General features: G+C 36.6%; 1 protein-coding gene across 4 annotated transcripts; it reads left to right on the top strand.

The window, feature by feature from the left end:
* Positions 1-1,489: 1,489 nt before the first annotated feature.
* LOC150097944 (coiled-coil domain-containing protein 169-like) lies at positions 1,490-115,224 on the top strand. Of its 4 annotated transcripts, none has more exons than XM_090406021.1 (7): positions 1,490-1,570; positions 22,792-22,877; positions 48,271-48,384; positions 57,446-57,492; positions 62,454-62,552; positions 102,523-102,674; positions 114,929-115,224. In XM_090406021.1, the coding sequence occupies exons 1-7, from the start codon at positions 1,566-1,568 to the stop codon at positions 115,086-115,088; spliced, it is 663 nt and encodes a 220-aa protein (XP_090262147.1). In that variant the 5' UTR covers positions 1,490-1,565; the 3' UTR covers positions 115,089-115,224. The 4 variants fall into 4 exon arrangements, with proteins under 4 accessions (XP_090262147.1, XP_090262143.1, XP_090262144.1 ...); XM_090406017.1 differs by having other exon boundaries at positions 114,914-115,224; XM_090406018.1 differs by lacking the exon at positions 1,490-1,570 and adding an exon at positions 1,878-2,452 and having other exon boundaries at positions 114,914-115,224.
* The last annotated feature ends 6,672 nt before the right edge of the window (positions 115,225-121,896 follow it).

Raw genomic sequence — 121,896 nt, 5'->3', positions numbered from 1 at the left:
TAAGTTAACATCCAAAGGAGGAAGAAGAAGAAGGTCATCTGAGAGATATGAAAACGGCCGATTTACAGCGTATCCTTGCAAGCATAGAGACATTGAACTCTGCGAAATGGACCACGATTGGGAACGGAGTGCGAACGTGAAAAGGAGTGTAATGGCATCTATTCGACCTTACACTGAACTCCTTAAAGAAAGAAAAAGAAAATCTAGGCAGTTAACACTGGGTACTTAAAAAAAAAAAAAATGCAGGTGATCCGAAACCAGGAACTTCAACATAGAATGTAATATCTTTTCGAAGTTTCATATTTTTTGTATATAATTTCGTTTTGTTTTCGTTATTAATAATTTTATTTTAACAAATATATATGTATGTATTATCAAAGCTTTAACACGTTCATTGCCAATCAGGCGATGCGAGTTCTCACCAAACGGCCGATCACGCGTTATCGCGTTGACGTCGCTAACTAAATAAAAAAATAAATAAAATTTGGCCACCACACGAAATTCCAATTTTCAGCTTGGCAATGAATGATATCGCGCGATCACGCGGTGCGAGTTCTCACCAAACGGCAGATCACGCGTTATCGCGTGGACGTCGCTAACTAAATAAAAAAATTAAAAAAAATTTTGTCACCACACGAAATTCCAATTTTCAGCTTGGCAACGAAAGTGTTAAATATAATAATGTTACACATACTTAATGTGCATATTTTTTGACTGCGCCGAACATAAGTTCATGCCTCCCATTAAAATTTAGTTCGTTGTCAGATTCGGTTTAAGCTCGTTTTTTCAGGAACGGAACTGAGGTGCAAACCGAGGGCTGCCTGTACTGTCTACTCTTACACTGATTGGAGAATTCCGTACTCAGTCGGTTTCGACGATGCCTTTTGGTCAGTAATTCCTTTGTTCTAATCCTGTATAGGATACGAAGAATCTTTGTTAGTCTTTTCAAATGAAAGTGAATATACTGGTTCTTACGGAAGCGGAAGGATGTTTCTTCATAGATAATCAATATTTTTTTTTTTTTTTATCCCGCAACCTGACAGGACAACACAATTTACACCTACGAATATACAGTATATTTAGTCATAATACTAACCACCTTTTTCCTAAATATGATCAGTCAATCTGGGCATTATGAGCTTTAATCGTTGTAAGTACAGAGGAGGAGCATAATAAAATGTTGACACATATTACTTTTCAGAAAGCAGTACAAAGCAGTGATGATTGTTATGTCATCTATATTCCTTCTTAATTTTATTGCTTTATATGAAGAAAATAAATCCTTGTCAAAAGTTATAGTACTTTATATTAAGCTCTGCAGGAAATTATATTCTTGTTTAATCTTTTATCCAAGGAATAGTACTTTCTGATTCTAGCTGAATGAAAGTGAACACTGGTGTGCATACGTAGGGTAGATGTCTGTACCTGCATATGAAATGTAAACAAACCTGTCGCATAGCAACATGTATTCTAGAAGACAAAACAGAGATTTAGTAATTAACCGCGAATTAACACCAGAAAAAACGTTAGAAAACTTAAGAGCAGACATTGAAAATGAACAAAAAATGACGTGAGTATTAGGATGAATCCTCCTATAATTTCTTATAATTTTACTTATTTATTATATATATATACCGTATATATTAAGTTTCGCTCCGTGTTGTTTAGTGAGTGTAATACTAGTGATTTTAAGTGCCGCAATATTAGCACAATTTTTATTGTCGGCATTTAAAAATAACATAAAGAAATTTAAACAAAGTTTTTTTTTTTTAAAAAAAAAAAAGGTTATATATTTAAAAGTTGAATCTTGGAAAAGAGATGGCGTTTTTAAATTTGAATTATGATATTGTATATAGGAGTAAGAAGTGTGTGTCGCAAGCAGAGTTCTTTAGAGGGTTTGGTAATAGTCGTCTGGAAAATCCGATGAATTTATAAGGGCTTCCCAATTGTGAACTCCAGAGATTGAAATGGTTTTGAATTTGACCCGAAAAATATTCTCCAATGATTATCACGTTCGCTATTACAGCAGTTTAACTTGGAGCTGTTTTCGACGTGTTTATTGTAGGAAATTTGTTTTCTTGGCAAATATTATTAGACCAAATCGCAATAAATACCATGCATCCAAAACGGAGTTTGTACTTAGCATCATTTCCATATTCCTTTTGATGTTTGAACTCTAGTTTAAAGCAAAAATTAACACGGCCATACATTTGTCTGGAAGAAGAAGAATTTTTTATGCATACGGAAAAGGCGCATATAAAATTCCGGGAAGTTTTCGAAATACGTATACAAAGCACTAAGAAAAATTGTTTCGATAGTTGCAGGAGTGAGATGGATGGGAGAGGCAGAAAACCGAGTGTCCTGGAAAACCATGGGAGACCTTCGTCCAGCAGTGGACAGAACCAAAAGGTTGAAGAAGGAGAAGATTTTATGCTGGCCTTGGCCTATGAAGGTATTATCATTTGCGAACCTACATACATACATCTCGCCCTTTCTTTGGTGACATTACAAAGCTAAAGATAACTACTAAGCATTCTGCTAACCATTTAATTGCCCATTATTCTTCATCCATGAGTATATCACTAAACTCATCAATACGTGAAATTTTTTTCTCAGAGATTTTCTGTCTTTCAGTTTTCTTTTGAAGCAATCAGAAGAAACTGTCTCTTCCATATTATTATGCATTCTTTTAGTTCCAATAACCTGTTACTTCTACATTAGTATTTTTATCTTTCCAATAAAAACCTTTTCTACTCACCATAAGTACAACATGTCAAATGTATGTTTTTTCATATATTTTGTTTAATTCCATGTCTCGAACTCATAGTTCAGTGTGGACTATACCTACAATTTTGTTATTCTTATTTTAGTTGTTCCAGATATCAGTATTAATTAAAGAATAATTTATTATATTAGAATGCTTCATTTGCCTTTGTAATTCTTTTTTTTTTGTTTTGTTACTGTTTTTTTTTTTTTATCTCATTATTATTACACTCAAATGTAAGTTTTAGCATTTCAGATGAAATGTTAATACTTACATTTAACATAATAAATATAAATAATTTAACATAATAAAACTTATATTTAAGAACATTCCATCAGATATTCTTAAATTTTTTTTATTGTTGTTTGCTTATCATAGATTTCATTTTAGTTAAATTACCATTAATATTTGGATTGCAGGAAATTTAGGAGGCCATGGAATTGGGTGTGATGATGGACAGAGAGTAGAAGTTCAATAGACATATTGCAATGGTTGGTAAAATAGCTCAAAGGATTACTTGGATGTTGTAAAATACACTAACAAGTGAAGATAGAGAGGTCATTATTAATTATTAATTTATTAATTCTTATAAATCCTTATTTATAAGGATTATGATTGAGCTGCATCTTGACTACTGTGCATAGATTTTGTCACCTAGGTTTTTTGTTAATCAGGAGATGGTGGAGAAGATCCAGAGATGAGTGACCAAGCTGGTGATATATCTATGGAATGATCCCTATGAGAATACTCTTTCTTTTAAGATTACACAGCGGTCAGCATTCATAGTTAAGAAATTATGGAGACACAACACACATGTTAAAATAATTACTTTACTTAATATTAGGAAAGTAACTTTCAACATTTCGACCTCAGTATTGAGGTCATCATCAGGAAAATACATATGTATAAGATCCATGCTACTGCACTTTACAAAGGTAAAATGAATCTAACTGCTCATTAATCTTCAGGGGCGAATGCTGGTCTTGAAGTTCACGCTTGCTCTTGTTATCATTCAGGGAGTGAGAGGTGTGATTTAAGTCTGATTAGTGGAATAATGAATTACTGACCATTTAAAATTATATATTTAGAAATTTATGTACATTTAATCATACGAATACAACATTTATTTTACAAATGATATTCTATCTTTTTCAATTTAGCTACTTGAATACAAATTCTACCCTACAGTTCTTCTTTATGAACTGGCCAATAACATCGTCATAAAAAGTTGATTGCAACTTAATTTTCCCGAGCAACATGCACACTTGTAAAGGCTGGCTGAAGCTCACTGGTTAGAGCTATGTTGACTGCGTATGACCTGTGTTTAAGCAAAAGAGTGAGACGACCTGAGATGGCTATGCGCACACATGAAATCACAGTGCTGCTGCGAGGACCTGGAAGCTTCTACAACTGAGCAAGCCAAGGTAGCTTCGACTAGACGAGCAAGCATTGGCTTTGATATACACAACGCAAAGCTCAATTATTGCCACGCAAGCTTAAGACATATTCTGTCTACAAAAATAAAATCCTAAATGGAAATCTTATTAATGTATGCATTTATTAACAAATAAATATTACTTCTTTCTCAATGAGCTTACGCAGCAAGCATAGCACGTATGGAGAATTCGCCTCTGTTAATCTTTTACTGTTGTGTTCCTATGAGAATAGACTGAAGGTACATGGAACTGCAAAGTTTAGTTGATGGGAGGAAATGAGGAGGGCCTTGATAGAAAGTTATATGTTATTAAAGAGGTTTTGTAAGATTGGCACAAAGGAAATTTTTCAATACATGGCGAATAAGAGCGAACTAAAAGTCATTCTTGGAAGTTGCATAAGAGTGTGGTTAGTGTGTTGGCTACTTGGAAAGTAGTAAGTGAATGGAATGGAATGGCAAAATTAGTTGTGAGTGCTCTGACAATGAATGAGTTTAAGGTAAGGTCTGGTAGGTATTGTGTGTATAAAGGTTAGCATTGGTCTCTCACAATGTATTCTGATTCCATACCAGTATAATGATAATAGTATCTTCATGGAGTGCTAGAAGTGTAAATGAGTTTAAGGTTCAATATGACAGATGTATTGCTCAATGCACAAGACCTCCCATGATGAGTCCTTTGACTCCAATAATAATAATTATATCTCAATCATGATTTCTACTTTTTTTGAATTGATTATTATAAACTTTCTGAGAGTCAAAGGACTCATCATGGGAGGTCTCATGCATATATCTATCACATTGAACCTTAAGCTCATTTACACTTGTGGTATTCACACTTCATTCCAGCAATCTATTCTACTCACCCACCACTCTTCAGAAAAATCCTCCTTGCTTCCCTCTTCACTACACTTTTACATGACTTCTAGGGATGGCCTTTTATTCTCCCCTCTTACCTTCCATTCTGTGTATAATTCCTTAGTATTAATCTAGTAAAATTCCCTTATTAACTTAAACATCTCCATCCTATATAGCATGACCTCCTATCAACCAAATCCTGCAATTTTCACTCTCTCAACCTTTTCCTATAACCAGCATTCCAGCATCCTGATATTGTTCTAATTACTATTTCTGGATTTCCAGAGTTTTCATCACATTGGAAACTAGGTAATAACCAAGCAAATTTTAGCACAGTTGTACATGTGTGTGGTCTTGCCAATTCTTTAGGCAATGGCATCTAAATCTCCTTATCCCACTTGTCAGCAAGTGTTGAAAAGATTATATAGCACACTGCTGTTATGACAAGGGCTCCTTGTTATAGCAGTGGTGTGCTACATAGTTTTCAACACTTGCTGCATAATTCCACTACATCCTTCCTTCGGCATGACTACTGTACTACCGTAACCATCCACCGCTGTCACCTTTCCATTATTATTATTCCTTTTTCTTGTCTCGAAGAAGAATTATCTTGAATTTTCTTTGTTCTGGCTGCTCAATCTCACCCTGCATGTTCTCTTTCTTAACCATGCTTTTCACTTTTCAGGCTTATTTTTCATACTCTTCATATATCTGATGACTGTGAACTGTCTTGTGCCTCCTCAATAATATATTTTACCACATTACCTCCTGATTTCACTGTTCATTCACTTAACTTCTATGCTCTGTGTATTTCCTTAACTTCTAGTTTAGTGCGTGTATCTTAATCAGTTCCCTTACCTACAGCAGGCAATTTCCTAAAAAATGGAAGGAGAGTAAGATAGTGCTATCACATAAAGGTGATGGTAGAATGAAAGTTAGACTATAGGTCAGTTTTGTATTTCTTTTGTAAATGTTAAGATTTTGGAGAAATTGGTAAGAACGTGTACACAGAATTGAGAAGATGAAGGTAATATTATTTATGCAGGCAGCATGGATTTATTAAGGAGTGCTCTTGTTTTAATAATCTAGTTATCTTTTATAATAGAGTAACAAGAACAGTGGATGAGGGTAAGGATTACACTGTCGTTTTTTTGGATATTGCAAAGGCATTTGCTAGGGTACAACATGACAAGGTGCTTTTTAACTGGCTTTCTGATAGATATCTGACAATTGTAAATGGGGGAGCAGTATCAGGGAGTAGTCAGGTTACAAGTGGGGGTTCTATGGGATTCAGTACTAAGACCATTGCTGTTTAATCTTTATGTCAGAGATATCACCATAAGACTACATGAAGATATTCAGTTGTGTGCAATTGATGTAAAGCTTAGGAGAATTATTAGTAATTGTATGGATGGTTTGGCTCTTCAAGAGGAAATGGGGATGGCGGTTTAATGCATTTAAATGTAAGATGTTGAAAATTTGAGATCTACAAATGAGATGCTTCACACTCACTTAGTGATGTTATCTGGAAGAAATGGATGAAGCAAGAATTTTAGGGTGAATGTAGATAGAAATTTGAAGTTCAGACGACATATTGCAAAAGTTGTGAAGACATATCAGAGAATTGCTCAGACTGTATTTGGATTTGTGTGTTCAGATTTAATCATCAAGATTTGAAGGGGATGTAATAACCTTGGAGAGGATATAGAGATGGATAACAAAAATGGTATCAGGACTGTACACTGTTGATTATGAGGACAGACTGAGGGCATGAAGACTGCACAGAAGACCAAGGCATGAATGAGACATTTAAGCTGTTGAAGGGTGGGTTGTTATCAGATTAACACTGGGGAGCTTTTTCATATTGTAGAATGAAGGAAAGGGAACTAGTACAAAGGGCCATCCATGGAGTTGCAAATAGAACTAGTGAGTAAAAGGGATAAGTAAGTTTTTTTGAACGGAGAGTGATAGGAGCATGGAATGCATTGCCTGAGAGAGTAATGAAAGTTCAGACAGTGGATTAGTTTGAAGATTGTTCAAATAAACTTTATGTTGACTAGCTGACCTCCCACAATGAGTCTTATGACTCCATGGAGATCAAGATAATAATACTATACTTCTACTACAGTTACTTTTATGCCATCTCCATTTATTGTCATTGTGGACATCTAAGGAGAGTCATAAAATTCATTGCAGGAGGCCCATCTTAGACAAAACAATGGTTAAACTTAATCATTATTCTATCAGCCTGTGTATGCCATGGTCCATCCCCACTAAACAAGCCACTTTTCAGCCTCCCACTCACCATCACCATTTTTAATTTTTCCTTTTACTTGCTACATAATGAAAGAACTTCTTAAGATTTCCTTTAGTGTGCTTAGCCAGTTTTGTTTCATAATCTGGTATTGTTTGCCTTAATGTACTTGTCACTTTTCTGGGCTGCAATTCGTACATTGCTTCATTACTCTTTTCTATGTATTTTCCCCACATCAGTTTATATGTTTCTTGGTTAATGACTGCTTACCCATTTAATTCTCACCGAAGTCAACTGTTGCTATGATATTACCTTTCAAAGCAGTATCATTGTAGGAAGATTTACAAGAGCACATGACTTTGCAGCTCTTCTTAGCTGTGCTGTGTTACTTGGAGTTGTCAAAGTTTATCATAATTCTCATGTGTGTGTTCTGCCCTGACAGAAACATCCACATTGCATACCACTTACATCACACCTACATGGTTGTTCTCTCTCACTAGCTTGGTTGACTACTGCATTTAAAGTCGTGTTGTCTGGTGTTATCTCAAATTCTGATGTGTTGAATCCTGAATCCCTTCCGTTTGACATACTGTCAAAAATAATTATCCCTCATCAATGTATAAAATGTATAAGGTCCCTTTCTGTTCAGGGCATCTATAACTCAGATGGAAACGAAAATTGGTTTGAAAGACCTTGGTTTAAATTCCCATCTAAGATATGAAGAAGCTTTATAATGGTAGCTGGTCTCATACAAAGGTGGTATTACCCCCCCCCCCCCATCTATCTAGAAAACTGAGGTTTTTCATTCTACAAACAAATCAGAAGAACACACACAAGTACTAGACAAAAATACTGCCCTTCATAGCCTTAGTTGTCTTCGACTGTATTTCCAAATAACAGCTTTTCCTCCTATATGATGTTCACTCCTTGTCCATCCATATTTAAAATTTCCCAAATTGATTATTTTCTTGTTGATTGAGTAATCAATTTATCAACACATTTTTAATCTTTTTTCTGTATCATCCAGTTCTGTAACAACATCCTACCATATGTTTTGTCCTGTTTGTCTCCATCTCACATTAGATAGCCTCAAAAACTGCCTTTTTGTAATCTCTGTATCTTCATCATTAAAAAACAAACAAACTAACATATCCTTTTGTATTCCATTCCGATTGCTGTATTCTCCTTCCTCCTATAATAACCCTCAACTTATGAGAATATATTTTTGAGCAGTTTGCATTGATTACTTATAAGTATCCTGTCCATTTACTTCTGATGCATTCAACATTTCTTTGCATTGTCGTTGTCATCATTAAATTCCTGATATATAAACTGCGTGGAGATGCGTGTGTGTGGGGGGGACACCATAATAGTACCACATGAAGATGCCACTAACTGCCTGTTGACATTCTTCCTCCAAATTAATCTATTATCTGTCAAGACTCCAGTATTATCAAATTTTATATTTCATTAATCTAAACTACTTCTTACTGTATCGATCCATCTAGATCCTGGTCTTCCTCTAGGTCTTTTTCTGCCATTATGGCAAAAGACATTTGTTTTGCTAATCTTTCTTCAGCCATTCTGTTAAAGTGACCATACCATTTGAGATTAATATGAAGCTGCCATTGATGCCATCTATTTAGTCCACTAATCTTACTCAGATCTGTGACCAGTCTTAGAAGTGTTTTATTTCCATCCTAGCTTTCAAATCCATTAGTTAAAATTGATTCAAACACTATCTTGTATGCAGCTTGTATTGCATTTGGACTAATTTCTTTCTCTTATTCCGTATAAATTTATTCATTTGATTTCCTACCATACCAGCTTTGCTAATTCTGTTGTCTGTTTGAAATTTGCTGGTCTGATTGGCTGAGTGTTTAGCATATCCGCTCGCCAGCGAAAAGGCTGCAGGGCTCGAATCCCGCTGTAAGCATGGATGTTTGTAATTGTGTGTGGAAATATTAGTGGTGGTGGTGGTGGGTAGATGGTGTTGGTGTAGTTGCAGTTTGTTGTAGTTTATGGATTGAGTGATGGAGACAGAGTTGTAGAGCCCTCCCTCGATGAGTCTTTGGAGTCTGGAGGTGTCACGTAATAATAATAATTTAATTTACATTTTTCACTAAAAATTGTACCTAAATATCTGTGTTCTACAGGTTAGTTGACATTTTCAACATTTTTGCCTACTTTCATTGTATTTGTCTTTTTATTGCTAATTTTCATACCAAATTTATTACAGCATTATTCCATTTAGTCAGGGAATCTTGCAGACTTGTACTGTGTTTATTTAGGAGGATAACATTATCTGCATAAGGTAAAGAGTTGGGATTAACATTTCCAATTTTGAAATCAGGTTTAATGCCACTTTCCTTTTTAACGTGATCCATATACAGGATGAATAACAGTGGACATATTTGATGTTAAATCTCGTAGACAGGCTTATACATTGGTTATGCATTATTACATCACTTAAGGAATTGAACAACGTAGATATGAATATAAATTAAATTACACTTTAATAAATATTTCTGATATTTCATCAACGTCACATTGCCATCTTCAAAAGGAACTTACAAAAAAAGGCATGTGCACGTAGGCACTACAACATGGTAACTGAGAATGAAGAGATGAAGCTATTGTTCTCCTAAAAGTCCTGATGGTGCCCTCTAGTGGGCTAAGTAGGTATTCTTGACCGTTGGGCTGAAGGTCTGCTGATGTAAGTCTCCCAAATTTGGGGCAGTCACATACAACCAAATTTGTTGAGGTTTGGGGAGTTTCTTAGGGCTGAGGCTGATTCCATAAATAGTCTTTCGAATTTGTATTTGCTATGGTGTATTACTGTAGCTTTCTTCCACCGTATTCTGTGGTGTTTATGGTCTGCAAGACCAGAATGGCTGTACTTGTGAAAACAGATGCAGTCCTTGTGTTCAGAAATTCTGATATTCGCTGTCCTGCCTGTTTGGCCAAAGTAAGACAGTTTACAGCTGCAAGGGACCTGGTATATACCAGGTAGGTCTAGAGGAAGTGGTTGGTCTTTAGTGAAGCAGATAAGGGATGCCAATTTTCTGTATGGCCTGTAACGGGAGGTCAGGTCATGTTTTTTTAAGATTTTGGTAATTTTTTCCGAGGTGCCTCGGATCTAGGGAATGGTGATGGATTTAGAGTAATCCTTGTTGTTGAGAGGGGAGGGGGGGGGAGGTGGTTTGTAGGGTTTAATATTTTTTGGATTTTTTTGGGGGGGTGGCGGCCATTGGCTGAGAAAGTGTTGAGGATGTGATTTAGTTCAGTGTTTAGGGCCATGTCGTTAGAACAGATTAGTTTAGTCCTGTTGTATAGTGTTTCACCACTCTATATTGTTGTGGGGGGATTATTGGTGAATGTATCTGCCTGTATAGGTGGGTTTTCTATAAACTGAGAAAACCAAGGTTCCATCAGGCTGGCAGGTGACTAGTGTGTCTAAGAAAGGGAGGCTGTTATTTTCCTCTTTTTCCAGGGTGAACTTGATTCTGGGGTGTTGGTTGTTTAAATGTGTTAATAAGGAGAGGAGTGTTTCAGAGCCATGTGGACAAATAGCAACATATCATCAACGTAGTGGAGCCATATGGTTGGTTTTTGTGGGGCAGAGGCTAAGGCTTTTTCTTCAAAGGTCTCCATAAAGAAATTGGCCACGGGTGGGGGAAAGTGGGGAACCCGTGGCTGTCCCCTCTATTTGTTTGTAGAATTTTCCCTGCCAAACGAAATAGCCTGAGTTCATTGTGAACTGAATAAGGAGAAGACGTCAAAGCTGACCATTATGTCAGTATGTTGGAGTGTAAGGTTTTCTATGCTGGCTTTGAAGTGGGCTGAGTTTTTTATGTGTGATTGTGTGTTGCCAGTATAATGTGTGAGCTCTTTGGACAGATGTTTAGCTAATTTGTATGTGGGGGAATCAATGCCATCCACTATGGGACGTAATGGCACATTTTCTTTATGTATTTTTGGGAGTCTGTAAATATGGGGGGGGAGTATAGAGTTAAACGGCTTTAATCTGTTGGTAACTCTACAATCAAATAGAGGGGACAGCCATGGGTTCCCCACTGTCCCCACCCTTGGCCAATTTCTTTATGGAGACCTTTGAAGAAAAAGCCTTAGCCTCTGCCCCACAAAAACCAACCATATGGCTTCGCTACGTTGATGATGTGTTTGCTATTTGGCCACATGGCTCTGAAACACTCCTCTCCTTCTTAACACACTTAAACAACCAGCAACCCAGAATCAAGTTCACCCTGGAAAAAGGAAAACAACAGCCTCCCTTTCCTAGACACACTAGTCACCTGCCAACTTGATGGAACCTTGGATTTCTCAGTTTATAGAAAACCCACCCATACAGGCAGATACATTCACCAACAATCCCCCCCCCTCACAACAATATGGAGTGATGAAAACACTATACAACAGGGCTAAACTAATCTGTTCTAACAACATGGCCTTAAACACTGAACTAAATCACATCCTCAACACTTTCTCAGCCAATGGCTCCCCCCCCCCCCCAAAAAAAATCCAAAAAATATTAAAACCTACAAACCACAGCCCCCCCCCCCCCCTCCACAACAAGGATTACTCTAAATCCATCACCATTCCCTACATCCGAAGCACCTCGGAAAAAATTACCAAAATCTTAAAAAAACATGACCTGACCTCCTATTACAGGCCATACAGAAAATGGTCAGTATGGCCTGTATGGCCCTAGACCTACCTGGTGCATACCAGGTCCCTTGCAGATGTAAACTGTCTTACTTTGGCCAAACAGGCAGGACAGCGAATATCAGAATTTCTGAACACAAGGACTACATCCATTTTCACAAGTACAGCCATTCTAGTCTTGCAGACCATGCTCTAGATACACGCCACAGAATACGGTGGAAGAAAGCTACAGTAATACACCATAGCAAATACAAATTCGAAAGACTATTTATGGAATCAGCCTCAGCCCTAAGAAACTCTCCAAACCTCAACAGATTTGGTTGTATGCGACTGCACCAAATTTGGGAGGCTTACATCAGCAGACCTTCAGCCCAACGGCCAAGAACACCTACTTAGCCTGCTAGAGGGCACCATCAGGACTTTTAGGAGAACAATAGCTTCATCTCTTCATTCTCAGTTACCGTGTTGTAGTGCCTTTTTTTTGTAAGTTCCTTTTGAAGATGGCAACGTGACGTTGCTGAAATATCGGAAATATTTATTAAAGTGTAATTTAATTTATATTCATATCTACGTTGTTCAATTCCTTAAGTGATTTAATTGATGTTAAATCAGATGTGAAACAAGCTACCCTTGTTTTACATCTGATTTAACATCAAACCATCTTCCTGTACCTCTTTCAATTCTATCTGCTGATTTAGAACTAAAATATAGACTATATATTTTTCTCAATGTAATGTCTCATGTACCATATAACTAGCGTTTTGAATTACGTTTCTATTGACATCTTGTCATTATGCCATTTCCAGATCTCATCATCATCAAATTTCTGATATGTACCCTCACACAACATACAACATATTATGATAGTACTACATGAAAAAGTTTTATCAATACTAATTTCCAATCGACTGTTTTCCTCCAAATAAATCTGTTATCTGTCAAGACTCCAACATTATCATATCTTATATTTTTGTTTTCTAATGCACTTTTTACTGTATAAATCCACCTAAATCTTGGTCTTCCTCTAGGTCTTTTTCCTAGCAAAGAACATATTTCGCTAATCTTTCCTCTCCCATTCTGTTTAAGTGACCATACTACCTGTGACTAGCTCTGCTAACACATTCCTGAATGCTAGCAATGGCAAATTCTTTCTTAATATCCTAATTTTTATGATACTGTCATTGATGCTATGTATTCACTTCCCTAATCTCCCTCAGAACTCTCCTATCTGTAGCCACCAGTCTTTGCCAGATCTACAAAACTTAAATATGAATCCTAGTTATGTTTCCATGATTTCTGAAGTATTTGTTTTAAAGTGAAAATTTGATCATGACAATATCTATTTCGTCTGAATGAGCTTGATCTCCACCAAGTTTCTCTTCCACACTTTTTTCTTAGTTGCATAAATCTTACAGGAATATTTAGCAGGGAAATTCCTTTGTAATTTTCACATTTAGTTTTCTTTCCCCTTTTATTTATAGGTGGATACTGTGGTCCATACTCCAGTCATCTGAAATTCAATCCTTTGACCAGCCAGTCTTTCTGATTTATGTATTGTAGCCATCATAAACTTTCTTACCTCAATACTGAGCATTTCTTGTGGAATATCTGCTTCAGCTGCATTTCCGTTTATCAGGTTTGATAGCTTCATCTACTACAACTATTGATATGTACTGATTTTTGTGTGTTTAGTTATAAATGCCAGGTGCATCAGAAATAGGAGAGATGAAATTGTTTTACTGATTGAGTATATTTGCCCAAAAATTGTAGGAATAAGTGAAACTTGGTTGGATATGGTTGATATCCTGATGGGAATCGAAATGGAAGGGTAATATTTTTTTCAAGAGTAAAAAAGGGCAAGAATGGGGAGGGGAATTGTTGATGATAACAGGGGAATTATATCTTCAAAAATAGAAATACTAGAAGGGAAATAGTGACAATGGGAGTTTATGACATATCACCACGTCATAAGGGAATGTTCCAGTTTATTGGCAGTAGCTTTAGCACAGTTGTTTAATAATAGCCTCGTGAAAGCACAGGTCCCAAAGAAGTGAAAAGAAGGTAAAATTATTCCACTGCATAAAGGTTACAGTGGCATAAGGCTGTGGCTACAAGTTATCTGTATATTTGGAGATGTGTTTAAGGTATTAGAGAGGTTAGTGAGTACTAGAATATAGAAAGGGGTTGATAACAGCAGTATTCTCTTATTGTCATCATGGATTTTAACAGGGGGGATTGCAACAATAGGATGGAAGCCTGGGGTTGGTGGGGAAATTTTAAAGGACATTGCGGGGATGAGAGATCTCAAAGTGGTAAGGGGGTAAGGGAGAAGGACCTGAAGTTCAGGGGTCACAGTGCACAATTGTACATCACATCAGATTATGGCAAGGATGCAGAGGGCCTTGAGGTGCAGAAGTAAAGAGGTTATGGTTCCATTGTATACAGCCATAATCAGACCTCATATGGATTATTGTGCACAGGAGAAGATTCACTAAGGTGGTAACTGACCTCTGAAATGCAAGATATGAACACAGATTGAGGAATACAAACCTCATGAATAGGAGGAGACATATAAATTGAATTATATAGATTAATATAGAAGAAATTTTTCATAGAATGGGAGAGCAATTAGAACAAGAGGTCATTCCCGGAAACTGTAAAAGGAGGTTATGAGAAGTAGGTTCTTTGCATGGAAAGTGGTTGGTGAGTGGAATGCATTGACTAAGAGTTTGGTGATTGCAGACATGAATGAGTTTAAAGTACAGTTTGATTAGCTTTTCATGTGAGAGTTTGTTCCACCCACGAGTCATTTGACTCCATGGAAGCCTGGGGTTGATGATAATAATAACATGCTCCTGACTGCATTTTTTTTAATGTTTTCTAGATCCATGTTTTTACTGCTTGTTTCATGTAGCAATCCTTCAAAGGAATTACTCCAGACATGCATAATATCTTTATATTCAGTTTTCAAGTCACTTTTATCATTTCTGATTTATTTCACAATACTCTATTCTCCCAAGCTTTTTTCGGTACCTTCAGAATATTTTACCACCTTCCTGATATTTATTTTCTATGTTCTTACCAAAGACTTCCCATTATTTTTGTTTAGTTAGTTTTACACAGTGCAAAGCACTATAAAACTAAGGTAATGCACTTTGGGATGAAAGGGTTACATACCTTTCTTGCAGATATATGGTCTGTATAACTCCAGTTGTGATCAAAGTATTGGAAAAATCAGTTAGAAATAGAATACAGGATTGGGTTGATGAACATAAGATTGTATGTGATGGTCAGCATGGGTTTGTGAAGGGAAGGTCATGCTTTAGCATTCTGCTTATGTTTTATGATAAGGTGATGAATATGTTGGATAAGGAAGAATCATATAATATAGTGATATTCTTGGACACTTTGCGAAACCATTTCATAGATGGCATTATCACATGATAAGTTGATGTAAAAGCTGCAGAGGATGGGAATAGATAGTATAATGCAGTGGTGGCTGGTGAAAATTTTAAGTAGGGGTGCTGCATATACAAAATAAAAAAAAATTCTTTTTTTCCTAATCAGTAACCAATTTATTAATAAATAAATTTGCATATTAAGAAATTGCTCTATTAAAAATATTTCACCTTCACCACAAACAAACACCAATAATAAAAGTTTCATATCTCACAGAAATAATGCACGCATGCATAAAATTTATCTGTAAGCTACACTGCCCAAACGAGCAGTGTCGGAATCACTTGTAACATGCAATGACAAGCGTAAACGAATGTCGGCAAGTCTAGCTGCAATTGGCATGATAATTCTCGCACTGCGTTAGATCACAGTGCATTTGTTTCATGTAACGATAATTGAAAAAATATTCTTTTCATATTTTCAACAGTTACACTCATCATAATTCAGCCTTGTATCTATAATAAATAAATAATTATACGTTATTTTAACAAAATAAAATAAAATTTACAAAAAATAGTTCACATTCACCACGAACATGCACAAATAATAAAAGTTTCGTATCTCACAGAAATAATGCACGCAAGCATACGATACACTGCCCAAACGAGCAGTGTCGGAATCGCTTGTAATGTGCAGTGAGAAGCGCAAATGAATATCGGCGAGTCTAGCTGGAATTGGTCGAATGCGATAATTCTGACACTGCATTAGATCGCAGTGCATCACAATTCCAATTATTAACCATTCAATCAATGTCAAAACATAAGCTGTAACCTTTAACATGTTGTATTGTATTTATATAATGTTGTAAGCATTGTTATTATATATAAACATAAACAAATTTTAATTGAAGTAGAAAAAGCCATCAAAGGCTTGAAATGTGGAAAGGCAGCTGGAGTAGATGATATTCGACCAGAAATGCTGAAATATGGTGGTATAAGAGTCTTACAGTGGCTGCACTGCATAGTTCAGAAAGCCTGGACAGAGGGACGAATTCCTGATGATTGGAGTAGAGCTCTCATAGTACCCATATATAAAAAGGGAAACAAAACTGAATGTGAGAATTACAGAGGTATTTCCCTACTGAGTGTTCCTGGCAAGATCTATGCAAGTATACTTGAGAAACGGTTGAGAAGAATTGTGGAAGAAAAGCTTGGTGAAGAACAAGCTGGATTCAGGCCAAACAGAGGCTGTCAGGATCAGATCTTCACTTTACAACAAATAGTCGAGAAAGCATGGGAATATAACAAAGATCTGTATTTAAGTTTTGTCGATTTGGAAAAGGCATATGACAAGGTGCCAAGAGAGAAGCTATTCAATACGCTACAGTTATATGGTGTCAATGAGGCATTATATCAAGCAATACTTAGTCTTTATTTGAGTTGTGAGTCAGCAGTTAGAATTGAAGGAAGATGGTTTAATGTTAAATCTGGTGTGAGACAAGGATGTACATTATCCCCTCTGTTATTCATTATCTATATGGATCACATTATGAAGGAAAGTGGTACTAAACATGATATCAAAATTGGAGATGTTAATGTCAGCTCTTTGCTTTATGCGGATGATGTTATACTTCTAAATAAATCCGCTACAAGTCTGCAAGCTTCTCTGACTAAATTAAATAGCTGTTGTAATAGATATGGTATGAAGGTCAGCAATAAAAAGACAAAGACAATGAAAATAGGCAGAATCATTGAAAATGTCAACTGTTGTGAATGGAGAACCTGTGGAACAAGTAAAACATTTCAGCTACTTAGGCACGATTTTTAGTGAAGATGGTAAATTAAATATAGAAATAGATACCAGAATCAGCAAAGCTGGTATGGTGGGAAGTCAATTGAATAAATTCATATGGAATTAGAGAGAAATTAGTCGGAACACTAAATTAGCTGTATACAAGACAGTGTTCAAACCAGTTTTAACTTATGGATCTGAGAGCTGGGTCAGAAGTAAAACACTTGACCAAAGACTAGAGGCCGCAGATATGAGAGTCCTGTGAAAGATTATAGGCGTGAACAGATGGCGTCAATGGCAATATCATATTAAAAACGAGGATATTAGGAAAGAACTTGACATTGTCAGCATCCAGGAATACATTAGCAGAGCTAATCTCAGTTGGTATGGTCACCTAAACAGAATGGGCGAGGAAAGATTAGCAAAACAAGTGTTCTCTGCCAGGTTGGCAGCAAAACGACCCAGAGGAAGACCAAGATACAGGTGGATTGATACAGTACAAAGTGCCTTAGACGATAGAAATATAAGATCTGATAATGTTGGAGTCTTGACAAGTAACAGACTGATTTGGAGGAAAATTGTAGATAGGAAGTTAGTAATGATATAATTTTTTCATGTAGTACTATCATATCCTGTACACCCCTTGTGGGTACATGGCAGGAATTTGATGATGAACAAATTTTAATTTTTTTCATTTTTTCCTTGGGGGTGCTGCAGTGTCCCAATTCTTATGTACAAGCCGCCACTGGTATAATGGTTAGATGGATTGGCTCTCTGAACGATACCAGCAAGTTGTGTATAATGGAACAGTGTGTCAGAAAAGGAAGGTGACCAGTTCCATGCCTCAGAGTTCTGTTCTTGGGTCCCTATTATTTAACTTATTTGTTAATGATATTTCATGTGGATTGACTGGAGACGTTTGCTGATGATGTAAAGTTAGGTAGAATCAGTATATAAGGCTATGTACTGTATCGGTGGAGTTGTGCTTCAAAAAATAGATGAGATACATTCCACTGAAGTTCCAAGGACACGTTGTAAGTGTTGCAAAAACTTCACATCGTATTCTCTGCTTTGATAAAAAGTACATTAACATGTAGGGATAAGGATGTGGTGGTGGTGCCTCTATGTTAGGCATTGGTCAGACCAGATATGGACCTCTGTGCTCAGATTTGGTCATCTGGTTTTCATTGTGATCTGGAAACACTAGAGAGGGTTCAAAGACGAATAACCAAAATGATATGAGGACTCTGGAGTGTTGGTTATGAAGAGCATCTGAAGGAATTTGGATTATGGAGGTTGGTGGATAGGAGGAAAAGAGCAGATATGATAGAGACCTTCAAGCTAGTTAAGGGATTTTATCAGATTAATACAGAAGGAATTATAAAAAGAATGGATGTTAAGATGCTCCCATCTTAACATCCATTCTTTTGAATGAGCGGTCATCTCTAGAAGTTGTATAAAGATGTGGTGAAGAAGGGTATGAGAAGTAAATTTTTTGCGTGGAGAGTTGTTGAGTGGAATGCATTGCCAGAGTGCATTGTGAATGTAGGTAGTGTAAATAACTTCAAAGCTCATTATGATAAACATGCTGGTTGAGTGGGCCTCCCACGATGTCTGTTGACTCTATGGAGGCTACCAAAGAAAAAAAAATAATAATAATAAATAAATTGTATTATTGATGGTACTAGATTACAGGAAATTTATGAGGCTAGAGACTTGAAATTCAGAAGACATATTGCAAGAGTTGGCAAAATAGCTTCTTCACACTGACAAGTAAAGAGAGGGAGGTTATTATCCCTCTTTATAAGGCTATGATTTGATCACATGCTGACTACTGTGCACAGATTTGGTCACCAGGATTTCTTGAGGACCATGAGGTGGTAGAGAGGATTCAGAGACAAGCGGCTAAGTTTGTGACAGGTCTGTGGAATGTTCCTTAGATTGATAGATCGATGATGTGTGTGGGGGGGGGGATTGTAGAGTTTAGCTGAAAGGCAGAAGTGAGGAGATATGATAGAAAATTATAAGTTACTATAGGGATTCTATAAGATTGACACAAAAGTAATTTTCACTACGTGGAGAGTACAGGGAAGAAAACAAAGGATCACACTTGGAAGTAGTCTAAGAATGTGACTAGTAAGGGTGTACAGACTAGGTTCTTTACTAGGAGAGTGGTGAATAGGGGGAATGGATTGCCAGAGGTGGTTGTGAGCACAAATTAGTGAATAAATTTAATGAAATGTATGACAGGTATCATGTTAATAGATAGTTTGGGTCTTCCATGACGAGTCTTTTGACTCCAAGGAGTACCCATATAAATAATAATATACTCTTGCGTCCTGAACCAGCATGAAGATATAGCTATCAACAATAACATAGTCACTGAGACTTTACTTATTTCTTGCATCGTCTCTCAATGTGAATTTGTGCACATCTTTATATTGGAACATGGTGTTGGTAATAACTAGCTTGTATCCTGAACACAGAAATCCAGCAGGTGCTTACCATTATTATTAGTTTTGCTTTTTCTTTTAAGTCAGCACCTCAGACCATTCTCCCTAATCAGTGAAAATATTGATACTTTTACAGCCTCTGTGGTTGTTACCAAATCCAACACTTAAACCTTCACATGCTTCCTAAGGTCATTATCATTATGCAGGAACTCCAGAAAATATTCACTCTTTGTTTCCATGTGCACTCTTTTCTTTTCAATTCATACATTTATATGAGGGGTTTCAGAAAAGTAAGGTAACACTTTTTTTTCTTTCTTACTAATGGTGAAAAGGAATGAGACAAAACATGGTATACAGATATATCCTTTAATAACGTATAAGAGGACCACCATTGTAGCGTGGCACTACTGTCACCTCACAGCTAATTCCAGTTGCAAGATGGCAGCTACCATGCGAGTGTAGTCCAAAACAGGTGTCCATGAAGTTTTGTTTTTTGCAAGCAAAAGGGGCTTTACCAAGTGACATTCACCATGAACTGGTTGCTGTGTATGGCAAAAAGGTGATGTCAAAGAAGTAGGTGTGTTTTTTGGTGTAATGATTTAAATCAGGCTGTGGAGACATTGAAGATTGACATTGGGTGGGCAGGACTTCTTGATTGACCAAGACAGAAGACAATATTTTGTGCAAGTGATGAACTCGAGTAAGTCCACTGTTTGCAAAATTGTTCACAATGTCCTTGGTTTTCAAAAGGTGTGCTCCCACTGGGTGCCCTGAGAATTGTCAGAGGAGCACAAGGCAGCATGTATAGAGGAATGTGTCTGGAGAAAATGTTGTGATATAGCGACAAAGACATAGATTTTCTTGCTCACCTAGTCACAGGATATGAAATGTGGGCTCATACCCTAGAGAGCAAACAAGACTCCATGACCCAAAAACATTCACAATCTCCTATGCACAAAAAATTCATAACTGTTCCCACTGTCCAAAAAGTCATGGCCACAGTGTTCTGGGAAGAACAATCAGTGCAGAACTTTACTGTGCAATGTTGGATAAATTGAAAGTAAACATTTTCATGAAAACAACCAGGACTCCTGAAGAATCGTGATTTTGGTGCACAACAACGCTATTCCACAAACACTGCATGCACCACTTTGACTGGTTGTGCTGTAAAAATTGGGAAACTCTGCCACATTTCCCCTACAGCCTAGACAGCACCTTCAATCTTCCATTTGTTCGGCTCCCTTCAAGAAACACCTTTCCGGATGGCATTTCACTATGGATGAGTAAGTTCATCATGTTGGTTATGTAATGTTGGTTACTGGGTGTAGTCAAGGATTTCTTCAGTATTGGTATTGATAAATTGATCTATCATTGGAACAACTGCATCAATACATTTGGAGACTTTGTGGAGAAGTAGTACATGTTCACATATTTCTTGTTGCAATTTCAACTTCCTATCAATAAACATCCTCAAGGAAAAAAAACTACAAATTGATGTGATTTTATTTGCCCAGCTGGTCAAATAAAATAAAATCACTTTGTAGTTCTCTACATTCCCAGATCTAAGTAAAAACTTCTATAACTATCCAGAATGTTTTAATAATAACATGATACAACTTTTTACTACTTGTATATGGGAAATACATGACTTCTGCATTAATTTAATCTTTGTATCTTCCTGGATCTGGCTCCCATTGATAAGACCTCAAAAGTCAAAACTGGTCTGTTCGATGCTGTTGGCACACTCTCCCTTGACGAGTCTTTGGACTCCCGGGAGGTGTCACATAATAATAATTATTATAAGATATAAAGTCAACAGCTTCTATATATACACGTAGCCAGTTGTGCACCCAGGGAGGAGGACAAGGAGCCCTGTCCCCCCCCCCCTCAAAGAAAAAGGAAAAAACACTAGAAAATTTTCCAAAAATCTTTTCCTAATTAAAATTCATTTTTTATTTATGTTGTGTCATGTCTTCTATTTCTATACTACTTATGAATTAGTGATCATTGCAGATGCTCAGTCATAGGTCCAATGCGATGCGTAGTGTTTATTCTCAAATCATCTACTCAACTCGGTTTCCCGCCCCCAAAGATTAAATCTTGAGCGTGCTACTGCACGTAGTCTAGTCATGAAGATACTTCGCACACAAACTTTGTTTGCTTACATTTGGATAAAGTATTACACAAAACTGATTTCTTGTCAAGTTTAATTTATTAGATATCCCATGTATCTATATCAACCATATACGAAAAACTATCACATTTATTACTCCTTTGGCCTCTTCTAACATCTGTAATCCCTTCGTTTTCCTCCTCCTGGTAGATTCTCTGTCCCTTTGTTTCCTTTAACAAGTTTTGCTTACTAATAATCCTTGGACAAACCAACTCATCACTCTTATTTTTGATACAGTTTGCATTATTAGCATACAAAATGATCTATTTGAAGATCAATAAATCATGCTTCTGTCATTCTGTTCTGTTTTCTCACTGGCACAAGACTTTGCCAACCTTTCCTTTCCACCACTACTTTTATACTTTGCTGGATATGACTGGTTCTACTCAACTTCTCTCTGTCTCTCTCACACGTGCGCATGCACACACACACACACACACTTTCTCTATTCTTACTGTAGTTGCTATATCCTTTATTCCCCAAAAGCACCTTATTCACCCTTTTATGCACTACACCTCTGACAGCCAAATCTCTTTTTCTCTCTCCTGCTTATCATAGCCAATTACTTCTTCAGTATTAATGACCAATTTCATCTTCTGCATGCTTTATTTCACTCTTCATGTGCATCAACTCTTATCTAAGTTCTTCCAGACTGCATTCATTGTCACCCATTTTCTTTGTTCATCTCTTGACTGCATTACTCTCTCTCTCACATCCCACTTATTGCACACCTTGATATACTCTTTCTCTTATTCTTCCTCATTTCCCATTTTTACTTATGGGTAATGTATTAAAAGTTGTCTGTTATTTGTAAAAAATTGTAGCATCAACTATCTTGAAAACATGGTTGCTTTGCTAAATAGCATATACTGTAATAATCTTTTTTGGTCTTTTGCTCTGTATGGTTCTTTTAAATGAAACACCATGTAAACATTATTATGCAATAAGTGCCTTTTACTCATTCATTTATTCTGTTTACTTCAGCGAGATGTTGGAACTATCTATTGAAGAACTTCAACATACAGTGGAAGCACTAGAGCAGCAAATTGAGAACACGGATATTGGTGATGGTAAATAATATTCTTTGTATAAATATCAGTATATATATTTGATGTGTAAGCTTTTACTTTATATATTAATAAGGTAACAGATCATACCAGATATTAAGGATATAGAGTGAAATTATTCACCCATATCCTTATTTATATTATTTCTTCATATTATTTATAGTTTTCTGTTTTTTGACATTAACTAATATACTTAGTCTCATTCCAATACCATATTCATTTATTAAGGATGCCACACTAAGAATACTTTAAATATCTATAACTATACTGTTTAATGATAATTATAATATATACATACAAGGGAAAACTAGATGAAATTTCAAGCTATCAAACTATAGAGGTATCAAATAAACTGGTTTGTACTTCTTTGGTGGTTGTCAGGATTTTGGAAAATTGGTAAGAACTCATATACAGAATTGGGTAGATGAGGGATATAGGCAGGGCATGGCTTGTATAAATAATATGCCGACAATCATGGATTTAGTGAGATGCATTCTTGTGTTAGCAATCTGATTGTGTTTTATAATAGAGTTTCAAAAGCAGTAAATGAGGGAGGGTAAGGCAAATATTTTCATTTTTTTTTTTTTTTTTTTTTTGGATTTTGCAAAGGCATTTGGCAGGGTGTCACTTGATAAATTAGCATTTAAGTTGCAACAATAACATATGGGTTTGGAAATCAGGTTAGTGGATTGAATTGGTAACTAGCTTTCTGATAGATATCAGAGAATTGCTTATGAGGGGAGCAGCATCACAGAGTAAGGTTACAAGTGGAGCTCCACAGGGTTCAGTACTGGATACACCTATTCGATCTTTGATATTCTGTAGTTCAGTGATATTGTCACTGAACTACAGAATGAGAGAGAGAGATTCAAATGTTGCAGATAATGTGAAGATTGGGAGGGTTAGTAGTAATAGTGCTGATGTTTTGCTCTTCAAGAGGATTTGAATAAGATAGAAAGTTGGGCAGATGAATGGGGATGTCAGTTTCTTGTAGTTGAATGTACAGTCTGATATCTGGTATCCACAGATGAGATATTTCATACTCACTTGGTGGAGTAATGTGGAAGCAAGGAATCTTGGAGTGATTGTGCAAAATTTTTAAGTTCAAAGGACACTACAAAAGTTATGAAGAAAACTCAGGGAATTACTCAGTATTGAGCAGGATGTTAACCAGCAGAGATAAAAGGATGGTTGTTCTATTTTATAAAGCTCTGATTAGATCACATCTAGTCACTGGGATTTGAAGGGAATGGGGTAACCTCAGAGAGTGTGCAGAGGTGAATAACAAATATATCCGGGGAGGGGGGGGGGTTGTGCAATGTTAGTTATGAGGATAGACTGCAGACTAGAGCATTTGGTGAATAGAAGATGAAAGATATTTACCACATTAATACTGGGGATATTTTTCCTATGATAGAAAGAGAAGGAACAAGTACAATCAGCCATTTCTGAAAATTGCAAAAAGAAGTAACAAGTAAGAGGATGGTCAGACCAAGAACTCTTACCTGCTTGCTTACTACTTCCTTAAGAAGTAAGTTTTTTTTTTTGCATTGGAGGGTGGAAAGCATTGCCTGAGAGGGTGGTGAGAGTGCAAACAGTGGATGAGTTTAATGAGTTGTATGATAGGCTTTGTGTTGTTTAATGCAGACCTCCTGTGATGAGTTCTGTGACTTCATGGAGGTTGAAAATAATAGTTTTACAACTCATATCAAAGTAAATAGACCCTGTCAAATTTTGTTTATGTATGCTCATTATGTTATTATTAAGGTAGCTTAGTGGAGTGAGTATTCATCACAGGAGGTCTCACTTAACTAGTAAAATATCAGTCATATTGTGCTTAAATGTATTCATATTCTTCATATTTACACCTTCTTCCAGATTCAGCATGGATTTGTTCAGGAGCACTTTTGTTTTAGTAATCTCATTATCTTTTATAATAAAGTAACAAAAATGCATATTCTGTCGTTTTTTTTATTTTTTATTTTTTTTATAAAGGCATTTGACAGGATGCTACTATTTCTCTTTTTGACACACAAGCACACACACACACCTGACACTGATTTGCATAATAACACACTTTACCCACAAATCACTCACTTTGGATCTGATTAATTAGAATCTTGCGGTTGCCTTCGATATGCCAAGTGGTGTATTGTGGTATGACCATGTTCGGAGAGCTCTAAAAGCTAAGTTATTTAGTTTTAAAAAAAATAGCATTATCAGTTAAAAAATTGTATTAGATTTAGACTGTATTGTAGAGTTAATTAGCTTAAGTTAAAAGTTTTGTTTTAAATATCATTAATTTAGTCTCTTGCACGGTAAGTTACGTAATGTAGCACATGGCACCAATATGAAGCAGTACAGTGGCTTCCAGGGCATCATTGTTTAAAAAATTTGATCAAAGAGACTTTGTGCAATGCAATGTGTACAAAATGTATGCATTACCAAAGGCAGTGGAATTTGGTTTGAAAGTGATAGTGGTGGGAAAGTGTGCCAAAAATGCTATGGGAGCGAGGATCAAAAGTGCCTCAGGTCACAAGATTGAAGTAGTAGTGGAACCCAGAATACGATTGCAAATGTGTGTGATGTAACATCAGATAGGACTGAGAGAGAGAGTAAAAGTGTTGAATGAAAGAATAGTACAACTGATGTAAAGAAAGAAGAGTTGGCTGTAATGAGGGAGATATCTTGGTTGTGCAGAGTGATACACAGAGCAAATCAGGAGCTGGAGTGAATGCAGAAATGTTTGGCAAGTGTGTCAGCTGATAACAGAAAGAAAGATGTGCGAGATAAGAGAAATGAGGGCTTAACTAAGAGAGAAAGAAAAATCAAGGAGCAAGTGTTGTTTTGTATGGCAATTCAATCATTAAAAGAGTTTGACAAAATCTTACTTTCCAGGCACGAAAATTAATGACATTAGTGAGGCTGTTAGAGCACAAAAGGATAGGGTGAAAGAAATGACCATAGTGGCTGGGGCAAATGATTTAAAAGGAGAAAAGTATGGTTACTGGAAGTATCAAAAGAAAAGAGTGAGAGAGTTAAGATAGTGAGTCTGTTACCACGGTATGACAGAGTAGAGCTGAGGAAGAGGCCATAATAGCGAATGACTCAATGCATAGGTTATGCGGGAGGAGGAGTGGTGTAGAGTGAGTTTGATGGGTGAAAGGATGGTTTGCAGGAATGGATTTGGTGTTCGGAGACTGGAAAAAGTGTTGTTGAATGAAGTGAAAATGGATGTGCAGAATCAGGAAAACTAGAACTTTTAGGTGGGGGGGGAGCTGTTGAGTGGATATGCAAGACATCAGTGGAGCAGTTGAAGGTAAAAATGTGTATAACGTGCCTAAGTTAGTACCAATGGTAACAAACCAGAATGGGATAGTTAGTGTAAAGCATGAAGATAGGAGTGGGTTTAGGGAGGGGGGTGCACTTTATGTACACTAATGCTAGGAGCATTAGGAACAAGCAGGAGGAATTTTTGGCCTTGGTTGGCTCATCCTAGCTAAAGGTTATTGGCATTAGTGAGACATGACTAACTTCTGTTTGTCATGTTTCAAGATATAGTGTGTTCAGGGAGGATAGAGAGAAAAGAATGGGGTGGGGGGTGTTATTGATGATAGCCAATGAACTGCAACCAAAGAGAATAGAAGTTAATAACAGAAAAAAACTCGCATACAAAGATTATTTAATAGTATAATTTTTGCCTGTGTGTGTCACAGGCATCTTCAGTACATTAAGCTCAAATTAAACAGTAACTGACAATTCCAAAAAGCGCCACCTAAGTAGCTGGTGTAAGATAACTAAAAAGGTCAATAACTTTCCTTAAAAAAAATAAAATAAAATAAATAAATAAAATAAAATAAATAAATAAATAAAAATGCTTACGTCTATCCCCTTTATGGGAGATAGTACTTTACAAATCAGCTAATCTTTCCTAGCTTTTTATTGTATTGATTTTTTTTTATTTATTTATTTTATTTATTTGTTTATTATTTTTATTTTATTTATTTATTTATTGATTGATTTTATTTTATTTTTTTTTTTTTTAGGAAAGTTATTGACCTTTTTAGTTATCTTACACCAGCTATTTAGGTGGCACTTTTTGGAACAGTTATTGTTTAATTTGAGCTTAATGTACTGAAGATGCCTGTGACACACAGGCGAAAATTATACTATTAAATAATCTTCGTACGTGAGTTTTTTCCGTTATTAATTTTGTATCGATATGTCTACTCACGGTATATCTCTTTTAAAACTTATAGAAGTTCAACTGCAGGCTAGTGAAAATAGCATATTTGAAGCTATCAGCAGAATAAAATATACAATTTGATGCTGCTAATAGACCCAGGGGATGGAAAAGATGATGGAGATAGTATACATCAGCAAATAGAACTCAATGAGTGGAGAACAGTCATTATTTTGGGTTATTTCAACTATAGGAACGTAGATTGGAAGAAGGACACATGGAAGGAAAGAAATGGAATTTATGCAGTTACTAAGCAATAATTACCTCAGACAACATGTGATGGAATATACTAGGGATCTACGTAGGCTGTTCAATAAGTTATAAGACTATATTTATACAGAAAACAGATTACCTTTAATCGTCATCATTTACATGGTCTTTTTCAAAGTAACTACCGTGAGACGCGATGCATTTGTCCCAGTGTTGTGTCCACTTCTTGAACACATGTGAAAGTCCATTTTTTGAGAGTTCTTTTAAAATTGCCTCTGCAGCTTTTACACATGCTTTGTTGCTTTCGAAATGGCGGCCTCTTAGTGGTTTCTTGAGCTGAGGAAACAGCCAGAAATCGCAAGGTGTGAGATCAGGACTGTATGGAGGGTGTAGTGGGATATCTATGTTGTTCTTCTGGAAAACGTCCACTACACAACCAGCAATATGTGGCCTTGCATTATCGTGGTGCAATAAGAAGCCATTCTTCAGCAATGGACGCTTCCTTTTGACGTGCTGTACCATTGTCCGTAAAACATCCGCATAGTATGAGCCTTTTACAGTATTCCCGGATTCTACAGTGTGTTTTTAAACAATGCCGTCGTAGTCAAAAAACATTATGGTCATAACTTTACCAGCCGATTTTACAGGTTTTGCTTTCTTGGGGGTAGGCGAAGACGGATGCTTCCATTCACTGCTTTGTTGTTTCATTGTAGGGTCATAGTGATACAACCAAGCTTCATCTGCTGTAATGATGCATTTTAAGAAGTTGTTGCCTTCTTGTTCCAGTCTTTCTTTCCATTCTGTGCACACATCACTCGATGCATTTGCTCCGGTGTCAAGAGTTTGGGAATCTATCGGGTGCAAACACGTTTCAATCCCAAATGTTCAGCCATGATTGAATGAACACTTCCCACAGAAATATTCAGGACAACATGCAGCTGGCATACTGTAATTCTGCGATCCTCCTTAATGATAATCGCTGCTGTGTTGATCATTGTCTCTGTGATGGACGTTGAAGGTCTTCTCTCACGTTCAAGATCTTCCACATTTTGTCTTCCTTAAAAGTTTTATGCCAGCGAAAAACACTTGCCCTTGACATTGCTTCATCGTGGAAAGCTTCGCGTATCATGTTAAAAGTGTCCGATGCCGATTTTTTGCAAATGCACACAAAATTTAATCGCATAACGCTGTTCCAAGGCAGCTTCCATTTCGACGACTGGTCGCGGTTCGTAGGCATGTCGAAACAAGCTTGCATTTAGTCATGTGACACTCTAGCACATCAGTCCGTATGCACCATCTATCAACCTCTTTTGTTAATACAGACAGCAACATTTCTTTATTCCACAGAAATTAATATTGTGATGAGTGGTTTCGCAACAGTAAAATTAGTCTTATTACTTATTGAACAGCCCTCGTATAATGAATATGACCACATTGCTACCAGTTGGTGAGAGTGATCATACGGTCTTGACCTGGGGGATGGCTAAATGTGGGGAATTACAGGGCTGGTAAGTATGACAACCTTGGGAGATTGCTTGGATTGGTGCCATGGCATGGGAAGTGGTAAAGGAGTATTCCAGGGAGGTAATAGAAGCCTGCATACCTAGAGTCAGTCAGGAGAGTAAATCAAGTGAGAGTTAAATGAATGAAAATAATCATTAAGCCTATGCTGCAAAAAAAAAAAAAAAAAAAAAAATTGTAGAGGGTATTTAGAGAGAAAGGTGACCTGCAGGCACATGAACAGTACAAGGCACAGGCCAGAAGGGTAACTAGTGTGGTAAGAAAGGCAAAAGCAGATTACGAAAGAAGTTAGCAATGCAGGCTAAAGAGAATTCCAAACACTTCTTTCAATATGCTGCCAGTATATGGCAGAATGATTTTAATGAATGCCGATGGTAGAGAGGTAACTTAAATAGTAGAATTACTAAGTGAACTTTGCAAGAGTATATCATTCAGGTGATGATATAGCAGGAACGAGAGATCCAAAGGCTTATACAGGAATTGAGGTAAATGAAATGGAGAAGCACAGCATATTACAGAACCTTAATGTGAATACAGTAATGGGATTGGATGGTATATCAGCTCGAGTTTTACATGAAGCAGTGAGAGAATTGTCAGTATCCTTGAACATATTGTTTAATGTAAGTCTCAGTCTTGGGATAGTCCTGAAAGGATGGAAAGAGGGGAAAATAATAAATTTAGTTTAATCCTTTATCCAAGTGTGTGCAAACAAAGTTTGCACCTGAAAGTATCTTCAGGACTGGGTAAGGTGGTACAACACCGGGCAACTCCTTGCAAAGGTGGAGCAAGATACCAACACTCCTATCTCAGTATCCTCAATAAAGGTCGAAACTAGTCTGGGTAGTGACCCTTCCCTTAATGCATAACATTATACATATTCGCAAGGAGATGTGTGTTGCATTATGGGAGATACTGAGATAGGAGTGTTGGTAGCTTGCTCCACCGTTGCAAGGAGTTGTCGGTGTTGTACCACTTTACTCCACTCCTGAAGATACTTTCAGGCACAAACTTTGTTTGCACACACTTGGATAAAGGATTAAACTAAATTTATTATAGTCTGACCAAGTGAAAAATAAACTTTCAACATCTTTCTCTAAATCCAGAGTAATTTAATAAAAAGGTGGCACACCATTTGGCAGCTTCTATAGGAGGAGATGACCTTGCTAATGCTTCTGCCTGGTATCTCCACTTGGGCCTGGCTCCCACTGAAGAGACCTCAATAAAGGTCGAAACTAGTCTGGGTAGTGGCTCTTCCCTTAATGCATAACATTGTACATATCTGCAAGAAGATGTGTTTTGCATTATGGGAGATACTGAGATAGGAGTGTTGGTAGCTTGCTCCACCTTTGCAAGGAGTTGCCTGGTGTTGTACCACTTTACCCCAGTCCTGAAGATACTTTCAGGCGCAAACTTTGTTTGCACACACTTGGATAAAGGATTAAACTAAATTTATTATAGCCTGACCAAGTGAAAAATAAACTTTCAAGAGAGGAAAATAGTTCAATTGCTTAAAGGAGGCTTTGAGACAGATGTAGCAAATTACCAGCCAATCAGCAAGAATTCTCGAAAGAATTGGAGAAGTTGGTTAAGAGAAAAATACAGGAATGGATAAATGAAAATTGGATACTGTATTGGGGTGGGGGGACAGCATGGTTTTGTGAAAGGATAAGTCATGCCTCAGTAACGTGCTCATGTTTTATAATACAGTGACAGTTAAGTTGGATAAAGGTAATGGGTTACAGTGATAATGCTGAACTTTGCAAAAACTTTTGACAGAATACCGCATGTTATTCTAATAGTAAACTGCAACACACGTGCATGGATAAAGGGTTGGTGAGATGGAGAGAGGGGGGGGTGACATCAGAGAGTAGTTTATTCAGGAGTAGAATTCAAAAGAATTCTGTTTAATTTGTTCATTAACGATATAGGAAATGATCTTAGAGAAACTGTTCAGTTATTTGCCAATGATGCAAAGATGGGTAGAGCAATGGTTAATACAGATGATGTCAAAATTTTGCAGGATGATTTGGATAGATTAGCAGACCGGGAAAAGGAGAATGGATGTCAATTTAATGTGGCAAAGTGTATGGTTATGCATTTTGGGGAGAAAAGATTACCAACTGTATGCCACATTGATGGTACTGTACTCCAGGAAATTGATGAGGCCAGAGACTTGGGAGTGTTAGTGGATATGGAGTTAAAGTTTAGGGGGCACATAGCAAAAGTGGAAAAGCTCATCAGATAACTTGGTTACTGAAAAATACTTTGATGAGCAGAGACAAGCAGGTTATTGTTCCTCTTTATTGACTATAGTCAATAAAGAGGAAGAATACAGTATAAGCTGGGAAGATCAAGAAGCATGTAGTAGTAAGGGAATGCAATTTCTGAAATTCTTGAGGGACAAATGTCTTATGCAACATGTAGTAGAATTTCTTCTGAGGTTCAAAGTTTCATATTTGGTCATAGCATCAGAGAATTTGATTATAACCGAGATGACCTCCCTGTCCCTCCAGTGGGAAAAAGTGACATGTGGAATTATAAGATAGGTGATTATAATAATCTTAGAAATTAGCTTAAGGCGGTTTCGTGGATGGAAGAATTGGAAGGTTAAGATATGACCACTACATGTGTGCTGAAGAAATATTAATTACCTGCAGTGACAAGTTATATATCTCGAGTGAAAAAAGAGAATGTGATTTGGTGTAAGATGGATGGCAAAAGAGGTTATTGAAGAAGTATGATGGGAGGAGTGGGAAGTGGATGCATGAACAGTAAAAGTTTCAGACCAGGAAAGTGACTAGCATGATAAGGAAAACAAAAGTTGAATATGAGAAGAGATTTTCCTGAGACCCAAGGAAAATTCAATGCAATTCTTCTATATATTATTATTATTATTATTATTATTAACATTAACATCTGACCTCCATATCAGAGACTCATCGTGGGTACACATACTAGCCTTAAACTGATTCAATGTGTCTACATTCACAACACACTCAGGCAATGCAGTCTGCTCACCAACCGCTCTCCATGTAAAGAACTTTCTCCTCACTCCTCTGCTCACACTGTCTGTATACAGATTCCAGCGTTGGCCTCTTGTTCTACCCCCTGTCCCCTCCCATTCTTTGAAAAATTTCTTCCAAACAAACTGATAACAACCCCTTATGGGATGGAAGAGAAATGATTGTGGAAGAATGCCATTGTAGACAAAAATCACAGTAGAGTGACTAATGCAGAAGACAGCGAATTGTTTAATGATCATTCGTAATAGTGCTTCATGGTATAAATAACACCAGATGAGGGAAAAAAATAATATTTATTAGACTTACTAATACTTCACTGGTTTTCTACCAGCATCTTCAGAACACAATTATAACTTTGACAAGTACACAGCACTGAACTAAATATGTATGGAATACAATTCAAGTTCTAACTGAAACAGAACTAATGTCCTTACATTTTGTCCTCTGTGGGCTGGATAACCATAAAGTCAATTTGGAGAAGTCAGGCTATCAGGTCTCAAAATGACAGTTTCCCAAATCTTTGGCAAATTAATGCAACCATACTTGTTGAGATTGGGAAAGTGTTTCATAAATGATGCTGATTCTAAAAATAGTCTCTTAGAACTATGACGATTCATGTGTTGTATCGATGGTTTCCTCCATTTAATCCTATGTGAAGGAGTATCCAGAGTATTTTCTGCTAATCCCAACTTGCCATACAGATGATTGCAAATGTAATTTTTGCATTCTTCATGGTGGATGTGGGAGTCAAAGATTTATTGTAGTATGTGGTCTCAGGGTTTTATGGCTAAGTTATGCAAGGACAAAAAACAAGTTCCCAACGCTTTCAAATTGGGACCAGTCAGCTAGGAGAGACAACCCTAACAGAAAACATTTGCCGTCTAGGATTACTGGGAGTTGGGTATAGGGCTGACTACCCCAATTCCTGAAAAATTATCTTGTCATGAAATTTGAGGAAATAGTAACTGCTGGATGGACTAAACGATGACAAAGGTTTTAAGGATTTGAGAATTGAGTCATGGAATGTACTTTCTCTTTATCAGTCTGGAGACCTAAGAATGCTGCTGCTGGAGCAGTTAGATAAATATAAGTTACATGTTACTGTCTATACAAGAAATGAGATGGGATGAGAGGGAAGCATATAAAAGAAGAATCTATGAATATATGAAAAGAATAATATATTTTATAGTTGCTAAAAGAAAGATCACATGTTTGGAATAGGCTTTATTGTAAACAAGAAGAATAAAACATCTCATTATGGACTTCAAAGCAAAATCACCTAGAATACATGGATTATGAATTAGGATGTTTTTTTTAAACTACAGTTTTATCTGTGCACATGCTCACTGAAGAAAAGAATGATGCTAAAAAGAAAGATCTCTTTTATGATGATTTAGATAAAATCTAGGAGGAATGCCCAAGAAGGGATATTAAAATTATCGTAGGCGATTTGAATGCTAAGGTAAGCAAAGAAGATACATATAGGCCAACCATTTGGAAATATAGCTTACATAATGAGTTCAGTGATAATGGGAACAGATTGATCAGTTTTGCTTCTTGAAGAAACATGGTTGTTGACAATGCATAATCATAATCTGTTAATCATAAAAACATTCATAAAATGACGAAGTCTCCTGATGAAAACACCTTCATCTAAATTGACCACATCTTAATAGATGCAAGACACTTGTCAAACTCTGTAGGCTGTCAGATCCTACAGAGATGCAGAATCTGCTTTGATAGAAGCAGATTCTGCTTCTATCAAAAATTAGAAGTAGAATCTCAAATGCAAGGAAATGTATGGATCACATGTCAGAAAGTTGAGTAATACAAGACTGAAGGAATCAGAAGTCAAAGCCAGATATAGGAAAAAATTAATGAAAGCCTACCTACTCTAACAGATAGTGTTAATGATGCCTGGGAAACTCTTTAAAAATATCATAGTGACAACAGTGTATATATATTATTAGAAAAAGTCAGTAGAGTTGAATAAATACTGGTTCGACATGAAATGTGAATGTGTGATTAACAAAAATATAGATGAATGCAGCAAAGGAATCATAAAGCTGTAGAGGAATATCCTATGACCAGCAAGGAAGAAAAAAGAGTGCATAAGAATAGAAAGAAGAAACACTATGAGGATGAATTTAAAGAACTAAAACATCTCTGAAGTATAAATGAAAGAAGGACCTACTATCAGAAGTTAAATAGAAGCTAGAAAGACTTCCAGCCTAGAACAACCTTATATAGAGATAAGGAGGGCATAATCCTGAGTGTGAATGAAAAGATATTAGAAAGATGGGTAGAGCATTTTGATGGACTATAGAATGCTAATATGTCAGATCAGCTGGATGACATGGATAAAACAGAGATCCAGAAGCAGTTTAAGAACAATAAAGCCTCAGGAATAGATATGATACAAGCAGAATTAATAAAAAAAAAAAAAAAAAATTCTAGTACAGAATATTTCAGGCAGCTCTGTCAACGTGTATAACCAAAATCTGGATAAACGAAACAATCCCAGATGAGTGGAATATGTATTATGCATAGGAAACGCAATGCAATGATCTGCTATAACTATAGAGGAATCAGTTTATTATGTACCACCTTAAAATTTTCTCTGACATTATTCAAGAGACTTTACCCCTATGTAGAGAATGCTATTAGTGATTATCTGTATGGATTCCATCAAGGAAGATCTTCAAATGATTGGATTTTTACTATATGCCAAATACTTGAAAAATGCAATGAATTTGGAATTGAAACACACCATCTCTTCATAGATTTTAGAGGTGCATATGATAGCATAGACAGATCTCATTTTATTAATTGCAATGAAGAAATTGCAGATACCTCAGAAACTTATTACCTTAGTTAAAGCTACAATGAGAAATACTTAATGTCAGATTAAAATTCAAAACATGTTGTCTGATCCAATATATATAAAAAATGGTGTTATTATTAAAGGGTGTTAGGCTTAGCTTGCTTATTGTTTAATATAGTGCATGAAAAGGTTTTCAGAGATGCTGGTATTAATACAGGAGGAACAATCTTCTACAAATTGGTACAAGTTATGGCATATACATATGATCTTGATATTATAGGAAGAACACACAAAGCAATTAAAGAAACTTTTATCAGCTTAGAAAATGCAGCAAAGAAGATGCATCTGCAGATTAACCAAGAAAAAACAAAATATATGACACTAACAAGAAAAACTTGTGATTGATGATCCATCTCAAATCAAAATTGTGTTCTATAAATTTGAAACCATACATAGCTTTATATACCTGGGATCAGAAGTTAATTATAAAAATGACGTCAGTGTTTAGATTCAAAAATGCATTCTTTCTGCAAACAGATGTCTCTGTGGACTTAGGAAAGACAGTCACATTTGATCTCAAGAAAAACAAAAATAACTATACAAGTGCTTATAAGACCAGTATAACTTATTCCTCTTTAACTGAGGCTTATCAATGGAGCAGTACAAGAGAATGGGATAGGGAGAAATAGATACAGTTATGAATTGTATAAATTATTTAATGAGCCAGGCATTATTAAGTACATTAAAATCAATAGATTAAATTGGGCAGGACATATTATACACATGGATAATAACAGAGTTGTTAAGAAGATATTCAGTGCTAGGTCATAAGGAAAATTGGAAGACTTAAATTGGGATGGGAAGATGGAATGATCCAGGATATTAAGACTTTGGGAGTTAAAAACTGGAGGAACTTAGCAATAATAAATTTAGTTTAATCCTTTATCCAAGTATAAGCAAACAAAGTTTGCGCCTGAAAATATCTTCAGGACTGCAGTAAGGTGGTACATCACTTGGCAACTCGGAGCAAAGGTGGACCTAGCTCTTTTCACTCATTGTCTCAGTATCTCCCATAATGCAAAGCACATCTCCTTGCGGACATGTATACTGCTATGCATTAAAGGAAGGGCCACTACCCAAATCGGTTTCGACCTTTATTGAGGTCTCGTCAGTGGGAGGCAGACCCAGAGTGGTGATACTAAGGCAGAAGCAATGGAGAGGTCGTATTTCCCTACTCTGGGTCTGCCTCCCACTGATGAGACCTCAATAAAGGTCAAAACCGGTCTGGGTAGTGGCCCTTCCCTTAATGCATAGCAGCATACATGTCTGCTAGGAGATGTGCTTTGCATTATGGGAGATACTGAGACAATGAGTGAAGAGAGCTTGGTCCAACTTTGCTCCGAGTTGCCAAGTGATATACCACCCTACTGCAGTCCTGAAGATATTTTCAGGTGCAAAATTTGTTTGCTTATCCTTGGATAAAAGGATTAAACTGAATTTATTATAGTCTAACCAAGTGCAAAATAAACTTCCAACTTAGCAATTGAATTAGGAAGGCTGGCAGAGGTTTCTGAAAAAGGCCAGAGCCCACACAGAGCTGTCAAGTCGATGATGATTCAAGGTGGATGTTAACTGATCTATCAATCTGTCCAAAGTAGGCTAAACTGCATGCTCAGGGAACTTTATACACTCCAGGATGTGCAAGAGGATGAAGTTGATCTTTAGGGGAATGGATGAGAGTAGCTAGCTGAATGAAATATAATATAATATAATGGAGATCATCTTACAGAGAATCTTTGCTATTTTTTCTGATATGTCCTTAATATCTGGAATGGGAATGATAGCCATTGGCTAAAAAGGTTGTGAAGATCCCTGAGCTCAGTTTCAAGGCCTGTGTCATTAGAACTAATTGATCTGGCTCAGTGAGTAAGTGTTTTGAGTATGCCATACTGTTGAGAAGGATGGTGTGTGATTGCTTATGTAAATACCTTCCCATATGAGTTGGTTTTTCTCATCATTATCATCAAATTCCTGCCATGTACCCTCAAGGAGTGTACAGGATATGATAGTACTACATGAAAAAAAATTACATCATTACTAACTTCCTATCTACAATTTTCCTCCAAATCAGTCTGTTACTTGTCAAGACTCCAACATTATCAGATCTTATATTTCTATCGTCTAAGGCACTTTGTACTGTATCAATCCACCTATATCTTGGTCTTCCTCTGGGTCGTTTTGCTGCCAACCTGGCAGAGAACACTTGTTTTGCTAATCTTTCTTCGCTCATTCTGTTTAAGTGACCATACCACCTGAGATTAGCTCTGCTAATGCATTCCTGGATGTTGAGAATGTCAAGTTCTTTCCTAATATTCTTATTTTAATATGATATTGCCATTGATGCCATTTGTTCACTCCTATAATCTTTCTCAGGACTCTCATATCTGCAGTCTCTAGTCTTTGGTCAAGTGTTTTACTTCTGACCCAGCTCTCAGATCCATAAGTTAAAACTGGTTTGAACACTGTCTTGTATACAGCTAATTTAGTGTTCCGACTAATTTCTCTCTTATTCCATATGAATTTATTCAATTGACTTCCTACCAAACCAGCTTCGTTGATTATGTTGTCTATTTCTATATTGAATTTACCATCTTCACTAAAAATCGTGCCTAAGTAGCTGAAATGTTTTACTTGTTCCACAGGTTCTCCATTCACAACACAGTTGACATTTTCAATGATTCTGCCTATTTTCAATGTCTTTGTCTTTTTAATGCTGACCTTCATACCATATCTATTACAACAGTTATTCAATTTAGTCAGGGAATCTTGCAAACTTGTAGCAGATTTATTTAGAAATATAACATCATCCGCATAAAGCAAAGAGTTGGTTTTTCTGTAAATGGAAAATATAATGAGTCATTAATCATGAATAATCAATGACATATAAGCCTTTTCATAGGTACTTTAATGATTACTATATTTGGAAATGTAAGTTTTGTTACTAGATGGAAGTAGCAGGTGTGTTTGTAATGGGACTGGATGGGATTTTGCAATTGGGGTTTGAGTGAATGCACTAAAGAACTGACAGCTCTGTAAACTCTCATTATTTTCAATGAGAGTTTAGCTATGGGAAAGTTACTCCAGGATTGGAAGGCGGGTAAGATAGTGCACTACATAAAGGCGGTGGTAGAATGAATGTGTCACACTATAGACCAGTTTATATTTCTTCTGTAGTTGTTAAGATTTGGAGAAATTAGTAAGAGATCATATACAGCATTGGGGTGCTTGTGTTTTAGTAATCTTGACTGCCTTTTATAACACAGTAACAAGAGCGGTTGATGAGGGAACGGCATATATTGCCATCTTTTTGGATTTTACAAAGACATATGACAGGCTTACACATGATAAGCTGATATTTAAGTAACATCACATGTGTTTATACAGCAGGTTAGTAAATTGGATTGGCTGTCTGATATATATATTAGAGTTGTGTATGAGAGAGCAGTATCAAGGAAGCAGAAGGTTATACGAGGGTGGTCTGAAAATTTCTCGGCCTCAACCATAGACTGCGACACTATTGCAAGATTTTTTTTTTCTAATTTGGTACATCTGTCATAAGCATCCATGTGAAATTGCAAGTCATTCTATCAAATAGTTTGTTTTATACAGCTGTCTGAAGCAAAAATGTTGTCTGTATCCCTTGAAATGAATAAAATTGATTATTGTGCAGTTATAAGATTCTTTGTAAAAGACTGTTTAACGCCAAAAGAAATTCATTCTGAGTTCATAAAAGTTTATAGGCACTCTTCTCCTTCATTTTTGATAATTAAGAGATGGGCTGCTGAGTTTAAACGTGGCTATACCAGCCTTGAAGATGATCCACATGAAGGACGTCCAGAAATCATTGATCAAGTACATGATATGGTATTGGATGACTGGTGAGTCAAAGTGCATCAAATTGCTGAGACTGTAGGCATTTCAAAAGAACGTGTAGGATATCTTTTGCATGAAGAATTGCATATGAAAAAGCTTTGCGCAAGATGGGTGCCGCGCCTGCTCACAGCAGATCAAAAACGCACTCGCATGAAAATCTCTGAACAGTGCTTGGAACATTTTAACTAGAATAAAACTGATTTTGTGTGTTGATTTATTACTATGGATGAGACTTGGATTCACCATTACACACCAGAATCCAAAAAGCAGTCAAAACAGTGGACTGAAGTCAGTTGTTCAGTGCCAAAGAAGACACAGTTGGTTTCATCAGCAGGAAAGGTCATGACATCAGTGTTTTGGAATGCTAAAGGCATTTTGTTTATTAATTATTTTGAAAAGGGTAAACAATAACTGGGGAATATTATTCTGATCTTTTAACCAGACTAGATGAAAAAATTTGTGAGAAAAGACCTGGTGTGCAGAAGAAAAATAATCATCTTTCATCAGGACAATGCACCTGCCCACAAAAGTGTTTTGGCAATAGGAAAATTAAGAGATCTTTACTATGAAATGTTGGAACATCCACCCTATTCCCCAGATTTGGCTCCCTCTGACTTCTATCTCTTCCCAAAACTAAAAGTCTTCATTGCTGGTCAGTGTTTTTCTTTGAATCAAGAGGTGATTGCAGCTGTAGAGGGGTATTTTGCAGATCTTACTGAGAACCACTACAGGGACGGGATAATGGCGCTGGAGCATCGCTTAAATAAATGTATGTCTTAAGGGAGATTATGTTGAAAAATAAAAATAATTTTGAAATTATAAATTCTTTTTTTCGTGGTTAGGCCAAGTACTTTTCAGACCACCCTCGTAGGCATACAAGGGCTGCTCAGAAAGTAATAAGACTAATTTTACTGTCGCGAAACCACTCATCACAATATTAATTTCTGTGGAATAAATAAATGTTGCTGTCTGTATTAACAAAAGAGGTTGATAGATGGTGTATACGGACTGATGTGCCAGAGTGTCACGTGACTAAACTAAGCATGTTTTCACGTGCCTCCGATCTGCGACCAGTCGTCGAAATGGAAGCGTCCTTGGAACAGCGTTATGCGATTTAAATTTTGTGTGCATTTGCAAAAATCAGCATCAGACACTTTTACCATGATATGCAAAGCTTTCCACAATGAAGCAATATCGAGGGCAAGTGTTTTTCGCTGGCATAAAATTTTTAAGGAAGACAAAATGTGGAAGATCTTGAACGTGAGAGAAGACCTTCAAAGTCCATCACAGCAGCGATTATCATCAAGGAGGATCGCAGAATTACAGTATGCCAGCTGCATGTTGTCCTGAATATTTCTGTGGGAAGTATTCACTCAATCATAGCTGAACATTTGGGACTGAAACGTGTTTGCGCCTGATGGATTCCCAAACTCTTGACACCGGAGCAAATGTAGCATCAAGTGGATGTGTGCACAGAATGGAAAGAAAGACTGGAACAAGAAGGCGACAACTTCTTAAAATGCATCATTACAGCAGATGAAGCTTGGTTGTATCACTATGACCCTACAATGAAACAACAAAGCAGTGAATGGAAGCATCTGTCTTCGCCTACCCCCAAGAAAGCAAAAACTGTAAAATTGGCTGGTAAAGTTATAACCATAATGTTTTTTGACTGCGAAGGCATTGTTTACCAACACGCTGTAGAATCCGGGAATACTGTAAACGGCTCATACTATGCGGATGTTTTATGGACAATGGTACAGCACGTCAAAAGGAAGCGTCCATTGCTGAAGAATGGCTTCTTATTGCACCACGATAATGCAAGGCCACATATTGCTGGTTGTGTAGTGGATGTTTTGCAGAAGAACAACATAGATATCCTACTACACCCTCCATACAGTCCTGATCTCGCACCGTGCGATTTCTGGCTGTTTCCTCAGCTCAAGAAACCACTAAGAGGCCGCCATTTCGAAAGCAACAAAGCATGTGTAAAAGCTGTGGAGGCGGTTTTGAAAGAACTCTCAAAAAAACGGAATTTTACATGTGTTTAAGAAGTGGGTGCAACGTTGGGACAAATGCATCGCGTCTCATGGTAGATACTTCGAAAAAGACCACGTAAATGATGATGATTAAAGGTAATCTGTTTTCTGTATAAATATAGTCTTATAACTTATTGAACAGCCTATGTATATATGCTATAATGTCAGAAGAAGGAAAAAAATGCAAAAAAAAAAGTGAATCTGCATAAATCGGAGGTTACCTGTACATTTGCAGATCTTACTGAGAACCACTACAGGAAAGGGATAATGGACTGGAGCATCACTGGAATAAATGTATTAGTCTTAAGGGAGATTATATTGAAAAGTAAAAATAATATTCATTTTTTCATGGTTAGGCCAACAACTTTTCAGACCACCCTTGTGTGTGTGTGCGTGCCCGCGTGCTGTAGTGATAGAAGAAAAAAATGCATAAAAGTGAATCCGCATAAATCGCGGGTTACCTGTACATTTTTATTGCATCTTGGATATGAGAACACTACTTTCATAGGTATTACGTTTATGCCTTTGAATGTGTCTTACATTTTTTTCAGTGAAATATCACTTATGAATGGTCTTCTCAGGTTTAAATTGTACAAGGGTGGCATTTAGATTGACCATCATGAAATCATCTAAATCTTTTAAAGGTCACCTCAATTCATTCATCAGGTTCATCTAGCTGAATCCTCATTCATAACTAGTTGTTGATACTGGTAATAGAGTTGTCTAGATGAACAGGTTAACATGCAGTGGGGGAGATTATGTGAACTGTGTAGCTGTAATGGCACTTAACAAGGTTGGAATACAGCCAACTGTGATTTTCAACACTAAAAACACTCGAGATCAGTAGGATGTTTGTGTATTGGACTATTAATCGTTATAATGATACAGAAGATGCATCTGACTGCCATGAGAGATGACCGTTTTGCAGAGAATGATGGTCACATGTACTAATTGATGACCTTGGGGTGAGAGCCTATCGTTGTTCTACTGGATGCTTCCTAACACACCAACTTATGTGGCAGAGGGTGATAAAAATCAAAGGCCAGTCTCCAGTGGTACATGAACAAGAGACACAGAGATATCCTCTTCACAGATGATAATATTTTCACTATTGAAGAGTCGTTTGACCACCAAAATGATTGGGTAAATGTCCCAGATGGTCACAGAGCATGTTCCATAGCACCTAGGATTCAAAGAGGTCATCACCCCCATCAGTGATTGTTTGGTGGGTGGTGATGTATCAGGAGGTTGTATTCAAGTTGTATTCATTTATGCAAGAAAGTGGTCAAAACCTTCACCAATATCCAGACACCATGCTGGAACCTGTGGTGCAACCCCTGAACAACACCTTGTTTCACAGTAGGCAGTGGGCCTTCCAACTGGACTCAGCCCCTGCACACGAGTGGTTGAAGGTGAATATGCCCAACCTCCTATCTCCATCTGATAGTCCCAATCTGAATCCACCGGACTTAAAATTGTGATCAGAGCTTGAGAGATTAGCTTGCAAGAAACGACACCCATTGCCAGCCTGAAAGTGGATTTGGAGCGAGCAGTAGCAGTGCTTCCATTGGATGTTGTGTGTGCGTGTGTGTGTGCGCGCGCGCACGCGTGCGTGCGTGCATGCATGCTGCCATGGATACGAGGCCTTACAGACTCTGCGTGCACATGAAGGCAAAAGGGTGACATTTTGAAATTGAGTTCTGCTGTATTCATGTTATACGTGTGGTTTGTATCTGCTGAAGGCTGTAAACAATTTACTGATAGATTAGATTTGTGTGCTGTTTGAGTGGTAACAGTATTTATGGCTTGACTAGGTGCCTTCTTATACATTTTCTTTTATGTTTATATGCAGAGCAGCCTTACAGTGAGATGCAAGAGTTATTTCATCATTACTAAAATTTGGAAGGAGGTTTTTGGTCAAGTGAATTTTCTTAAATACTGACATGGCTCTGAATAAATGCTCTGTAATTATGCTCTAAAATCATTCCTTTATTACCTATTCCTTTTATTTTTTTCTGTTTTAAACTTGTATTCTTTTGAAATTTCAGTCAGTTTCACGTCATTATGTACTCCATTCATGGATGTTTAATTCACAAAAAATCCAAAATACTTCTTTCTCAGCTTATTGAGTTTTAATCTTAATAGTTCATATTTTGCATATTCTATCATTCAGTACAAAATAAGCCAATTACTACTGTCCGCTGTGCATTTTTCAGGTTACCATGTCACGATTGGCTGTTACTTTGTGGTATGCTTAAACCTCTCGTGTGAATTTTTATGTTCATTTATAAAAAAATTATAATGATGATACATTATCATTTAATCTTACAGTATTACCATGAATTCATTCATCAATTCAAAATTCATTAATTTTGCTAAATTTGTGCCCTGTATATGTTAAAAATGATGTCCCCATCTGAGGACATCATTTTTATGTGTCCTCATATGAGACCATTATGCATATGAGGGTTAAGTACTCTCCAATAATGTGTGCATGCTGTATTCCATTATAACAAAATCAGTGAAAATTGCCCAGAATACTTCAGCAAGTGTGATAAGAAAGGTAAAAATACAAAAAGTAATTTATGACATAAAGCATGTTACTGAACCAGCATTACCTAAGTAAAACTAATGATTAAACTGACTCTTCTTCTGATTTTTTTACTTGTCAGGTAAAAGTTCACTTGTCTTGGATGAGGAAATGATTTTTTCCATCAGTTTTAAGTTATGGATCTGAGTGTTTGGTTAGAAATAAAGCACTTGATCAAAGATCACAGATATGAAAGCTCTGGGAAAAATTACCAGCCTGAACATATGACATCAATTGCAGAATTGTATTAAAAATGAAGATATTGGGAAGGAACTTGGCATTGTTTGCATTCAAGAATGTGTGAGCAGGGCTAATCTAAGATGGTATGGTCACTTAAAGAGAATGGGAGAAGAAAAGTTAGCAAAACAGGTGTTTGATTTCAAGATAGCAGGGGAAAAAAAAGGTCTCAGAGGAAGACCAAGGTCTAGGTATATTGATTCGGTCCAAAGTGACTTAGAAGGAAAAGTTAGAATGAAAACATTGGAGAGCTGACAAATAATAGAATTATTTGGATGAAAATTGTTATTAGGAGATTAATAATAATGTAAACTTAATCACATAGTGCTGTTAGGTATTGTTGTGTTGGAAAAAGCTGACCCACTATCCATAGGCCATTTTGTTTTCGACCCAACATAGAGAGATTGAAAACTTAAGGAATGGACATGCTTATACTTCCAAGAACAGGGCTAAGGAAGTATTGTATATATTGTGATTCAAAGGTATGTCAAATTGACTGAAATTATTACTATTAAATAAGCTAAGGAAATCTGTGTTAAGAACTAATATTATTCTTGTAAGATAAGCAAAGGGAAACTGTTTCAGAACCAAAATTATTGTTATTAAATATGCATAGGAAATCTGTGTTTTAGAACCATGTTAAAACAGTTCAGAGTTAGGATGACCAATCGGCCATAGCTAAGTGTATGATGTAGACATCGAGAGAGAGAGAGTGCTCACAAGGAAGATATAAGGCACGGCACGAGGCTCAAACGCTCTCTTGTTTTCTGTTCCTGTGTTCCCGTCCTAGCCTGGATAGCTGAGGAAGCTTGTCGCCGGTGCCCAGCAACAATCTCCGGTTGCTGTTATAACCGTGTCGAACAATCACATAGTGATTGTTCAACAAAGCTACCTGTGGAATGAAGTCAGAATTTCAATAAGGAGCCATTGGTGAACCACACCAATGTAAAGTCAGCGAAGAGCAACCTTCAAAGAAAGAATAAGTAAGTCGCAGAGGCCATAGAAGGCCATAGAGGCCGCAGAGGCGAGAGAATACGAAATCTTGCCATATCCAAAGTGAAAGCATGGGGGAAGTCACGGAAACCCCATTAGTAAAGACAAGATGGTAAAGTACAACCTTTTTATCTATCTCATATAATTGTAAACGTAGATAAGAAGAGGGGGCAAGGATTTGAAGAGCTCCATACAATTACTTGCTCATAGTGCCTTAGTGACTGTTTGGACTAATTGTCTGTGTCAAGAAGACTCGTGCTAATCTAAGTTTGTGTGCCGAAAAGGGAACCTAACTCTTGAACAGTTTGTTAGGAAGAAGCTATTAGCTGTAGTGTTAAATATTAGCCTGACTTACACTTAGAGTGTGGGGCTTAGAAATTTTGCAGAATTGGACTTTGTTTTCCATATTAGAGTATAAATTAGTATGAGTTTGATATGCCATGTATAAACCTTATCTTGAATTGTATATAGAAAATGAGCATTGAATAATCCTGTAAAGATAAGTCGAGTCTGAGCTTAATTATAAGGCAGAGATATATAATTGAATTACTTAAGCATAAAGATTGAAATTTTGGATCTCTTAATCTAAAAAGGGGGGGAGTTCAGACTCTCAATTTTGAACAAGAAGGTAACTTAGCATTGAAATCATTATTTAAAGTATATCTTGAATGACTATTCAAATGTGTATCTATTCTAGTGTTATAATAAATGTATTCTTTTAAACCAAAGTTCATGAGTTCTGTTGTTCTGAGACTGACCTACCACTTATAAAAACTCTCGGACTTGTGAGAGTGGGGGGAGGGAAGATTTCATGCAAGATAGAAAGGGGGGAGCTATGACTGCACTCCGCGTGATCCCTATGTTAATTAAGTATCAGAAATAAGTTACTGGCTGGCGCAGTCGTTCTCAAATAAATTTTTCGGCAACAAAATCTCTGATACGCAGGAAATAGAATAAAGAAAATTAAGGAAGAGAGTAAGAAATAAAGAAGTGAAACAGGAGAGAAAACGCCTGACGTAACAGTATACTGAACACTCCTTGAGAATATGCATCAGGAAACCGATAGTGATATATATATATATTTATAAACCGTGATGCATTCAAAATTTCTGCAAAAAAGTTATGTCATATGATTTTTTTTTTAAATTCTTCATTTATTATTTTAATTTTAATTTTATTTTGACATTCCATACATAAATTTGCCTTAATATACATTCATGCCATTTGAATAGAATAATACAATGCATTTTTAAACTTGCAAAGTGCTGATAAATGCTAGCCTGATGCAAAGGGTCAGAAGTTTCAAAATTGAAAACAATGTTCATGGTACATTTTCCATTTGAAGCTTTGTCAGAGACTTGAGGATCCCAACGATCTTCCTCAGCCATAGCCAAGTTAGCCGGTCTTGGGCATGGGTAGTAGAGTTTTTTCATCATGCAAGCAGGCAAACCGGCCCCGTGAACACACACACACACACGGACTACAGTCATGAACACCTCCGATAGGGATGCAGCAGAGGAGTGGCATGCCAACTGCATTATATCGCCGTGATTCCTCATTAGAAGGAGATCCAACCCTTCTGAATCAGATGGAAGGGAGAGATAGGATAGATTTGAAAGTAAACGTTCTAGGCATTTGGCATAAACTGAGAGAGACATAAAATGTGAATCACATGTCTTGCTATTTTAATTTTTATGTCTTTTCTGAATTCTATGATTGAGGGAGAGACAACAGAGATAGAGTTGACACTAAAAATCACTGAAACAGCAGTGTTGAAATTAAGTAAAAAAAGAAATAAAAATTTTGCTGATCTCATCACACCATATCAAAAGATCATATCAAAATGATATTATATATCATATCATCATCATCATGCATATCAAGGATATTTAGGCCTAGTGTGGCTTGTTCTTAGAAGTCATCATTTGAGAAGATGTCCTGGTTTTCTTTTTCCTAATGGCTTGTATGATATAATATCATACTAAAAATAAAAAAGAATGCCAAACAACAAACATCCAAAAATTATTATTATTATTGACTACTCCATAGAGTCCTTAGACTCATCAAATGAGGCCCTAAATATCATGCTAAGCATTATCCAACATTCTTGCAGTATCTATCATACTTTGCTTCAAAGTATGATAGATGGTGCTTCAAAGTATGACTGAACTACAGATTGGCAACCTATCCCACTCATTTACCATTCCTCAAGCAAAATTCTAGTCCTGATACTTCTTCTGGCTACACTCTTGTTCAGTCAACGATGGCTCCTAGTTTTCCCACCACCAGACCTGTTCTGAAAAATTCCCTCTGTATTAATCTTGTAAATACCCTTTAGTAATTTGTATGTCTCAATTTCTTAGATTTCTTCTCCTTTTCTGCCTGTCAATCAATTTTTGTAACCCACAATTCTTTAACCTGTCATCATAAGGCTCATTCCATAGGCCTTGGATCCTCTACCTCATCCTCATCCCCAAGAAACTTGGACGACCAAATCTGCACACAGTAGTCAAGATGGGATTTTACCAAGCATCTATAAAGAGGTATAATAAACTATTTGTCTCTGCTCGTCAGAGTATTCTTCAGTAACCAAGTAATCTGATGAGCTGCTTTAGCCACTTTTGAAATATGCCCTCTAAACTTTAACTCCCTATCCACCAACATCCCCAAATATCTGGTCTCATCAATATCCTGGAGGCCAGTTTCATCAATGTGTGGCCTGCATGGTGTAATGGTTAGGACAAATGATCCACGAGGTTGATTGAGACTAAAACAGTGGTTCTGTGATGAGTCTTCTGACTCCATGGAGACACCGTTATAATAATAATGTGGTATACAGGTGTTAACTTTTTACCCCAAAATGCATAACTTGACACTTTGCCACTTAAAACTGATGTCCATTCTCCTTTGCCCAGACTACCAGTCGATCAAAATTTTGAATCTTTATTAACTACTTTTAATATTGAAAGTTTATTAGTAGATTTTAATATTGAAAGTTTATTAGCAGGTAGAGATGACCTGCTAATTCTTCTGCCTGGTATCTCCACTTGGGCCTGGCTCCCACTGAAGAGACCTCAATAAAGGTCGAAACTAGTCAGGGTAGTGGCCCTTCCCTTAATGCATAACATTAGACATATCCACAAGGAGATGTATTTTGCATTATAGGAGATACTGAGATATGAGGGTTGGTAACTTGCTCCACCTTTGCAACGAGTTGCCCTGGTGTTGTACCACCTTGCCCCAGTCCTGAAGATACTTTCAGGCGCAAACTTTGTTTGCTCACACTTGGATAAAGGATTAAACTAAATTTATTATACTACTTTTAATAGTTAATAAAGATTTTTACATAATCTTTATTAACTAACCAATTTTGCATCATTGGTAAACAACTGAATAGTGCTTCTGAGTCCTTTCATGTATCATTAATGTACAAATTAAATAGCAGCAGCCCAAGAACAGAGCCCTGTGACATGCCACTATTTGCATGCCTTCTACTGGACTCTACTCCTGAATAAACTACTCTCTGATATCTCTCCATCAACCACCCTCTTATTCACTTCACAAAATTAACTTATTAAATTAACAAAAAACATTGTTCCAGAAAATCTGTCCACTCTTTTTATGTCACTGCTTAAACTTTTTCCAGAGAGAGAGAGAGAGAGATTCATTTGTTAAATCTGAAATATTTGTATTTGCTTTTGATTCAGTGTTCTGTGTGATCATGAATCCATAATTGTACTTTATGTAACGTGTGTTTAAAGCGTATACATATTTTGTTTTTAGAAGATGAATGGAAAGTACGTTACTATACTCAAGTTGAGGTAAATGAACAACTGGAAAGACAACGTGACTGGTTAATGGAAAGAGTGGAAGCAGCAAGAAATCAGAGTCAAGAAGGTATTGTTATAGCCTATTTTTATTTACATTTTTTTTTTTTTTTTTTAAATATGGAATTTATAACTCAAACTACAAGTCTGCTATCAAAGTGGGTTTGTTATAGTGACTAGGTTGCTATAGTGAATTTTCAGACATGGTTTTGGTACTCTGAATGGAACATTTCAGTAGTTTGTCATAGGTGAGTGAATTTACAATAATGATAAGCACTCTTCTCTTCTTCTTTGGTGCATCAATTCAAAAATCACAACATCCTGTCTTGTGACTTCCTTTTTATCTCTTCATAACTCTTAGTGCCAGTTAGCATCATTATGTTATTTATATATGAAATTCTTGGTCTGCCTTGTGGCCTCTTTCCTTCTACAGTCCCCTCCATTATTTCTGTAATCAGTCCCCCATGCCTCAAACGATGTCCAATTAGGCTTTTTCTTCTCTTATTGATGTGTTTCATTAATGACCGCTCTTCATGAACTATATTCAGAACTTCTTCATTACTTTTCTTTTTTGTCCAACTAATTTTCATCATCTTTCTCCAGCACCAAATTTCAAATGCCTCCAACTTTTTCATGTGTTGTTTTGTTAGAGTCCAGGCCTCACACCCATATAATGCAATGTTTCATATGTATGTTTTAACTAGCCTTTTTTTGAGCTGGATGCTAAGTCCTTTACTGGTAAAAATGTTTCTTCTGTTATTGAATGCTTTTCTGGCTAGGATTATTCGTGCTTTAATATCTGATTGGTTTCTTCCATCTTCTGTGATAAGACTTCCAAGATATTTAAAAGAGGATACCTATTGTAGTAGGTTGTTATTTCCAGGTTTATTTTCATTGGATTTGCTTTACTTGTAATTAATAATTTTGTTTTCTTATAATTAATTTTTAGGCTGTACTGTGTGAAGATTTCTTCCATCTTTGTTAGGGTGGCTAAGATTTCGTATAAAAATTCTCTAAAAGTAATCAATCAATTAAAAAAAAAAAGGAAAAATCCCAACAAACTGCCTACATGATGAACATTTTAACATTACATTTTCAAGTCATTATAATTTTTAAGCACTTATGGAAATGATTTGATTTATTAAAAAAAAATGAGATTCATCCTTACTTTAGTTTATATTGTCTGATTTATATCAAAATAGAAATAGTTCACCAAATTTTAGAGTTCATAGATATCAAATTTTATCAGAATTTGTTTAGATAGAATCTGTTGTATATGCATATATACTGACACATGATAAATTAAGGAAATAATCATAAAAATGATCATATAAAAAGTGCATTTTTAAATAGATTTTGTGTTATAGTGATGCCATTTTATTATTATTAAGACAGGTTTCTAATCTGATGCTTTTGTTTTGCTTACACTTCGTAAATTTAGAGACTAATACAGTTTTATTTGCAATAAATAATATCATTCCTCCATGTCATGGATGATGCCTACATCTAGCTTTGTCTATCTACAATTAGAACTTTACGTAGTTAAAGAACTATACCTTTCTTGCATTAGATAACTTGTGAGTCACTGCTTTGAGATGCATTAGCTGTTATATTGAGTCACTTGGATTACCGTTGTACATAATGAAGTTACAGAAGTGAACTTAGACTCAAGACTTAGACTGTAGACTCAAATATTATCTCTGTGGAGTCAACGACTCATCATGGAAGGATCCTCTGTCATCATCACAGCTCAGTTCACTCATCAGCTCATCATACTCTGCCTGAATGCAGACAACACATTCTCAGATGGTGCATTCCAATCATTCACCACTCCCACCCATCTTATACAGCTACCAGGGATGACCTGGAAGCTGTATAAGGTGGGTGGGCTTGTTCTCTCCCCCTACATCTCCCAGAATTTACTATGTTGTCCTCACAATTTTAGCAATATATCCTCTAGACATATTGCTAAATTAGACCCCTATCCAACATCACACCCATCATCGTCCTCAACATCCTAATATGTACCCTCAAGGAGTGTTCAGACAAGATGACAGCATGATTTAAGTTCACATTATTATTAATCTCCTATTAACAATTTTGGCTCTAAATTATTCTGTTACTTATCAGCACTCCAGTATTGTGTTATCTAACATTCTGTTCCTCTAAGGCATTTCTGGACTGAATCAATCCACTTACACCTTGGATTTTTTTCTTGGTCTTTTTCCTGCCATCTTGGCATTAAACACCTGTTTTGCCTTTCCTTACCCATTCTATTTAAGTGGCCATATCATCTATGATTAGCTCTGCCACACATTCTTGAATCCTAGCAATGTCAAGTTACTTTCTAATATCTTAATTTTTAATATGATTCTGCCATTGATGCCATCTGTTCACTTAGCTAATTTTTCTTAGAGCTCTCATATCTGTGGTCAAGTGCTTTATTTCTAACTGAACAGTCTGATCCATAACTAAAACTAGTTTGAACACTGTCATGTATACTGTTGTTATTTTAGTGTTTTTGCTAATTTCTATCTTATTCCATACATATTTATTCAACTGACTTTCCACCATAGCAGTTTTGCTTATTCTGTTATTTCCAGATTTAATTTGTTGTTTTCACTAACAAATGTGCCAAAATAGTTGAAATATTTAACTTATATTGCCCCAGTTCTCCATTCAGAATGCATCTGAAGTTTTCATGTGAAATTTGTTACAGCTGTTATTCAGTTTAGTTAGAGAGTTCTGGAAACTTTAGTCCTAGATGTGTTTAGAATTTAGAAGCGCATCATCTGTATAAAGCAAAGAGCTTATTTTGATATCTGTGTGTTAAGGAAACCATAATAGTCTAGCCTTTCTAGACACCTTGGTCATCTGCTTACCTAATGGTAAGCTGTCCTTTTCAGTATATAGGAAATCCACTCACACAGGTAGGTATATTCACACACAAACTTTCCCTTCGCTTCTCCCCACCCCTCAACAATATGATGTTGGGGGGGGGGGAAGTGAATCATAATGTCATAAAAACACTAATCCATAGAGCTTATATCTTGCAACAGAATTCAATCATATACACCACACTTTTCTATCCTGTGGTTACAGTTCTCACAATATCAAAAAAATAATCATTCCTCCAATCCATGACTTCTCTTCAGAAAGATTTTATAATAAAATTAGTTTAATCAGTAATGCTATCACCATCCTTATGTCCAAGGCACATCAGAAAAAATATCTAGAATCCAGTGTTGGCTTGTATACATAAGCACTGCAACACTGCAGCACCCCCAAGGAAAAAATGAAATTTTGTGTTTATAAATAATAATGCTTACAACATTACATAAATGTAATACAACATGTTCAAGGTAACAGCTTATGTTTCGACATTGATTGAATAATTAATAATTGGAATTGTTTGATTAATGCTTTAGATTATGAAACAAATGCACTGCGATCTAACGCGGTGTCGGAATTATCACGTTCGGCCAATTGCAGCTAGACTTGCTGATATTTGTTTGCACTTGTCACTGCATGTAACAAGTAAATCCGACACTGCTCAGAGAGCAGTGTTGCTACAGATAAATTGTATGCTTGTGCTCGTTATTTCTGTGAGATACGAAACTTTTATTATTGGTGCGTGTTCGTAGTGAGGGTGAACTATTTTTTGTAAATCTTATTTTATTCTGTTAAAATAACATATAATTATTTATTATAGATACAAGGCTGAATTATGACGAGCGTCACTATTGAAAATATGAAAATAATTATATTTTTTCAATTATTGGTTACATGAAAAATTATCATTACACGAAACAAATGTACTACGATCTAACGTAGTGTCAGAATTATTGCATTTGGCCAATTGCCGATATTCGTTTGCACTTGTCACTGCATGCACAAGTGAATCTGACACTGCTCTCTGAGCAGTGTTGCTACAGATAAATTGTATGCTTGCACGAATTATTTCTGTGAGATATGAAACTTATTATTGGTGTGTGTGTTCATGATGAGGGTGAAATATTTTTAATAAAGCAATTTTTAATATGCCAATTTATTTATCAATAAATTGGTTACTGATTGGAAAAAAAGAATTTTTTTTATTTTGTATATGCAGCACTCCCACTTAAAATTTTCACCAGCCGCCACTGCCAAAATCTTAAAGAAATACAATTGTTACACTGCTTTCAAGTCTCACTTAAAACTAGCTGCTCTTATCTGCTCCACTAAAGATAAATTCCCTCCCCTCCCCCCTCTCAGTTCCAGGTGTATATAGAGTGCTTTGTTCTTGCAAGTTGGTCTACTATGGAGAGACAGGAAGATCAGCTACCATCCAAATGGAAGAACATAAAAAATACATCTGCAGTCATGACTATGGTTAATCTGGCCTTGCAGACCATCACAGTAAATTTAGAAGAGAAAGACTAATTTTAGACTGTTCTGCTGTTGCTCTTAAAAATTAACTTAATTTGAATAAATATGGTTGTATAAAACTTCCCAAAATATGGGGAAGATTAATACTCTGAGATCCCAGTTTACATTCGAGGCCACCGACAGGTGCCCATAGAGAGCACCCTGCCTAGTTGTTTGAATTAGATTTATGCTGTGTGTCACAAGTCTCATTTTGCACTCCCTGACGATGTCTCTATAACTGAGATGACATATTGGAAGAATTAAATACTACTTTTAATCCTTTCCTAGTGCTGTTTCACTCCACTAAACTTAAATGAATTTTGATATCTCTGATTCGAATATCAGGTTTACTGCTATTTTCTTTCATAATGCAATCCATATGGATGGTGAATAAGGGTGGTGATAATGTGCATATTTGTCTTAGCCCTGATTTTACAAACCATCTTCCTGTATTTCCTTTAGTTCTAACTGCTGACTTACAACTTAAATATAGATTATGATTGCTTGGTATAATATTCCATATAGATCATATACTTGTAGTGTTTTGAAAAGCTTTTCTCTAGCACCTTGTCTTATGCCTTTTCCAGATCTATAAAACTTAAATACAGATCCTTCGCAGATTCCCATGATTTCTCAACTATTTGTTGTAAATGAAAATCTGATCTTGGCAACCTAATTTGGCCCGAACCTCACTTGTGCTTCTCGATTACCTGAATTACTTAGTCCTATTTATAATTAACTCTTAGACGAAAAGGTTATGTGGGTAGAATATGTGCCTCTCATATTCTTAAGATTTTTAGACCACCATTATTGTTAAGATTAGGGTGGTTGATAAGAATTTCACAGATCTCCTTAAATTTACGTTCATATCACATTTTGGTGTGATGTAAACAACAGGTGCCTTTCCAGTCGGTTCTATGTAGAGTATTCAGAGCATGATCAGAAAAGCCAGATTTACCATCGTTATTAAATTTAATATAATAAGTTTAGTTTAATCCTTTGTCCAAGTGTGAGCAAGCGCCTGAAAGTATCTTCAGGACTGGGGTAAGGTAGTACAATACAACACTGGGCAACTCGTTGCAAAGGTGGATGACCTCTCATCACTCCTGTCTCAGTATCTCCCATAATGCAAAGCACATCTCCTTGTGGATATGTGTAATGCTATGCATTAAGGCAAGGGCCACTACCATACCAGTTTCGACCTTTATTGAGGTCTCGTCAGTGGGAGCCAGGCCTAGTAGTGGAGACACCAAGACAGAAGCAGTGAGAGGTCATCCCAACCTATAGGAGTTGCCAAAGGGTGTACAACCTTATTAATAAATTACTCTGAATTCAGAGAAAGATGTTGAGAGTTTATTTTTCACTTGGTTAGACTATAATAAGTTTAGTGTGAGCAAACAAAGTTTGCACCTGAAAGTATCTTCAGGACTGGGGTAAGGTTGTATGTCCGGGCAACTTGTTGCAAAGGACATCTTTCTCTGAATCCGGAGTAATTTACTAATAAGGTTGTACACCCTTTGGCAACTCCTGTAGGTTGGGATGACCTCTCACTGCTTCTGTCTTGGTGTCTCCACTACTGGGCCTGGCTCCCACTGAACAAGACCTCAATAAAGGTCGAAACCAGTATGGGTAGTGGCCTTTGCCTTAATGCATAGCATTACACATATCCGCAAGGAGATGTACTTTGCATTATGGGAGATACTGAGATGGGAGTGAAGAGATCTTTCTCCACCTTTGCAACGAGTTGCCCGGTGTTGTACCACCTTGCCCCAGTCCTGAAGATACTTTCAGGCGCAAACTTTGTTTGCTCACACTTGGACAAAGGATTAAACTAAACTTATTATAGTCTAACCAAGTGAAAAATAAACTCAACATTAAATTTAACAGTTATTTAAAAGTTATTAAATTTAATAATGATGGTAAATCTGGCCTTTCTGATCATGCTCTGAATACTCTACATAGAACTGACTGGAAAGGCACCTGTTGTTTATATCACACCAAAATGTGATATGAACGTAAATTTAAGGAGGCCTGTGAAATTCTTATCAACCACCTTAACAATAATGGTCTAAAAATCCCAAGAATATGGAAGGCACATATTTTACTCACATAACCTTTTCGTCTAAGAGTTAATTATAAATAGGACTAAGTAATCCAGAATCTTAACTCTAATATAACAAAGTCAACTGGATTCAGGATTGGCTGTCTGATAGGTATCAGAGAGTTGTGTATGGTGGAGCAGTTTCCAGGAGGCAGAGGGTTACAAGTGGGGTCCCACAGGGCTCAGTACTAGGACCTATATTGTTTAACCTTTGTATCAATGACATAGCCAGTGGATTGCAGGGGGATATTCAGTTGTTTGCAGATGATGCGAAGCTGGGAAGGATTATTAGTAATAGTGCAGATGTGGTAGCCCTGCAAGAGGATTTAAATAAGCTAGATAGATGGGCAAATGAATGGGAGTGTCAGTTTAATGCAGCAAAATGTAAGGTCTTGAGGTTTGGGAAACATTGATGGGATGCTGCATACTCTATGGGAGGAGTTATACTGGAGGAAGTAGGGGAGACAAGAGATCTGGGGTTGATGATTGATAGAAACCTGAAGTTTAGGGGACATATTGCAAAGGTGGTGAAGGTAACACAGAGGATTGCTGCTATTATGAGAAGGACACTGACCTGCAGAGATAAGAGGGTTATCATTCCATTGTATAAGTCTCTGATCAGACCACACTTGGACTATTGTTCTCCGATTTGGTCCCCAGGATTTGAAGGGGATAAATTAACTGTGGAAAGGATACAAAGACGGATGACAAAGATGGTTTCAGGACTGTACAAGGATAGTTATGAGGATCGGCTGAGAGAATGTGGACTGCAGAGTTTGGTGGATAGAAGAAGGAGAGGTGATATGATTGAGACTTTTAAACTGTTGAGAGGTGGTTACAAGGTTGACACTGGGGAGTTCTTTCGCTTGGTTGATCAGTGGGAAGGAGTGATGACAAGAGGCCATCCCTGGAAGTTACGAAAGGAAGCTGTGAGCAAGAGGGTGAGGAGTGGTTTCTTTGTGTGGAGGGTGGTTGAGCCGTGGAATGCATTGCCTGATGGAGTGGTGGGAGCGAGAACAGTCAGTGAGTTTAAAGAGTGGTATGATAGACTTTGTGTTTCTCAGGGGGGGACCTCCCCTCAGTGAGTCTTGACAGACTTTGTCTTAGGAAGGACCTCCCTCGATGAGTCTTTTGACTCCTTGGAGGCCTGAATAATAATAATAATAATAATAATAATAATAATAACTCTCGTGTTAAATTAGGACACCACTTTTGCTGTAATAAAACTGTCTATATAAATTTGTTTTCTGATGATGTTATAAATAGAATATAGCTTTGATGTATTTTTTTCCACTAGATGTCAGGCCAGTAGAAAATGGTTAATCAAATCATTGTCTCTTTGGCATATTGTTTGAAATGTAACATAGCTTGTCTCTGTGTGTATATATATGTGTGTGTATACTCAAGATGATGATCTTAATATGAAGGTCGAAACATCAGAAAATTAAAGTAATTATTTCTAACATGATTATAGTCTCCATAATTTCTTTGAAATGAATACCTCCCTAGCTGAATCAATGTTTTTTTTTTTTTTTCTTTAGAGTTAGCCACTGAGACTGGAGGGTGTCGTTCTTGTTTTCAAATTGTTTCATTTTTTCTTCAATAATGTTCGTATAGTTGAATCCACAGTTTACCTGTAAAAGCTTCTCAATTTTAATTCTTGTTAAAACTTTCTTCATATTATTCTTTTCATTGTCATATTCATTTTTTATCTTACTTAGAATTAAGTGATGGTCACTTCCAATTTCCAATCCTCTATACACTTGTGTAACTTGAACCAGCTTCAACACATCTTCATGTTGGAACACTGTGTTAGTGACGACTAGTCCATATCCTAAGTATTCCAGCAGATACTTGCCATTATTATTAGATTTGCCCTTTTCTCCAAATTTTCCCATAACTATATTTTAGGTGGGATTCATTTCTTACTCTGCTGTTTAGATTTCCAACAAAGACCACTTTTTTCCATTTACTTTGTCAGCTGCCTGCTCTGTCTCAAAAAATTTCTCCACTTCTTCCTTTGGAGAACCTTCTGTGGGACCATAGGTACAAATAAATTTCATTGTCCATTTTCCCATTTTGAAGTTTGCCCATATAACTCTACTTGAAACTCCCTTACAATCAAGAAGTTTATCTTCGTGTTTGGTGTTGAATGCTATCACTATTCCTTCCTTTCCTTCATCGTTATTGCCTAAAAATAACATCCTATACTTATTATTTAGTAACATCATAATTTTAGCAATATGTCCTCTAAATTTTAGATACCTATCAGCAACTAGAATTGGATTTACAACGCTCTTTCTTTGGACAGCTTAGCACTGTAGACAGCACAGCATGCCACTTCCACTAAGCTATACAGGTGTCAACAAAACAATTATTTAATGTGTTTCATCCATATGGCCATGTGAGTGGTTAAATATACTATTCAGGTAAATGCTTTAAACACATTTTATACATTTAATTAAAACAAATGAGGTACTGATGAATTCTACCTTGGTAAAATTACGCACAAACTTTGCTTACACTTGATTAAAGGATTAAACAAGAATATAACTTCTTGTCAAGTATAATTTTCTTTGTAACAAAGTGAAAAAACTTGATACAGTGTTATTTCTAATTTCAGGAGTTTCAGCATTATTAGCAGAATTAGATCTGGATAGTCTTACTGAGGTAAGTTCAGGTACCGATATATATTTATAGTTTTAAAAAAAAAATCAGAACTCTTTGCTCAAAGGATTTACATGCAACTTTTGCATGAATTTGGTGTGTTGTAAAATAGTAATAGCAATTGTTTTCTGTTTAAAGAAAAGTATTGTTATTACTTGAAGAAAGAGGCTGGTGACTTCACTGTTATTTTTCTTTTTCTATTTTTGGATGTCTGCATAAGTAAGGCATTAAGTAAGAATAGTTGCAAGTTGTCTAATTGGGCATGCAAACTAAAGAAGGGAGTATACAAAAAATCATGCAGATAACTTATTATGCCTGTACTCAAATGCCAGGAGTATCAGAAACAAAGAGGGTCGAGTTTGTTGCCTTGGTGAATATGCTGATGACTCAGATTGTAAGCATTAGTGAGATTGGCTATCAGAGGTAGATATACTAACTGGTATCAGATGTAAAGGATACGATACTTTTAGAAGGATAGACAATATAGGAGATGTGCTATTAATGATAAGGCATTATTTTAGTTTAATTAGAATAGAAAGCTAGAGTGCAACACTAGTAACAATTTCCATGTGGCAGTGAGTCTGAAGCCATTTGGTGTGAGATGAACGTCTAAGGTCAAATATATAGTGGGGTGTTGTTAAAGATCTAGTGGATCAGTTGCTGACGATGAAATGCACTAACAAATAAACTTCATGGGTGCAAAGTGAGTAATCATCATGGGTAACTTTAATTATCTTAACATTGAATACAAATTAAAGATGCCAAGAAATTATATTCTTGGTTCTGCATTACTTCAATCTTGTTATCACTTCTGGGTCTGGCTCCCATTGATGAGGCCTCAATAAAGGTCGAAATCAGTCTGAGTAGTGGCCTTCCCATAATGCATAGTATTATACATGTCTGCAAGGATATGTGCATTCCATTATGGGATATACTGATGTGAAATTATTAGCCTGTATATGCAAGTAGCCCAGTTGTGAAGTGACGTTACATGCAAACCTTATTTGCTTACACTTCGATAAAGGATGAAACCAAGAATGAAATTTTTTGGCATACTTATAGTATAGCTAAGTGGGAAAAAAAACTTTAAACATTGATTGAATAGTTATGAAATCTCATGAGAAGAATGAAACCGAAGTTATAGAGCTGTTGCAAGTCAACTTTCCTGAGCAGTATGTAACAGAATGAACCAGTGTTTTGTAAAACTGGCACCAGTATGCATTCATTGCTAGCAGAAAAATTGAAAATTAAATCTATTCCACATCAGTAGGTCAGTGGCACTATTAATGAAGGTACCAGTATGCCATACTGATGCATAGTCTCAAAATAACAAAAGCACTGGAAAAGACCTCAAGGTCAAAGAATTGGTCTGATTATAGTGTCAATCTGCAAGGGGTGGGAAGTGAATAAACATGCGACTTCTCTGCTTCCAGTTGGTGATAGTGATCATGCCATACTGACTTGGCTAAATTTATGGATGTTCCATTAAGAAAAGGTAACATGCTGAACTACAAAAGAGGAAATTATGACTAACTTGAGAATTATATTAGGTCTGTCCCATGGTATCAGTTGCTAGATGGAAAGGATATCAGCAGTGCATGGGAAGCATTTAAAAAAATACTTAAATGATGCAATGTTGAAAAGTGTCCCTAGATTTTGAAAAAGAAATAAGGCAGGAGTGAAGTGAATGTGCATTCCTCTTAAGAAAATGTGATGTGGAAGGAATACTATATTCATATGGATTCAGTTATGAAAATTATAAGGAGCAAGCTAAAAGAGTTACAACAATTGTACAGAAAGTTAAATTTGAGTGTGATAATAACCTCACTCTGCAAGCAAGTGACAACGCAAGAGAATTATGTTGTTATGCTGCAAGCAGAAGAAAGAATAACTTGCATGAAAGAATGTATGAAATGAGAATACACTCATTTGGCATCAGAAGCGTGGAAAAATTGCTTATTAGTATGAGCCCTAAAGTAGAGAGTGAGGGAAACTATATCAAGGGAGGAATGAGTATAATGATTGTAAAAGTTCAGCTATGGTATGCAAACATGATAAAGATGAATGGCTTCAAACATGGTTATCTATCTGGCGAAGGGGTGGAAAAATATGCTTTGGGTTTGGACCTTTCAAGTATGTCTGGGGAGGGAAAAGAGAAATTCTACAACAAGGTCAATAGATTGCTTATCTAATTATAAGTATAGGCTAGGTAGTATTTGCTATATCTATACACAAATGCCAGAAATATCAGAAACAAAAGGATTGAGTTCATTGCTTTATTGAATATGATGTGGCCTAAGATTGTTGATATTAGTGAAACCTGGCTATCAGAATCAGATATGGTAACTGAAATCAAGTGTAATGGATATACTATTTTTAGAAATGGCAGAAGAGATAGGAGAGGAGGGGGGGGGGGTACTACTAATGATATCAAATGACTTAAGTCCATTTAGGGTAGAAATGCAAGAAAACAATGATGGTAACAATGTCTCATGTGCCGCTGAGTTTGAGATATATGAGTTCTTTGGATGAAGAAACTCAGTTATATGAGGAGGAAGTTATAGAGCTCTTACACAAACAGAATCAGAATTCAGTAATAGGGGGGTGATGAGATATCAACACGATGCTAAAAGTGTTTAGCTTAACTGGCTGTTTTTATGTGGAGAGTGGCGAATGAGTTATATTATTATTACCCCAAGACCTCGTGGAGTCAAAGACTCATCTGGGAGATCCTTTTATCACACACACAGCTCATCATGCTGTGCCTTGAACACATTCAAACTCTTTGCAGATACCACACTCTCAGGCAAGGCATTCCAATCATTTACAACTCTGCATGAAAAAAACCTGCCTCTCACTCCCCTACTCACACCTTCTTTATACAGTTTCCAGGGATGACCTCTGGTTCTCCCCCCCCGATCTCCCACTATTTTCTGTAGAACTTCTCCAGCATTGATCCTATAACAACCCCTTACCAACTTGTTAGGTCTCTATCATATCTCCCCTCTTCCTCCTGTCCACCAGACTGCGAATTGCATCTTCTCAATCTTTCCTCATACTCGACATTCCAGAGGTCAGAAACTACCTTAGTCAGTTGCCTTTGGACCCTTTCCAACATCTCTTCATCCTTCCGAAAACCAGGTGACCAAATCTGGGGCACAATAATCCATGTGTGGCCTAATCAAAGCCTTATACAAAGGAATAAGAATCTACCTACTTCTGCATGTCAGTGTCCTCTGCATCATTCCCAGAAGCCTTTGTGTTGGCTTCACAATTTTGGCTATGTGTTCCCTAAATTTCAGATCCTTATCCACTATCACCCCAGATCTTTTATTTCTTCCATCTCCAACAATATATCCTCACCAAGCATAAATTCTGCATCCCATCTTTGTTTTCCAAATTTTAAAACCTTACATTTTGCAACATTGAACTCACATCCCCATTTCCGTGCCCAATCACTCAATTTATTCAAGTCTTCTTGCAAGGCCACAACATCTTCACTACTCTTCATGGGTTCGTCCCAACTTTGCATCATCTGCAAACAACTAAATATCTCCATCCAAATCTTCACCTATATCGTTAATATACAAGTTTACAAAGGTATGATAGATTTTGTGTGTGTAAATGCTAATGTGGATCTCCCTCAATGAGATCCAGACTCCACCATAAATAATAGTAATAATAAAGTTCAGATATTAGGCCATTACTCAAGCCACTAAATATATTTTTCAGATCCCCAAAAGACAGTTTTTCCTTTACAAAAAGCATCCTATTGTCTACAAGATCATCTGTTTCTGTTGCAAAGCTTAATAAGTCAACTAGGAGAAGTTTTGAAATTCAGAAAGAACATCTCAACAACATTGCATACAGTTGTAAAGATAAATCTGGTCTCATCTCTCTTCTCGTAGAACGCCATGATATAAATTAGTCATTTTTCTTTAATTTCTTATCTTGATAATAACTTCTTGTGTAAAGAGTCTAGTGAGATTATACACTTGTGTAGCAGTTTAAAAAAAAAAAAAAAAAAACTACTAAGACCTCATTTTGCATAATCTTTCCAGAATCCTTTAAATGAGTAAGTGATTCTGAAAAGATTATGCAAAATGAGGTTTTAGTAGTTTTTTTTTTTTGTACTCATTTGTGCTTTGTACTCATTCTTAGTACTCATTTGTGGTTTTCATCTGATCCCTTCTAGTGCTTACCATTATCTCTTTGTAATATAAAACAGTGGACGGCATACAGCAAGTGTGCTAGATGCATTACATGATTAACTTTGCTGGCTTGGTTGGCCAAGTGGCTTGAAAAAGTTTCACGTGTGGTCTCTGAGCAGGGTTTCAAGACTACGTAAAAAATAAATTTAAAAAAATACAATTTATATATATATATGTATGTATGTATGTATAAAATTGATAAAAAATTATCTTTAGCCCACCCATGGGTTAAAATGTACTATAGGTTTGCAAATAAAAAAAAACACTCACTTCTATCATTTTATCATTTTAAACATTAGAGAGTGAAACATGCATATTCTCTCTTATTTTCATATTAAATATTTTTAATGAGTATATCATTGGTATCCTTCCCACTCACATTCCTCAATATCATCAGTTCTTTTGTTGCAGATATTTAGACTCAACTTCACATTTTCCATATTAAATGTGCTACTTCCCCTCAGTTTTGAGAATAATTCAAAAACAACATCAACTTTTATTTTTCTTTCTTTCTATCTTCCTGTCATACTCAGTCATTATTTCTTTGTCACTTTCTGTGTTCATTTCTTTCCTTGATTATCATATTGGTGTTCTAACCTGAACTCATCAGGTACTGCAGAACTGAACTAATTAGGATAACTAAATTTGCATTCATAATACAATAAAAGAATTCTTGATTTAAAATCATCACATGCATATATTCTTTATGCCATAGATATCCATATATCTTTAAAAATTATGTTTAATTTCCAGAATCAGCTGTTGCGTTACCTGAAGCAACTTGAAAAGGATCGCAATGCACTATACAATGAATTAAGGGATAAAGAATGGAAACTAGATCAAGAATCCAAGGTAAGAGAAATTTAACTTAATTTGTATATTCACATGACCTTTTTTTTCTTTCTGTACACTAGCATCAAAATGGAATCATGCATATATAAACGTACTTTATATGTATGTGTGTATATTTTAGATGATAGGAAAATTTCATCACCTAGTGTGAAATCACCACTCTGCTTTGTTGGAAGTCCAAAGGGGCTCAAAATGCTGTTTTAGAGGTTTACTTCTAAACCACTAAAACAGCATTTTGAGCCCCTTTGGACTTCCAACAAAGCATATACATATCTACTAAATCATATACATAACTACTATTTATTTATTTATTTATCTAAATAGTAGTTATGTATATGATTTGATTCTTCGGTTTGATTCATATTGCGAGAATCATACTCAAGTCTTTACATGGTCTTTATATGGACTTTTTGAATTGAAGGAGAGTAAGCACTTAAATTAGTTCAAATTGAAGGGGGTACAGGAAGATGGTTTGATGTGAAATGAAGTATATGACAGGTATACACCCTATTCATCATGTATATATATATATATATATATATATATATATATATATATATATATATATATATATATATTTTTTTTTATGTTGACTCCACATATGAAAGGATGAAAGGTCACAAGACCTATAACTCTACAGTGCCACATATGGACAAGTGATTAAGGAGAACAATATAGCCTGTTAATGCATTTCTTAAAGAGTTGAGGTTGTACTCAGTGGGAAAAACAGTATGGGGAAGATTGTTCCAAAGAATACAGGTGGATGGAATGAAGGAGGCTGATGAGAAGTTATTTTGGTGTGTTTAAAGCTGGACAGCATATGAGTGTTGGCCACTGGCTGTTCTAGTTCTTCTCTGATTAGAAGAAAGTGGAGGAATGGTAGCAGCCAATTCAGAGGAGCAGTGCCCATGAAAGTAACTATTAGTACAGGTACAGTGCTGAAACAGAATGCTTATGATAAAGTGATAAAGGGAGTCTTTGAGGGAAGGGTCATCTATTAAACAGATTGCCCTCTTCTGAATATCATCAAGAATTCTTAGAAAGGTTTTGAGTGCTCCGTCGCAAATGTGGGAACAGTACTCCAAAGTTGGCCAGATCTCAGACAAGGTTGAGAGAACGAGAAGTAATGTCATCATCATCAAATTCCTACCATGTACCCTCAAGGGGTGTACAGGATATGATAGTACTACATGAAAAAAATTACATCATTACTAACTTCCTATCCACAATTTTCCTCCAAATCAGTCTGTTACTGGTCAAGACTCCAACATTATCAGATCTTATATTTCTATCGTCTAAGGCACTTTGTATCATATCAATCCACCTATATCTTGGTCTTCCTCTGGGTCATTTTGCTGCCAACCTAGCAGAGAACACTTTTTTTGCTAATCTTTCTATGCCCATTCTGTTTAAGTGACCATACCACCTGAGATTAGCACTGCTAGCGCATTCCTGGATGCTGACAATGTCAAGTTCTTTCCTAATATCCGCATTTTTAATATGATATTGCCATTGATGCCATCAGTTCACGCTTATAATCCTTCTCAGGACTCTCATATCTGCGGTCTCCAGTCTTTGGTCAAATGTTTTACTTCTGACCCAGCTCTCAGATCCATAAGTTAAAACTGGTTTGAACACTGTCTTGTATACAGCTAATTTAGTGTTCTGACTAATTTCTATCTTATTCCATATGAATTTATTCAGTTGATTTCCCACCATACCAGCTTTGCAGATTCTGTTGTCTATTTCTATATTTAATTTACCATCTTCACTAAAAATCGTGCCTAAGTAGCTGAAATGTTTTACTTGTTCCAAAAGTTCTCCATTCACAACACAGTTGACATTTTCAATTATTCTGCCTATTTTCAATGTCTTTGTCTTTTTAATGCTGACCTTCATACCATATCTATTACAACAGTCATTCAATTTAGTCAGAGAATCTTGCAGACTTGTAGCGGATTTACTTAGAAGTATAACATCATCCGCATAAAGCAAACAACTGACATTAACATCTCCAATTTTGATATCATGTTTAATACCCCTTTTCCTTCATAATGTGATTCATATAGATAATGAATAACAGTGGGGATAATGTACATCCTTGTCTCACACCAGATTTAACATTAAACCATCTTCCTGTACTTTCTTCAATTCTAACTGCTGACTAACCGTAGCATATTGCATAGCTTCTCTCTTGGTACCTTGTCATATGCCTTTTCCAGATCGACAAAACTTAAATACATATCTTTGTTATATTCCCATGATTTCTCGACTATTTGTTGTAAAGTGAAGATCTGATCCTGACAGCCTCTATTTGGCCTGAATCCAGCTTGTTCATCACGAAGCTTTTCTTCCACAATTCTTCTCAACCGTTTCTCAAGCATAGATCTTGCCAGGAACATTCAGTTTTGTTTCCCTTTTTATATATGGGTACTATGAGAGCGCTACTCCAATCATCGGGAATTCGTCCCTCTGTCCAGGCTTTCTGATCTATGCAGTGCAGCCACTGTAAGACATTATATCAAGCAATACTTAGTCTGTATTTGAGTTGTAAGTCAGCAGTTAGAATTGAAGGAAGCACAGGAAGATGGTTTAATGTTAAATCTGGTGCGAGACAAGGATGTACATTATCCCCTCTATGGATCACATTATGAAGGAAAGTGGTATTAAACATGATATCAAAATTGGAGATATTATACCACCATACTTCAGCATTTCTGGTCGAATATCATCTACTCCTGCTGCCTTTCCACATTTCAAGCCTTTGATGGCTTTTTCTACTTCAAGTATGGATATGTATTCCTGACTGCATGCCTGGTCAGTGGTTTTTTACCAATGTGCTGTCGTCACTGCTTGTTTCATTTAGCAGTTTTTCAAAGTAATTACTCCATACTTCAAGGATATCATTTTCTCCCGTTTTCATGTCGCCTTTATCAACTCTAACTCTTTTTGCAGCACTCTTTCCTCCATTCTTAAGCTACTTCAACAACCTCCAGAATATTTTGCCACCTTCTTGATATTTATTTTCTATATTCTTAGCTAAGTCCTCCCATGGCTTTTGTTTAGCAGTTTTACACAGTGTTTAGCTTTCTTACATTTGTCTCTGTATTCTCTAAGAGCACAAGCTGACTTATTTGCCAGGAACTTTTGATATACTCTTTTCCTTCACCGCCTCTTTAACTTCTTGTGTCCACCATGGAGTTCTAATTTTTCTATCCTTGCAGACAACTTCACCGTATGCCTCTCTAGCTGAATCAATCAGAGTTTTCTTCAAGGCTTGCCACTGAATCTCCAAGGTTTGATTCCTGTTCTCAAACTCTTTCATTTTTTTCTTCAATAATCGTCATGTATTTTAGTCTACAGTTCAATCTGAGAGCTGCTCATCTTTTATTCGCTTTACAACTTTCTTACATGTTATTCTTTTCAGTATGAAATTCAATTTTTATCCTCCTCAAGACTAAATAGTGATCACTTCCAATTTCAAATCCTCTGTACCCTCTGGTGTCCTGCACAAGGGAGAAAACATCGCTATCAACAATAACATAGTCAATGAGACTTTTCTTATTCATTGCCTCTTCTCTCCATGTGAATTTGTGCACATTTTTATGGTGGAACTGGTGTTAGTAATAACCAGTCCATTGAGCAGAAATCTAACAAATATTTACCATTATTATTAGCTTTGCTCTTTTCTCTAAATTTTCCCAAAATATTTTTGTATGTCTGACAATCATTTCCTATTCTGCTAGTTATATCCCCAACAAGGACCAACTTTTCCTTTTTCATTGTGTCAGTTGCTTTTTCTAACGCCTCAAAAAATTCCTCGACTTCTACCTTAGCAGAACCTTCTGTGGGACCATAGGCACAAATAAGTCTCATTGTCCAGTTCCCCATTCTCATATTTGCTTACATTACTCTACTTGAGACTGCTTGCAATTCAAGAAGATTAGCCTCATATTTTGTGTGGAATACTGTTGTGTCCTGAATATGCTAAGAAATGTTTAACATAAATTATTCAGGTCACAACTTTAATTCAACTTAGGCAGAGAATGTGGAATGTTGGCAATAGAATAAAATGTAAGCTGTTTGTGAATGCAAATCAATTTAAAATTTAGGAATTGTATAAAATTGTATAAAGAGCTTTTAAATATAATCTGTATTTAGTGTGGGCCAGATGTAGAGATCAATGTAAGCTTAAATCCACTTAAGAACCCAGTTTCTTGTACTAAAGTAGCAAAGCCTGTGAGTCAGGGTTCAAGGGTCACCTTTTGCCGTCCTGTATTATGCATAAGAAGGGAGGGAAAGAAGTACTGGAAGGAGAAACTAAAGCGCCTTCCAGGAAGAGAAAACAGCTATACGTGCGACTAATTAGAGGAAGCTAAGGAGATTGACGTGAACACACGTGACTGCATTGGCACGTATCGCGAAGATCGAGAAATGCCGAGAGGAGAAAATTTAACAAAAAGGCCATTCAAGGGCTTTTTTTCTTGGATTCCTGGTTCCTGATCTCTCAGACAGTGGCCGAGTTCGCCATCGGAGAAGTTCCTGGCTAGTCGTGGAAGGCATTTGGTTCATCTGTCGCAGCATTAGGAATGGGCCAAGCCATATCCTTGGACTAGGATAGCTGTGCGTTGTCGTGCAACGGAGGAACCAAATGGATGCCGTCTGTTCAAAGCGACGTTGCCGTGCCACCTCCCAATTTTCCTGCTGAGATTCCGCTCATGCAGTCCGACTGGAGATATCCTTATAGGAAACTAAAACATAAGGCCTTGATGACCAGACAAGGCAGGACGAAGGTCAAGGAAATTAAGATCAGAGACGGTAAGGTAGAACTTTGAATTCTTACTTCCAGTTATAGAAGAGTGTGATCCCCTAAGAGAATTTTGTAATGGACTAAAATTAAGGAACTGTAAGAATATCCTATGACTTAGTACAGGCCCAAGATTGTGTTAAGAATTGTTTGCCCTACGAGGCCGAGTATATATCTGAACGAGCTAAGCTTAATGTATGAAGTGTGTTATTGTGTTAATTTATGACCATGTGTATTAGGATGGCATGATAATTACCTATATATTTATGCTGAAGATGCTTATAATAGTGGTCAATGCAAGTTTGTATGTGTATCTAGTGTATTTTATTTCGAGCCTCTGGTTTAACTTGAGGGCATTCCTAATAATATTATGTCTATAATGTATATTTGTATAATTCCTCAAGCTCATTAAAATGTTTCATTCAAGTACCTGCCTGATCTGCTTTTGTCATATGAATTCAAACAGCCGCTCATAAAATACTAACGAACTAAGCGGATTAAACCCAAGTGTATAAATATCTAAAGCGAGCTACAACTGTGAGAAAAATTAAGAAAATGGAGGGACAAGATTAAATTCGATCTAATTTTCATGTATCACTCTGAAAGGGTCGCCCTTGGTAAGAATCCCATCTGTCCTAGGTATTAGCTGGCGCAGCGAAAAAAATAAGTTTTGTTAATACTTATTGGGTGAACTCTATTAGATTGTTGTGTAATTAGAAAAGACTAAAATTATAGAGAGGCCAATGAGACTGCAAAGAACTGATGGAAAATATACTTGGTAGAAAATAAACGTTTTATTTGCATGTGGGAGAGAAATGGGGTGCTTAAGGGTCAAAGCTGTATAACTGAGAGGAGACCTCCACATAGCCTTTAAAGGAATGCAGAGAACCGACCAGAGCTTCTGACCTAATGTCCAATCCTCACCTTCTCGTGGTGCACCCTGATGGGTATCTACTTTGATACTGAACGAACGAGGATGGGCTGGCAATTTGGGATTTAGCCGACCAAATTGTATTCTTATTGGTTAAACCAAAATAAAAAATGATGGTACAACATGACAAAATTTCATGCCGGCTGGGGCGTCGCCCGGTTAAACAAGGCCCCCGTTGTTTTCGCCAGGGGACCAGGGCGAACAGCGAAAAGTCAGCTACTGGAACAAATCTGAAAACAAACCCCAACTCAACATCACCAGAGTTAAAGATCGGTACTATCAACGTAAGAAGCCTGAATGGCAAAGAAATGGAGCTAGCTGAGGAATTAGATAAGTACCAGATCGACATAATAGGGGTGACTCAAACAAAAAAGACCAAAACTGGTGAGATCTTTCTGAGCAATAAATACAAAATGTTATATTCAGGCAATGACAATCAAGGAAAAGAAGGAGTAGCCATAGTATTCAACACAAAATACGAGGCTAATCTTCTTGAATGGCAGTCAGTCTCAAGTAGAGTAATGTGGGCAAATATGAGAATGGGGAACTGGACAATGAGACTTATTTGTGCCTATGGTCCCACAGAAGGTTCTACCAAGGTAGAAGTGGAGGAATTTTTTGAGGCTTTAGAAAAAGCAACTGACACAATGAAAAAGGAAAAGTTGGTCCTTGTTGGGGATCTAAATAGTAGAGTAGGAAATGATTGTCAGACATACAAAAATGTTTTCAGAAAATTTGGAGAAAAGAGCAAAGCTAATAATAATGGCAAATATCTGTTGGATTTCTGCTCAGGACATGGACTGGTTATTACTAACACCATGTTCCAACATAAAAATGTGCACAAATTCACATGGAGAGAAGAGGCTAGGAATAAGAAAAGTCTCATTGACTATGTTATTGTTGATAGTGATGTTTTCTCCCTGGTGCAGGACACCAGAGTGTACAGAGGATTTGAAATTGGAAGTGATCACTATTTAGTCTTGAGTAGGATAAAATTGAATTTCATACTGAAAAGAATAACATGTAAGAAAGTTTTAAAGCGAATAAAAGTTGAGCAGCTCTCAGATGTGAACTGTAGACTAAAATACAGAAGTATTATTGAAAAGAAAATGAAAGAGTTTGAGAACAGGAATCAAACCATGGAGATTCAGTGGCAAACTCTGAAGGAAACATTGATTGATTCTGCCAGAGAGGCATGTGGTGAGGTTGTGTGCAAGGATAAAAAAATCAGAACTCCCTGGTGGACACAGGAAGTTAAAGAGGCAGTGAAGGAAAAGAAGAAAGCATATCAAAAGTTCCTGGCAAATAAGTCAGCTTTTACTCTTACAGAATACAGAGACAAATGTAAGAAAGCTAAACAGTGTGTAAAACTAGCTAAACAAAAGTCATGGGAGGACTTTGGCAAGAATATAGAAAATAAATATCAAGAAGGTGGCAAAATATTCTGGAGGTTGTTGAAGAAGCTTAGGAATGGAGGAAAGAGTGCTGTAAAAGGAATTAGAGATGATAAAGGTGAAATGAAAACAGGAGAAAAAGATATCCTTGAAGTATGGAGTAATTACTTTGAAAAACTGCTAAATGAAACAAGCAGTGATGACAGCACAGTGATAAAAAAAACACTGACCAGGCATGCAGTCAGGAATACATATCCATACTTGAAGTAGAAAAAGCCATCAAAGGCTTGAAATGTGGAAAGGCAGTAGGAGTAGATGATATTCGACCAGAAATGCTGAAGTATGGTGGTATAAGAGTCTTACAGTGGCTGCACTGCATAGTTCAGAAAGCCTGGACAGAGGGACGAATTCCCAATGATTGGAGTAGAGCTCTCATAGTACCCATATATAAAAAGGGAAATAAAACTGAATGTGAGAATTACAGAGGTATTTCCCTACTGAGTGTTCCTGGCAAGATCTATGCAAGTATACTTGAGAAACGGTTGAGAAGAATTGTGGAAGAAAAGCTTGGTGAAGAACAAGCTGGATTTAGGCCAAATAGAGGCTGTCGGGATCAGATCTTCACTTTACGACAAATAGTCGAGAAAGCATGGGAATATAACAAAGATCTGTATTTAAGTTTTGTCGATTTGGAAAAGGCATATGACAAGGTGCCAAGAGAGAAGCTATTCAATTCGCTGCAGTTATATGGTGTCAATGGGGCATTATATCAAGCAATACTTAGTCTTTATTTGAGTTGTAAGTCAGCAGTTAGAATTGAAAGAAGTACAGGAAGATGGTTTAATGTTACATCTGGTGTGAGACAAGGATGTACATTATCCCCTCTGTTATTCATTATCTATATGGATCACATTATGAAGGAATGTGGTATTAAACCTGATATCAAAATTGGAGATGTTAATGTCTGCTCTTTGCTTTATGCGGATGATGTTATACTTCTAAATAAATCCGCTACAAGTCTGCAAGATTCTCTGACTAAATTGAATAGCTGTTGTAATAGATATGGTATGAAGGTCAGCAATAAAAAGACAAAGACAATGAAAATAGGCAGAATCATTGAAAATGTCAACTGTGTTGTGAATGGAGAACCTGTGGAACAAGTAAAACATTTCAGCTACTTAGGCACAATTTTTACTGAAGATGGTAAACTAAATATAGAAATAGACAACAGAATCAGCAAAGCTGGTATGGTGGGAAGTCAATTGAATAAATTCATATGGAATAAGAAAGAAATTAGTCGGAACACTAAATTAGCTGTATACAAGACTGTGTTCAAACCAATTTTAACTTATGGATCTGAGAGCTGGGTCAGAAGTAAAACACTTGACCAAAGACTAGAGACCGCAGATATGAGAGTCCTGAGAAGGAGTATAAGCATGAACTAATGGCATCAATGGCAATATCATATTAAAAACGAGGATATTAGGAAAGAACTTGACATTGTCAGCATCCAGGAATGCGTTAGCAGAGCTAATCTCAGATGGTATGGTCACTTAAATAGAATGGGAGAGGAAAGATTAGCAAAACAAGTGTTCTCTGCCAGGTTGGCAGGAAAACGACCCAGAGGAAGACCAAGATATAGGTGGATTGATACGGTACAAAGTGCCTTAGACGATAGAAATATAAGATCTGATAATGTTGGAGTCTTGACAAGTAACAGACTGATTTGGAGGAAAATTGTAGATAGGAAGTTAGTAATGATGTAATTTTTTCATGTAGTACTGTCATATCCTGTACACCCCTTGAGGGTACATGGCAGGAATTTGATGATAATGATGATGATGGTGGGAGAGAATTAAGATAAGTGCAGTAATATAAATAAAAGAATATTTTATTAAGGGTACATAGTAGAGTAAAAGGGGAGAAAGAGCGCTATATCAAGTGACTCAGACGAAGGAGATAAATAAAATAAGAATAAAGTAATATATTAGATGAAATTAAAGATAAAGACTGGCAGCATAAGATATATAGGATTAAAATCCAAAAAGAAAGATACATAACAATACTATGGCTACTCCTTCTTTTCCTTGATTGTCATTGCCTGAATATAACATTTTGTATTTATTGCTCAGAAAGATCTCACCAGTTTTCGTCTTTTTTGTTTGAGTCACCCCTATTATTGTCGATCTGGTACTTATCTAATTCCTCAGCTAGCTCCATTTCTTTGCCATTCAGGCTTCTTATGTTGATAGTACTGATCTTTAACTCTGGTGATATTGAGTTGGGGTGTGTTTTCAGATGAGAAGTAATGTGTAGAATAGAAAAGAACAAGTTTTTTCGAGGCTATGTGAGTAATATGTTTGTGCCAGGATAAACTGGATGTTACCATCAACCCAAGAAGAGAAAGTTAATCTTGAAAGGAAACTGGAATATTATAAAAAAAAATGAGAGGGGGATGAGGTAGGGTTTTTCTTGCAGGTAAGGCAGGCTTGAGTTTTTTTTTTTTTATTTATTAAGTGGTCTTCACCTGATTTCAAGATATTGGAGAGATTAGCTTTCCAGTCACTGGTTATATTGAGGCATCTAACATTAGAGTACTGTAGGGTTTATCGAATGATTAAGAGGAATGAAGAGTCATCGGCAGAGCTGTGAATAGGATTTGAAGAAAGGAGGTCAGTAATGTAAAGGAGGAAGAGTGTGGGTGAGAGCACAGCACCCTGAGGCACTCCAGCATTGATGGGAAAATCTGATGAGAGGAAGCCATCCACCATGACACACACACACAATGAATGACCACTGAAGAAGCTGGTAATCCAATTACAGAGTGTAGAAAGGAGGCCACAAGATGGTAGTTTGATCAGAAGGCCTTGGTGCCAGACATAATCAAATGCCTTAGAAATATCTTGAGTGATAACAGGAGTTTCTCCAAATCTTTCCATGGCCTGAGTCCAAAGATAGTTGAGATTAGCTAGGAGGTCAGCTGTAGAATGAGAATGGCGGAATCCATATTGGTGATCACTAATTAACTGATGAGTCTCCAGATAATAAAAAAGCTGAATGTTGACAACCTTCTCCATCACTTTTGAAAGTACTGAGGTGAAAGCAGTGGGATGATAGTTAAATGGCTGACTTTTGTCACCCTTTTTTGGATACAGGCTGGATGTGGGCTTGCTGTTGGTTAGATGCTAGTACAATATAAAAGTTTATATAAACAATACAGGATGGATGTCAGTTCTGGAGCACAACCAGAATAATACCATCCGGACAAGGAGCTTCTTTATTAGTATCAAGATTAATGAGGGTTTTTCTGATATCCTTAAAAAGTTAAGAGGAGGGATGCAGTGGGCAGTTTGCAGAAGTATGGGAGGTGATTTGCTTTGGTCATCCAGGCAGGATTCACAGCTCTGCCGATGACTCTTCATTCGTCTTCATTATTCGATAAGGTTTTCTTTGAGTAAGGTTACCATAATCCCATCAGGATGCAAGAGAGGTGGCAACATGGAAGGGCAGAAGTTATGTCCAACAGCCTTAGCAATGGACCAGAAGGCTTGACTGCGAGTTGAGCAGGAAACGAGTCTATTACATTTCATTCTTATAAAGTCTGCTTTGGAACTGATAACGTTTTCACACATTTCTAGCTGTTGTGTATGCTGAATGAGAAGCTTGAATTTTTAATTTAAGACATTAAACATAAGCTGCATTTTTAACATGGACAACAGAGGCACGTTTTTTTTTAGGCATTTGCAGTGGAGTGAGGAATGAAGGCACTAATTCCAGTGAGGATTATTTCAGATACTAGTTCAGTGCAGGTGTTTGGATCATGAGTGTGAAAGCAATAATCTGACCATGGAAAAGCAGCATAAAAATTCCGGAAGTCATCCCATTCGGCACAATTATAGTGCAGTAGGGTATGAAGCTGAGATTGGCTTGGCTTGGCAGAGGATGAACTGTGGAGAAGGAGACTTGAATAAGATTGTGATCAGAGTTACCAAGGGAAGAGCAGGCATCCATTGTATATTTGGAGGGAGAATTAGTTAAGAACAGGTCAAGAACATTGGTAGAATAATGAGGATTTCTAGTATTCTGGTTGTAGAGTGACTATTTGTGTTAGGTCATGACCTTTGATGGCAAGTGATTCAGCTTCACTTCCAGCTTGATCTGGGAAGTTGGAGTAGGGGAGCCAATTTATGTTATAGACGTTCAAATTCCCAAGGAGGACAATCTCACAATTTGAGTAATTAGTTTGTAAAAAATCAATATTTAGTGATATGTAGTCAGAAAGGGCAGCAGGATTGTCAGAGTTGAGTGGTAAAGGCAGCAAATGAAGGCTGTAAAGTGAAGTAAGGAAATCTTGAGCCAGAGAAAATCAAATAGTGGGGATTCTAAGTTGGATAGCTTTTGACAGTGGGATACCAGATTTTGCAAAAGCACGTCCCCCCCTTTTTTTTTTTTTTTTGCAAAATGCATCAGGTAGGATGTAGTTGAGGTGGACTGTGATCATGGAGGATGCCAAATGAGGTTCTGTTAGGAAAAAAGATCAGGTTTTGATGTCTGTAAGTGGTGATGTATGTCACTAATGTTTGTATTAATGCCTCAAATGTTGGTGAAATGAATATGGAAGTGTTTCTTACTGGAAAAAGTTTTGGTATTATTTTAGGTGGGTTGGGACGTATTTTTATTATTTATTGCAATTTTTTTGTTATATTTTTCTACTATTTTTTTTGTTATTTTTTATGGGATATTTTTTTATCTGCAGTTAAAACTAGTATTTTTATGATCGACTTTCATGTGTAGGGTAGTTGATTCAGAAAACAAAAGAGAAGGGGCATGCAGCCGGGATGAGGGACTTGTGTACATAACTCACATACAGGGAGAGCCCAGACTCCAGTCCAAGTGTGGCTTCGGACAGTGCCTCCTGCATACCATTGACTCAGTCTCTCTCCAGAAATGACCTGGCAGGGTAAGTGGCAACAGGATTATTCACCAGCTGATCAGGAACTTGGGTTCGGTCCCATGCACTATCTAGCAGCCAGCATGCAGAAAACTTTTATTGCTGTAACCTCAAATGGAGCAGAAACTGGTTCCCTAATTGAAAATGATAATGGTGTAATAAGTAGGTCCAGCAAGACCATCACCCAAACTGTATGTAAAAAAAAGGGGGAGACAGAAACTGGAGGCCCTACTCTGGGGATGAAACATGGCAGAAGTCACTTCACACTCCAAAAAGCAGAGGTGGTGTTTCACCGAGTGATGAAAGACATCTACTACGTAGAGATTTAGTTGGCATTTCCTCACATCTAGAGAAGATGTGCATTTAGGGCAGCAGTACTTATCCTACCAGAGCTTCGTTTGTGGAAACAGGCCATTACCACAGGAAGGTGGGGATGATTTGACTGGGAGAGGCTGTATATTGTGTGATCACAGCCCATAATGGCCATAATGTGTATAGACAAGTGTGTGTGTGTGGGGTTGACCATAATATGATACACACACACACATATATATGGATCATAATATAAAAGAAAGTGGCATTAAACCTGATATCAGAATGATATCAGGTTTAATGCCACTAAGAACAAAGAACTAAGTTCAATATCAGGAGATATTGAACTTAGTTCTTTGCTTTATGCAGATGATGATGAACTCCTAGTTAGCCACTCCAGGATTCTTTAACTAAATCAAATAACAACTGTAACTAACTTCTTATGAAAATCAGCATTAAAAAGACCAAAATTATGAAAACAAGTAGGAATGTAGAAAACTTCATCTGCATCCTCAATGGAGAACCTATAGAACTAGTAAAATATTTCAGATGTTTAGGACACTTTTTGAAAATGGCAAATTAAATAGGGAAATAGACAAGAGAATAAGCAAAGCTAGTATGGTGAGGAGCCACTTGAATAAATTATCCAAAATACTAAACTAGCAAACATATAAGTGTTAAAACAAACTTTAACTTATGGAACTAGAGTTGGGTTAGAAATAAAGAAGTTGCTCAAATACTAGAGACCTCTATGAGAGTTCTGAGAAAAATTAGAAGTGAACAGGTGACATCAATGGCAGAATCATATTAAAAATGAAGATATTAGGAAGTACCCTAATGTCAGTAGCATTTCAGGAATGTGTCAGCAGAGCCAATTTAAGGTTGTTTGGTCTCGTAAACAGAAGGGGGAAGAGAGAGAAAGTTAGCACAATAGGTATAAGATACAGCATAACAGGGAAGAAAAAAAAATCCAGAGGATGACTAAGATATAGGTGGATTGATACAGTTAGAAGTGTTACTGAAGACAGAAGTATATGATGATATTAGAGTGCTGAAAAGTGAAAGACTAATTGAGAAGAAAATTTGATAGGAAATTAGTAATAATGTAAACTTAATCAAGTAGTGTCATAGTATCCTGTACATTCCCCTTGAGGATACATATCAGGAAATTGATGATGAGGGAATAGGCTGATCTCATCCGGAGGTAGGATTTTTTCTCTAGAAACTTGGGTTTTTCATCCTGCATACAAATCAGCAAAGAACATACACACTCTCTGTGGAAGGGATGATGAGTTAGAGTTCCTTCCCATGATAAATCCTTAGGTACCATAAAAGTGTCACATAATTACAACAATCTTCTTTCTTCTTCTTCTTCCTAACATGAATTTTAGGCCAGGTGGCCTGTTCCAGTCTCATGCCATCTCTTTTTTGGTCTTCCAATTCTTCTTTTTCCACTTATTTTATATCTGTATGATATTTTCAGTGATAGTTTAGATGACCAAATCTTCCTAGGAAGAGCAAAACAAGGCTGCAGAGCACGTCAGATGTTGATGGTAAGGCAGTTGGAGAGAGTTCATCCATGGATCAGAAAGGGTATCTTGATTTTAGGCAAACACTAGGTGGATTTTTAAGAGTCCGGTGTAGAGGCAGGAGTGGGTTGCACATTACCTTATTAAATTCTTTACTCAAGGCTTGTCTTCTCCATATATTTGGTAGAGCAATGTTGGATAGGACAGGCAGCCAGGGGAGAGGGGTGCTTCTCAGTGTCCCACTAATTGTGCGCATGGTAGAGTTTAGCTGGGTATCTATGATGTTAGTATGTGCACTTCTTTCCCAGATGGGGGCACAGTATTCTGCTGCAGAGAATGCAAGGGCTAGTGCAGACAACCTTAGGACTTCTGCCCCACAGGTTGTTCCAGCAAGCCTTGAAATTATATTATTTCTCATTTTAATTTTGTTGGACATGTTGGTGATGTGCCCTTTATAGGTTTAGGCTTCTGTCCAGGCTCATTCTATGGTATTTTGGGTGAAGCTCGTGTTCAACCATCTTTCCACAGAAAGAGAGGTTAAGTGTCTATTTGCCTCTGCATTGTTTAGTGGAATGCTGTGGACACAGTTTTTGCTGGATTTGACTTCAGGTACCACTGCTTTAAGTACTATTCTGAGATGTTTAGGTTTGTATTCAAGGTTGTTTCCAGGTTGGCAAAAGAGGTAGATTGGTAGAGGATTACTAGGTCATTGGCTTGCATGTATTTGTTTGAGCTGGTATGTGGTATGTTGGACATGTAGATGCTGAAGAGTAAAGGCGCTAACACAGAGTCCTGTGGGAGACCGTTGTGGAGGAATCTGGACCTGCTCTTTTTTCCGCCAATATGGATCCGGATCTTTCTGTTTGAGAGAATGGATTCGAAGAGCTAGAAATTTTTTTTGTACCTTATAATATTGCCTAGTTTTAGGAGGCTCCTGATCCAGACTGTGTCATAAGCTGATGAAAGTGATACCAGATTTAAGTTTCTTCTGGAAGCCTGCTTTAATCTGTGTTGTCAGGACCAGGACCTGATCACAGCAACTTCTGTGATCTTTCTGTTTGAGAGAATGGATTCTAAGAGCTGGAAATTTTTTTTGCACCTTATAATATTGCCTAGTTTTAGAAGAAGGCTCCTGATCCAGACTGTGTCATAAGCTGATGTTAGGTCGATGAAAGTGATACCAGATTTGTTTCTTCTGGAAGCCTGCTTCACTCTGTGTTGTCAGGGCCAGGACCTAGTCACAGCAACTTCTTCATGGCCTGAAGCCAGCTTGTTCAATCGAGAGTGGTCTTTTGATGAGTGGTGAAATTCTTTTAAGGAGAATTCTTTCAAAGAGTTTAAAGGTGGAGCAAAGCAAGGAGATAGGTCTTAGATTCTTGACATTATTTGGATCTTTCCCTAGTTTGGGCACAGCAATTATTTTGACTTCTTGCCATAGTTTTGGTAGTTCTCCAGTTGTTATAATTTTTGAGAACAGGGCATCCAGCCATGTTTGACCTTGTTGGCCAAGATGTTTGAGAAACTCAGGGAGGAGACCACCCACTCCTGCAGCCTTGTCATTCCTTGTGAGTTTTAAGGCTTCCTGTACCTCTCCTAGAGATACTGGGCATACAAGTTCAGAAAGCTCAGGTCCCATCTTCAGGTTTTGTTCTGATGGTAGATTGCACAGTTATTTTCCTGATAGAGCTAGAACATATCTTGGAGATTTTCAGTAAATGATTAGCAGTTTGGTCTGGAGTTATCTGTGGTGGTTTGTATGTTGTTGGTTCTGTCCCACCTAATTTTCTCAGAAGTGACCAGCTTTTCCGGCTAGTTTTGCTCAAGTCAAATTCGTGGATAGTTGAGATCTATCTATCCTTTCTATTTTTGTCGCGCATTTGCTATGAGCTCCTTAGCAGCAGATGGGTCTTCAGTTTCTTCATATTTGGCTAAAAGTTCCTGTTTCCTTGCTCCAACATGGGATGTACTGTTTTCTGTAGCCTCTGGGAATAGAGACTTTGGCTGCAGTTGTAATTAGTTTAACAAATCTGGGGTAGCTCTTAGGAGGAGGTGGTATTGCTGTAATGATTTGTTCAGTTTTTCAAATACATTCCAGTTAGATCTGCAAAGGTTCCATCTAGCAATTGCTGTCTAGTGATGATTGGAATTGATGTGCCTGTCTCTGTCAACAGTTAATGTCAAAACATTATTTAAAAGTGGAAAACAAATTGTCAGAAGAATTTAAAAAATAAGTGGAGTATCTCATGTCTGGAGTTCACAAATTATTAATCTATCTTCATAAACTGTATTTCAGTCCCAATATTCTTTAACACTCTCCTTTACATGTATATACACACACATACTCTTTCTCTCTTTACATTGTATCAGCATCACTAAGGAGACCAGACTTGTGTATGACAGTCCAAGTGAGGTCATATCAAGGCCTTGTAAAGAGGCAAAATGACTTCCCTATCCTTACAAGTTAAGGTTTTTTCAGCATTGCAATTATCTTCTGAGTTGTAATAAATAATCCAGCTAGGAATCTATGAAAATTTCAAGATTCCTCGCTTTATTGAATCCAATATAATACAACACCAGATATCTCATCACATAGCTTTATATTTATAAACATTAAACTGACAGCCATTTTCACATGTCAACAATTACAGCCTATTCAAAACATTCTGCAAATACTGCATATCAGCTGCATTCCTGATCATCCTACCTATCTATGCATCATCAGCAGCAGCAACAAATAGCTCCTATCAAATCCTTCCCAATATCATCGATGTAAAGATTGAATAACAATGGACAAGGACTGAACCTTGCAGTACACCACTGGCCACTTTATATCTTGAAGGCTCATCTCCCATATGCCACTTTTTGATATGTCAGTCAGTCATCTTCTTATGCACACTAGTAATTTAAAATCCAGTTGCATATTTTCCAACGTATGCAACAGTCTTCCATGCTGTTGAAAGTTTTTTCACTTGGTTACACTACAAGTTAAAGATGCCAAGAAATTATATTCTTGGTTTCATTCTTTAATCAAGTGTAAGCAAATAAAGTTTGCATGTGAAGAATCAAAGCTTGTGCATGAAGTCATTTCACACTCAAACTTTGTTTGCTTACACTTGGAATGTAATGAAACCAAGAATATAATTTCTTGGCTTCTTTAACTTATAGTATAACAAGTTAAAAATCTGTAAACATCCATTTCTAATCCTAAGTATTTTAGTTAATAAGGTGTAACACTTTTTCACTATTTGTATATGGAAATGTGACTTCTGCATTACTTCAATCTTGGTATTGCTTCTGGGTAGTGGCCCTTCCCATAATGCATTGCATTCTACATGTCCATAAGGATATATGATTGATTTTGAGTTGATTGATTGAGATGAGTTTGATTGTAGTGTAGCTTGTTTTCTGTGTATAGTTGTATGCTCCAGAAGAGAGAGGGCGCTAGTGGGTCAAGCGCTACGAATGTGCTTTGAAGAGCTCCTGATTCAGATAAGTTTTACTAGGAATAATTAAGTATATATGCGTAATTGTTTAAGTAAGAGCGGCTGTAAACGTTGTACGCTACCGATATTATTAGTGTGGGGTTTTTTTTTCTTGCTTAAACTAAATACGAAAACGTTAATATTAGACCTAGTAACCTGCAGAGAGAAAAAAATGGCGGCTGCATTGTCATTCCATGATTTTAATTTGGATTTCAGTAGGTTCGTTAAGTGTGAGGTCTGTTATATGTATTCCTTCGATTACATAAATGATTTGTGGATGTTTAGTGCGGATGGAAGAAGGGTGTGTGCGAAATGTGACCTGAACGAGGAATTGATGAATGCGAATATGAAGTTGATAACAGAAAGTGCTAGTACCGATTGTGTCGTGAGTGCACGTTTGAAAGAGGATGGCGGGAAAGACAGGCGAAAAAATGTTAAAAAATCAGGAAAAAAGAAAAAGAGCGATTTGACAACCGTAACGGATGTTAAAAGGGACGAAAGTGAGGCGGAAAGAAACGAAATTGAGAGAACGAATGAAAGTAGAAATGGCGTGGTGCAGAAATCGCAAGTAAAAAAAATCGAAAGAATGAATGATTGCGAAAAAAGAATGACTGATGGCGAAAGTTGGACGCATGTTGGAACGAAAGTACTGAACCAAAGAAAGATGAATGACAGTAAAAGTGAGAAGAATGATAGCGAAAGTTGGACGCATGTTAGTCCGAAAGTACGGAAACAAAGAAAGATATGTGAGAGTGAAAGTGAGAAGAATGACAGTGAAAGTTGGACGTATGTTGGACCGAAAGTACGGAAACAAAGAAGGATGAATGAGAGGGAAAGTGAGAAGAGAGGGTCGAGAGTTAGAAAGTTAGAAAGATTTAATGATAGAGTGAATGTGTCGCGAGGTTCAGAAGGTGAATTGGATTGGATGAAGCAAGAAATGAAATGGATGCGGAATGAAATTAAGAGAATGCAGGTCAAAACTATTAAAATAAATCATGATGGCATGAAAGAGTTAACAAAAGATGAGCGAGTGGCATTGTATGGTGACTCCATTATTAAAGGTGTGCTAGAGGATAAAATGCACAAGGTATGTTTTCCAGGCGGTAAAATGAGTAGAGTGATTGAGGCATTGAATATGAGGCGGGAACGAGCAAAAGAGTTAATTGTATTAATTGGTACGAATGATTTGAGAGAGAACAAGGAGCATGTCAGAATGAATGTCAGGAGACTGCTTGGAAAGATAAAGGAGAATAGTGTGACAGGAAGGGTGGTCAGTGTGTTGCCTAGGTATGATTGTGGTGAAATGAGGCGGAGAGCAAGGATTATGAATGATATTCTGGCTGAAATGTGTGAGGAGATGGGAGTACAGTTTGTTAATGTGTGGAATGAGTTTGAGGGACGAAGTGAGCTGTATGGGAGCGATGGACTGCATCTGAGTGGTTATGGTGTGAGTCGCTTGGAGAGACTGCTGCTGGAAGGTAGAGAAGTGAATAGAGAGAATGAATCAGATCGAGAGGGGAGTGATGTGGAAGAGCAGGAGAGTAAGACAGGAGAGATTGAAGGAGTGGAAATGAATGTGGAAGTGAGTGGTATGAGTATAGATAATGAGAGAATGGGTGTGCAAGAGGAACAGGGAAACGGGGAGGCTCAGGGTGGACAGGGATACACAGCGTGAGAAAGGTGGATGCTCCAAGAGGAGGTGAGAGAATGTGTAGGCAGGAAAGTAATGGGATGATCAGGGATCAAAAGGAAACAGATGGAATTGCAAAGGGTTCTAAAATGAAGAAGCAGAAAGGGAAATGGCCCCAGTCCAGCATGGAGAGATCACATCGAGTGAGTGGTATCAGTGGAACTAGCTGTAGATCCAGAAATGAGTTGTTGTGTTTGTATACCAATGCTAGAAGTATAAGAAACAAGGCGGATGAAATGGTTGCACTAATTGCGTCTGTGCACCCAGAGATTGTCGGAATAAGTGAGACATGGTTAGATGAGGATGACATCCTGACAGGAATAGAGATGGAAAGGTATGATGTGTTTCGTGAGGATAGAAGGGGTAAAAAGGGAGGGGGAGTGCTATTGATGATAGAGAAAGAGTTATGTCCATACAAGGTAGAGATGCAAGGGGGAAATGGGGCCAGTGGTTTTGAGGCAGTATGGTGTGAGATAGAGGTGAATAGATTCAAATACTTGGTGGGATGTTGTTATAGACCTGGTAATGTGGATGGTGGTGATAGTGAAATGTATAGTCAAATAAGCCAAGCAAATAAGAAAAGGATGATCATTATGGGTGATTTTAATTATGGCAATATAGATTGGAATGAAGAGATAGCAACTGGAAGTAAAGAAAATGAGTTTCTTGAGTTTTTGAGGGATAACTACCTCAGACAGTATGTAACAGAGGGCACAAGAGGATTAAGGGTCTTGGATTTGGTCATCTCATCGGAGGATGTAATTATCAATGAGGTATCAAATCATCCACCAATTGGCGAAAGTGACCATGAGGTGATTACTTGGGTGGTTGCCAGCAGTGCAAGGACCCCTGTGAAAAAAGGGTATATGTGGAACTACAAGGGGGGTGATTATGAAGAGCTCAGGAGACAGCTTGCAGATGTAGCATGGAATGAGGAGTTAGCTGGAAAAGAGATCAATGCAGCTTGGGGGATTTTCAAAAAATATTTAGTGGATGCAATGTCTAAATGTATACCACGGGTGAGAAGGTTAAATAAGTTAGGTGTGAGATGGATGAATAAAGAGATTAAGCATGCAATACAGAGAAAAAGGGCATTGTGGAGGCAGCATAAGAGAAGTGGAAGTAACCAATTTCATGAGTTCTACAAAGACCAGGCAAGGAGAGTGACTTGGTTGGTGAGAGTAGCTAAAGAGAGGTATGAACAGCAGTTAGCTAATGAAGCTAAAAAGAATCCTAGGGAGTTCTTTCGATATGTAGCCAGCAAAAGAAAGAATGATTATGGAAGGATGACATTGATTGGAGGAAATGGTATAAAGACAGCTGTTGCAGAATGTGTGGTGGAGATACTTAATGAGCAGTTCATAAAGATCTTTCAATCTTGTGAATGTGACTTCATGGAGAGATTAAGAGCAGTTGATGATGGGGAGGAGAGACTGACTGTAAGTGAGCAAGAGGTGTTTGGGGAGTTGAGTAAACTAGATGTAAATAAGGCTGTGGGACTTGATAATATATCACCGCGTATTCTGAAGGAATGTGCCAGAGAGTTGACACCTGCCTTGACATATTTTTTTAATACGAGTCTTGCACTTGGTCAAGTCCCTAAAGAGTGGAAGGAGGGCAAGATTGTGCCACTTCATAAAGGAGGTGATCGAACTCAAGCATCAAACTATAGGCCTATCTGTGTGTCAGCTGTTGTGGTTAAGTTGTTGGAGAAGCTTGTGAGAACTAGGATCCAGAGTTGGGTTGACAACAATGGTATAATCTTTGATGGACAGCATGGATTTGCTAAAGGGAGGTCGTGTTTTAGTAATCTACTTACTTATTACAATAAAGTGACTGCTTCCTTGGACAGAGGAGAAGGATACACAATAATATACTTGGATTTCGCAAAAGCTTTTGATAGAGTGCCTCATGATAAGTTGACAGTCAAACTAGAGCAGATGGGGTTGGATATTAGATTAGTGCATTGGATTGGAGACTGGCTATCTGATAGGTATCAACAAGTTGTGTATGGGGGTGCAATATCCAGGAAAAGGAAAGTCACTAGTGGAGTGCCTCAGGGATCTGTTTTAGGGCCATTACTATTTAACTTGTATATTAATGATATTGGCGAAGATTTGGATGGAGATATTCAGTTGTTTGCAGATGATGCAAAGTTGGGACGAACCATAAAGAGTAGTGAAGATGTTGTGGCCTTGCAAGAAGACTTGAATAAATTGAGTGATTGGGCAAGCAAATGGGGATGTGAGTTCAATGTTGCAAAATGTAAGGTTTTAAAATTTGGAAAACAAAGATGGGATGCAGAATTTATGCTTGGTGAAAATATATTGTTGGAAGTAGAGGAAATAAGAGATCTGGGAGTGATAGTGGATAAGGATCTAAAATTTAGGGGTCACATCGCCAAAATTGTGAAGACAACACAAAGACTTCTGGGAATGATGAGGAGGACACTGACATGTAGAAGTAGGGAGATTCTTGTTCCATTGTATAAGGCTTTGATTAGGCCACACATGGACTATTGTGCCCAGATTTGGTCACCTGGTTTTCAGAAGGATGAAGAGATGTTGGAAAGGGTCCAAAGGCGACTGACTAAGGTAGTTTCTGACCTCTGGAATGTCGAGTATGAGGAAAGATTGAAAAGATGTAATTTGCAGAGACTAGTGGAGAGAAGGAAGAGGGGAGATATGATAGAGACCTACAAGTTGGTAAGGGGTTGCTATAGGATCAATGGTGGAGAAGTTCTACAGCGAATAGTGGGAGATCAGGGGAGAACCAGAGGTCATCCCTGGAAACTGTATAAAGAGGGTGTGAGTAGGGGAGTGAGAGGCAGGTTTTTTTCGTGCAGAGTTGTGAATGATTGGAATGCCTTGCCTGAGAGTGTGGTGTCTGCAGGGAGTTTGAATGTGTTTAAGACCCGGTATGATGAGATGTGTGTGTAAGATAAAAGGACCTCCTAGATGAGTCTTTGACTCCATGAGGTCTTGTTTAATAATAATAATAATAATAATAATATATGCATTGCATTATGGGATACTATTATGGGTTATCAGCCTCTATATACAAATAGCCCAGTCATGAAGTGACTTCATGCACAAACTTTGTTTGCTTACACTTAGATAAAGGATGAAACCAACAATATAATTTCTTGGCATTTCTAACTTATAATCTTCAATTCTGTATCCTGATGCATAATTTGGGGAATTACTTTTGGCTTTAGCAAAATCCAAAAGTATCATGGTATATATATTCCACTTGTGTAACTCAATACTATTATAAAATGTGAGCAAGTTGTTCAAACATGGCCATCGTTTGATAAACCCATGTTGTTTATTGCAAAGTATAGATACTTTGTCAACCTACGTCCATATGTATATGAGCTCGTACTAACTCTTCCAGACTCTTAACTACCACTCCAGATATTGCATTATTTCAGTATTTTTTTTAAAAAAATGCTTCCCATGCACTGCTGATATCCTTCCCATATAGCAAACAATATCATGTAACAGAACCTAGCACACTTCCCAGTAATTTGTTGTTAGTTTAATAATTCCTTTTCTGAATAGAATATCTATAACCTTAGCCAGTTCTCAAGTCAGTAAGTACAGCATGATCACTGTCACCCAATGGAGGAGGAACAGTTACTTCTTTAATTAAAACTCTCTTCACATTATAATCGGATCTAACTCTTTGAACTCATGTTTTTCATGCTTAAGGAAGTTATCTTGCAACAGCTCAATAAATTTGATTTCATTCTTCTCATGAGATTTCACTGCTACCCAATCAGCATTTGCTCATTTCGCATCCATCATGTTTATTTAGTAATGCATTTTATTGTCACTAGCAACTGATCTACTATATCTATAACAACACCCTACTATGTATTTGATCTTGTTGGACTCCACCTCATGGCAGATGGCGTCCAACTCACTGCCACATGAAAATTGTTACTTGCACTGCACTCACAGCCTTCTATCCTAACTGGACTCAAATCATCCAATATCACTAGCAGCACCCCCACCTGTCTTATCCTGTGTTACTTTGTGTATACCAGTGTACCCTTTACACTTGACACTAGTTAGCAGATCTGCTTCTGATAGCCAGCCAGTTCACACTAATGCCTACACAGTCTGAGGCCTCATTGTAGTCAACAAGACATTTGTGTTACTTGTTATAAGTTACTTGCATGCTTTTTTGTATTCTCACTTCCGTAGTCTTTGTGACTCAGTTCAGCAACTTGCAGATCTCTATTCTTATCCAGTGCTTTACTTATGCAGACATCCCTGCACACAGATCCAGACTAACATGCAATCATTTTCTTTGATAATGCACATTTCTGTCATTAACACAATTACATAATATATTTATTCTTTTTCACATATTCTTGTCATTTCTCCCATCATAATCTACTTTCTCTGACTGTTGTAGAACAATTCTTTCTGTTGAGTTTAAGGTTGTTTCATTCTAGTTCCTTCATGAAAGTATGGGGACCTTATTTAATCAAGAAGTGCCCCAAATAATCATGAAATTTTATTATATTGCATCATCATATTTTGTGAATGGTTTGTGTGGTAACATTATAATCAATTCTAAATCCTCCCATCCTTACTATTCTTACTTTTGAGGTTATTCACTCTTATTATTACACCCTCCATGGAGTCAGCAGACTCATCATGGGAGGTTCATTCAACTGACAACATATCTGTCATACTGAATCTTAAAATTCTTAATGCTCCTTGCATTAACAACATATTCTAGTAATGAATTTCACTCACCGACATTTCTCCATGTAAGAAATCTACTCATCACACCCCCTCTTGCATAATTTTCAGGGATGAACTCTGGTTCTTCTCCTCTCATCTTCGACTCTTTTATAATCCTCTCTGGATTAATCACAATAAAATCCTCGCACCAACTTAAACATCTCTGTCGTATCACCTCTTTTCCTCCTATCTACCAAACTCTGCAATCCATATTTCTTAATCTGTGTGCATAGCCAACATTCCATAGTCCTGATATTATCTTAGTCATTCTTCTCTGGATCCTCTAATGTTTCCACATCACATTGAAATCCAGGTGACCAAATTTGAGAACAGTAGTCCAAGTGTGTCTGACCAGTGCCTTATACTGTAGCACAACCACCTCCTTATCCCTACATTAGAGTACTTCTTATCATAGTGGCACTATGATGTGTAGTCTTTGCAACACTTACAATCTGCACTCTAAATTTCAGTCTACTGTCAATCATCACTCCGAAATCTCATTCACTTCCGGCAGTACAACATCATCCATGTAATACACAGCCTTGTATTTCTGTCTCAAAAATGCAATACCTTGCACTTAATAATATTAAAACTACAGTCCCACTCCTTTGTCCAAGTCAAGTCTATTCAAATCTTCCTGAAAGAAAGTAACATCAGCAGCGCTACTTATAATTCTCCAAACTTTGCATTATTAGCAAACAAATGAAGATCCCCAGTCAGTCAACATGACATATCATTTACAAACAAGTTAAATAGCAGGGGCCCAAGAACAGAGCGATAGAACACGTCACTGGTTACCCCCCCCCCCCCCCCCCCGTTTTTTTTTGAGACACTGCTCTATCATACACAACTTGCTGGTGTTGTTCAGAGAGCCAATCCCTGATCCATCTAACCAATATACTATCCATTCCCATCCTCTACAGCTTGCACACCAACTTTTCATGTAGTAATCTATCAAATGCTTTTGCAAAATTCAAGAATATCACTGTGTGTGATTCTTTCTTCTCTAACACACTCATCATCTTATCATAAAATACAAGTAAATTACTAAAACAAGACCTATCCTTTACAAATCCATGCTAACCATCATAAAGAATGCTATGTCCACCACCTGATCTTGTATTCTATTCCTAACAAATCTCTCCAACATCTTGACTACAACAGTAGTTATACAGACTGGTCTATACTTGGAAGCTTCTGTCCTAGAACTATGCTTATGGAATAGTACTATTTTGTCTTCTTTCCCCTCCATAGGAACCCTACCACAAGATTTTCATTAAATTACCAAGTCAGGGGTATAGCTAACTGTTGTGCACATTTCTTAAGAATATGTGGTGATATGGGGGTACTTAAGGGACAAAGCTATATAACTGAGAAGAGACCTCCACATAGCCTTTAAAGGAATGCAGCAAGCCTATCAGTGCTTCTGACCTAATGGTGCACCCTATTAGGTATCCACCTGGATACTGAACGAACGAGGATAAGCTGGAAAAATTTGGGATTTAGCCAACCAAATTGTATTCTTATCGGCTAAAACCCCAAAATATGAAATGATGGTACAACATGACAGAATTTCATGTCGGCTGGGGCATCACCCAGTTAAATAAGGCCCCGGCTGTTTTTGCCATGGAAAAAGGACAAACAGCAAAAAGTCAGCTACTGGAACAAATCCTGAAACACACTCCAACTCAACATCACCAGAGTTCAAGATCAGTACTATCAACATTAGAAGCCTGAATAGCAAAGAAATGGAACTATCTGAGGAATTGGATAAGTACCAGATTGACATAATAGCGATGACTGAAATACAAAAAGACAAAACCTGATGAGATCTTTTTGAGTAATAAATACAAAATGTTATATTCAGGCAATGACAATCAAGGAAAACAAGGAGTAGCTATAGCATTCAACTAAATACGAAGCTAGTCTTCTTGAATGACAGGCAATATCAAGTAGAGTGATGTGGGCAAATATCAGAATGGAGAACTGAACAATGAGACTTACTTCTGCCTATGGTCGCACAGAAGGTTCTAAAGTAGAAGAGTGGAGGAATTTTTTGAGACTTTAAAGAAAGCAACTGACATAATGAAAAAGGAAAAGTTGGTCCTTGTTGGGGATCTAACTAGCAGACTAGGAAATGATTGTCAGACATACAAAAATGTTTTCAGAAAATTTAGAGAAAAGAGCAAAGCTAATATAATGGCAAATATCTGTTGGATTTCTGCTCAGGACATGGACTGGTTATTACTAACACTGTGTTCCAACATAAAATGTTTTAGAAATTCACATGGAGAGAAGAGGCAAGGAATAAGAAAAGTCTCATTGACTATGTGTTGATAGTGATATTTTCTCACTAGTGTATAGAGGATTTGAAATTTGTAGTGATCACCATTTAGTCTTCAGCAGGATAAAATTGAATTTCATATTAAAAAGAAGAACATGTAAGAAAGTTTTAAAGCGAATAAAAGTTGAGCAGCTCTCAGATGTGAACTGTAGACTAAAATACACAAAGATTATTGAAGAAAAAAATGAAAGAGTTTGAGAACAGGAACCAAACCTTGGAGATTCAGTGGCAAGTCCTGAAGAAAACACTGATTGATTCAGCCAGAGAGGCATGTGGTGAGGTTATCTGTAAGTATAGGAAAATCGGAACTCTGCGGTGGACACAGGAAGTTAGAGACAGTGAAAGAAAAGAAGAAAGCATATCAAAAGTTTCTGGCAAATAAGTCAGCTTGTGCTCTTAGACAATACAGAGACAAATGTGAGAAAGCTAAACACTGTGTAAAACTAGCTAAACAAAAGTCATGAGAGGACTTTGGTAAGAACATAGAAAATAAATATCAAGAAGGTGGCAAGATATTCTGGAGGTTGTTGAAGAAGCTCAGAAATGGAGGAAAGAGTGCTGTAAAGGAATTAGAGATGACATGAAAACAGGAGAAAAAGATATCCTTGAAGTATGGAGTAATTACTTCAAAAAATTGCTAAATGAAATAAACAGTGATGACAGCACAGTGGTAAAAACAAACACTGACCAGGCATGCAGTCAGGAATACATATCCATACTTGAAGTAGAAAAAGCCATCAGGAGTAGATTATATTTGACCAGAAATGCTCAAGCATGGAGGTGTAACTTACAGAGGTTGCACTGCATTGTTCAGATGGATGAATTCGAGATGATTGGAGTAGAGCTCATAGTACCCATATATAAAATGGGAAATAAAACTGAATGTGAGAATTACAGAGGTATTTCTCTGCTGAGTGTTCCTGGTAAGATATATGCAAGTATACTTGAGAAATGGTTGAGAAGGATTGTGGAAGACTTGGTGAAGAACAAGCTGGATTTAGGCCAAATAGAGGATATCAGGATCAGATCTTCACTTTACGACAAATAGTCGAGAAATCATGGGAATATAACAAAGATATGTATTTAAGTTTTGTCGATCTGGAAAAGGCATATGACAAGGTACCAAGAGAGAAGCATATGCAATATGCTACAGTTATATGGTGTCGGTGGGGCATTATATCAAGCAATACTTTGTCTGTATTTGAGTTGTAAGTCAGCAGTTAGAATTGAAGGAAGTACGGGAAGATGGTTTAATGTTAAATCTGGTGTGAGACAAGGATGTACATTATCCCCTCTGCTATTCATTATTCATATGGATAACATTCTGAAGGAAAGTGGTATTAAACCTGCTATCAAAATTGGAGATGTCAATGTCAGCTCTTTACTTTATGTGGATGATGTGATACTTCTAAATAAATCCGCTACAAGTCTACAAGATTTCCTGACTAAATTGAATAAATGTGGTGGTGGATATGGTATGAAGGTCAGCATTAAAAAAACAAAGACAATGAAAATAGGCAGAAACATTGAAAATATCAGCTGCATTGTGAATGGAGAATCGATAGAACAAGTAAAACATTTCAACTACTTAGGCACAATTATTAGTGAAGATGGTAAATTAAATATGGAAATAGACAACAGAATCAACAAAGCTGGTATGGTAAGAAGTCAAATGAATAAATTTAGATGGAATAAGAGAGAAATTAGTCAAAACACCAAATCAGCTGTATACAAGACAGTATTGAAGCCAATTTTTACTTATAGATCTGAGAGTTGGATCAGAAGTAAAACAGTTGGCCAAAGACCAAAAACTGCAGATATGAGAGTCCTGAGAAAGAATAGAGGGGTGAACAGGTGGCATCGATGTCATATTAAAAACAAGGATATTAGGAAAGAACTTGACGTTGTCAGCATCCAGGAATGCGTTAACAGAGCTAATCTCAGGTAGTATGGTCACTTAAACAGAATGGGCGAGGAAAGATTAGCAAAACAAGTGTTCTCTGCCAGGTTGGCAGGAGGAAGACCACGATATAGGTGGATTGATACAGTAAAAAGTGCCTTAGTAGATAGAAATATAAAATCTGATAATGTTGGATTCTTGACAGGTAGCAGACTGATATGGAGGAAAATTGTAGATAGAAAGTTAGTAATAATGTAAATTTCTCATGTAGTACTATCATATCCTGTACACCCCTTGAGGGTATATATATCAGTAGTTTGATGATGTGGTGATATGTCATCCATTCCCATAACCTTATTAATATTTAATCCAATCAACACCTGATACACCTCTGATTCTTTCACTGCCAATTCTCCTAATACTTGCTTCCCTTCTATATATTGTACAGCATCATTTACACCAGTATGATATATGGTGATAAAGCACTCATTCAGTAATTCCACTATATCCTTTGAAATAGTCACTCTACTGCCACGACTATCCACCAGCGTCAATCTGAAATAATTATTCTTTATCTTGCTTGCCATAAAGCAGAAGAATTCCCATAAATTAATCTTAGCCTAACAAGCCAGTCTGTTCTCATACTGCACGTTTTCATTCTTTACTATGCTCATCACCTTCCTAGCTGCATTTTGGTTGTGATTGGATCCAATCACAACCAACTGTCGTTTACCTTCTCCATAGCATTTTCTTTACAAACATAGCTTGTTTGATTTCACTTTCACTCTATTTATTCACTTAATTTTTGGTATGCAGATATACATTAATCGTGTCAGATACTGCCTTATGAATTTTCATGCACTGTCAATATCTTTTCTGCACAGCTCATCTACTCAACATATTGATGCTAATTGACTACAAAGCTTCAAATAATCACCCACTTTATACTTCCACATATATCCATTTTTGGCAGTAATATTTTCTTGTTTCACCACTTCCCAAACAAGTACCTTATGGTCACTCTCACCAACTGGTGGCAGTATTAATACCTCATTAACAACCACATCTTTTGAAGTTATCACAAAATCCAAAACATTAAAGCCTCTAGTTGCTTCAGTCACATGCTGCTTAATTTATTTATCTCTCAGAAATTCAACAAACTCTCTCCTTGTTCCTGTGGACTATCTCCTCATTCCATTCTGTATTCCTGTAATTAGTCTCCCATCAGGATTACCTTCTTCTTACATGCTCAACCAATTTGCCTGAACATTTCGCAGTCAGTATCCTCTACATTCACTGGCATATAACCACATCCTATCAGATATACTAGCCCATTAATTTCAACTTCACACTAAACAGATTCAAAATCTATGCATGTACAGTCAATTTCCATGCTTTGAGAACACAATTCCTCTGCAATCATTAACAGCATTTTCCTCCTCCTCTTTTTTACCTTCCTATCCTTTTGGAAAATTGTATATCCTTCCATTTCTATTCCTGACATCACATCATCCTTAGAAGGGGATTGAGACAGACCTCTACCTCCTTTGCCAACCTGGAATCAACCTTGAACACAGACCTGAACTCCTGGAAGAGTACTTCAAACATTGGTACTTGAAGCTAAATCCAACAAAAACTGTCTACAGTAAAAAATTAAAACAAGAAACAATATCATTTCCAGGCTTGCTGGAACAACCTGGGGTTGTGGTGCTGAAGTCCTAAGGTCATCTGCACTCCTTCACATTCTCTGCAGCAAAATACTGTGCCCCTGTCTGGGAAAGAAGTGCACACACTAACATCATAGACACCCAGCTAAATTCTACCATGCGCAAAATTAGTCGGACAGTGAGAAGCATCCCTCTCTCCTGGCTGCCTGTCCTAACATTGCTCCACCAAACATACGTTGAAGACAAGCATCGATTAAAGAATTTAATAAAGTGATGAGCTACCCACTCCTGCCCCTGCACCAGACTCTCATAAATCCACCTAGTCTTCACCTAAAATCTAGAAAGCCTTTCTGGTCCATGGACAAACTCTCTTCAGTTGCCCTACCATCCACACCTGACATGTGGAGAGAATACTGATCCAACAATCTTCCAACAAGCGGCTTCTGGAAGAAGATTCCTGTGCTCTGCCACCTGGTTTTACTCTTCCTAGGAAATTTTGGTCATCTATCAACAGGATCAGAACTAACCAGGGCAGATGTGGCTACCTACTACATAAATGGAAGCTGTTAGACCACGCTTATTGTGATTTTCTCCCGTGGCCGAGACGATTACTCATATTGTGAATGACTGCCCAAGATGCCAATTTCATTGAGGTGGCCTTCAGTACATCCACAAGGTGACTGATGATGCCCTGGATTGGCTTTCCAGATTTAATTTGGTTTTGTATTCCAGCACCAACATTCTCTATTCTAGCTGCTCTATCATACCTTTCTCTTTGGCCTGACCACTCCCATTTCCCCGATCCTGACTCTGATTGCCATTCATACCTGTCTCTTCCCCACTTTTATGCATTCCATCAACTTGTGCTATTGCAATTACATCTTCAACCTTGTATTCATCTCCCTTCTGTTGTGTGACCCATTTAGCTGTTGTATCCTGCTTCACAAGTACCCTTTGATTGTTAGCTACATTAACTTCTTGATTCTGTGCCTTCTCAGCAAACAATAGCCCTTCTAAATGCACACCAAACCTATTCAAATGCAATCCATCAACTTTAAACCATTTCGACTTGCCTTCAAATTCATTCCATAGATTTACAAACTGACTCCCCTTTGCCTCACAAACTCAGCCATTTTACTATTCATTATCTCTGCTCTCCTTCTCAATTCACTATTGTCATATCTAGGCAACACTATTAACCTTTACCTGCTGCAACATCTTCCTCAAATCTTTATCAGCATTCTTTTTCCCTCCCAACTAAATCATTTGTGCCCACAACTACCACTAATTTTGATACCTGCTCTTTCTTTCCCTACAAAGCATCAGTTTATTTCATTCTTCCACCAGGAAAGCATGTTTTGTGTACTTTATTGGTCATAATGCACCTAACCATCGAGTCCCCATACAACGATATACAATTATCCTTTGATGCTTTCTTCATGACACTGTCTTCTTCTCATTCACATTAGCCAGTCTCTTCTTTAGGTGTTTAATATCCTCTTCCAGATGTTTCATTTGCTTTTCATTTTCACTAACTTTTACTTAAGCTCTTCTACTACAGTCCAGTCCTGACTCTAGCTCCCATTTCTAATCACATTTCTATCGTATTTGTAATGATATTACTATCATATAAGTACTTGTTACTATTCAGAAGATGGCATTCTGGTTACTAGATGACGCTTCTATCAGACTTATTCTAGCTAATGTCTCATAAATGTGGTTTGTCTCATATCTTTTCTGTTAGGCTTCTGTCATGCCTCCACATTTCATTGAGTTTGCAAAAACATCTGCTAGTCAGCATTCATACATCGCTTTGTTTCAACCCTGCCAAATGAGCTTCTCATTAACTTTCATTCTGTCTGCCTCTGCTATGTTGAACAGCCTTCCTCACACTAATTTACTCCAAGACTACAATCATATCTTTCAAATAAACACAACAATAAGTTCCTTCTTTCTCGTTAACCAAATGCAGCACTAATGTTATAGGTTTGTCAACCTCTTGCATGCAGGATTAATATAAAAAAATTTTCTCCTATTCAGCACATTCATCATCCACTTTTTCTAAAATGCAAGTCAGTTGCTTAAGTGAGATCTTTTTTGCAAACTCATGATGAATGTCAGCCTTTGTCCTTCACTGAGCTTGTGTTCTGTTCCTGACCAATTTCTTCAAAACTTTGTAACTGTAAATATACAGGCTATCTATAATTGGAAACATTTCTCTCAGCACTAATTTTGTGTGTTATCATACAGAAGTGATGAGGATAAGAAGAGAGTTGTTCAGCAAGTGGCAGAAAGATGAGTTAAATTTTAAATTTGGTGTGTGGCAATATTGGTAATTTTTAACTGAATTGCACTGTGTGATAGTTGAGATTGATATGCAGTGTTTGGTTGAGTTTTAGATTGTGTATTTAATTAATTTGTGTGTGTGTTTGTTCACTGATTCAAGAAAAATGGTACTGAACGTGAGGTCTACATAGATTGGCATGAAAGACAAACATAAGTTGGGTACATTTCTCAAAAATAGCATGCTGTAATGAATGTAACATTTTTGAATGTGGAATTATAGAGGATGGCTATGTGAAATAAATGAATAAGTATGGGTTTGTAGGAAGTGTAACATGCTCATGGATAAAATGCAGAACAGAGGATCATGAGTGTAGTGCAGAAGTGAGTCAGAGTGACAGTAAGATAGTATGCAAGACTGATGGTGAGAAAGATAGGCTGACTGATAGTAAAATTGTGAGCATGAATGGCAGTGAGAAAAAGAGTGCAACTGACAAAGTAGCAAGTAAAAAAAAAAAGTGTTTCAAGACATGAAAGCAGATTGAGTAAAATTGAGGCAATAGGTGAAGCATATGCAGAGTTCCAGCATACGAGAGTTATAGATATGCATGGAAGAGAAAGGAAGAATCAAACAAAAGATGGCCATGTGAAAGAGGTAACAAATAATTTGAGTGGCTCTGTATGAAGTTTCACTTATTCACTTATTATTACACTCTGAAAGAGACATGATGAGAAAGTGCAAACAATCTGTTTTTCTAGAGTTAAATGAGCAGTGTGATTAAGGTGTTGGATATGAGGAATAAGCCCAAAAAAAGGGTTGATAGAGGTAGTAAAAGCAAATGATTTGGTTGGGGGAAAAGAAGGTGAGAATATCAAGACGCTGTTGGGGAGCGTAAATAATAACAGCGAGGTAGGAAAAGGTAGGTACTTCGTGATAGTGAAGTCATGAATGGTTTGTTGTCAAAGCTGCATGAGGAGAAAGAAGGGCATTTTGTGAACCTGTGGGATGAGTTTGAGGAGCAGATGGAACTGAATACGGAAGACAGACTGTTAAGTTAAGGGGATAATAAATCCCTCATTGTTTCAAAGCCGAATAAGAAACTTGAAGATCGAAATCTAAGAGTTTCATGCTGAAGAACGTTCGGTGAGTCCAAGCATAAGTCAACACCTGATAGTACAACACTAGGGCAACTCGGAGCAAAGGTGAAGCAAGTTTTGATCACTGTTCTTAATATTTTCTCATAATGTAAAATGCAGCTCCTAGGAGATGTATTACTGTTTTACATTATGAGGGAAGGTCACTACCCAGACCGGTTTTGACCTTTATTGAGGTCTCATCAAAATGAGTAGGTAGACCTGGATAATACCAAGGTTTAAGTGAACAGCACTTACATACTTTACTATACGAATTGCCAGAAAGGTGTACCCATATATTATTACTACAATAAAGAGCTAAGAGGCTATTTTTTTTCAGCGACGTAAATGAAGTTAAGGGGATAATAAATCCCACATTGTTTCAAAGCCAAATTACTTAAATCTTGGTATTATCCAGGTCTACCTACTCACTGATGAGACCTCAATAAAGGTCGAAACCAGTCAGGGTAGTGACCTTCCCTCATAAAGTAAAACAGTAATACATCTCTTTATGTTGGAGGTTTAATGGATTTTTTACAACACTCAAAAAGAATTAAATTAGAATTTAATACTTCCTATATTTCGTCCTAGTCACTAGGACATCTACGGGGATTACAAAAACAATTAATGTAACATGCACACAAAAACTTACAATACTAAGCCCAACCACGTGGGTGACACTAAAGTCCTATCTAGGTGGAGCGCCCTCTAAGGGTGGTAGTAGGTGGCCTGGAATGTAAGGTGGGACCTCTGGTGATGAGTGTTTCCCAAATCTTCGGAAGCTTAATGCAACCGTATTTGTTAAGATTTGGTTGGTTTCTGAGAGCTGCTGCTGCTTCTAAGAAAAGTCTCTCTTTCTTGAATTTGCTGTGGTGGAGCATGGTGGTTTTCTTCCATGATACTCTGTGGGTGGTGTCCAAAACATGGTCAGCCAAGCCTGAATGGCCATAGTTGTGTTTAACGATGTACGACTTGTGTTCCTCCAGGCGGATGGATGCTGATCTGCCTGTCTGTCCAAAGTACGCAAGCTTATAGGAACAGGGTACTTTGTAAACTCCAGGCAGAGAGAGAGGAGGGAGCTGATCTTTCGTAGAATGGATAAGGGTAGCAAGTTTGCGGTAGGGCTTATATGCTGTGTGTAGGTTATACTTTTTTAGTATCTTGGCTATTTTTTCCGAAGTGCCTCGGATGTAGGGTATGGTGATGGCATTTAATAATTTAATTCTTTTTGAGTGTTGTAAAAAATCCATTAAACCTCCAACATAATGTCCTCACAGCACTTAAGCCTCTACACAAGAATCCTAATCATCCATGGAGAAGATTTAGCACGTAAATCCAAGCAATACGGTAAGTCAAAACTATGACTATCTAGACAACTAAATAGGCTGGCCTTTTTAAAAAGATGTCGGGATACAAGAGTGATACCGAAATGTGTTAAAATGAAGACCAATTTCCATTCCAAAAAAGCACTCCGTATGTATAACCGTGCCAGCCTAGCATTACTACGTGAGCAAATCGCCTCTACTCGTGCCGCCCTCGCAGTGACGAACGCCACCATTGGCTCCTTACATTCAGAGCTCTCCACCGTTCTTAACCCTGAACTTTGGTCGATTCTCTCTGACATTTCGGAAACTTCCGCACAGAGAGAATTTCAAAAAATAAAAAACAAACACGTCAAGAAATACAGCAACCTAGTTAAAGACAAACCACAGCCACAAATTCAACCGCTCCAGACAGTAATAAACCTCTCTTCCAAAAGGCTCAACGAGGATGCCGTCAGCGCCCTTGGCCTCAGCCGTAATTTTGCCGTCGCCCCGAAAGAAGTGCCTGTGCTCGATGTAATGGTTAACGTCGAACGGGGGATCGGTCGCTTACCGTCAGAGGTAGCCAACAACATCAGACTCGACGTAGCCAACATCCTCGCTCACTCTTCGCCTCCAAAAAGTAACTTATCTTATGCCCAACGCATTGCTCTCCAGAAACTATGCAAAGAAAAAAGTATCGTCATCACCAGAGCGGATAAGGGTAATGCCACAGTTGTTCTTAATTACCAGCGAATACAATCGGAAAATTGAACATTATCCTCCGCGATCGCGTTACCTACATCCCGCTAGAACACGACCCCACAAAAACACAAGTTAAGAAATTAAAAATCTTACTTTAAAAAGTAACCTCCTGGCCCCTCGACGTCATGTTAAAACTTAAACCTTTCCGCTCCCCCGAATATACGGTTTACCAAAAATGCACAAACCCAATTCCCCACTCAGACCTATAGTAGATGCCACCAATGCACCTTGTTACAGACTGTCTAAACAGCTGGCCAACTCCCTGTCCCCCCCTCACCGGAAATTCAGCTTCCTATATAAAAAACTCGACCCACTTTAAAGCCCTCACAGAAAATTTAACCTTGAACAATACAGACATATTAGTAAGCTTTGATATCTCCTCTTTGTTTACCAGTATTCCCTTAACTGACACTTTATCTCTCTTAGAAAACGTTTTCCCCTCTGACATCTTAGATCTCTTTTCCTTTGCCATCAACTCTGGGTATTTCTCTTGGAATAACAAAATCTACAAGCAGATAGAAGGAACCGCCATGGGTTCCCCGCTCTCACCCCCCCCCCCTTGCCAATTTCTATATGGAAGATTTCGAAAAACGAGCCATAGACTCGGCCCCACTCAAACCTTCTATCTGGCTAAGATATATAGATGATGTGTTCTCCATTTGGCCTCATGGCCCAGACACGTTAGACTCCTTCCTCGGTCATCTCAATAGCCTACATCCAAGAATCCAGTTTACTATGGAAAAGGAAAAGAACAATTGTTTACCCTTCCTAGACACCTTAGTCATGCGCCTGCCTAATGATACACTTGCCTTCACTGTATACAGAAAACCCACACACACAGGCAGATACATTCACAAACTCTCCCACCACCACCCCTCACAACAATATGGCATCATTAAAACCCTTACCAAGAGAGCCCACAATCTTTGTTCCAGTGGAACCGCCCTCACTACTGAGCTTAACCACATACACAGAACTTTCCTCTCCAATGGCTACAGCGAACACAGTATCAAAAAAATAATCAATTCCTCCCCCATTCCCAGTCCCTCTCGTCAACAAGATTTTAAAAATGCCATCACCATACCCTACATCCGAGGCACTTCGGAAAAAATAGCCAAGATACTAAAAAAGTATAACCTACACACAGCATATAAGCCCTACCGCAAACTTGCTACCCTTATCCGTTCTACAAAAGATCAGCTCCCTCCTCTCTCTCTGCCTGGAGTTTACAAAGTACCCTGTTCCTGTAAGCTTGCGTACTTTGGACAGACATGCAGATCAGCATCCATCCGCCTGGAGGAACACAAGTTGTACATCGTTAAACACAACTATGGCCATTCAGGCTTGGCTGACCATGTTTTGGACACCACCCACAGAGTATCGTGGAAGAAAACCACCATGCTCCACCACAGCAAATTCAAGAAAGAGAGACTTTTCTTAGAAGCAGCAGCAGCTCTCAGAAACCAACCAAATCTTAACAAATACGGTTGCATTAAGCTTCCGAAGATTTGGGAAACACTCATCACCAGAGGTCCCACCTTACATTCCAGGCCACCTACTACCGCCCTTAGAGGGCGCTCCACCTAGATAGGACTTTAGTGTCACCCACGTAGTTGGGCTTAGAATTGTAAGTTTTTGTGTGCATGTTACATTAATTGTTTTTGTAATCCCCTAGATGTCCTAGTGACTAGGACGAAATATAGGAAGTATTAAATTCTAATTTAATTCTTTTTGAGTGTTGTTAAAAATCCATTAAACCTCCAACAATGGATCTTTGGAAGATAGGATTAGTGATGATAGAGAGGAATGTACTGGAGGGATGTGCAGGAGTCATATCCAAGCAATAGTGTCAGCAGGACTTTTTATTTTTATAGAATCAGAAATGAACTATTATATTTGTTTACAAAGGACAGAAGTATTCAAATAAAAGGGAACAAAACTGTTGCATTGATAGAGCTTCTTCACCCAGAAATTGTCAGAATAAGAGAGCTGTAGTTGGATGAGGATGACATCCTGAAAGTATTACAGATGAAGAGAGACAGAACAGAAAGGGAGAATGATAGTGCTATTGGTGATAGTAGAAAAGTTATGCCTATACAAGGTCGAGATGTAAAGGGCAAATAGCAGCATTGGTTTGAGCAGTACAGCATGAGATAAAGGTGAACAGGATGAAATATCTAGTGAGATGTTGCTACAGAAGGAAATGTAGAGGCAAATAAGAATATGGAGATCATTATGAGTGATTACCATAATTTAAAAATTATGCTAATATAGATTGGAATGAAGACATGGCTTTTGGGGCAAAGAGAATTAACTTCTAGAGTTTTTTAGAGTCATCCAACTTAGGTAGAACTTAACACAAGATACATGAGGATCAAGAATCTCGGATATGATCATCTCATCAAAGGATTTTATTATAAAGAGGATGTAAAATCTTCATCCAGGTGGTGAGAGGTGAGAGCAACTGTGAAGTAATCCCCCTGAGTGGTGGCTAGCCATATGAGGACTTCTATATATAAAAAAAGGGGGATATATATGGAACTATAAGGCTGGTGATTATGAAAAGCTCAGGAGACAGCTTACAGCTATATTATGGAATGGGGAATTGGAAAGGAGATCAGTGCTGCTTGGGCTCTTCTTGAGAACCGTCAGGCAAAGACAATGTCTAAATGTAATCCAGGGGTAAGGAGAGTAAATGAATTAGATGAAATTGAATGAAGAAGTGAGCCATGAGATCTGGAAGAAGGCATTATAGAGCGCACAAGATGAATGGTAATAAGTTGCATGAGAAGTACAATGAGCACATGAGGAATGTGATAAGGTAAGTATAGGTTGTTAAGGGTAGCAAAAGTATAGTATGAGCAACACAGTTAAGTAATGAATTAAAAAAAAACAAAGCAAAAAAAAAAACAGTGAGTTCTTTTGCTATGTAGCCAGTAGAAGAACATTGATTCTGAAAGGATATTGGTTGGTGAAAATGTTAGAATGATAACTACTAAACAGGTGATAGATATTAAATTAGCAATTCATAAATGTATTTCAATCTTATTAATGTGACATCGTGCACAACTTGAGTGCAGCACGAAGGGTGGAGAGGGACTAATGGTGAGTGAGTCAGAGGTATATGAGAAACTTAGTAAACTTGATGGTATTTTACCACATTTTGAGGAAATGTTCCAGGGAGTTAACAACAGCTTTGATATACATTTCTTAACATGTCTTAGACTTGGCCATGTTTCAAAGGAGAGGAAAGAGGTGAAGATTGTTTTGCTTCATGCAAAGTAACAAGTAAGAATGTTATAGTTCCACTATATAAGGCTTTGATTAGGCCATGTATAGATTAATTTGCACAGATTTGGCCACCTGATTTTCAGAAGGATGAAGAGATATTAGAAAAGGAGTTCAAAAGATGGTTGACTAAGGTAGTCTGTGGTCCCTGTAATGTTGAATATGAAGACATTATCTGAGACCTCCAGGGCTCATCGAGAGAGGCTATAAATCACCCAAACCAGCTGTCATACCTTCTCTTCAATTCATTCACACTAGATGCACTCGTTATCCCTAAAAGCAAACTATTCCACTCACTCGCTGCTCTGTGAGAGAAAAACCTAGCTCCTATCCCTTTCTTGACTGCAAACAAACTTAACTCAACCCTGATGAATGTTTTTTTCCATAAATTATATACTACATAAGATGACAGAAAAATTATGTTTAATAGGTCGGAGATTTTTAAGCAGTTATGCGTAGATTTATCTGGCTCAGAAGAAGCCACCAGTTAACACGGCAAAATTAGTAGGCTAATAGTTTGTATAAAAATCTCCAACCTATTAAACCCAATTTTTCTGTCATCTTATTAACTTAACCCTATTAAATATCTGTGGGACAAACTGGAGCATCAGGTGAGGTCAAGAGACATCTGCACCCACAAAATAGTCCAGGACCTCGTTACATGCCTACAGGAAGAATGGTCCAAAATTCCCAACAACTGCTATCATACAACTGTGAAACTTTGCCCCATAGGATTGCTGTAGGATCGCAACAAAAGGAGGTCCTACATCTTATTAAGCTGGGTGACATGGCTGTTTGTTCCCCACTATGGTGTTCATTTGACTTCTTTCAAAGCAGTGTATATCATCAATATATATGAGTCATACCTTTTGTTTTAAAAGAGGAGAAATTGAGAGCTATTTGCCAAAATGATTCCATGAAAATGTTTGCTGTTTGGGGAAAGTGGAATACCCATAGCTGTATCCTTATTTTCTAGCATGAAAAAATTCTGCTGCAACACATGTGAGAAGAGGACAGTAATATCTGGTGGAAATTTGTTTTCTAGCAGTAGAATTGTCTTAGATAGGAATATTAATAAACAGAGATGTGTCATCAAACTGAACCAAAAATCTTCAGACTATGTCAATCAGCAAAGTATAAAGATCATATCAATAGCCTAAACTCCATAATTTCAGTCTCTCTGACTAATTATTTGTAACTTAACATTTCATTAAGCATTACAAATTATTTAATTCAACATACTGCACCAGTACTTATATGAATTCTTTAATGATGATTTCATTTGCCAGGAAAAAAAATAAAACTTTAAGTACATTCATTTTTACTGATATATCTTACATCAGGTTTTGTAAATATATGCCAAAAAACCAAATTAACTCAAATTTTGAAAGTTGCACTAGTGTTCAAAATTCTGTTTCCATTTTTTGTTCAGACCTTCCACAAATATAATGACACCCGGAAAGCTTACATGACTGAAATAACTGAAGCAATGCTTAATCTCGAAGCTATGCGTAATCGACTAAAATCCTTTGAGTCGAGTGACAGTGGATCTATTGCTAAATGTCCTCGCCATCTTAAATATCTGTAAGTTATATTTACTATTAGTTAATTATATTGGTTTTGATGCTTCAAATTTTAAATTTATTTTCTGTGGTTTTAACTATTAATTTTAAATTTATTTTAAACTTCATCAAAATAAATAAATAAATAAAATAATAATTATTATTATATACGAATGCCCTCTGTTATTCATTATCTATATGGATCACATTATGAAGGAAAGTGGTATTAAACACGATATCAAAATTGGAGATGTTAATGTCAGCTCTTTGCTTTATGCGGATGATGTTATACTTCTAAATAAATCCGCTACTAGTCTGCAAGATTCTCTGACTAAATTGAATAACTGTTGTAATAGATATGGTATGAAGGTCAGCATTAAAAAGACAAAGACATTGAAATTAGGCAGAATCATTGAAAATGTCAACTGTGTTGTGAATGGAAAACCTGTGGAACAAGTAAAACATTTCAGCTACTTAGGCACGATTTTTAGTGAAGATGGTAAATTCAATATAGAAATAGATAACATAATCAACGAAGCTGGTTTGGTAGGAAGTCAATTGAATAAATTCATATGGAATAAGAGAGAAATTAGTCGGAACACTAAATTAGCTGTATACAAGACAGTGTTCAAACCAGTTTTAACTTATGGATCTGAGAGCTGGGTCAGAAGTAAAACACTTGACCAAAGACTAGAGACCGCAGATATGAGAGTCCTGAGAAGGAGTATAAGCATGAACTGATGGCATCAATGGCAATATCATATTAAAAACGAGGATATTTGGAAAGAACTTGACATTGTCAGCATCCAGGAATGCGTTAGCAGAGCTAATCTCAGGTGGTATGGTCACTTAAACAGAATGAGTGAAGAAAGATTAGCAAAACAAGTGTTCTCTGCCAGGTTGGCAGGAAAAATACCCCAGAGGAAGACCAAGATATAAGTGGATTGATACAGTAAATAGTGGCTTAGAAGACAAAAATATAAGATCTGATAAAGCTGGAGTTTTGACAGGCAACAGATTGATTTGGAGGAAAATTGTTGATAGGAAGTTAGTGGTGATGTAAGTTTTTCATTTGAGGATACATGTCAGGAATTTGATGATGGTGACATACATGAATAAAATAACATAGAAGAGGAATGTGAAATCTGAAACAAATCCTGACAAAAGAAGCAACAGAAAGCTTAGAAATAAAGAGTAAATGGAATAGGAAAAGAAAACTATGAAAGTGGAACAAAAAAAAAAGTTACCAGAAATGGCTGAATTCCAAGACATTAGAAGCAAAAATAGACTACAAAAGAAATAGTGCAATTGGAAAACAATGAGTAAGTAAAAAAATAGAGAGATATGGAACCATTTTGTAAAATGTAAAAATACAAACAATAGATTTAGAAAAATGGGTAACATTTTCAAAATCTCTGGACTCATGATAAAAAATGCAAAATTTTATACAACGAAGAATGATCTAACAGAAAATATTATGAATCCAGCACTAAAAAAATAAAACAAATAATATGAAAAACAGGAAAACACCAGGAGAAGACAATATAAACATGAAACTGCAAAAATGCAGGTGAAAAATTTAATAAAAGCCTTTCAAAATTCTTTAACATGATCTGGATTTCTGTTAAAACTTCAAACACTGGGGGGAAAAAGCACTGGTTATCCCAATTTATAAAAAAGGAAATAAAGATGACTGCAATAAATGTAAGGGAATTAGTCTACTAAATGCAGGGTACAAAAAATATATGCAGGAATATTAAAGGAGAAACTAAACAATATTATATTGTAGAGGACTAACTACAGTAAGAACAGAATGGATTCCAAAGAGGCCAATCTTGCATAGACTATTTTCTCCCTAAAAATATTAATTGAAAAGCAAAGCGAATTTCAAAAAGAAACACACGTTACATTGATTTTGAAAAAGCCTTTGATAAAATTAATAGACAAATTATTTAAAATATTAACCAATCTAAATTTACCAAACTGGCTCTTAGTCTATTCAAGAAATATACATATAAAATAAAATAGCAGTTAAATTAGAAGAAATCAAGAGGAGTATGTTTCCCATCACCTCTGATTTTTTTTTTTATATATATAAATAAAATTATGATAATTTGGAACAGCATAACCTATTTGGATACAAATAAACCCACAAATAAAGATAGATACACTATTATTATATAAATCATTAAATGACATTTCAGAACAATGTAATATGAGACAAAAATTATGGCTTTCCAAGGAGAAATCCCAATAAGAAATAAAATAGTGATAGATAATAAAATATCAGAGCATGTAAATACTTTAAAATGCCTGGGATGTGACTCATATGAAGATGAAAAAGATACAGTAGTTCTCTCCTTTATCTGTGGGGGGGGATATGTTTCAAGACTTCCAGTGGATGCCTGAAACCGCAGAAAGAATTGAACCCTATACATACCTATGATAAAGTTTAATAGGTTACTATTGACCTTCTGATATGGCAGAAGAGGAACATTGAGCAGTTTTGATGGCTGGATGTCAAGAACAGACAATATTAATGGTTAGATCCTCGTCAGTTGAGTTTTTTTGGCCAAAACCTTTTGGAAGAACATTGTAATCGGAAGTTGTCTCTTTCTTTTTAACTCAGTGTTGCTGCAGAAGTTGTAGTTCTGCAGTGATCATACGGGTGATTTTAATGGTACATTCCATAATTTTGTCTTTTAATGTCTGTGCAATTTGAAACACTTCAGCAAATTTCAATAGTGTCCACATTGTTGGTTCTACTTCACTTTCTTCATCTTCCTCTGTAGGTGACTCAACAAGTTCTTCTAATTCCTCATTTGCTAACACATCTTGATGGCCTTCAATATGTTCCTCCACTTCTTCATGAAGAAGTGGAGGAATGATTAAGAAGTACTAACTTGTCTTGCTATGTGAATGATGTTTCTACCTTCTCCATCAATCCCTGGAAAGCCTATAAAATCATGAATACGACTTCATATGTTTTTCCAGCAGGCATTTATAGTTTCTGGTTTTAATTCATCCACTGTAGCTTTGATGAATGCTATTACACTAGCAGTAGTGAATGATTTCAGGCACTACATTATGTCCAGATTAGGGTCTGCATCCGTAGCATATACAGTACAGCATGTATATGCTGGACAAAGGGATGATTCACATCCCAGGTTGAATTATGCGAGATTTAATCGTGCTACTCAGAATGCCGTACAATTTAAAATTTATGAATTATTTATTTCTGGAATTTTCCATAACTGAAACCAAGGATAGGGGGGAGACACTGTATAGGCATTAAAAAATATAATGAGCTAATGCCTTTATTCCCTTATAGGGAGTAGGCAAGGCTTTCTTTGACCCTGTCTAGCTTTTGGAAATTGTGTGGGCAGTTAAATCTTCACCAGTAGCAAATCAAGATAGCTGGCCCAAGACTATTACTAATTATAAGTGGCACCCCATGAAGTGACTGGCAAACAAGTGCTGCCATCTCTTGGTACCTAATCCTAACAGTATATGTTCTTGTCTGAAATACTGTGGGTTCTACAGCCAATTTTATTGAGCTTCCAGGAGGGAAAAAAAAAAGCCATTTGTCCATACCAGAGATCGACCAACTCAGGAACCAGTCGAAGAAAGGCTTAGAAAAATTTCCTCCAATTGGTAATTAGACTTGAACTCAAGTCTAGCTTTGGGTAGCTAGTTACAGAAGATGCAAGTAGTACTTCTGAGCTACAGGCCTAGATATAAACAACTAAATCTTAATGTCTTTTTTAAGATACACACATTAAAATATCAAATTTTGTTAAAGTAAATGGCATAATTAATATTTAAGCCATCCTTGGTACAGAAACATACCAGAATCAGTCGTCGCCTAGTGTGAGATCACCATGCCACTTATTGGAAGTCTGAAATTTCAGTGTTTGGTTACTACAGCAGGGTTTCTGGACTAGGCGAAAAATAAGTGATAAAAAAATTATAAAAATAGAGAAAAAATATATATATATCACTAGCCTGCCCATGGTATGAAATGTACTGTTGGTTTCCCATTAACCTTTAACAGGGGGAAGCAACATTAGAATAATATAATATATACAATAATGTTCTGTCTACACTAACTTTATTATATGGAAGTGAAACATGGATCATAAAAAATGAATGAAAAAATTCAAACAGTAGAAATGAAATTTCTCAGAAAAACAGCTGGATATACCAAGTGGGACCATAAAACAAATGTAGAAATTTTACAATCCCTGAATAAAAAACCAGTCAACCACTATATAAGTAAATATAAACAAAAAGTTGAATTGAATGGACAATAGCAGACTGCCAAAAATACTATACTTATATATAAAATAAGTGGAAAAAGAATTGGAAGACCAAGAAAGCAATGGCATGAGAATGGAACAAGCCACTTAGCCTAAAATCCATGATAAAAAGAAGATTTTGGAGAGGACAGAGGTGGTAGCAGTTTTCTAGTAGTCGGATGTAGACTTCTGTCTCCCCTTTTTTTTTTTTTTGGAATAAGAGGGATATAAGATTGCTTCCATGCACTGGAATCAGTACCAGCTGCGTATAATAGATTGTAGAGACAATGCAGGACAGTTGTTAGCTCTGAACACAGTGTTTAAGAACAACTGGAGAGAAGCCATTAGGATCAGAAGACTTCTTAGTGTCCAAGTTATTTAGTTCATGAGTCTTTTTCTCATGTCCAGAGAAAAGCTTTTAAAACACTAGAATTATATTGGGTAAATGGAACATACAGAACAACACAATCTATAATTTAAGTTGTAAATCAACAGAACTGAAGGAAATACAGGAAGATGGTTTGATGTAAATCAGGGATAAGACAAGGATGCACATTATCTTCATTTTTATATATCATCTATATGGATTGCATTATGAAAGAAAGTGGTATATCTTAGCTGCATTGTGAGGAGTCAGATGAATAAATTTGTATGGAATAAGAGAGAAATCAGCCAAAATGCTAAACACTATACAAGACAGTTTTAAGTTATGGATCTGAAAGTTAGGTTAGAAATAAAGTACTTGATCAGTTACATCCCAAAGATATGAGAGTTCTGAGAAAAATTGCTGATATGAATAGATGGCATCAATTATAGAATCATATTAAAAATGAAGATATTAAGAAGGAACTTCACATTCTTGGCATTCAAGAATATGTGAGCAGAGCTAATCGTAGGTGGTATGGTCACTTAAACAAAATGGGAGAAGAATGGTTAACAAAACAGGTGTTTGATACCAAGATGGCAGGAAAAAGACCAAAATCTAAATAGACTGATTCAGTCAGAAAGGCCTTAAAAGAATGAAATGCTAAACATATTGGAACACTGACAAGTAATAGACTAATTTGGAGGAAAATCATTGATAGGAGATTAATAATAATTTAAACTGAATCATGTATTGCTGTCATGGTAGCCTGAACATCCCCCAAGAGTACATATAAGGAAATTGATAATATCATTCACTCAGGCTGTATTTCCACATTTCAGTTTTTGAAATATGGAAAGGTGGCTTATGTTGTGGTTCTTTCTACCTCAAGTATTGGCATCTTAAAAATATGTAATTCTTACAATTAATGAATCGTTGTTTCAATGTTAAATGATCTGCAGTTTTCAATGAATCATAGACTTCCACTTCTGTTTTGAGGAAAATAACGATACTGATTTAGATCACACACACACTGTTGGTAGTCTCATCTATAAAATGCTAAGATATTTTCATGGAAAGTACAAAGTACTTATTGTGTGGGGCCTTTGTAAACCGACACCATATCTTTCATACAGCAATTTAAACTTGGTCGTAGTTACAATCTTTGCCTTTTGTTGACACAATATGGGAATGGATTTCACTCACCCACTGCAACTCCTTCAAGCACCATCTATTGGGGAAATACATTATTTCAGTAATAATTATTACCAATTATTTCTCAGTTTTCCAGGGAAGGAGATTTGCTCTGAATTTAAAGATCAATGAGTTACAGCCACAAGACAGAAATGGAAAATTTCAGAAATAAACAATTTATAAGTTTTACATTGCGTAGTCAGACAACTTATTTTGGAAAGAATTTGCAGGACACCAATGTTAAATTGGTGTCCTGCAAATTCTTTTCCATGTTGGTTCTATGTTGGTCTTCTAAGGTGAATTCTGTTCGTCATTTTCTGAAGGAAAACGTTTTTATTAAATAAAGTATAACTTTTGCTAGAGTATTATTATTATTATTACGTGACACCTCCAGGGAGTCCAAGGATTCATTGTCAGAGGGCACACTACTCTGTTTTGCTAAATACATCTCATTCTCCCCACTACTACTTAATTCTCCAGCTACGACATTACTACCATCGACATCATCTATCGTCCATCAGCACCAACAATAGTGTTTTTTGTCTGTAAATTGTATGTGTTCTGAAGACTGATTTTTCTGTATGCAGGATGAAAAACCAGAGTTTTCAGGAGGAAAAAGCCCATATAATAGTCTGAGAAACAATTCACTGTCATCTCATTTTGTGCTCCACATTGTGATTATCGAAGAACCTATGATAAACAAGTACATTGTGAAATTCAGTTTCCATGTCATTTTAGAATTTTCATCATAAATTTTATGACAGCATCTAAAGTTAAACGATATGCCTTTTTGCAGCACAGCACATCGACCACTAACTTTATAGGCATTAGTGTAGTTATAGCTACATATGAATTCATTCATCCTCACAGAAATTAATGCTTGAATCTAAATTTATTCAAGTTTCTGCACATAGTATATCAACTCAAAGTAACTTTCTGACATGAACTGTTCCAATGAGTATATAATTGCGATGGATACAATTTCTTTATCAAATTCTGCTGCAGTATACCTTTGTAAATATTTTATCATGTTTGTTTGGTGAGCTTCTAAAAATTCTAAACTTATTATTACAAGGAGAATAATGTGATTCAGTATCTTTAAGACCATTTTCTATAATAATTTCTTGTTAATAAATTTTATAATTTATGCAATATTTACTTTTTTGTGTGCAACAAACTAGTAAATGGGTTCCAAGTTTTGTTTTCAGGTTTCCATTACATTTGTACTGTTTATAACAATCCATCAGTTGCAAATTCAGTAATACTAATGATTTATTGTGTTGTCAATTTTAAAAACTTCTTGTGAATAAATATTTATTACTGAAAAACTAGTATTCTCAGGTCAATAACGGCATTTGAATACTAAAAAAAAAACACGACTAGAATATCAGTATTTTAAGCTCTATATAGGTTGCAGTTACCATTAGTCTCTCAGGAGAATCTTTTATTACAGTGTGCTGCACCTATCTACCATTTGGTGCACATAAATTCCAAGTTGACCTCTTGATTATGTCATTTTGTAGTTTCTTTCCTCCCTACCCCCTTCTAATAGGAAATTTAAATGTCCATAATAGTCTGTGGGGTAGTAGTGCACAAACTAGATTGTTAAGGCATGCTCAGTAACAATAGTCTTTTGTCTTAAACATTGAAATGACATTCCTCACACTTACCAGAATATTCACTACTATTGACTTAGCAATCCGCTAAGTCAATAGTAGTGAAACTGTTCAAGTGGGAAATAGAAAATAACATCTAAGAGAGCAATCATTTTCCCATAATCCAATCTCTGATATGGGCAACCATATTCTTCATCACAGATATCACAATGGAAAATTGATCAAGATGACTGGTATGTTTTCTCATCCTTAGCTGAATTTAATTCTGCACCAGTTTGTTCCTCTCCTCAACAAACAGAATAGTAAATCATGTTGCATGGTGTACAGTACTAGTTGCTACAAGTGCAGTACCCAAACCATCATTTCTCTAAATTGTGATGGAATTTGGGATGTACAGCAGACAAGAAAGACCAGAACAAAGCTTGAGATATCTTCTGCATAAACCACGAAGCTCAAATGCTTTTAAATGTACTTGCAGCTGAGCACAACATATCTGCCATCAGAGCCAGAAGGACCCATGGATCCATTTTGAACTTCTATCAGCAGATCAACCAATGCCAAAGGGGTTTTGGAACAAAATCTAGGTATGATATACTAATTTTAATCCTGTAACAGAATGGATGCACAGTTGCTCTCCCTAAAGCAATTGCAAGATAGTCTCAGGAAGAGCTCTGCTAAAATATTGACAGTATCTTCTTACTTCCTGACCCTAAAAAGAGTCAAATTCTGTTCACTTTGAATGGTCTGGAAATTTATAACAGGCCACCATGCAAGAATAAACCGAAAGCTACTTTGCTTCAATGTTGATGAACTGCTGTAAGACCAGATGACATTCATTACAAGATGGCAACGAATGTCATCTCTCATAACGTATGTCATGGGACTGCCATAAATCCTTCGGAAATAGTTAATTCTCCTCTTTGACAATTTCTGGAGAGCAACAAACTTTTTCCGGGACACAATCTGGCTTGCTGTAGAATTTGTTCTGCATTACATTCAATAAAACTTGGAACAAATATTAGGGATGCTTTCCTAAAACAAGAACACTTAGCATCTGTTTTCTTTGACATGGATATGCTACGCCAAAAAAAATATTCATCTTTGGTCTGAGAGAAAACCTGCTTCTTTTCATCATAAACTTTCTATCGAAATCTTCCATGTCTGAGTGAAATCTCACTCTTACCCAACCCTACCTTCAAGGGAGAGAGAGTCCCACTTTTATACTATTTGTAGTCAGAGTTAACTCAATAACAAAACAACTTCCAACTATGAGTGTCCTCCATATTTTGTCATATGAGTCAGAAAAAGTTGCAGCAATCTATTGATCGTGCTTACTAAATAACTTAAGGAAATTACAACGTACAATAGAATATACATTAAATTAAACTTTAATATATTTCCAGTATTTCAGCGTTATTTCAGTGGATAAGGGATGCCAATTAGAAAATTGGCATCCCTTATCCACTCCACTAAAGACCAACCACTCCCCCTAGACCAACCTGGTGTATACTGGGTCCCTTGCAGCTGTAAGTTATCCTACTTTGGCCAAACAGGCATGACAGCAAATATCAGAATTTCAGAACGCAAGGACTACATCCGGTTTCACCAGTACAGCCACTCTGGTCTTGCAGACCATGCTCTGGATACAACGCCACAGAATACGGTGGAAGAAAGCCACAATAATACACCATAGCAAGCTCAAATTTGAAAGACTATTCGTGGATTCAGCTGATCTCCTGATGTAAGCCTCACCAAATGTGGGAGGCTTACATCAGGAGACCTTCAGCCCAACAGCCAAGAATACCTACATAGCCTGCTAGGGGGCACCACCATGACTTTTAGGAAAATCATAGCTTCCTCGCTTCGTTTGTCATTTACTGTTTAGTGCCTGCATGCATGTGTCTTTATTGTAAATTCCTTTGAAGATGGCAACGTGACGTTGCCAAAATATTGGAAATATATTAAAGTTTAATTTAATATATATTCTATCGTACATTGTAATTTCCTTAAGTTATTTAGTAAGCATGTATAACCAACATTTAAGCCTTTCTACGAGAATCCATTGATCATCTACCAAAGTGGATTTTTTTCAAATGGGTTTCTATTTTCATTGAAACAATCTAGGATAATATACCAATCATTCCTGTGAGTACTAGTACATCTTTAAAACACACAGCAAAATATTCTGATTTTCTACCTGTCTATGCAGATGATTCAAAATCAGAAGTTTAGTCAAATCTGCCATTGTCTTCCTTGATAGCATATCTAATCAGATCCCCAGAATATAGCAACTATGCTGCTGAGTTGCATGCCATAAAGCTTGCACCAAACCATAACAAACCGAAATGTTACCAAAGGGGTATCATTTATATTGATTTATCAAGTTTTCTTTAGGTACTAAAAAGTCTGGTATGCCACCTACATCCACTGCTCTGTCAAATCAACATCATCAAATAATGATATTCTGACAGGACATTTGCCTCTGTTGAATTCCTAAGCCACATTAGGAATTAAGAGAAATGGGGCTGCAGATGTTGCAGCTTGGTCAACTCATACAGTAACACTAACAATAAATGTTTAGATTATGCCTGAAATTAAATAATGGCAGTCAAGTTTACACAGGGACCATACAGAGGAAGTTTGTTATTTCTTGGCTGCACATAGGTCATTCAGGAGTGATAACATGTATGAGTACTGTGATTCTGTTTAACTATTCATTTTTTAATCAACTCTCCTTGTTATTTTAATGAGTGCAGTAATTTTTTCACTACTTTTTTTTTTGCCATCTGTCAGAGGCTTATACAAGGCACAGTGAATATAGTTGCAGTGCTCAATCTATCAGAGAAAAAGCAAAGCTGAGAGGAATCACATGTACATAGAGACACTACAGTCAACTCTGAATATTTTAAAGGAGCAATACTGGAATGTTGGTGGAATGATGTGCATCAAAGAAGACCACAGAAGCAAGTTAATAGTTCTTATTCAATGGTCCCTGTCATTTAAAAAAAACATATGCCCACATCTGCCTTATTTTGCACCCTGTGACCTGCCATAACAATGCACCTAAAAAAACTAAAATATTTACAGAATTTTTTCAAAAAGTGGTTGGGACAAATGTGTGGCAAGACAAGAAGACTACTACTTTGAAAATTATTAACCAAAATACAAATAGAAATCAAACTTCCTTGAATTATAACATTCACTTTGTGATCATACCTTGTACACTCATTTTATCTGGATCGTGAAATCTTCAATTTTTACACAATATTTAACATGTAAAATTTTATTTAGAAACATTATTCGTCTATGTACATATAACTTTATCATTATATATTTTTATATACAGTACTATTCTTATATTGCTCTTAAAAACTTGTTATTTAAGTACTAACTTTGTACCATATGACCATAAGTTGCTCATGTACCAAAAATCATCAAAACTCACTCATCCCTCTTCACCTAAATAAAAAATGATAAAAACTTCTCACTCACTTATTCCTCTAGTTCTTCTCTGAGATGTAAAATATTCTCATATTTTACATCTGAAAGGAGCAAGCGTAGAAGCAGAATGAGTTTAAACCACTGTTTCATAAGCATGTGTGTGATAGTAAGAATCTCCCATGATGAATTAGGCTCCACGGAGGTCCAGTAATAATTAAACTCAAATCTTTTGACTGATCATAATTAATGCTACCCATTTTAAAAATTATGTTCCAAGAGCTTATCTTCATTATATTTCAAGGAAGAGACTAAAATTATTCATTATGATTATGCCCACATCAGCATCATTTAATGTCATCCAACTATGCAGATGATTTTTTTTTTCACTGTTTTTTTTTAGAATATTTTCAGGTTGGCACTTTCACCATTAGATGTTGGACTACCTACCATGCTGTTTTTGGAAAGTCAACAGCTCAAAGAACACAATTAACCTACTTGCACTGTTCCAAAAAGGGTTTGTTATGTAAACCTCTCATGATACAATGAAAATTAGTGACAGTTACAACTTTGAGCCACCAATTCTATCTAATGTGGCTGAGTTAGAGATGTCTAACCCTTTGGCAGCATCCACTCTCTCTTTCTCCCATCAAGCTATTGGTGCAGATCTATGGCATGGATGTTTATAAAAGTACTTGGGTAGTAAATGATTTTGATTGCTAACCGTGAGACCAACATTCTGCTTACTGAAGAGACTTGAAAAAAAATACCAAATTTGAGCTGCGGAGTTTTTTTTTTTTTTTTATATATTATATGCTTGACAGTCCCTCACTGGTGCCAATGTTCCATAGATTTATCATATTTTGTAAACCTTGGTAAACAACATGTTGCGATAGTTCAAACTCTATTTTATTTATTTGGTTTTTCAGAAATAATGATCAGATGAATTCTCATTTACTTCTGCAATACATGAAGGGTTTATAATAATAATAAATTTCCCTTAAATATCCTACTGGTAGATGTAATAATTCTCACAAATAGTTTGGGAGATGCAAAAAAAAAAAAAAAAGCATCAGGCCAGCCCCTTCTCTTTCAAAATTACATTAGTTAATTTGAAGTGTTCTTATAAAAAAAAAAAAAAAAAAAAAAAAAAAAGCTACTTCATTATCAGTTAAGCAAACACAATACAGGTTTCTGAGATGTGTGTGTGGGGGGAATTATTTTCAAATTTAAAAAGGCATGGCTTCAGGTTTATGGACTACATTTTAAAAATTTAATAAAATTTGAATTATTTCTTATATTTTATTCATAGATTCTGTCCTTATCATAGCTAAATAAGAACGTAATATAGTACTTTTGGTATTAGAAACATTCTGCCTGATCAACGAGTGATTGATCCAAAGAAGGGACCCATCAAAAAGACAGCAGCTGTACGTAGTTTACCAAAATTGAACACTGCAGGTATGGAAGGAGAGGAAAGTGAAGATGACCATGAAGTACAAACTAAGAGATCTGCTGAATTCTAATTTAGGAGAAATTATCTTACAGATAGAAAGGAGAGCAATTTAAATATTCTTGTATCTTGTTAATCTGTAAACATTCATTGCTTAGCATATATACTGTGCATATTAAACTGAAATAAAATTATCCCAATTAAGAGAACTTTATCATGTATAGTTAACTATTGGTGTAATTGGAGTAACATGCTTTGTTTTGTGATTTGAGAACACTTGCAAAAAAAAAACTAAATGAACAATTTTTTTTTTTTTTTTTTCCCCGACCACTAAATACTTAAATAAGGTAACTGAAAATTTGATTCTTGTGGCCTGAATGACATTGGACAAACTTCAAGAAGTCTAGAAATAAGACAAAAAGAGCACATTTTAGACATAAACAACAACAGAGAGGACAGTTCTGGTTTAGCATTCCATTTTTCCAACACTAACCATAACATTGAATGGAGTACTATGCCATACATAGAAGATGACTACAGTTCCCACAACATAAAAGAAGCTGCAGTAGTAATCCATTTACAAGGCACCCTGAAGAGAAACCAAGGGATGATCCTCAGTGATATCTGGAAATCACTCATAAGATCTCTCCATGCATCAGTTTAATTTTGCAGCTAATTATAGGATGCACCTGCTTAACAATGACTGACCAAGTGCCAGCATCCACGCTTCACGTATTTGTACTGTGTAATGGTTCCTATGAATTTGGTATTTATAATTTTTCAGTTATGTATTGATTTGTAATCTAAGCTCGTTTTGTTTTAAGCTGTTATATGTATATTCATCTAACCAAGAAGAAGCCACCAGTTAATGCGAAAGTAGTCGGTTACTAGTTGTAACAAATTTCTGACCAATTAAAATCCAATTTTCAGTTATCTTATTTAAACTAAATGAACATTAGCAAGGCATTTTAGTATTTTTAATAAATAACACTACATATACATGTTATTCTTCAGAATTAAATCAGTTATGCATCAACATTAAAACAGACAAATTTGCACACTTAATATGAATTTATTAAGTCTGCTGATATTTTGCTGGATTCAAACCAACATCAAGTACAAAAGAAAGTATAATTTTTGTCAGGAAATAAGGCATTATTTGATTTTGATATTATTTTCTTTTATTACTAATTTTCTGGTAAACAGACCACATTACCGAGCCTTCCCTGTGACAATAGTTTTTAAATTCTTTGCGCTGGCTACTTGTATATGAGTGTGGGGGAAAGGCATATGAGTAAATATGGGTCGGAAAAGAAGCTTGACATTTTGTAACTAGATTCTGCATTTTTCAGTCATTCTTGTATTCACTTGCCTCATGGGTGCCTTCCTGCAAACAATGAGCACTCTTCTTAAATACTCTTCTACATATTAGATAACAGATCAGGGTCCTACCAACTTTCAAAAGAAAAAGCATATACTTTAAGAGTTACATCTTGACCTAGCCATGTTAAGTTACCTCAAATATATGGTGCTCAAAAAAAATTCACAAACCCAAAACTCTCTTCATCCAACAGTTGATAGCATATGCCCCCCCCCCCCACCTAAAAACTTGGCAAACAATTAGCAAAAATCATCCTCCCAAACTCTCCCTTCTTTATTAAAAATTCTATTATTCACTTTGAAATCTTAATTTTAAAAAAAATCCCAACCTGAAAGGTTCAATCACGATCAGATTTCATATCACTTAATTGCTTACAAAAGTACAATTAACTATGATCTTAACCATATTAAGCAACATTTCCCCTCTGATATACTTCAAGGGTCAATCTGATATGAATGACCCTTGAAGAACACTGGTTTGAACAGCATGGATCCACTTATATTTTTTATGAATACATATATTGGAAAATTTTTTGGAGATTTGAGACAATGAAAAAACTCAGAGAGAACCACATAGCTTATAAATATCAAAAAAATTAAGAAAAAGTTAAGTATGTTATTAATGCATAAAATATATGTAGATACTAGTCTCTTATCATTTACAACCATAAAGTATACACAAATCTATTATAAAATGTTAAAATTTATCAAAATTTACTCAAAACAAGCTCTTACAGACTGTACATGGCCATTTGCAGTCGAGAGAAATATAAACAAAGATGCAGTGTTAAATCATAACTGCCTAAAGTTAACTGTTATTAATTAGTTAAATTAATTAGCATACAATTTTTATAACGATTTATTCATTAGCATATAGACTAGGCTACCGTGAACCAATCGTATCAATTGCACTAGGCTTCCATAAAGCAATCATACTGCTGCTGCTTCGTTATCAATGCTTGAATTGTATTGATAAAAAATACCTGTAAATGAATATGAATTTCTTTTTTCCATTATCTTTTGATTTTTGATGTCTAGCATTAGTAATACGTATAATACCTACAGTGTTTTGTATCATATAACACAATATTGATATAGATACTCACAGACATACAATTCATCTTGTAAACAGACAATGTAAACCTACAGTATTGATAAATACAGTACATTATTGTAAATGTATTTTCTCTTCCTTATGATTTTCTTTAATAATATATAGTCTTTTCTTTAGCTTACTTTATTGTAAGAATATAGTGAAATATGTGTTAATTGACTGTTTATGTTAACAGTATGGCTTCTGGTCAACAGTTGGCTATTAGTAGTTCAGTTTTTGGGGAGTCGAAAGTTATATACGGACTTTCGAACAACGCAGGAAGTTGGTGCCCCTAACCACTGCATTGTTCAAGGGTCAACTGTATTTGAATTATTCAACTTCACTGTTTCTTTAAGTTATTTTTCATGGAAAAGAAAAATACACCAACAGCTGCAATGGGTTCCCCTCTATCCAATTTCTAAGTGAAATTTCTAGAAAACCAAGCACTCAACACATGCTACATACAAATCAACAGTTTGGCTACTATGTAGATCACATGTTTGCTGTTTGGATCATGGCCTAGCCACACATTTTAGTGCGTTTAAATAGCCAACATCAAAAAATGCACTTCATCATAGAAAAATGTAATAATAGAAATAAGAAATTAGCATCTCCCCTTCTTACACACCCTAGTCATACAACTACCAAGGTACTTAAGCAATCACATCATCACCCATTTCAACAGTATAGCATCCTCAATAGAACATCTTTTTTTTTTTTTAGTCAATGCTACAACCACCATAAAAACAGACACTGCATGCCCATAATAATCTCTCCTACAACTAACAGCAAACCATTCCTAATTCATATATTCAGGGTACACTAGAAAAGACAGCTAAAGTACCTTAGAATATAATCCCCATGTAATAATTTTCAAACCACATCCAGCTAGCAACCTCCTTACTTCTTAAAGGAATGGATATTTCATCCATTCCTTTAAGAAGTAAGCTTTATCCTCTTACATATCCTTGAATGTATACATTTTGTGCCTGTAACAGTCTACTTTCGACAGACTGATAGATCTGTTAACATCTGCTTTGAAGAACAAAAACTACATCCATGATCATCTATATGGCATATTACACCATGCTTTAGATATTCCTTCACACAGGATAAATGGAAACAAAAGTGTTACATAGAAGTTGTTATAGGTCAGAGACTATTTTTTAGAATCAGCATCAGCAATGAAATACTCCCATTAGCAACTATCATCATCAATTTCCTGACATATATCCCCAAAGGATGTACAGGATAGTGCTATATGACTGTTTGCATAGTCATGTTGCACTAATTTCCTGTCAATAATTTTCTAGTGATTAGTCTTTCACTTGTCAGCACTCCACACATCTGATATTTTGTCTTCTAGAGCAGCACTTCTCAAACTCTAGGCTGCGGCCCCCTTGGGAGGGGGCGTTAGTTTTGTTGAGAGAGCCTTGAAATAATGAAAATGAATTTCAAATGTTTTAAGACTAAGTAGATATATTTACTTAACAATATATCTCTATATAAAAATATAAGACAATGTGCCATGTCAAATGTGTATGTAAGATGCTAAAAATGTAATATTTGCATTTGATTTTTGCAATATTCACTGTGTTTATTATGTATTGAATATAAATACAATAAGTATTATAATATATGTCGGTATTACGATTTTTTTTTTTTTTTTTAATGGGGCCATGAAATCTTAATTTTTCCAAAGGATCCTTTCACACCAATAAGTTTGGGAAGCACTGTTCTAGAGCACTTCTAACTACATCAATCCATCTAGATCATAGGTTCCCAAACTTTTTCAGGCCGCCGCCCACTTTGCAAGACAAATTTTGTAATGCCTCCCCTATTATAAACACATATATACATGGTCTATTTTCTCATTGACATAGAAAATTGGCATCTATTTCTATATGACATGGTAAATTTTCAAATGATTAAATAATTGAAATAAAAAATTGATCGTGTAAGACGGGCATAAGATGAATTAAAATGCAATATTTAAATTTTAAATGATTATCTAATTGCAAAATCATGAAAATAATTAATTTTTAAATATATATTATTAATTTCTTCTATAAAGAGCCACCGACCCCCTAAACACCCCACATGCTTCTGATCCCACTATAGCCCCCCCCCCCCCCCAGAAGGCTTCAGTGCCCACTGGGAGGGGTGGTACCGCCCACTTTGGGAACCTATGACCTAGATCTTTGACATCCTCTGGATTTTTCTCCTACCATCTCAGCCACCAGTCTGGTTAGTGTATCCACTCTCCAGCCAAACAGCTACTACAGGTTCAAATCTGGCCAGGAGCATGGATGTTTGTGATTATCCTACTAACCATTTACCCCAAGGGTCATATGTGCTGGCACAGTATGACCCTTGATGTCTTTGTGCTATAAAAATAAGCTACCATATGGACAGGAGTAGGGGCATCAGAGTACTGGACCTGGTCTTGGGTTCAGAAGAGATATCCATAACCAAGGTGACTACATTTCCTCCAATTGGTGAAAGTGACCATGCAGTCTTGACTTGGGAGATTGTACAACATGAGAAATATTCTATCAAGGAGGGATATTTGTAGAACTACAAGGCAGGTGATTATGACATGCTTAGGAAGAAGCTTAAATCTGTACCATTGTATAAAGCAGTGCAGGTTAAGGATGTTAGTACTACATGGGATATAGTTAAGGGTCATCCAGAGGAAGCAGTATTAAGTTGTATAGTTAGGGTAAGGAGGGTTAATTAGTTAGGAGTTAAATGGATGAGTAATATTAAGCATGAGCTGCAGAAGAAGAAAATGCTGAAAAAAATACTTTTGTCTTCCATTTATCCTGTGTGAATGAATATCCAAAGCATGGTCTGATATGCCATACAGATGATCATGGATGTAGTTTTTATATTCTTCAAAGCAGATGTTAACAGACTATCAATCTGTCCAAAGTAGGCTGTTACAGACACAAAATGTATACAGAGAGAACAGAGGTGGATGAATTGGAGGTTCTTAGAATATTGCAGAATCTCAATGCAAATACAACTGTGTGTTAAGATGGAATATCAGTTCAGGATTTGCAAGAATGTGCAAGGGAACTGGCAATGCCTCTGACTAGGCTGTAAGTCTCAGCTCTGGTAGAGTTCCAAGGGAGTGGAAAGAGGGCAAAATAATTCCCTTACATAAGGGAGGTATTATAGACCAATCAGTTTCTCAGGCATGATGGTGATAGTACTAGAAAAATTGGTGAAAAAGAGAATTCGATAAATGGGTAGATAAAAATAGGATACTGTACGAGGGACAACATGGCTTTGTGAAGTGTCAATAATGCCTTAGTAATTTACTCTCTTTTTACAGTAGAGTAATAGCAGAGTTGGATAAAGGAAATGGCTACACAATGATCAGTATTGGCAAAACACGATGGGTATAAGTTTAATGTGGAGAAATGTCAAGTTATGCATTTTGGGATAAACAGATTACAAGCTGTATATCACATTGATAGCACTGTACTCCAGGAAGTAGATGAAGCTAGAGATTTAGGGGTGGTGGTCAACATAGATTTGTCATGTTTATTCGTTTGATTTATTTTTCTCCTTCATACGATAATTCACATCCAATAAAATTAAAAGTTTCTAGCCATTATTTTATTATTTATAGCTATTTCAAGTCTAAGAGGAGTTACTCCATAAAATTCCATTTTTCATTTTATCAGTATTAATTGTTTTAAAACCGAATAAGAATCTAAGATTGGAATCCGAGAGTTTCATGCCGAATATAGTATAGTAAACTATAAACGTATCGGTGACTACTACTAGCATGAGCTAATGCACATAGTACAAACTCGGGCAACTCGTAGCAAAGGTACATTAGCTCGCACTAGTAGTCGCCGATACTTTTAGTTTACTATACTATATTCGGCATGAAACACTCAGATTCCAATCTTAGAGTTTCTTATTCGGTTTTAAAACAATGTGGGATTTAATATCCCCTTAATTTAAATAATGTTTATATCACCGAAATGAAGCCTATTGGCTCTTTATATTTAAGTAAATATATATTTTTTTAATTATCCAAACAAATTAAAAAAGTAAAAATTATTGAAATCAAATGGAGACTTAAAAAAAACAGCAAATAGTCTCGGAATGTTCAAAGGCAGAAGCAATAAAACTATATTGTTGTTCACTTCACCCCTCTTTTATTACTCGTCATTCTGGCACTACAATAATTTGTAGCAGCAGAATGATGAATAATAAGAGGGTGAAGTGAAAAACAATATAGTTTTGTTTCCGCCTTCCTTTGCTGTTTTGTCAGATTTGAAGTGAACTTGTGTTATCCACATTTCAACCAATGGCTTGTTGTTTATTGATTTTTATTATTGAAAGTTTTCCTCCTTCAACCAAGGCTCAGTATATCTTCAGAAGTGCT

This window comes from Typopeltis vanoorti, chromosome 16, assembly GCF_054136105.1.
Source record: "Typopeltis vanoorti isolate ZY-2024b chromosome 16, IOZ_Tvanoo_1.0, whole genome shotgun sequence".
Lineage (NCBI taxonomy): Eukaryota > Metazoa > Arthropoda > Arachnida > Uropygi > Thelyphonidae > Typopeltis > Typopeltis vanoorti.
The sequence above is the reverse complement of the archived record's forward strand: the minus strand, read 5'-3'. Positions and strand labels throughout refer to the sequence as shown.

Bases quoted from the DNA above. Each gene is read 5' to 3' on its own strand.
- LOC150097944 (XM_090406017.1), top strand. The intron at 22,878-48,270 runs GTAAATAATATT...TTTTGTTTTTAG, and splicing joins GAACACGGATATTGGTGATG to AAGATGAATGGAAAGTACGT. The intron at 57,493-62,453 runs GTAAGTTCAGGT...TTTAATTTCCAG, and splicing joins ATCTGGATAGTCTTACTGAG to AATCAGCTGTTGCGTTACCT.